The following is a 144,179-nucleotide window of genomic DNA, read 5'->3' as shown; positions in this document are numbered from 1 at the left end:
TGGGTTGGTTTTTGTTGTTTGTTTGTTTGTTTATTTTCTTCACTTCCCCCTGTGTGTGGGGTCAAGATATCTAAGTCAGGTCACCAGATGTGGGGAGCAAGTGTTACTCTCTACCTACTGAGCTGGCTCTCTGACTCCATTATATTTTTGCTTGTTTTAAGAGACAGTCTTTCTTTCTTTTTTATGTGTATGCATGCTCTAGCTGCATGCACATCTTTATTCCAGAGGAGGGCATCAGATCCCACTATGGATGGTTGTGCACCACCATGTGGTTGCTGGGAATCGAACTCAGGACCTCTGGAACAGCAGTCAGTGCTCCTAACTGCTGAGCCATCTCTCCAGCCTCCCCCACTTTTTTATGGCAATGGTACTTTGCCTGCATGCATGTCCGTGTGAGGGTGTTGGATCCCCTGGAACTGGAGTTACAGTATTTACATAATATACAGTATATAAAGTATATACATTTATATATATAAAGTATATATATGTATATAAAGTATTTACATTTTTCTTTTCTTTCTTTTTTTTAAAGACAAGAACCTTAAATCTAATCTCCTTTGCTTAGCTCTTTTCCTAACCCTTGACAACTTGTAACCAACCCCCCTAATCAATGAAAATTATCCCAGACCCAAAACCCATTAAAAGACCAAAAAAACCACCCGCCTCACACAGTTGTGAGCTGCCATGTGAGTGCTGAGAATTGAACCCGAGTCCTCTTGAAGAGCAGCCAATGCTCTTAACCGCTGAGCCATCTCTCCAGTCCTGAGACAGAGTCATTCTATGAAGCCCTGGAGACCATGTTGTATATTTGTTTTAAGAGATCAGGCTCGCTTCTGCTTCAACCTCCTAAAGTAGTAGGCTTCCAGGCACGTGGCTACCACACCTGGTTGAAATGCAGTGATTTGGATCACTTCGTCAAGATGTTCTGAAGTGACATTTCCTCTAGCAGGAGTAAGTGCATTGGTCATGAAGACTGCATAAGAACACAGCCTTCATCCATGCTGAGGCAATGGAACTTTTACCCCCTCCCCTCATTGTTTTTGCTCTTGACAGAAAAAGGCAACTAGCGTCTGAGCATTACAGAAGTCCATTGAACCTCCAGAATCTTAGGGGCCCCTTTTTTCTTTGGACTTAATTTTTAGGGCTGCTGGTCTAAGCCAAGGCTAGGAGGGATGGGAAAAAAAATTGAAATGGCTGGCTATAAGGAAAATTGTCTAGATTCATTCTCCTGAGGACTTGCACTATGCCCCTTCCTACTCCCAATTCCCCTTGTGTCTGAAGGCAATAGCTGCTCTCTAAGGCTGTCTGCATCCTGAGATCTTACATGTTCTGTATCAAATGGCCAAAAAGCCAATAGAGCATCCCGTCATGGCCCAGGCACCTGCCGTAGCTGTTTACTAGTCCACCCTGGTTCCCTGTGGCTCTGCTAGTCCAGTTAGAGCTATTTGTCTCTCCTTGTGTCAACCACCCTTCTACTCACAAAGAGCAAGCACCTGCTGTGGAAGCAGTCCAGTGCCAGGTGCTAACGGGAGGGAGGAAGCGGCACTTAGCCAATGGCTATTCCTGTAACACTTACATAAAGCGGCTTACTTCACAACTACAGAGGAGACTGAAGGGAACGGGGAGTACCCCTTCATGGGAGGGGGCTTCAGATGAGGGGCCTCTGAGGAAGACAGACACTAGTGTGGCTTGAAGGCTCCCTGAAATCCATGTGAGTTCATGGACAAGCTAACAGGAGAGGTCGATTTCTTGTTCTAGGGGTGAGGGAGACATTTTAGACTGTGCATCAACAGTACTAATAAGAGCGATGGGAGTGATAAGGAAGCTGTATGGAGTTGGGGATCAGACTGAAAGGGTGAGAACAAATCATGGGTGCCCAATCTCTTCTTGCCAGGCATGAGTTACTACTAAATGTGGATGAACAGGATGGAAGCCAGATCAGGTAAGCCAAATCTGGTCCAATATATAGAAAACACCGAAAGGTGTGAGAGACCAAAAGAACTAAAAGCAACTGATCTCCAGTACTTCCTTTCTTCTTACTCCAGCCCCGTGAGGTGGGCCTTGGCATTTTCATCTGCAGGAATTTGAGGCTCAGAGAGATGGATTAACTTACTCAAAGTCACCCAGATGGTAATCTACAGGGAAGTCCTTCCAACATAGGAATTTCTGCCTCTGCAGTCTAAGCTCTGAGTGACCACAGTGATGGAGGGAAAATAGAATAACAAAAAAGAAAGAGTCATAGTATACCAAGTGCTAGATTCCCATCAGGCTTTGAGGAAAGTGTATGCACTATTTTGTTCAGTCATCTCTGTAGGCTTCTGAGGTAGAGATCATTATCATCCTCACACCCAAATCTAGCTAGAGAGCCAAGGTTTCCTGCCTCAAGGTTTCCTGCAGAAGCACAGGCATAACATGATCAAGGCCTGAAGCCAAGTGGCCAGCAAGTCACTTCACAGCTACTGGACCCTTAGCTGATCAAGCGTTCTGTCCTCCATGTTCTGCTCATCTCTGAGTGGGAACAATAATCCCTCATCAGATTTGTAGAAGGAGTAAATGAAATAAGGTAATAAAGTACTTGCCACACTGCTTGGGAAATACTGAGCATGTAAACCTGTTAACAGTTTTGTTATTGCCATTTTATGAGTTTCCCGGGACCCACCTCCCAGGAAGGCATCTGTCAGTGGTTTTCAGGGTCTGCAGATTTAAAAGACAAGAAAAAAAAGAGTCTATCACAGGGAATTCAGCCCCATCTTCAGAAAGCCTCATGCTAGTTAGGGCAAGTAGGCAGTATCAGAAGGAGTAGGGTGGGGAAGCTGGAATGGAAGAGCCAGGCCTAGACCAGGCCTGTCAAAGTGCAGGAGGGAGAGAGCCCTGGTGGGAGTGACTTTGCAGAGCCTCTCCATTCTAGCCTGCTCCCTCCCCTGTAGTTTTGTTTTTCTAGGCCTCTGCAGTCCAAATGAGGAGCAAATGGGGAGCTACAAGAGGCTCTGCACAAGAGAGCAACACCACATGGGCCACAGCCCGGACTCAAACGGTGGGCAGGACTCTGGCAGAGGCTGCACAAGGAGAGCTGTGTGGTAACCAACTGTTCTCCGGAGGGAACTCCTTGTCCCAGCAAGCTGAGGGGGTGGCTCCAAGACTTGGCACATTTGGGACATTTGGACTTGAGGGCAGAGGCCTCAGGCACCATTTGCTATCTATGCTATGGGAACGTGCTTGACTTGGGGACAAGATCTTCTCTTCTCGTCTTTCTGAGCAGAACCTGCCTGTCCTGTTCCTTGCCTCCATCACCTAGCACCCTCAACTGCACATCCAGGCTTTGTATCCTCAGCACGGGGTGCTGATTCAAGAAGCGGACACTCTAAAGAAAGAATAGGGCACAGTTTTTAAACACGAGAGGACACTGATGATGGGGACTTCCAGCTTGGCCTTCAGGGGATGCATTATCCATGTCTACTGGCTGAGACACTTCCGGCACCCTTGGTAGCCCCTTTCTTCCCTGGCTTCCCGTGGCAACACTGTAAGGCAGTGCCGAGCACAGTGATTGAGTTCACGTCACAGCTTTGTCCCTTTGAGCTCTTTGACCTTGGGCAAATGTCTAATCTCACCTGCAGAATGAAGCCCTTAATAACATCTTTCTTCTAAGTTTGCTTGCGAGGCCAAATTAAGCCCCATAAAGTGCTTAAAACAATATCTAGCACATCAAACTTTAAGTGATGTTCTCTGTTCTTCTTATCTGCTCTGTGCTACTTCTCCCTGCCAACATCACATCTCCTTCTTGATGTGTCCTTAAACACAGCCCTCTCACTTGCTCCCACACCCAATAGTTTTTCTGGAATTGACCATTCTATTAAGTGCAAAGGACTATGTGAACAAAATGAACTACAGAATAACATCTTCATTAACTACTTTAATGCTGTCATTTCTTTACTGTGACTCACAAATCTGTGTTTCTGTCTCTCTATCTCTCTCTATATATCTATATCTATATCTATCTATCTATCTATCTATCTATCTATCTATCTATCTATCTACCTATCTATCTACCTATCTATCTACCTATCTACCTACCTACCTACCTACCTACCTACCTACCTACTTACCTATCGATCCATGTGAGTAAAAATAAAGTTTCTCAGAATAATACTACTCATCCTTGTTAAGTGGAATTCATTCTCTTTATATATTTATATTGTATTTTTGAGATATGGTCTCACTGTGTAGCTGTCCTGGAACTCACTATGTAAGCCAATCTGGCTTCAAACAGAGATCCACCTGCCTCTCCCTCCTAAGTGCTGGTAATGGGAGTGTGCACCACCACACCCAGCTGGGGTTCCTTCTTACATTTGCTGTTCATTTTGGCAAGTGCTGATCTCAGCCTACTAAGTTGATTTTGAAGCCTACCATGAGTTATGACCCAAGGTCAGAGACACACAGCCTCAGGGATAACCCGGAGACTCTCTAATACACTCCGGAGTGAAAGTAAGGTTTCCATAGGCTGCAAAGTGTAATTCCAGAGGAATGGCTTGTTTGTGAAATGGGGATAATCATTGGGAGTTTCAGAGAGTCTGAAGAGGCGGGAGTCTGGAGAGGCAGGCTGGGCCCCAGTGACAAGGGACTACCATATAGAGGCATTTGGCTTTTTCCCATACGCAACTGGGTGTGACTGGAAGTTTTTAGGCAGAGGAAGATCATCCACAGGACTGCTACAGGAAGATTGTTGGGTCACATGAGAGGACACTGAGTGGGCAATGCTAAGTCAAGGACAATCAGGAAGCTATATTTCTTCAAAAAGAATAGTGGTTTCAGACCATGGGTTTTAAATGATTTAAACTAGTCTCAAACATATCTTCACGGATCAAAATGGAAACCATAATGTCAAGTTATTTTTGCCAACAAGAAGTAAGTTTGTTTATTCCTGTAGTATAAAAGTATGATTCAGGACTCAACAAAGTCATGGATAACATTTTCTTCATCCTTCTTATTGGGAAGGGTTTTCCCTGCAAAATATTGTCTAGATGCTTGAAGACGTAGCCAGTTGCTGAGAGGTTAATTGAAAATGCCAGATGAGGCAAGATTAGGAAGCTCAAGTTTTTCATTTTCTTTCTTTATTAATTAAATTTGTCCAGTGATAATTTAATACGCACTTACAATGCATTCTGATTACTCTCACTCTTCACCTTTTTTTCTGGTCTCCCTCTCACCCACGCCAATACCCTTCCTCCATACACATCCCCTTTAAGCTTTGATTGAGATCAGGTGTTACAAAGAATTGAGCCCTTTCTCTTGACAATACTGGCTGCACACACTGTAGTTGTCTGTTCATCTCATCAATGAGCTGAACGAACATACTGCTCAGATGTAATGGCTTCATTAGGGGGCCAGAAAGCTGTACTGGATCAGGCAGGTATCACACCACCCAATAGTGCCCATGACTTAGTTTTTGATACAAGTTTGGCATGGGGAAGTATTTTCAAACTCATCACTCCAACGACTGAGATTATTGTCACCAGTTTGTCCAATAAAATCCACCTCCTGTCACTAAGCCCATTGAGAAATTGTTCATTGTTGTTGACTAGACTAATAAGGGAAGATGATACTCTAAATTGATGATTTAAAATATATTTTTAGACAACTCAGGGGGAAACCAATAATTGAGTCTATACACTATTCCTATTTTCTTCCCATCCTAAATGGCTATTAAATAGTCTGAGATGAATTCTTTGGCAATGTCTACCGCAGTTGTAAGAGGATCAGCTCTGATTGATCGCTGGCAGCTTCCGGGAGCCAACCATCATACTCCTCATCTTCAAAGCTCTAGTCGGCTCTCTGTAAAAGTTCTTGAACCACCACTGCTCTGTGTGGTCCTTAGCTGTTCCTGGGCTAAATGTGTTGATCATGTTATGAGTTGTCTTAATCACTTTGAAGTTGAATAAGAAAAATCACTAGAATTTGCTTTGTGTGTAACACCATTTACATGGTATAAAATAAATATAAAATAGGTACCAAGGGAAGGCCCTATAGAGATGGCCCAGTGGAGGAGCACTGACTGATCTTCCACAAGACACAGGTTCAATTATCAGTGCCCACCTGACAGCTCACAACCATCTTTAACTTCAGTTCCAAGGAATCCAATGCCCTCTTCTGGCCCCCATGGGCACTGCATGCATTGATGCAGGGAAAATATCCATACACATAAAATAAAAATAAATAAATCTTAATTAAAAAAAAAACAACCAGCAGGTCATGGTAGCACATGTCTTTAATCTCAGCACTTGGAGGCAGAGGCAGGTGGATCTTTGTGAGTTTGAGGCCAGTCTAGTCTACAGAGTGAGTTTCAGGACAGCCAAGGCTACACACAGAAACCCTGTCTCAAAAATAGAAATAAAAATAAAAATAAACAACATGTAATAAGTCATCAACAAAAAGACGTAAAACAAGAATGTGTGTTAAAATGGTATATAACATAACCACACTTATTTAAGAATGTATTAGCCGGGCAGTAGTGGCTAACGCCTTTAATCCCAGTACTCAGGGAGGCAAAGGCAGATGAATCTCTGAGTTCGAGGCCAGCCTGGTCTACAGAGTGAGTTCCAGAACACTCAGGGCTACACAGAGAAACCCTGTCTCAAAAACAAAACAAACAAAAAAAGAATTAGTCTAACATCAAATGACAAACTTCAACAATGCAGAAACCATAGCTACTTACATAGCGACCCAACAACGTGCAGGTGAGAGTAGACAGAAGGAGTCATCATTCAACAAATGGAAGCCTGGATGTGCTGGGGGAGCCAGGAGGAAAAGCCAGCAAAGAACAAAACTGACAACACACACAGGTGGAGGGTTCTAGATCATGTGACTGGCTCAATGTGATGCTGACTACAAGGTGGGTACACAGGAGGTTTGTTGGGGGAGAAGAATCGTTAAACTTTGGAATGAATTTGAGATGCCCGTTGGGAAAATTCCAGGCTGGAAATATAGCTCTTGTTCTTTTATTCCTTCTATAAATATTTATGAAATCAACACTAAGAAACTAATGTTTCCTTGTGCCAAGTGGGAACATTAATGAAATAAACTAGCATTCACTATCACCTTCACTTTGAAAAAGATCATTTTATCATCCCAAACTAGAAAGGATAGAATCTTAGAATGAAGGACAGTTTAGAATTCGATACATTTAAACTGTTGAGAAATTCTCTTAGTGAACTTTCTCCTGGTGAAGTTTGCTGTGACCCGTTGAAAACATCACTGTACCATCAGGATCTGAGGACCACTGAGTGCAGAAATGAGCACAGGAAGAGAGAGGTCAGCTTCAAAGACTGAGCCAGGCCTGGTAGAGCATGCCTGTCACCGTAGAGGGAAGCAGAAGCAGAAGGAGCCAGAGTTTCAGGCCCATATGGGCTACAAGAGCGAGACCCTGACTTAAAAAAAAAAAATCCAAAACAATAGAAAGAGACTATGAGGTTCAATTTCCAGGAGAGAAATAGCAGAGAGGAAGGGGGAGATGGAGAGAGGGAGTGAAGGAAAGGAAGGGGGCGGTTGATCATGAGGCCAAGAGAGGAAGATGGATTTGCTTGGCCAACAATGTCTATTGTTGGGCATCACCTAGCAAGGGGATGGACTAGGAAGAGGAGCTACTGTTCAGATAGTTCATTGGATTTGGCGATTAGGAGGCCATTGGTGACCTTTGTCAGTGCCTTTTCTCTGGAATGATGGGACCAGAGCCAAATTGCCCTTGGCTGAAGTGTGAATGGGAAGCTGCGGAAAGTCTAGAAGTTAGGTTCTACTTTCAACAAACTTGAGAGCAAAGGAAAGAAAAGAGGGTGGTAAGGGGGCAGAAAGAGAAAGAACCCCAGGGAGAGCAGACTGGGGGAGAAGTGTGAGGAGGGAGGGAGCTGTTTTAGGGACTCACAGAAACAGAGGTTTATACTCTGGTATAGGGAAGTTGGGTTTTCCTGAAGGGAAAGAGGATACTGTCTTGGAGAGAGGGCCCAGAGGAGGGTGGATGAGGCCGAGGCCCAGGAGAGAAGGGATTAGCCTTTAACGAAAGGGGCACCTTGTCCCTTGTTAGGGGAGGGTGGAGGGTGGGAAGGATGTTGGAGAGGCAAGCCAGTTTGGGGGGTTGGGGCAGGGCACTGAGGTAATCCATGCTTGAAGGCCTCTGTTTTCTCAGGGAAGTAGGAGGAGAGGTTGTTCTGAGCAGGGAGAAGGGTGCGGCAGGAACACGGTAGGGAACTGAAGGAAATTTGGAATGAGGCCCAGAGAAACGTGGAGGCTGCTTTGGGGCCTTGACAAGGGAACCTGTCTGAGGTTGGCGGAGGGGTTCCGGTTTGGCAGAGGCTAATTAATTCTGTCTTCCTCCACCCTCTAAGCTGTGAGCACCTTGGGGCAGGAGCCACGGCACCTTCCTCATTCTAGCCTGTCTCCCTGCCAAGCAAAGCCTAACAAAGCATCTGCCTCAGAGAGTACACCTTCTCCTCCAGAAAATCTGGGCAAACCGTCACTGATAAACCCTGCACATTACAACCGGTAAAGAAATTAGTTGTTATCTTCAATGCCTTTATTGGAAGTTCCCCTGTTTGGCTTATCCTGGTTTTTCCTGCTATCCTTTTGACCACCCCATTCCTGTTCTGTACTGAGTACAAGAGAGAACGGGTAGGTTCTGATATTTTGGTTCAGCAACAGGCTCTCATGCCCCAACAGGGGCCAAGGCCTTCATCTCCTCCATGGCTGAGGGATGCCAAGGTGATTCTTAGGAGGCGGCAGTCAGAGCGGTTGTCTAGGGAGAACTGAGAGTCGTGGAGACCGGGCTGAAGGCTCCTCCGTCAGAGTTAGGAGAGGATGCTGGAAGCGGAGCCTAAGGCATCCTGTGAGGCCCGCTGTGGCGAGGGAAGGGAGTGGCTGGAGGAATACAATTTCAAGGTCAAAGGTGGCTTGCTGGGTGACATGACTAAGTCAGGCTGAGCATGACCTGGGACCTCCAGAGAAATGTGTGTCCTCCCCCTTGCCCTCTGACCTCCTGCTTGTTGTCAGAAGTCACCTAGAGGTCAAAAAGATTCCAGGGTGTGATAATATGTCTTGGGCTCTCTCCGCTTTGCATGCTGTCTCTTTTCAGCCCGGTCCTTTTGGCTTTGTTCCTTCTCTAAGTTCCTTCTCTCTCCTTTTAGCAAATTTCCACAGGATCCCCCTCTTCAGGATATAGCATCCAGCTCCAACTTAACAAAATTCAGCCTCAGAGAGCTTAGCCCGGTCCAAGGTAGCGCATTCCACAGGGCTCATTTCATCTCATATAATAAACCTCTGTTTGTGGGCAGCAGGTACAGTGCCAGGCCCTGAGGTGGTTGAGCTGTTCGAAACTTTTCCTTTGATTGAGCCAAAGTGAGTCTTCCTGTAGCTCCATCCTTGGGCCTCTCTCTAGCTTTGCCCTTTGAAGTCACACAGAAAAGTATAATTCACTGCAGTCTAATCCTCATGGCTGCCATCTCTCCAAGGGTTTTCTCTGCTTCACAAATAAATGTTCTTTGTTTATGGTTTAAAAAATACATACAATTCTATAAATCAGTTAAAATAGACTATATATATATATATATATATATATACTTTTTTATTAATTGTGAATTTCATGCATCATATTTTTCAACCCCTCATCCCCTTCCAGTCCACCCCCAATCCATACCCACTCAGCTTTCTATCTTTATTTGTTTTTCCTTTTTGTTCACCAAACAATATCAGTTCACTTGCGGAAATTGTTTCAAAGCGTCACAAAATCGTAAAGAATGAAGTAAAACTCCACTTTACTCTTTTACTCCCTGAGCTGACAATTGCAACATGTTTTCTTGTAACTAGCCTATTTTCTTCTGTGCATACTGTACATTCCACATTTCTTCCTTATCAAAATGGGCTCGTCCTAAGGGATGTTTTTGAAACGTATGCATTTCACCCTTGAATACATTAGCTGTTTACGAATTCCTTCACCATGACAATTTTAATGTGAAGCTCTTTTCTTCATTGTTTTTCTGGTACTAGGGGTCGACCCCTGCTGTGCCTGAACTCCACCACTGAGCCATATCCGCAACTCTGCCTTGATTTTTTTTTTTTTTTTTCTTTGCTGTACAGATCACAGTGGGGCTAAAATTCAAGCGGAGTGCTGGGAGGTGGGAGCTGGATAAGGAGCCCTTGAATCGAGTTAGTCACACTCTTTAGCATCTAGCTTTTACAGTTTCTGCTTCGATACCATGATTTTTGACTGTCTGCTGAGCGTGTGGCTGCGAGGATGGACCACAATTAATAAAACTAACGGGTTTCCTATTATTGGACACTGAGGTTGTTTCTAATTTTTGAACATTACAAACCAGGCTGTGATGAACATCCAAGACACTAAATCTAGGCAGGTGCTGGCCACTGAGGTCAGGAGGAATATTTTTGAAACCTCTAAGCATGAAGTGCCTGCCAGTTGTTGTAACTGGAAGCTTTTTGGCTAAGGCCCAAAAGGTGGCTAATGCCAAACGCTCTGCTCAAACCTTTTGGCTTGCTGAGGTCAGTACCCAGCTCCTGTCACAGAGTGTTCAGGCTGCCAGGGCCTTGGGGACCACTGAGCCAGCACCCTCATCTCACGTGAGAGGACTGAGGCCTGGGATGGTCCCTTTGGCAGCACAGTGCTGGCCAGAACCCTCCCAGCCTCCAGCCCCCGGGCTCCTAAACTAGAAGCTGAGCTGTACCATTTGGAATCTGCCCTGCAAACTCCCTGGGCCTGCTCCCCACACCACACAACTCTCTGCCGAGGCCAAAGGGGGCTTTAGGCACTTTTGAAGTCAACTGAGCAGTGAGGGGAGGATGTGGGTAGGCATTGAAAGGTGACCTGAGGTTTACCCTGCAAGAGACTGGACCTGCTCCATCCAGAACCCCTCTTTATCCTAAGCCACGTGACATGCTTCATGGCAGTGACCCTGTGTCAGGTCCACCTGGCAAATCTACTTGGGATTTGAGCTGAAATACCTGGTGAGTCCTCCACTGTTATTGGAGCTGGCACCTTCTCTTCTCACTGGGAACCAGCTTCCCTAAAGGCCCATGTACCCAGCCCCCTGTCCCAGACAAGCCTGGGTGCCTTTGGGAGCTAATGAGCTGCCCTCCTTCCCACCTTGGGCCTTGATACTGCCTGGGGAATTCACACAAATGGTGTGAAACTTGCCTCTTCTTTGTTTTCCTTTCTGACTTGGAGCTATCACAGACCCCTCACCTCCACCCGGACCCTGTTTATTCAACTGGGAGAGATTTAACACCCAAGAACATAGCTCTCTCTCCAGGATCCCCCTCCCTAAATCTTCAAGACCGTCCCACATTCCCCCACGCCTGCACCGCCTGAATAACTGATGAGTCAAGGCAGGCTTATAAAAGGGTCCCCAGGGGGGAATAGCCAAGAGCGCCGAAGGTTCTGAGAACTGGCGTAGCCCAGTCGTCTGCCTTGGTGTCCCAAGGATGGACCCTGCTGCTCCTGCTGCTGCTCCCCGGGGCCTGGCCCTGGCCCAAGCACAAATCAATGGACAAGAAGTTTCTGGGAATGAAAGGTAAGTGGAACTTGGCCTTTGACAGCCTGAACTCAAGGTTAGGGAGATGAAGCCTGGAGAAGGTGAGATGCCCATGGTGATGGTGGCCCTGTTCTCTTTAAAGTGGGGAGACAATGAAGAGCCCCAGACCTCCCGCTACACTTTTGGCTGGAATATATTACCTCACTCATCACCCCAGGTGACAGGAGTGGACTGAGAGACAGTGGCCATTGTCAAAGCCGAAAGCCAAGCAGCCTGACCCTCATGGGGCTAGTCTGTACAACTCTCCCAGGGAACAGGAGAAGTTGTCCTGGAAACTGGGCTTAATGCAACCTGGACTATGGGACCTAGATGGTGGCAGGTGACACAGGGTGAGAGGGACAAAGTCTAAAGAGGCCTTTGGTTGGGGTGCTGCCTCTGTCCTGAGCATGCCTCAAGTTTCCTATTTGCTTGTCCTTGCCTCTAGAAGTCTAGAGAAGAAATGGGCCCAGGAGTATTCCAAGCCCTTTCTTCAGCTAGGAAAACGGCAGAATTCTGTTCTCTACCACTTGATGCGGGAGGTAGGCAGCAAGACACTCCCTATACGACAGTCATTCTCTCCTCCAAATGTTTCACATTCACATCCGACAAACGGTTAAGTCCCTCCTGTGTACAAGGCATCGTACTAGGGGTTGAGGATTCAGATATGCCCGTACATATCATTCAGATTAAGGGACTCAGATGACAATCACAAAACAGTGGGACAAGAGCAGTGATAATGTTGTTGGAGTAGAGATGAGGGGTATCTGTCACAGCCTTGGCTCAGTGGTCAGGGGACAAAAGGTATTCTGGAGCAGATGGCTTGTGAGTCAAGCTTTCAGGAGACCACTTCTGTGATCAGAGGAAGCCTGTGTTTAGATCTCTTCCTCTCTCAACTGATCTGTTCTGTTTGCCCTAGAGAAACTTGTCTTTGGAGACCCTGGCTGTCCTCCGTAAATGACCAACCAAGGCAGGTGAGGATGCTGGTGGACTGGGTGAGTTTGAGGCCCTGTGACCTGTCTGTACGGGCACAGCCATGTTCTTCTCAGACATCTCCTGACTCCAGTCCAAGGCTGTGGATCTGGGGCAGCATCTTGCCAACTCTGCTAACATTTTACCCCCACAGAAGCTCTGAGGAAGGCAGGGCCAAGGTTTCCATGACAAACGAGACTGGGAGATCAAAGCTTAGAGTGGGTAAGGGACCTGGGCTGGACTCACAAGGGACCTGGGCTGGACTCACAGTGTGTGGTAGAGCTGGGGCTGGAATCCAGGTCTCTTGATACCTCGTCCCAGTGCTCTCCCACTCTGCTCCGTGGATGGTTTGTCCTCTAAGAGAACTCTGTCCCCTGGACAGCCTCCAAACAGGCACTGGAACAGGGTCAGGGAAGAAAACAAGACCCATGACACTTTCTACTTGTTTTTAAATCAGATCCAAGACAGACCCCTTGCTGTAGGGCAGGGCTGGGAGGTGGCTGGATCTCAAGAGATGCCTAGAGTCTTGTGTAGATTGTCGGAACCTGCAGGTCTCTGACCCTTGCTGGGGGAGAGGCAGTTAAGCCACATGCTATCTTTTGCTTTGGACAGGCTGCTGGTGGGTCAACAGCTGCTGAGGCCACCAAGGCTGAGTTCCATCACCCTGTCAGGTAAGCCTCTGTTGTTCAAGTTCAGAATGCGGCAAACAGCCACGAGCACTATGAATGTTCATGACAAGGCCATGACTCAGGAGGAAAGAGACCATGGGACTTAGCAGGCCAAAATGACTTTCCCCAGAGGACTTCCCTGTCACTGAGCCCTAAGGATGAATCCTTAGTAGGAAAAGAAGGGATGGAGTGATGGAGAGGTTAATGGTGTCAGTGCTAGAATTGAAAGACGCTGGGGGGACCCTACCCTCTACCATAGCTGTAGGCCTGTCAGAGGTGACGTGCCTTCCTGGGACCATTTTGTAACACTTGTAAAGATTCTGTGCCAAAGCTGCTTCTTCCTTTCCCTCTCAGACCTTTCCTGCAGCTGTCAACCAGATCTAAGGTTCTGCATCCTTCTTGGCCCTACTGGTCCCTCTACATTTGAGAGTTGCCTAAGTTAGGATCCTGTTTCTTTTTTTGTCCACAGGCTCTTCTGGCCTAAATCCCGCTCCTTTGACTACCTGTACAGTGCTGGGGAGATGTTACTACAGAATTTCCCTGTCCAGGCCACCATCAACTTATATGAGGATTCCAACAGTGAAGAGGATGAGGAGGACAAGGAGGAGGACGAAGAGGAGGAGGAGGAGGTCAATGAAATAGGGCCAGAAGGGTGTGTGAGGGTACCAGAGGCCACACCACACAAGGCCACAGCTCATTCCCCTGACCAACCCCTGACCTGTCCAAACTGAAGCAGTCCCAGTTACACTTGACAGGTTTCCAAGGGCATTGATTAGCAAAGAGTCTCCAGACACAGATTTTCTGGACTGAAACCAGTGTCCTCAAGCTGTCTAGCTTACCCTGGCTCCCCTGATGGGCCTGCGAGTCCAGGCCTCTGGTATGTTTCTGTCTGAGCTGTCCTTGTGCCAACAGTAGGAGATTCCTCAGACCTGGAAGGGTAATCAGGAAGCCCTGATTTCTGAAGCCCTCAGGAAGTAGAGTGGGGCAGGAGATGCCCTTGGACAAGAGAGCAGGCACTCCCCAGGGCCCTTTGATCCCCTAGTTTTCAAAGGTAGCCATGTGAGTCAGTCTCTGGGGGAGAAAGGCTGACTTCCAGAGACACCAACACCAGATCCAAGCAATACTGGGGCACCTTGAGGAAAGGGAATGGAACGGAATGGAATGGAAGGAGGCATCTTGAGAATCTGCTTGTCTGGGGACCTGCATCCACTTTGCTTGCTATTCATTCAGTCTGGGTATTGGCATAAGATGAATCAGGAGAAAAATAAATGGAATGATGTTTGCCTTTTTCTTGGAACTGTGCTGATTTCTTAACTGAACTCTGCCCGTGTTGTGAAGCTACAGGTGGAGGTTAGTTCATTGCTCTACCTCTACCTGAGGTCAGCTGACAGATAGTTCTCCTCGGAGAATGCAATGTTGGGGACAGAGCCTTGGGCCAGGCCTTTTCTGTTCACTTATGAAATCCGGCTTGATTAAACCTCAAGGGCAGCTTAGAAAAGTGAGGGGAAAGCCCCCCATGGGGCAACCTGAGGACTGGGGTAAAGGTGAGACACGTTTTCTCATTTAGTCCTTGGGGGCTGCTGTCACATATGAGGAGGAACACTTGAGCACCCACCAAATCCTGTCAATTGTGTCTCCCCCAGTATCTACCATAGCTCGGCCCTTCATGTTTACTCCTGTCCCAATTACTCTTCAACTAATTTTCTTACTTCCAGCATTTTGTTTCACAATCTGTCTGCACACGGGCCACCAAATCAGGTCATGGTCTTGCCTCACCAACAGCTAGTCTTATGGTTTGCTCTTCTTTTTTTTTGGAGGGGGGGGTGACACAGATTACCATGAAGCACTGCGGCTTTTTAGGAAAACACATGCAGACATACCTTAAAACGCTCTACATTCACAAATCAAGTCTTTACTGTGGTATTCTGGATTCTTTAATCATTTACTTTTGTTTTGTTTTTGTTTTTTTTTTTTAGACAAGGTCTTGCTATGTATCCCTAGCTGTTCTGGCACTTTCTAGGGCAGGCTGGCTGCAGACTCACAGCAGTCCTTCTGTCTTAACTCTCCACTGCCGGGATTACAGGCGTAGGTCCCAATTTCTGGTGCTAATCATCCAATTTCTGCCTGTCTTTTCAGACTCATCTTTCAACCCTTAAATTAGTTTTGCTTGCCCTTGAATCCAGCATGCTTTCGAACTCTTCCGCGGCTTTAAACTCCTGCCTGCAAGGGCTTTCCACTCTCCTAGGCCTTTTAAACTCTCGGTCATTCGATAGAAGTACCTCACATTATCTCTTTGTGCGGAGCGCCTCCAGGCCCCCAAATCCGGGATGGATAACCTCACACACCCACTGTCTCATCTATGAGAGCATCTGCCTCCGCCTTATTTTTGCAGGAATCCGTGTTTGGTATCCCATGCAACTTCCTAACCTAGCACCCCTCACAAAAGATGGCTCAGAATCTCATAAAGGAAAATTGCCTGGATGTTCTCAAAGCTGTTGATGCACCTGCCCACCTTCTCGAATCTTTCCTTAACTGTGGAGGGGAAAGGCTGATCGCATCTTATTGAAAAGCAAAATGGCGCCTCCTTTCCTTTCCCTTCTCTCTCAGCCTGAGATAGTTGCTCCAGTTCTGAGCCCTCGCTGGGACTTCCCGAAATGGGACGGCCAGCCTGGAGTTAAGCCACCAAACTCAAGCACTGCTGCCATCTATCGGCTAAAATTGAACCTTGGTCTTGGAAGAAGGCTGTCAGGCAGTTGAACTTTGACTCCTCTCATTCCTTCAGCCCATTCTGTTTCTTCTGGTAAGTGAAGTGGAATTTCCCAGGAGCCAGATGCGTGACCTTGGGTGAGTTACTGATCCACCCTGAGCTTCATTCTCTTTATCTTCGTCATGAAGATATGGGTGACAGTTGCTGTCGGTGGGGCTGTGTGGATTCAGTGAGACGGAATAAAGAAAACAACCCAGGCCAGGGCACATAGGATGACTACTCACAAGACAGCAGCGGTCACAGTGATAGTGTTTGTTCTAGGAATTACTGATCGTATGAAAGAAATCTGTGTCCAGACTTGAGGGAGATGGTGACTGATTTATTTAACTAACGAGTATGTCTCAGGCCTCTTGGGTTAATCTTTGTCATCATTTGATGGTTTACCAGTCAGAGCAAAGCTGGCAGTGTTTATAAACAATTAAAACACAAGAGAGGCCTGCTGTGGCTTGCTGACCACAGTCAAGTGGTTGCTTAGATTTGAGGTTCCTTTGTCCTGGGACAGAGGTTCTAAAACTTGACAGTCTTTAGCAAGAAACCCTTTCTTCTGAATTGAATGCAAAAGACTAACATGTAAACTAGATAAAAATGGAGCTGCCCCAGGGAAGCCACACAGTGGACTATGAGGCGGGGGGTGGGGGGGGGTGTTGCAGAATCGCCCCTACCCCCGTGTTGTTCTCTCTCTTGTAAACTGGCTCTCTCATTTTCTCTTGTGAAATCCCTTCAAGGATCCCCAGACCGTGAGGAAGACAATTTGGAACCACTGTCCCAAGGGTTAAGTCAGGAATGATTGGAAACCCAAGGAGGATTAATCAGTAATTTAACATGTCCAATGTTCCGTCTAAAACCCTTATTTGGAGTCCTAAGCTCCTAGCACTGCAGAGCTCATAAATTGCTCAAGTTCTTCTTCTACCATAGGTTATAGGGATTTAAAATTCTTGGAATCCCAACATCCTTGCTTTTAAAGTATTATATAGCATAGAATTACAAATCCGTAAATCCTCATGGGCTTTAAGACCCTAAAACCCGTGGAATAGTAATTCCTAACTCTGAGGGAGTGCTTCTCACTGGCCTCCCTCTCCTCCCTTACTGCTCACGTGCTATTTTACTGGGCTGACATTTTGTCTTAGGTTCCTCCCAGTCTCATGTCCTGAAACGGCTTCCAAGCCCCCTCCCACTGCGCAGTTGCTTAGTGATGGTAAGTTTCTGTTCTGCTAGGCAGAGCCAGTGAGCCCTGCCTCATAACAACTCTAATGTCATTGCGTAGATTCAGGAGAATATATCTGCACAAAATTCAGAGTGCTTCTAGTTCCTCCTACTTGTCCCACCCTTAGCGTCCCATTCATCATCACCCCAGCATGGATTGTTCCCTCCTTGATAATAACATTCATTGAAGGTGAGGCTGTGCATGTTTGAGTTGGGCCTTGAAATGTGGACATCAATACAACAAATGCCAGGGCCCAGAGAGATCAAAACAATAAAGTAAGGTTGCCATGTTAAAAAAAAAAAGGTGGATGGGGAGATATAAAAAAATAAATAAAGAGGTGGGGAAGATCTGGGAGGAGTTGGGAGAGGAGAAAGAATATGATCAAAATATATAATATGAAAAAAGTAACCTCCAACAATTTTTAAAAATTAATTTAATATGTATGGATTTTCACCTGCCTTTATATCAATGCACCATGCAAATACAGTGCCTGCGGAGGCCTGAAGAGGGCATCAGTTCCCCTGGAATGGAGTTATAGACAGTTGAGAGGCACGATGTGTGCAGGGACTCACACTCCAATCCTTAAGAAAAACAGCCAGTGCTCTTAACCCCTGAGCCTCAAGACTGAAATTTTCACTACCAGAGACTGGGGAGAAGAGGGAGCAGACTGTCCTCTCTAACCACAGAGGTTCAGTTTGAGGGTGTGGGTGGCTGGTGATGCCACTGAGGCAGAAGAGGCAACTCTTCTGCATCCCAAAGGGCACTGGTGGGAGAAGGACTTGGGGGCGTGGCAGAACCACGGATAGTTCTTGAAGCGTTGCTAAGCAGCAGGCCTGAACCGTTCATAGAGCTCTGAGGGATGGGAAGTTAGGGACGCTGAGGCTTAGAACGGTTTTATAAAAACCAATAACCTGGGCAAGTGCAAGTGCCAAGGTCTTCATGTGAATCGTCTCGTTTAACCTTACAACATCCCCGAGTATAACAACCATTATCATCCTTATTTTATAAACGAGGAAATGGAGGTTCAGGGATAATAAGGAGTCTACTCACAGTTCCAGATATTCTAGGTGGCTAAGCACGGATTTGAGAAATGACAGCATTCATCCTCGGTTACAGTGGTGGAAAGTGTTAGAAGTGGGATTTGGGGCCCTCAGGTCTGAAGCCCTATACCTTGAGGAGGAGAAATGAACAGGGCTTGGCAAAGGTTCTGTGTGAGGGCCGAGAAGAAAAGGTTTAGGTACTGCCTGGAGAGAAGTGAGTCAGAGGATGTGAGGAACTCTGGGCCAGTAGCCAGGAAAAGCTGAAGGCCACGGAAAGGAGTCACAGAAGGAGGGACTTTGGGGTCTGGTGCTGGGCAGAGAGAAGCAAGCACTCAGAATCCTTGCTATAGGCACAATGCTACCAGAGGCAGGGTACTGATGAGAGGAGACATGAGGGAGTATTGTCACCACCCGAGTGCTACACTAATTGAGAATCGGCCAGGCCTCAGCTGCCCAGACCATGTTCCAGCTGGGTTGGGAAGCCATGCAGAACTCCCGACTGCTGAGTACTCCCTAGATGACAAGTGTGGTGCTTCTCATCCTTCCCACTCTGCTCAGAAAGCACCTCGCCAAAGCCCGGCAGAGTGTGTGAGGTTGTCCTCATCATTTGACTCAGAGAAGTGGAGTGGCCTGGCCAATAGTCACGCAGTGGGACAGCTGGAGACCTGTGACAGTACAACTACAGTGTCATGACTTGTAACTGCTGGATCCTCTCTCCATTTCCTCAGAGAAGCTTCAAGAGCCCCACAGGCAAGCTGCCTTCCACAGACTACAGCAAAGTGTGTAAACTGTCACCTGAAGCCTGAGAGAAAGTGTAGATTTTAAAAGACTGAGAGATAACCTTAGAATGAAATGGAATCACAAGACGTGAACAGCTGGCCCTGTGCTCTGGATTCAACTGCTGTCCATTACCAGAAAGAGACACAGCGCCCTCTCGTGGCTGAGCCCTGAACCTACAGTTTCAGGGCTCTAACTTGCTCTTATCTATGATTCTAATGAAAAGCTGTGTGTTTTCTGAGTAAACGAAAAAAGCTGACATCTACAAGTTGTCTGCAACAGTAAAAATTCTAGGAGACACGTTCAGAAATCTTGTTTGAAGGAGGTACACATGAAAGTTGAAGAAAATAATTTAAAAAGATAAAATATCACTTAAAATTCTCCATGGAAAAGAAGGGCTACACAAAATATTAAGAACTTGCCCCATGAGACTAGCACGGAACCATTAATATAGACAACAATCATTTCCAAAAGTTCAGTAGGACCACTGTTCAAAAATAACACAAAGTTGTAGCCTATTGGCATGTTATGCAAGATTTTCAATTTGTCCATCGATCTAGTACAGCTTAAAATGCAAGTAGAAAGGCTTACTACGTGGTTTGATGTAAAAATGCATCATCACCCATCAAACTTCAACAAAACCTGCAAGAGGAAGGCACCTCACTGCACGCTGTTTCGATGTTCCTGCGGGTCTTGCTGGGCTTCATCTTCTGAGTTTAAGCTAGCCTTCTACCTCTCACACTTAAATAGCTGAGCGAGCCCAAGGGAAGGCGGCATTACACGTGGGCAGCAATTTTTAGTGCCTGCTTTTCATGGGGCTGGGCTGTGGCATCTAACTAGATCTCAATTCAAATACTCCTCCCTAGCCAAGCAATCACTGGAACATTAATTCTTAAGGCTGTGTTTCCCTCCCTCCCCTTCTCCTTCCTTCCTTCCTTCCTTCCTTCCTTCCTTCCTTCCTTCCTTCCTCTTTTTCTTCTTCTCTCCACTCTCTCTTCCTTTCTTTTAGACATGCACACATTACATATGCACATGCACACATATATACATACATACACACATGTTTGTAGACCATCTCAGGTGACTCAGGCTGGCCTCGAACTCACTACATAGCAGCTGAACATGCCCTTATATTCCTGACCATCCTGACTTCGTCTTCTAAGTGCTGGCATCACAGGCATGTGCTACCACACCAGGGGGACTGTTTCGTCACGTCTCTGACTTCCACTCTCCTCCCCACCTTGCTGGCCTTCTTCATTTTTCTCTGTTATGTCTCCAGTTGCCCCAAAGGATTCACTGCCAACAAGCATGTAAGGCAGAGCTTCTTAAACTGTGGGTCCTGACCCTGTGTGGCGTTATGTAAATGAATCAGGGGGTAGAAATCTTTTTTTGGCAACAATAAAAGTTTTTTGAACACATATATCAACATGTAATTTTCCAGATCTGTTTTTTTCCAGTGGAGTGCCACTGGGTATATCACCCACACTCCAGGGCAGGCTCCATGGTCAATCCCAGAGGAACTCCCTGGTTGTAGCATTTGTTGTTGTTGTTTTGTTTGTGTATGTGTGCCTGTGTGTGTGTGAATTTCTTGTTTTTACATTTTTTGGTATCATTGGGTTTCTTTTTGTTTTGATTTTCATTTTTGTTCTTTTTTGAGAGAGAGGGAGACAGGAAGAGAGAGAAAGGAGAGAGAGAGAATATCAAGTTGGGTGGGTGGGGAGGAAGGGAAGGTCTAACAGGCGTTGGAGGAAGAGAAAACACAAGCAAAATGCATTGTGTGACTAAAAGAAGTGATCGACTACTTCCCAGTCAAACATGGCATGAGGCTGAGGTGTTTTGTGCAGTGCTCACAATGGAGCACTGAGTGTCACATGCAGCCTTCCTGCCAGACCCATGACACTCACACTTTGCACGGTACACGCTGTCACACCACGCAGTGCCCATCAACGCTGTCTGAAGCACCTGTCCAGAATTATTACTGTTTGATTATAGTCAACAGACTTCCACCAGTTTCTTTCCAGCATTTCTCAGGGTGCATCAAGTTAGTTTTTGAATTGTATTAGAATGTTCGATTTTAAAATTTGCTGCTGCTGTTACCAATTTTAGTTTGAGTAAAACAATCATCAAATGATCTTTGGCTTGGAACTAATAGAGCATTTCCGACAATTTCTGCAATGGTCTGAAGCATGCTCTCACCATTTTGTACTACACACTCAGGTAAAGTGGTACCGACAATCATGAAATCCAAACGTATCAACTCACTCTGGAGAATGTGAACGATGCTCTAGAGCGTGCAGGATCAAATACTCCGCCTGGCAAGGTTTCATTCTTTTTTTTTTTTTTTTTTTTTTTTTCGAGACAGAGTTTCTCTGTGTAGCTTTGCGCCTTTCCTGGATCTCGCTCTGTAGTCCAGGCTGGCCTCGAACTCACAGAGATCCACCTACCTCTGCCTCCCGAGTGTTGGGATTAAAGGCGTGTGCCACCACTGCCCGGCAAGGTTTCATTCTTTATGTAAACCAGACAAGCACATCTATCTCATCTGTAAGCAAGTTTGTTTTCATACTTACTGTCGTCGTCATCGTTGTTGTTCTTGTGTCTGCTTGTACGGTGTGTGCCTGTGTGAGTGAGCACACCACGGCGCTCATGTGGAAGTCAGAGGACAGCTTTTCACAGTCAATTCTCTCCTCCATCACGGGATCTGGGTATCAAACTGGAGTCATGAGTTTTGCACAGCAAGTCTTTCACCTCCTGAGGCATCATACCCAATACACCAGCCCTGCTTTCATCTTTAACAAATGGTCAAACTACATACATACCAACGAGTAAAAAAACAAGACAACAAGTCTTTATGGTGTATTATAGGTAAATGCTTGATGTGTATAACTATCGTATGTATTTGCATACCCAGGACTGTGCAAAATTTTATTGAGTGGAAAGGGGTATGAGTGAAAAAGGTTTAAGATGTCTGTTTCAGTACTTGGGGACCAGACAGGCTAACACACTTGTTTTTCTCCATGTATATTTTGAAGACTCTCAACTGCATAGCTCCTGTCTCTTGCAGATGTTAATATTGCCTCACACAGGTGCTTGTGTCTTTCTGTATTTTAGAGAAACTTTGCATCCATGCTCTCCTTTGGTTATTACCATACTCACTAAAGAAATGGAGTATGGTCAGAAAGGAAATGCCATATTCAAGGCTGCACAAGAGTCAGGACCAGCATCCAGAGCCTTCCGGTCAAGCTCAGCACTTTTCACCAGCCCTTGCAGTCACTCATGGTCCTGAATTCCGTCCAGATATGAGGCATTTGTACCCCGGGATATGGCTGACTCTTGGACTTCACATTGCTGTACTCTGATACCCCATTTCCTGCGTCCACAGAGGCTGCAGTTGTTTTCCAGGTAAACTGTCAAACTAGAAATCTTCACAGAAAAAAAAATGACAGCCTGTTGCCGGACCTGATGACCCAAAATAGCCACATCTTAGACCCATGCCAAGAGTACAATCAAAGGCTAGCTGACAGGTCTGAAGCGATATGAACATTATCTCCTCAGCCGAGCACTGTGCACTTTGGAGCAATTGGCTGTCTTCACAGTCAGCTTGGTTTAGCCTCTCATCTCGTGTTAGAGCTAACCACTGGGTCTCAGAAGGGCGACCTGTCTCTCTAGTCCATACAAAGATTTCGAAGTGCCGTTGTGTGTCGTCAGTATGAATCCCAGCGACAGCATCTCTTTGCAGGCACGGGGGGCGGGGCGGTGAGGGGAGAGGAGTGATAATAAATAACTCAAAGCTGCCAGTGTCACTTGACACGACTCAGGGGCACAGAATGTAGGTTTGACAGCACCAGAGGCTGTCTCCTCTTATTCTAACACACTGGCAACCATCCAAGCAGGACTGAGGTAAATGGCTGAGCCCAGAGACCCCTCCATATCCCTTATTTGACATGGGAGCCCTGGCAAGCATGGCTCTGTGGAGGGGGGAAATCGTGTTACTTCCTCCTGCTGGATTTCTGAATGACACTGAATTTCTCTTTGCACTGTCACTTGATCTTCACTCTCTCATCACCATGACAACCCCAAGTGAAGGAGCCAGCATTGAGATCAATGCCTTACCAAGAGGCAGACATTTGTGGAGCAGCAAGTGCACACTGTCTCATGGTAGGGAAGCAGAATAGTTTTGACCCTGTCTCCATGCTTTAGCCATGGTCTGTGGAAGAGAGAAAATCCTTTCACTTGTAATTCCAGGCACGTAACATATCACTATCTTCAATCTTTCTACATGACAGTTACCAATCGGATTAGCTGGAGGTCAAGTACTGGACCTCCTGTCATTAGTGAGCATAGTCATAGCGAGAAATGATACCCATCTGTGAGTACATGGTCCATCTGCTACTGGATTATTAGGTCAGGCCAACTTTGGCTTCTCAGGCTCAGAGAGAAGTATCCTTATGCTGCGTTTTCCCAGTTTCTCAAAACCAGAGTCCCTTGGAATGGAAAAAGTAGGGAAAACATGAGGTCAACAAGCCAATGCTGAACTCTCAAACCAAGGTTTTATTAGTACTTACTGCTTTGTTGGAGAGAAGAGCAAGTGTTAAGATTCAGGTATGAAAACTTCACTTTGAACCCAAAGCACCTAGGGTTTCAGTTCTATCCCAGCTTGTGTCCACCATGGGCAGAAAGGGGGCACATACTCATTTTCCTCACCCAAAACTGACTTCTGAGGAACTGGAGCATACATTCAAATTAAATTCAAATTATTTTTATAAGTTAATAGCTTTTAAACTGACACGGTAACTATTTATGTTATTGGTGGACATTCCAGTGCATTTATAATGGCAAGTAAAGATAGGGTCAGGATATTTGGCTTATCGATCCTTACAAAGATTTCTCTGTGTTAGGAGCATTAAAATTCCTCTGTGCTGGCCCGCCATTCTACATAGAACATAAGGAGTCATTTTTCCTAGTCAACTGTATTCCTACAGCCTTCTTTGGTTTGGTTTTGGTTTTTTCGAGACAGGGTTTCTCTGTGTAGTTTTGGTGCCTCAAACTCACAGAGATCTGCCTGGCTCTGCCTCTCGAGTGCTAGGATAAAAGGTATGTGCCCTAAGCGAGAATCATACCCCTAGACCAATGAGCCACAGCTGAGGGGTCACCAACTGGATCAGGCCCTCTGAATAGGTGGGACAGTTGATTGGCCTGATCTGTTTGGGAGGCATCCAGGCAGTGGGACCGGGTCCTGTGCTCATTGCATGAGTTGGCTGTTTGAAACCTGGGGCTTATGCAGGATAGCTTGGCTTGGCCTGGGAGGAGGGGACTGGACCTACCTGGACTGAGTCTACCAGGTTGATCTCAGTCCTCGGGGGAGGCTTTGCCCTGGAGGAGGTGGGAATGGGGGGTAGGCTGGGGGGAAGGTGAGGGGAGCGGGAGGGGGGAGAACAAGGGAATCCATGGCTGATATGTAGAACTGAATTGTATTGCAAAATAAAAATTAAAAAATTAAAAAAAAAAGGCATGTGCCACCACCACCCGGCTCCAACAACCTTTAATACTCATTTGTTCTTGTACTCTCACACTCTTCTTGTCCTCTAGTTCCCTGAGACTCTAATATTTCCATATGCAAGTAAGAACACACAGCACTTGCTCCTCTTACTCAATCTAAGCACTGTCGTGAGCTGTCAGTAGTTCACAGCACTCTCTAATCATCATGCAGTGAAATTCTTTATCTTGGAGTAGGGGCTTTGTCATAGGATAACAGTGAAAGCTCCCTCTGCACACAACCATGGAAACCTGCCTGATCAGTAGAGCATTCTTGGGAAACTGTTATCCACGCTAAAACAAAACAAAACAAAACAAAACAAAATGATTCTCTTGTTTGTTTCTTGAGACAGGGTCTCATGGACGGCAGGCTTGTCTTGAGTATGCTATGCAGCCAAGAAGATAACTTTGAGCTACAGATCTTCCTGCTTTTAACTTCCCTCCTATGGTGGTTTGAAAGAAAATGGCCACCATAAGCTCACTGGGAGTGGTGCTGTTAGGAGGTGTGGCTTTGCTGGAGAAGGCGTGGCCTTGTTGGAGGAAGTGTGTCACTTTGTGTGTGTGTGGTGGGGGGGCTTTGAGATCTGCTATGCTCCATACAGGCCCAGTGCTCAGTTCACTTCCTGTTGCACGAAGATCAAGTTGTAGAAATTCTCAGTTCTTGCTCCTGCACCATGTCTGCCTGCATGCTGCCATAGCTCACCATGATGATAATGGACTGAACCTCTGAAACTGTAAGCCAGCTCAATTAAATGTTTTCCTTTATAAAAATTGCTATGGTCATGGTGTCTGTTCACAGCAAGAGAAACCCTAACTAACACAGTAGTTGGCACCAGGGACTGGGGTATTGCTGTGATGGGCTTGACCGTGTTTTTGTGTGCAGGATTATGGACTTTGGGACTGTGGATTAGAAAAGCAACTGAATGATTTAAGTGCTGCTTAATGGTCCATACTAGTGGGAGCATGGAAGACAGTGGTGCTGAGTGTGATCTGAACTGTGGGGGCCTGGCTCGAGAGGTTTCAGAGGAGAAGAGTGTTAGTATGTTGCCTAGAGACTGTTCTTGCAATATTTTGGTGAAGAATGTGGCTGTTTTGTCCTTGTCCAAAGATTGTGCCTGAGGCTAAAGTGAGGAGTTTTGTGTTAATTCCATTGGCAGAAGAAATCTCAAAACAGCCCAGAATAGACTCTGTCATATGAATATTGTGTTAACTTTGATGAAGAGTTATAACAAAAAGGAGCAAGCAGAGCAGGGTAAATTACAAAATGTACAAAATGAGGAGAAAAGGATCACCAGAAAGTGGACTGAAGATAAATCCCGTGTTTAAGAGATAAACAGATGAAGAAATGGAATAAAGGGAGTGATGACCTCAGGGCAAGATCCCACCCCGCTGAGTTTCCAACTCCTGAAAAGGAATTAAAGAAAAGCTTTGGGCCAGATGTGGTGGTGCATGCCTCTAGTCCCAGCACTCCAGAGGCAGAGGCAGGTGGATCTCTGAGTCTGAGGCCAGCCTGGTCTACAGATGCAGTTTCAGGACAGCCAGGCTTTGACAGCGAAGGAAATCATTGAAAACAGAAAGTTGGTGAAGGTAAAATTGAACGAGAGGGCCATGTTCCAGCCCCAGCAAGCGGCAGAACTTGGCAGCTTCGGTCATGTAGTTCTGGAAGAAAGGGGCTATGGACTTTGCTTCCTCAACTAAGGAAAGCTGCTGGGGCTGGGCATGTGTCAGGGGTGTCCATGAATGGAGGCCTAGAGAGGCCATTGTGTGAAGCTGTGAAGTTGAAGCCTGGATTACTTTGGAGACTCCAAGACATTGAAGATGCCAGAGCCGTGGGATACCTCCTGAGGAGAGCTGCTAACAGGGAGTGGAACCAGCGCAAGAGAAAGAGTAAACAAAGCTGAAAGGAGTTGGAGATCTGAAGAGGATTTGGCCATCACACACACACACACACACACACACACACACACACACACACTAAAATAAAATAAAATAAAACAAAATAAAATAAAATAAAAACACATTGTTTAAAAAGAATAGAGGAATAAAGCTGGCATGGTGCCTTAAACAGCAATCCCAGCACTCTGGTGATGGAGGCAGGCAGTCTGTGAGTTTGAGGCCAGCCTTAATTACCTAGTGAGACCTTGTCATTAATTCATAAATAAGTAATAAATATTTGAAAAAAGAAATAAGTGGCTTTAAACCTAACCATTTAAAATACACAAACAATATTTATGAGTACATACCTGTGAGATTTTAATTTATATTCTGTTTTTCCCAAATGCTCCATAGAAGGCTTACATTGGTCTTTTTGTCTTTAAGTCAAGAGTTCAGCCTGCTAGAGGGCAAAAAACCAGATACATTAGCCTCAAAAGAGCCACAGTAGAACTGACAGCTTCATGGAATCAATAAGAGCCAAAGACAGCGGGATAATATTGTTAAAGTCCTGGAAACAATAAACAAAAACAAAAAAGTAATCTAGAAGTTAATACCCAGCAAAAATGTCTTTTAAAAATGAAAGTGAATACACCCACACATACAGCAAATTGAGTTTTGTCAAAAGCACAAAAGCAATTCTGGGGGAAAAGATTTTGTCCAGAACAACTGTACAGGCAGAGGCGCAAAACTTGAAGCTCGAATTGAACCTCATATTTTATTAAAAAATTCAAAGTGAATCAACTCTTTCAGATTCCACATATAAGTGAGATCATCTGCCATTTGTCTCTCTGTGGGTGGCTTCACTTCAGATGGTACCCTCCACTCATCCATCACAAATAGCAGGATTGCCTTCCATTTAAAGACCGAACAGGATTCATCATGCATGCACGTCACCTTTGCTTCATCTATTCATCTGCAGTGTATTCTATTCACAAGTTCTTGTGTAGAGCGCTAGAAGGACCACAGGAGCATAAATATCTCTTCAACACACAGATTTCATTTCCTAGAGTTTACCTCATAGAAATGGGATGATGATTGCTTAGGGCAGAGGTTAGAGAGCAAAGAAAGGCGCTTGGACAGATACTGCTGGAAGGACACAGAATCTCAGTTACTGACAAGTGAGTTCATATTGCTCAGTATGATGACTATGGTTATGGACACTACACTGTAGTTTTGAAAAATGCTGACAGAGCCAGCATGGTGGCACATGCCACTATATGATACCAGTACTTGGGAGGCTGAGACAGGACTCAAACGCCTAACAATAAAAACAGAGTGCACACGTGCCAAGTGTTTACACAGCTTGGGTTCCAGAATCCTGACCAGAGGCATGAGTGAATGAAGAAAAGACAGACACATTCCATAAAAGCCAAGAACTGGTAGACTGAGCTCTCTGATGGAGAAGCCACAGCACCCCAAAAGGACAGCCTGTTTATCATATATAGTTGAACAGGGAGGTGGGTTACTGCATAACATTGAACAAGGAAGCGGGTTTATTATGAAGTATTCTTCAGGCCACAAACGCCTAGGAGTGGGAGAAAGCTACAGTGGACTTTTCTGCACACACTGTTAACATCCACACATAGGCCCGAAGGCGGCTTTGCCACCCCTCTGAAGCCCACTTAGGGAAGGCTTTTCCACTCCTATGGGTCTGAGGTATTGGGGTCTTTGACATGACCACGCTCATGTCAAACAATACGCATTTACTCAGGATTTTACTTGCTCCCTACACACACACACAAATAAGACAAAATAAATATGAAATAAAACCCAAACCAATACTCAAAAATGTATCATAAGGCTGGTGAGATGGCTTAGCAGATAAAGGTAATTTATGTGATGACCTGAGTTAAATTCCCCACACCCACATAGTGCAAAAGGAGGGCCACAAGATGTCCTCTGACCTACACACGTATGTCATGGCATGTGTGTGCATGCACATACACACATACAATAAATACTTGGCACTTACACATAAAAAATACATGTATTTTTTAAATGCATCATAGATCAATGCAAAAACAGAAAATCTTTGAGATCTCCAAGCAGGCAGAGTGCCAACATCAAATTTATGATACTACAAAGGAAAAATGAATAAACTGGATCTCATTAAAATAACAAGTCCTGTTCTGTTAAAGATCCTTTGCGTCAGAGAAAAGACAAGCTACAGACTGTCTGAAAATTATTCCCATGCAACAAAGGACAAAGACTGGCACTTATATTAGAGAGTCCTCAAAACGCAGCAGCAAAAAAGCCAACAAGAAAAAGAAAAGAGATACACGAGTCAGTTAGGAAGTGGGCAAAGGGCATCAACAATCACCTCCCCCATGAGGGTATACAGATGGCAAAGAGCACATGGGAAGATGGCCGGCATCATCAGCTCCATTCAGTTGCTAGGTCTGCCACAACCAAACAGCACAGGCTGTCTGACTTGAACAGCACAAATAGCTTTGTCATAATTCTGGTGGCTAGAGGGCCAAGACCAAGATGTTAGCAATGCTGGGTTCTAAGCCTCTCTCCTCAGCTTGTAGATGGCTGCCTTCTCCTTGCTTCTCCATGTTCTCATCCCTCTGTGCACACACCCACCCCAGGGTCTAATTTTCTTTTCTTAAAAAATTAGCATATTTGTACCCATCCTTCAAAATTGTCATGTAAGGATACAATGTATTGAAGATATTCACCCTCCACTCTCACCCCCATCACTCCCTAGTGCCTCCCAACTTTTTGTCCGTCCATCTGTCCGTCTGTCCGTCCATCCGTGTGTGTGTGTGTGTGTGTGTGTGTGTGTGTGTGTGTGTGTGTGTGTGTGTGTCTCACTGAGTCCAATTAGTGATGTGCATATGCAGGTGGCTGTGTGGCCACCAATTGGGGCATGGAAAACCTACTAGTGACCACACCCTTAGAGAAAAGTGATTCTTCTTCCACCAAGCCGTTAACTAGTAACTGCTCCTTAGCTAGGATTGGGGCCTTGTGAGCTCCTTCCTTATGCATGCCAGAAATTTTTTATCAATTGGATAAAAATAACTTCAGGTATGTATAAAATTGTGCAAGTTTGTCTTTCTTAACATGAAACCATTTGTTGTTGGATTAACACCCCAACCTACAGGCCTCATTTGAGGAGAATTGAGGGAACAGGAAGGCAGAGGGGGAGACTGGCTGGAGCCGCCGCCAGGACAAGGAAGATGTAAGGTACCAGTAAGCCACCAGCCATGTGGCAAAGTATAGATTAATAGAAATGGGCTAAATATAAGAGTAAGAGCTAAGCCAGGTGGTGGTGGCGCACGTCTTTAATCCCAGCACTCGGGAGGCAGAGGCAGGCAGATCTCTGTGAGTTTGAGGCCAGCCTGGGCTACCAAGTGAGTCCCAGGAAAGGTGCAAAGCTACACAGAGAAACCCTGTCTCGAAAAAAAACAAAAAAAAAAAAAAGAGTAAGAGCTAGACAACAATAGGCCTGAGCTAATGGCCAAGCAGTTTAAATAATGTAAGAGTCCGTATGTTTATTTTATAAATGGGCTCCAGGACTGGCGGGACTTGGCGGGAGCTGGAGAGAAATTCTCCAGCTACAATTAAATATATCTTTGACAACTTCATACATGTGTGTAATGTATCCTGATGACTCTTATCTTCCACTTTCTCCTCCCCCCCTTCCACCCCCTTTAAGACTAGGCTGGACAACAGTCAGTCATGAATGAGGGCAGGGCTCATGGGACCCTGTCTTTTCCCGGGGGACTACTGGCTTTTGAAGAATAATGGGACAAGGCCTTAGTTTTGACTTAATCACCTCTTTGAAAGCTTTGTTTCCAAATATGCTCACACTAGGAGGTAATGGGATCGGGTTTCCATATCTGAGATTGAGGTAGACACAGGATCATCTCATAACAACTAATACGATCAAAAAATGGTGTTCAATATTAAGCATCGGGGCAATACAAAGTAAAACCTGCAATGAGATAAGACAGCTGTAATGAAAAGACAGAAAATAACAGGTGTTAGCAGGGTGCAGAGAAAGTGGAAACTTGATCCAGTGCTACTGACAATGTAAAACAGTCCAGGCATGCTACAGGACAATCTGTCAGTGCCTTAAAATATTCAGCAGGGACTTACCATATGCCTCAGTAATTCCATTTCTAGATATAGATATACCTCAAAGAAATGCATAAATATGGGCACAAAAATCCAAATACAAGAATCCTTACAGACACATTATTTATAATACTCCCAAATTGGACAGCCAAATTTCCATCAAAAGTAGAATGGAATTTTTTTTTTACTATATCTATACAATGAAATATCACAGCACAATAAAAGGAAACTGTGTTGAGACACCATAGGAATGCATTCTATGAGCATAATGCTGAGTCAAAGAAGCTAAATACAAAATAATACATATTTCATCATGGCTGTGAGATCCCATGCATACAATTTTCAAAAATGGGCAAAACAACTTTGTGATTTTAGAAATCAGTATTATTTTAATCTCAGCAGGAGGGGAAGGAGGCTGTATAATGTGTCCAAGTAATATGTTCATTCAACAAGACTGCATCCATTTAATCGTGTGCTTAGGTTCATATAGCAAAATAATTCACTTAAAATTTCCAGGGCCGTGACTGGGGTCCTAGTTCTGACAGAGGGAAGTGGACAAAGACGCCCATACCCAACCAAGAATCTATCTCCAATTGAGATTTGCTTGCAAAGGAAAAATTAGTTTTCTTTAATGGAGTCTCACTGGGTATATTTATCACACTTAAGAATGGGCCCCATAACCAGCAGTATATGGCCAACACAAGATAAATTCAATGGTATTTTGTTGTTTCATATTGCTTTGTTTGGGCATGTTTTGTCTTATTGGTCTTTTGTGTGTGTGTTAAGGTTTCCTTAAAAAAAAAAAAAGGTTTATTTATTATATATCAGTGTTCTGTCTGCCTGTACACCTGCAGACCAGAAGAGGGCGCCAGATCTTATTTATAGATGGTTGTGAGCCACCATGTGGTTGCTGGGAATTGGAACTCAGGATCTCTGGAAGAGCAGCCAGTGCTCTTAACTGGCTTTTCAATTTTGTATTTTTATGTATTTTATGTATTTTTTGTATTTGTATTTTTATGTTTTTTGTGTGTATGTTTCTTATATTTTTTATTTTTTCTGTTTTCTAAAGAGAGAGAGAGAGAGAGAGAGAGAGAGAGAGAGAGAGAGAGAGAGAAAGGGCATGGAGTTGGGGAAGTCTGTATGTCTGGGAGGAGTTGTGAGAGGGGAACCATAATCAGATTATATTGAATAAAAATATTTTTAAAAAAATTCACAAGGCTAGCGAGATGCCTCAGCTCTTGCTGTGCAAGTATGATGACATAAGTTTGATCCCATGAACCTATGGTGGAAGGAAAGACCCAATTCCTGAAAGCTACCTGTTCTCTGACCTCCATATGATCATTGTGGCATGTGTCCCCCAACACACACACACATAAAACATCAAGTTACGAGACAGTTGTGTAGCTTGACCTGCTTAGGGGGCCCCTTGGCAGTGAGATCAGGATCCGCCTGTGGTGCATGAGGAGGCTTTTTGGAGCCCAGCGCCTGTGGTGGGACACCTTACACAGCCTTGGTGCAGAGAGAGGGGCTTGGACCTGCCTCAACTGAATGTACCAGCCTCTGCTGACTCCCCATGGAAGGCCTTGCCTTGGAGGAGGTGGGAATGAGTGGTGGGTTGGGGGAAAGGCTGGGGGGGGAGGCTGGGGGCGGGAGGAGGGAGAACAGGGAGATCTGTGGTTGGTATGTGATTATTTCTCAATAATAAAAAAAGAAAAAGGAAAAAATAAAAAATAAAACAAAAATTGTAAATGTCCCCAAATTATTTTTTTAAAAAGTCAGGCATGGTAGTAAGGCAGGTAGCACTGAGGGGGTAGAGGCAGGAGGATTATGAGTTTGAGGCCAGCCTTAACTACAGGATACAGAAAAGTTCCATCTCTTCCTAAAACTCTCCTATGTTGCTTCTTTGTGGTTACTTCTGCTCACAGCCTGGGGCAGCCATCCGTCCCCTCTGTATCACTGTAGCTTTGGCTTTTCAAGACTCTGTCTAGACTTCGTTACTTTAAAATAGTGTAATATATGTAAAGAAAGACAGTTGAGCAGGACTGAGAATCAGCACAAGAATTTACACGGAGCAGCAAATACAAGGTCAAAACTTAGGGGCAGACAGGATTGCTCCTCACTGAAGCATACATCAAGGGAAGGTATGGCATCCCCTTCCCTACACAATTCTTCATCTATTGTTTGTATGTTGCTGAAGATTGGAACACAGGGCAGTGTACATGCTAGACAAGTGCTCTACCAAAGGCCATAGCTCTGCCCCTAAACAATTTTTGAACAGGGTTATATATAGAAATAAACTGGATTTATGCCAGTTCTTTATCTTTTTTCTTTTCTTTTCTTTTTTGACTTTTTTTTTTTGACAAGGTCTGTTTGTGCAGCCCTAGCTGGCCTTAAACTCACAGAGATCCACTTGCCTCTGCCTCCTGAGTGCTGGGATTAAAGGCATGTGCCACCACACCCGTCTTATGGCCAGTTGATTTTAATGAAGTTGATCAGATCAGAAAGCTTTTTTTTAATAAATTAGGACAATTAAATACCTACTAACAAGAGAATGAAAATGGAATATTTATTCAAACCATATAAATCACGTCAAAAAGGACTAAAGGCTACAAACTCTATGAAATTGTCATGAGCAGTTTCCTGACTATGAGTCCAAAAGAACAGGCAACATTCAAAACCGTGGGATTGCATCAAACTGAAAGCGCAGCCGGGCGGTGGTGGTGCACACCTTTAATCCCAGCACTCGGGAGGCAGAGGCAGGCGGATCTCTGTGAGTTCGAGGCCAGCCTGGTCTACAAAGTGAGTTCTAGGAAAGGTGCCAAAGCTACACAAGAGAAGCCCTGTCTCGAAAAACCAACAAAACAAAACAAAACCCCACAACAACAACAAAAAACAAACAAACAAAAAACCAAAAACAAAAAAACCAAAAAAAAAAAAAACAAAACTAAAAGCACTGATGTAGTGATATTTTATTTGTGCTTTAACAAATAAAACTTATCTGGAGATCAGAGAACAGAACCAGCCACTAAATTAGACATGGAGGCCAGGCAGTGGTGGGTACAAGAGGTCTGAAGAGTTGGCGAGGTGAGGTTGACTGTGGCTCATTTTGTCTCTCTGCTCTTTCAGCTTTCACCCCAATATCTGGCTCCAGGATTTTTTTTTTTATTAATAAGACTGTTTAGCAATTCATATTATACGCTGATATAGATGAGTAAAGAGCCCGAGAGTGAGGAAACAACCCACAAATTAGGAGAAAGCACTTGCGATCTGTTCATTTGCTAAAGGGCCGCTATGCAAAACCTGTAAGAAGGAAGCTCGGGGTTGGGGATTTAGCTCAGTGGTAGAGCACTTGCCTAGCAAGCGCAATCCCCTGGGTTCCGTCCTCAACTCTGGGGAAAAAAAAAAAAAAGGAAGCTCATCAGCAAGAGAAACCTGTTTAAAATTATTCTCTTCATCTAGTTCGCTTGCTGTAACAAAACAATGAATACAGAACACAGATTTATTGCTTACAGATTTGGAGACAGGGAAAGTCAAAGACCATGAGGCAAGCAAGCTACTTTAGTTGCAGGCTTCCTTTCTGCTTCAGAAATGGTACCCTTCTTCCTGTCTTCACAGGACACAAAAGACAGTTCTCTTTCCCAAGGGGGACTAACGCCTTGTGACCTAGTTAGCATTGCCTCTACCTCTTAATACTATTTTGTGTTGGGGATTACGTGTCAATATGTGAATTTGGTAAGGAGAGACACAGACATTCCAACTATAGCAATGGACAAAGGCCTGACATGATATTTCCAAAATAAGATAAATAATGAACCCATGTACTGTTCAAAAACAAAAACAAACAACCCCCCAACAACTCAGCATTAGTAACTACACAGAAAATACAAATTGGACCCACCGTGTGACATTACCTTCCACCTGTTAGAATGGCTGATATCCAAAAGACTAAAGATAAACATCAGCAATGATATGGAGAAGAAGGACCACGGCTGGTGGGGATGAATAGTATGCAGTCACTGTGGCCAACATGGAGGCGACTCAGAGAACTGGAAAGAGAAGTTCTGTACCATAGGACTCAGCAATCTCCCTCCTGGGGATTCTACTTAGGAAAAATGAAATCAGCATGTCCAAGAGACACTTGCACCCCTGTGTACTGTGCAGCAGTACCTACTCACCACAGTCCAGAAACAGAACAAACTTGTCTGTCAAACAGATGAATGGTTAAAGAAAATCTCTCTCTCACACACACTTTTTTTTTTTTGACAGCTTATAGGAGCTTTATTTTCCTTCCACCTTTTTTCCCTTTGCTCAGGTGTCTGCAGAGGAGTTCAGGACCACTCAGTGGTGGCTCCAACCCACTCGGCGGCCTGCGCTGTGGGAGCTGCGGACCAGTCCTCAGTGGCTGGCTGGGCACTCCAGTCTTCAGTAGGGAACTGCCGGATGGGTACAGAGGGCACCTGCACACCCTCGGACCACCTCTGGCTGAGCAGCAGTGAACTCAGGAGCTGGTACAGTCCATTCACCCTGGAATTCCTCCTTGGTCACAGCCTTCTCAGCAGCAGCCTGTTCCTCCTTCTCAATCTCCTCTGGGTCTCTGTAGAAGTAAAGATCAGGCATAACTTCCCATGGGTGCTCGCGGGAGATAGTGCTACGCATGTGGAGTACTTCCCGGGCCAGCATCCCTTATTGTTGCATGGGATGGCAATGTCCACGTAGTACAGAGGAGAGTCTGTGTTACACAGCACAATGGTGGGCAGGTTGACATGAGACGCCTCTGTGAGGGGCTGGTGGTCAGCTCTGGGATCAGTCACCACTAGAAGCCACGGCTCCCTGAAGGCTGCTTGGATCTGGTTAGTGAAGGTCCCAGGGGTGAAGCGGTCAGCAACTGGAGTGGCTCCAGTGGCGGCAGTAAACTTCAGCACAGCTCACTGCCCGGTGTTCCTGGAGGAGATGACGCTGACATCAGCAGGGTTCTCAATGGCAACAATAGCACGGGCTGCAAGTGACAGCTTCTCCCAGGTCCTCTTCAGGTTTATGACGTAGATACCATCACTTTTTCTTCTGTAGATGGGCTGCTCCATCTGAAAGTCAAGGTTGGTGCCACCTCAGTGGGTTCCTGCAGCAAAGAATTTGAGGACATCCTCCTCCTTCATCTGCAGGACATCAAGGGCTCCAGACAATGCGTAAGTTTCCCTTTCAGTTACAATGGGAATCAAGAACAACGCCACATGGACCCGTCCCAGAGTAGTGCGGAAAGCCATACACTTTTTCTTTAAAAAGAAGAAAATGCTGGATTTGTGATAAAATGGATGAACTCTGGGACACTATGCTAAGTGAAATAAGCCAGGTACAGAAAGACAAATAACATAATGGTATATGTATATTTTAAAAAGAAGTCAAACTCATAGAAGTTGATATAAGAATGGTTTGTATCTTTTCTTCAAGACTTGTGGAGTAATAGAAGAGGTCATATTCAGGAGCACTCAGAGTACTGGAGGCCACAGCCTCATAGGTGAGGAGGAAAGGAGAAAAGAGGATGAGGGATCAAAATTAAATGAGTGTTTTACATATTTATTGCACAGCATAGGGACATAACATAATAAATAGTTTAAATTTTCAGAAATAGTGCATTTTAAGTATTTTTTTTTTGAGACAGGGTTTCTCTGTGTAGCTTTGGAGCCTGTCCTGGAACTCTGTAGACCAGGCTGGCCTCGAACTCACAGAAATACACCTGCCCCTGCCTCCCTAGTGCTGGGATTAAAGGCGTGCACCACCACCGCCTGGCCACTTTAACTATTCTTATCACAAAAAGCATTTGAAGTTATATATGTTAACTTGCTTGATTTATTCGTTCCAATATACATACATGAAATTTTCACATTATGTTCCATAAATATACACAATTATTGTTAAATAAATATTAATGATTGAAGGATTACTTCTACTGAACATTGTTAAAAGAAATGATGAAAAATACAGAGAGGATGGAAGAGAGAAAGTAGAAATTTATGGGCTCCAATTTCAGTCTTGCTATATTCCACTGTTGGTACATTACAAATCAGTGCTCAGACAAAAAGCCCATCTGTAGTCACTTTCCGTGTTTTCATTCATACTTTGACTTAGGAGAGGAACAATTAATAATCTGTGGCCTTTGGCTGCCAGTGTAAATAAGAGAGCCATAGATAACTGCAACTTTTAATTGTAATCATGTAAGGAGATTCCTCCATGAGTGGTAAGCAAGGAAATGAGACAGTCTCATTAGTTAAAATCAGATGCTTAGGATACCAGTAATCATGAATTAGGGAATCAGCAACTCTAATATGTTCAGGAGGTCTTAGGATATTATAGGTGGGAAAGAACAAGGTTATTTTTTATAACCTATGTATATCAGTTCTCAATTAATTTCCCTTTCTTATTCTTTTAGAATGCATGAGAAAATAAGCTACATACAATATAATATTGAAAATTAAATGAATTAGAAAATTCAAACACATGTAATGGAAATAAAAAATTATTGTTCATTGGAATTTCACAGGATCCTGGGAAAAAATGATCACAGGGCTAGTATGATTCCCCATTCAAAAAAAGTTAAGGGCTTATACTGTGTTTCTCAAAATGCTTCAGATCAAAGGAAAAGTCATATACGCAGAGGGCAAGTTTTTGGAAGCATGTGATCATCAGGGGATCAACTTTAAGATAAAAAGGGAGAAGGGTGGGACCCAGTGAGATGGAAGATGTTCATGTGTTCCTCGATGTGACCTTCTTCTATGACCTAATAAATTGTGAGGGGGAAAATCTTGTTCTTAATGTGGTTTAATTTCTATTAGAAAGTGGTAGAGTTTTGGTCACAGTCTTAGCAGCCATGATGGCTAGTTTTATACCAATGTGTCACAAGCTGGAGTCATCTGAGAGGAGGCAATTTCAATTAAGAAAATGCCTGCATAAGATTGGGTTGTAGGAAAGCCTGTAGGGCATTTTAATTAGTGATTGATGTGGGAGGGTCCATCCCACTGGGGCTCTATAAGCAATCAGGAGCACCTCTCCATGGCCTCTGCATCAGCTCCTGCTTCCAGGTTCCTGCCCTGTTGGAGTTCCTGTCCTGCCTTTCTTTGATGATGAACAGCGACATAGAAGTGTAAGCCAAATAAACCCTTTCCTCCCCAAGTTGTTTTTGGTCATGGTGCTTATCAAAGCAGTAATATCCCTAGCTAAGACAGAAGTCTCATAAAGCCTGAGAACATTTAGAAACAGTGAAGGATCCAGAGAAACATGAGAACAGAGACAGGATCACTTGACCAATTCTGGGTTTCCTGTGATTCTGGAATCAGGCTCAAGAAAAATATGCTTTTCACTAAAGAAAGAATGCCGTGGTTTATTGTTCAACTCTATTTCCATTCTCTAGTAATTTGAACAACAAACACACTTGAAATGGAGAGATGGCTCAGTGGTTAAGATCTCTAGCTGCTCTTCCAACAGACGCAGGTTCGGTTTCTAGCACCCACAGGGCAGCTCACAACCATCTGTAACTCCATTTCCAGGGGATCTGATGCCCCCCTCTGGCCTTTGTGGACAACAGGTACGCAAGTGGTCCACAGACATACATGCAGGCAAATCATACATACACAAAATAAAATGAAAAAAATGTTTAAGAACCAGATAAACAACAAGAAACTGCAGAACACTGGAAAGATCATGATCTTAAAAGCAAGAAGCTGGAGGCATGACTCAGTGGTTAAGAGCACTTGCTACTCTTCCAGAGGATCCAAGTTGAGTTTCGAGCATTCACACAGCGGCTCACAAACATCTGCAACTCCAGTACCAGGTGATCCGACACCCTCTCTGGCCTCAGTGGGCACCAGACAGGAATGTGGTGCACAGACATAGGCAAACACTCATGCACATAAAATAAAAATAAATACATCTTTAAAAAAATTATTAAGAGCAGGAATCAGAGAGATGGCTCAGCAAATAAGAGCATGTGTTGCTCTTACAGAGGAATGGAATTGGTCTCCCAGTACCTTATCAGATGGCTCACAACTGGCCCGTGACTCCAGCTTCAGGGAATATTATGACTTCTAGACTCCAAAGAAACCTGCACTCATGTGTCCATGCCCACCGCACATATTAATAATATGTGCATGACACATACACACAAATTAACAATATCTTAAAATTAGCCACAAGAAAAGAATGTTACCTGTAAAGGGAAAAGAGTAGAATTAGGAAGTCTGTTGATGGATGAGATGGTTGGAAAAATGTAGTTCTAGTGACAGAAATAGAAACTGCAGCATAGATGTGAGCTTAAGAATAAAATGTGCTTCCTCTGACGATTGATTATATGCCTAGCAATGTAGTTACGGGAATAATTTGCCCTGCCTTTAGAGATTCAGTGCCACGGGCACCTGTACGTCTACTTCAAGCCTCCGAAACAGATTATAGCTGATAAAAAAACCAAAACAAAGACAAATGAAAATTACTGAAATACTAATAAGATCTGCTTGAAAATGGGTGGGGAGATAAATTGTGAGCATTCCAAATCACTTTAACCCCTACTTCAGAATCGTGATACAAGGAGTGCTTGTATCAAGACCTCCATCATCAGACGTACTGCCTTTCCTATGGCTTGCTGTACATTCAAACATTCTAGGAACAAGTATCTAATTAGCCATTCCTCAGTTACATGGCTCTGAAGGACAGAGCCGGTGGGAAAGTAATCATCTGGTGTTTCGTAAGGTTGATAAAAAAACTGATCAGTTGCTGGCTAGGGGTGTGAGAGAATACATACACGAATGGCATGAGGGAGTTTGCTTTTAGGGTGAAGGAAGTAGTTTGTATCTTGATGCAATACAAATATGCATGTGTTAAGAGTCACCGATGTATATACCAGAAAAAGTTGTTTATGGTATGATCAGACCAGACCCTCCCCACCATAATGATAGCCTTGACTGGTTGTATAATGAGGACTGCAGGAGCCACCCACTTTCTACATCTCTTTTAGGTATCTATTTATACACCATAATCAATTTCCTTCAATAGTCTGTCCTCCTACTGTTTTGTATCAATTGATATTAACTTTATAATTTAGTTTACATATCAAGATTGGATTGAGGAAGAACAAAGGGGAATGAACATCAGCCATGGGGGTGGATTCAAGCAACTGATAGAGACTTAGAGCTTCCTTTAGGAGAGATTGGTGGACTTGTGCTCATAGGAGGAAGGTTTATGTGATGATGGGCAGGGACGGCTGCTGCTGCTATTACAGTGTTCTGCACAGTGAATGCAGCAGAAAATATAGACAATGACACAGATCAGTACTGGCGGCAGGTCGATTCTAACACTCTAGGGGCACCTCTCATTATCTCTGCCTGCTGGTCTTCATGTTTTTATGCAATCTTCTCCCCTTGAGCATAGGTAGAACTGGTTACTTGTTTTTAATCAAAAGCATATGGCAAAGATAGGGGTACAGCTATTGGGATTATGTCACATATAAGACACTCTTTCTGGCATACTCACTCTAGAGGCTATCTTTTCTGACACGATGAAAACCATGTTGGAAAAGCCCGAGTGGTAAGACCTATAGATGATAAAGGTAAATGCTAGGGATTGTGTGAGGTCTTTAGGAGCTGAGGGTGGCCATCTACAAGAGGCTATGCTTTCAGACCTAGACATAAAGGACATAGTCAACTTGGAAGTAGATTCTCTTCCAGTTGAACCTTTACCTTAGAACCAGTCTTGATTATACCTTGGTCATAGCCTTTTAATCCTACCCAGAGGACCTAGTTAGGCTGAGCCCCTAGTCGTGACATACTAAAATGGTGAGATAATAAGTGTGTATTGTACTAATTCATTATGCAGCAACAGAAGGAGAAAAAAAACCCTCACACAATTCTCAATATCTAGTCCAGTCTATTGAAGTGTTTCCTGTACTTCAGAAGCTAAAAGTACATTTCCCACGCTCCTTTACAATTATGATTCTGGACTTCTGAGGCTTGGCTGGCAGAAGCAAAGTGGACCCTGTGCTTCCGACATCTCTGCTGCTGAAGATGACTATGAAGATGTTTGGCTGCTCTACTGCAATTTAGTCGTGAGTGCACGGGCGCTGAGGGACAAGGAGCTTGGCATTGATTTGCAGATGGATCATGGTTTCAGAGGTAGCAGGAGCAGTAATGTATGCAGTTTCCTAATCATAGGAGAATCAGCAGCTTTCCTGGTATCCTGGGAGTGCTGTGGCCTTGGATCTTATTTTGAAAGTTTCACTAAGTTCGTCCTTCTAATAATGACACAAGCCACTTAATATCCAGTAAGAAACAGTTTCTTGCCTCAACTAACTGAGAATAAATTCTAATTTTCTTGCAACTAGACTCTAAACTGATGTAGAAAGGACATCCTCGATGACATTTTAGCTGTGTGCAAGTAAAATTCGTAATAAATGACATTCACCTTTTAAATAAACATTTTCATATTTAATATAATAGATTTTAATACTTAGTTTTATAAGTATAAAGACAAAGTCACTTTATAACATTTAATGTAAAAGGCATAACACACTGGTCCAGTTTGACACAACAAAATATTTTGAATATTAGGAACAACTCATTTGCTTAACAAGGCAGCAGCTATAAAACTATAATGTGTTTAGCTCATCTCTCTTGCAGACTCAGAAAATACATTGTCTTGTTAACCTTCATTTATAATCTTCTTGAAACTCAAAAATCTCTTTTAAGTATTTATTTTTTAATTAGTCTAGGCTAAAATACAATATTCAGTAATCTTCACTATTCTGACTTTAAAATATCAAAAATTAACAACATATTCTTTAAGAAAGGATTTCTTGTAAATACAACTGACAAAATATTCAACAAAGTGTGTATAACAGTTCCTTTGTATATAAGCATGGTCCATATGTTTTTCTAGAGCTATTGTCGTATAATTTAACAATCATTACATAATAACAGATGTGACGGTTCACATATAAACTATTAACTAAGATTGAAAATTGGGACGTATTTTAGCAAATAAATTCTGAATCACAGCAGAAAGGCTTAGTTCTAAATTATCTCTTTAAAGTAGTCATTTCCTTGAAAAGACAGCATAATCAAATCTTAAAGATGCTACCAGTATTTGGCCAAATCCAACTTAGGAATTTTTAAGGACTCAACTTGAAAAGTGTTTTTCATTGAAAAGAATATATGCTCCATGACATAGCCCTCTGTGCTAGGTTGTATTCACAATACATTCTTGCCCAAGGCTGATCACATCAGTTCCTTCCCAAACAGGGAGACTTCCTTGGTCACCATAAAGGAGGTCTACCCTTCATTTTTTTTGCTTCTAGCCAAGTCAGAGGGCTTGAAATCAAAGTCTAGTGTGAAGACAGAAGCTCCTCAGGGTGATTTCTGCCCCACAAATTACTCTTGTTAGAAATGGCAGAAGACAGGACAGGTCCACGTGGTTTGATTTTTTTTAAAGTGCTATCAAAGTCCATATATATTTAAATGGATTATCGTGTAATGTCTGACCTAGAAGAAGCATAAAGTATGTAAAAATCACTCATCTAAGTCACAGAGTCAAACCTTTTTAGGTAGATGCTGGCAATTCTACATAGTACCTTAGTGAGAACATGTGAACTATACTTCATGTGCTTGCCAGACTAATAAAGCAATTCAGTCTTAGTGTAACTGTTCCACAGTACCTACTATAAATTAAAACACAAGTGATGAAAATTCAAAATATAAGGCCGGGACACAAGCAATCACAAGCCATTCTGAGACAAATGGCACAAACAACAGTACTCTAAAGATTTTTTATTTGTGTCTGATTGTATATGAAAGAGCTATATAGTCAACTGAACTGTTTATTAACTTTTTCAAAATGCTGGCTTTATTCTATTTAAGTCTAAATCCAATGATGTTTTTCTTTATATCAGCTCAGAATTTAGACTTCTTGATTTGTGTTTATCAGTAATAGAGTTAGTAGTGTGAACCAGCAAACTCTGAATCCTTCAAGAACAGAGAATTCAGAAGTTGCTTTAAAAAATCATATATTACTGTGTTGAAGAAAATTAAGTTTTAAAAGTTAATAAACTTCCAGTTACATAACTTGGAAACCAAGGCCCTAAATGGGCAATTTCCTAGATAAGGCTACAGTTCTAAAGCCCAGTTTTCTAATGTGTTTTTACAGGACTGGGGCAATTCGAAACCAAGTTTACCAATATGCCAAAACAGTACTACTAATAAACACATCACCACCTTTGGAAAAAGCAGCAATATGGAAAGAGCAGCAGCACACATTTGTAACTGACTCACTAAAGTGATATGGTGGTGCCCTCTGGTGGTTCCACTGAGCTGTCGATCTTGTGACACAGTGGGAGAGTTTTCTTTTTAACTGCAATTAATACAAAGGAATGAATCATTGTGCTTCTGAGACTCTTTCTTTCTTTTTCTTTTTCTTCCTTTCTTTTTTTTTTGCCTTCAAGCACATAAGTAATGCAATATATCCCTGAGAAGTATTCCCAGGAATCAAGCTGATAGTACAGGAACCTGACAATGGCAGAGATTTACAACTTGGTTCTAGATCTTAACTGGGAGCTTTTCACATTCTCTAGCTTGGCTTTTAAATCTAAGGGTCTCTCAAAAAACCTCACCAAGGCTGGTTCATTTAACAGGGAAGCAAGAATCTGTTCGAATGCAAAAGACCACTGATGTTCTTCCCTGGGAGAAGAAGGATCTTTCTCCACATTGCTCTCTGCATTCCCCTCACTGGGTCCAGAATCACCGGCTGTCCTGGAGAATCCTTTGGCTGATGATGTGGGGCTATGGAGTTTCCTTCCAACTTCTTCCATCCTGAGCAAAAGGTTGGTAACAATAGCAATGGCTTGATAGAGTGACTCTTCTTCAGGGTCCTCATGAAATAAATTATACAGGGTCTTTGAAAACTGAATAAATTGTGACTAGAAGACACAAGTTGGAAATACAACATCTTAACGTTAGACTTAGTAAATATAAATGGAACTTAGAAATGGATAGAATCCTGTGAAAAATTTATAATATGTAACCTTCACCATAGAACTGAAGACTAATTCCATGATATAGCTTTGCTCTAGGAAGCTAAGGATGAACCATGGAAGAACATTTCATTTAAGCCCTCTCACACGTTGTCAAATTGAAGAATATTACATCCACACTAATTCTTGGCTGTTGACTTGACAGTATTAGTTACTGTTGGGCGATAATTTTGATTATGCAAACTTCCATATTTTCATCCATGTAATTCTCATCAATCAATTTTAAGAAAAGGATTAAGGACTTCCATTTGATACCAAAGGGCGACAATGGACACTAAGCTAAGATGAGTTAATATTAGGGAGGAATGACTTTGGGACCTAACTAGGAGTGCAAGAACTCTAAGAAAGCCCTTTGGATGTTTTTAAAGGCAGATAATGGGACAAAGTTAAGAGAATCTAGTTACTTTGCTAACTTCCCCCAGATAATTTTAGATATTCCTAGAAAATACCTGTCAGTTTAAAAGTTATTCAAATCCAAGAGTTCCCCAATTCAGCCACCCAACCTTACAAGTTTGTATGTACATAAAACAGGTACAAATAATATGACTCATAAAATATAATGTAAAATGCTTTACTCCTTCCTTTTATAGTTCTGTTCATTTATAATGATTTTAGAATAAATATCCCAAATTGGTTTATTTTATAAAGCATTTATTTTACTCTCAAACTGGAAAGTCCATTAAGACCCTCTTAGCTACTTGATAGTTTCATTTTGGTAAAGTTCCAGGGAACTTCAGTATCTGCATCAACGAGCCTTTCTTTTAAGACTATAAGAACATGTGGGCAATGTCTAAGAAAGAGATCAATTTAAATAATGTCTACACTAGTGCTTACTATCGCCTATGCAGTGCAAATACAAGATCATTGGGGATTAAAGTGAAATTTCTCTTAGTAATTTCTTAGTAACTAGCAATAGATTTGACATCGGGTAGGCACTAACTAAATGACTACTTAATACATGTATATATTGAATGTTGAGATATGTCATATATACAAAAGTTTCTATAGAAACACTAAATACATTTAAATGTTTAAGGTATAAAATAATTCAAAATTTGTTCACATCTTTCACGATTAGCTGAATCTTATCAAGATGATAACCTCTAGATTATTTAATTATTTTTGTAATAGTATGTAAGTTCTTTCCCTTTCTTTTGTGGTATTGGTGACTGAACCATGGGCTTCATGCACTCATATTAACAAAAAAAATTTAAGAATTTTCACTTGGAAAATTCTATACCTGATTCATTCTTGGTAAATCTTTAATGTTTTCTTCTTTTTTAAGAAGCTCATCTTGCCATTGACTTAAATAGGCTTGAATATCAATTTTTCCTTTGCCTGAATGAAAGAAACAAGCAATTTTATAATGAACAACTTATAATATTTCCCAAAATCTCAAAAAGAATAACTAAAATTGAGAGCTATTTCTCTGACATAAAAGAGCCCATCTCTTTCAGTCCAGGATATAATCTGAATTTAGCTTTGATCTCACTCATGGGCTTTCAGAATACATTCTCCACTTCCACTTAGACCAAAACTTTCACTTTGAGAAGCTTGGGAAATAGCAAAAATACAGAAAAAGAGGGGGGGGGGTGTAAAATGATGTATTTAGATCTACATGAGTATATGAGTATGACTACATGACAATTAATGTTGTCATGTATGTCATATAGTCATATTCATACATCCTTCTATGCTTAATCTTTTCTATATCAAGTTCTTCATATGTATATCTGAAAGTGGTTAATGGTGGCTCTTTTCAAAAATTGAAAACACTACTTATTGATTCATTTGTTTAAAGGGTTCAGTCAAGATGATATTTGTGTGACCTTGCAATTCTTATTTAAATTTTCATGAAAACTGCATAAAATACTGGAGGAGTTATGTTCAACTAGATCTTCTGTCATGGAATATTAGTTGAAGATGTGTTATATTTGTTTATGCTGTGGAACATTTGTTTAATGATGCAAAGATGTGTTGCATTTTTATGTTGCATTTATTTATGTGGGAAGCTGTGTTACTTTGCCTATCTATAACACCTGATTAGTCCAATAAAGAGCTAAATGGCAAGTAGCTAGGCAGGAGAAAGGACAGGCAGGGCTGGCAGGCAGAGAGAATACATAGGAGGAGAAATCTGGGAAGAGAAGATCAAGGAATGAGAGAAGGAGAAGAAGGAGGACTCCAGGGACCAGCCACCTAGCTACACAGCAAGCCATGGAGTAAGACTTAAAGGTATATAGACTAGAGAAAGATAAAAAGCCCAGAGGCAAAACGTAGTTGGGATAATTTAAGAAAAGCTGGTTAGAAACAAGCCAAGCTAAGGACTGGCATTCATAAGAAACAATATGCCTCTGTGTATATATTTGCGAGATGGGTAGAGGGCCCCCAAAGACCCAAAAGAGTAAAAAAAATAGCCAATACAATCCTCAGTAATTATTTTTAACTAAATGTTTTAAAGTGTAGAATGATGAGCTTTAAATGAATAATTTCATAGTCTCTATCAAAATATCAAGTGTACATACTACTTTATTCGATGTTTTTATACTCCTCTGCATTTATCTCATTTTAAAGAAACTTTTCTTAAATTATCCTGAAATTTACATGTTTAATTTTTTTTTGGCATCACAGCTTGCAATGAAAAAAAATTGGAAACATCTTAAATGTCCATCAGTATTGAGCTGGTAATTGAAACAAATTATGTTGCAACCAAATCATGAAATGTTCTGTTCCCTTTAAAAGTCAAAAGGAAGATCAAAATGAATAGAGATGGAAAATTATCCATGATATATTACAAAATAAAAATAGCACCCAGTAGAACAGTGTTTATAGATATTTTAAAAGGAGAGATGTCTAAATATGTTTATGTATACAAAGAAACAAGTGTGAATGAATATAGCCAAAAATGTTTACAGTCTTTACTTCTGACTGGGTTGGTGTGGGGGTAAGAAAGCCTATATGCTGTCTGAATTTCTGCCACAAAGATTACCTATTATTTTTGTAATTAAAATAAAATCTTTAAAATAATAAAAATTAATATGGATCATTTACTGTTAAATTTTTATAATGTCTGAGATGTAAGTATCACAAGAAGAAATAATAAATTGTTATAGTAACATGATGTAACTAAAAACCATATCAGGACAAATCTATAGCCTTTAAAGAACTCTACCTCCTCCCCTGTTATAGCTATCACTATTTATAGAATTAAAAATTTAATAAATTGAATGATAGTCCCAGATTTTTATCACAGTACCTTTTTCAGGGGTATTTTTTCCTGATTCTGTTTCCTTCGCATCTGCATGCTTGGAAACTAAAGGGGAAAGAGGACAACTGCATATTGTAAAATGTTAAAAAAGTATCTTTTCCAAAGAAAACTAATATTTTGTATACTTATAAGCACTTACTATTTTTTGACCCACCAAAGCAATTTTATGTGACCTGACCTCCTGACATTAGAATGCAAAGTATTCTAAAATATTCATAGAAAAAGAAAAGAACACTGTATATTAATGTTAAAAAATTCTAGAGGGCAATACATCAAATTTAAGTATTTGCTTCTGAGTGATAGTTTCTTCATTCAAATTAAGATTTATTAGTAAAAATAAAATATAAAAAATGGGGCTAGAGAGATGGCTCAGGGGTTAAGAGCACTGGCTTGTTCTTCCAGAGGACCCAAGTTCAATTCCCAGCTCCCACATGGCAGCTCACACCTGTCTGTAACTCCAGTTTCAGGGGACCTGACACCTATGGCAAAACACCAATGCACATAATATAAAATATAAGATTTATTACTGGGAAGAAAGCCCCACACATAATGGGAGTCTGAAGAACAAGCCACGCATCCCAAGTAAGGCAACAACTCATTGTGAAACTCTGCACAATTCACTTCTTTCTGTACTCAGTGCTCTTCTACATAAAGTGGGCAGACTTAAATAGATGGTTTTTGAGGATTTGTAATTCCCATTTTATATGTAGTAAACAAATAGTCACATAAATTTTCTCTGTAAGACCACATACCTATGAAAATGAATGAAAAGACACACACAAGCATGTATCACTTCCAATTTATGTGCGAAAAGCAGATTCATTCTTGTATCTTACACTTGATTTATAAGTATTCACTATTTAAACAAAAGCTATGGTTTACAAATCATTGATGATTCTATCAGCTTCATTGTCCTTTATTAAAACATAAAAATGGTCTGATACAGACAAGCCCCCCCCCCAAACCCACCCACCCTCCAAGACTGCAGCTGCTCCCTGAGACAGAGTCTGCCAGTACTGATTGGACTAAGAGGTGAGTCTTTGCTCTCATAACCAATCACCCAAGCCTCTAGGCTTTGGGCCCAGGGGCACAACCCTGTGCCCCTACACCACCACTCATTGTAGTCCCAGTTTTAGGCCAGCAGGCAGGTCTCCTGCAGGCAGCCTGGACTACCACCATCCCCCACCAGGCCCTGTAACCTACAAGCCCCACCCCTTAAACCCACCCACCCACCCTTCAAGACCACAGCTGTTCCCTGAGACAGAGTCCACCATCACTGATTGGACCAAGAGCTCTGATTGGACCAAGGGTATCGATTGGACCAAGAGAGGCTCCCTCAGACACAGATACCACTTGCACTGAGTGGAGGAAGAGAAGGGTAGATGCCAGTGCAAAAACACAGTCAACAACATAAAGACCAATATGGCACCACCAGAAACTAGTGGTTCTACATCAGCAAGACCTGAACATCCCAACCGAGAAGAAGCAGAAGAAATAAACCTTAAAAATGACTTTAAGACAATGATAGAGGCCTTTAAAGAGGAAAAGAAAAAATCTCTTAAAGAAATCGAGGAAAAGACAAATAAAAAATTGGAAGAAATCAATAAATCCCTTAAAGAAAGCCAAAAAAAAAAAAAAAAAAAAACAAAACAAGAAAAGGCAATTAAACAGGTGAAGGAAACAGTTCAAGATTTGAAAACTGAAATAGAGACAATAAAGGAGACACAAACTGAGGGAATACAGGAAATGGAAAATCTGAGTAAACAAACAAGAACTACAGATGCAAGCATAACCAACAGAATGCAAGAGATGGAAGAGAGAATCTCTGGCATTCAAGATATGATAGAAGAAATAGATTCATCAGTCAAAGAAAACATTAAAGCCAACAAAGTCATAAAACAAAACATCCAGGAAATCTGGGACACCATAAAAAGACCAAACCTAAGAATAATAGGGATAGAAGAAGGAAAAGAATACCAGCTCAAAGGCACAGAAAATATATTCAACAAAATCATAGAAGAAAACTTTCCCAATCTAAAGAAGGAAATGCCTACGAAGACACAAGAAGCTTACAGAATACCAAATAGACTGGATCAAAAAAAAAAAAAAAGTCAGCTCGCCACATAATAATCAAACCACTAAACACAAAGAATAAAGAAAAAAATATTAAGAGCTGCAAAGGAAAAAGGCCAAGTAACATATAAAGGCAGACCCATCAGAATAATACCTAACTTCTCAATGGAGACTCTGAAAGCCAGAAGGTCCTGGACAGATGTTATGCAGACAATAAGAGACCATGAATACCAACCCAGACTATTATACCCGGCAAAACTCTCAATCGCCATAGACGGAGTAAACAAAGTATTCCATGATAAAACCAGATATAAACATTACCTATACACAAATCTAGCCCTACAGAAAGCTCTAGAAGGAAAAATTCAACCTAAGGAAGTTAGATGCACCCATGAAAACACAGGGAATAGATAATCCCACACCAATAAATACCAAAGAAGGAAAACACACAACACTACCACCAAAAAATAATGGGAATTAACAATCACTGGTCATTAATATCCCTTAATATCAATGGACTCAATTCGCCTATACGAAGACACGGGCTAACAGAATGGATACAAAAACAGGATCCATCATTATGCTGCATACAAGAAACACACCTCAACTTCAAAGACAGACACTACCTCAGAGTAAAAGGCTGGGAAAAGACTTTCCAATCAAATGGACTTAAGAAGCAAGCTGATGTAGCAATCTTAATATCTAACAAAATAGACTTGAAACTAAAATCAATCAAAAGAGATCAGGAAGGACATCACATATTTATCATAGGAAAAATCCACCAAGATGAAGTCTCAATTCTGAACATTTATGTCCCAAATACAAGCACACCCACACTTGTAAAAGAAAAATTACTAAAGCTTAAATCACACATCAAACCCCACACTTTAGTAGTGGGAGACTTCAACACCCCACTCACTCCAATGGACAGATCTGCCAGACAGAAACTTAACAGAGAAATAAGGGAACTAACAGATATTATGAATCAAATGGACTTAATAGATATCTAGAGAACATTCCACCCTACCACAAAAGAATATACCTTCTTCTCAGCACACCATGGAACCTTCTCTAAAACTGACCACATGCTCGGTCACAAAGCAAATCTCAACAGATACACACACACACACACACACACACACACACACACACACACACACAAATGGAATAACTTCCTGTATTTCATCAGATCACCATGGCTTAAAATTAGATTTCAACAATGAAAAAAATTATAGAAAGCCTACAAACTAATTGAAACTGAATAATGCCAACTGAATCACCAATGGGCCAAGGAATAAATAAAGAAATTAAAGATTTCCTAGAATTCAATGAAAATGAATGTACAACATACCCAAACTTATGGGACACCATGAAAGCAGTGCTAAGAGGAAAAGTCATAGCACTAAATGCCCACATAAAGAAGATGAAGAAATCTCACACTAGCGACTTACTTAACAGCACACCTGAAAGCTCTAGAACAAAAAGAAGCAAACTCAACCAGGAGGAATAGACGCCACGAAATAATCAAATTGAGGGCTGAAATCAATAAAATAGAAACAAAGAGAACAATACAAAGAATCAATGAAACAAAGTTGGTTCTTTGAGAAAATCAACAAGATAGACAAGCCCTTATCCAAACTAACCTAAAGGCAGAGACAGAGCATCCAAATTGACAAAATCAGAAATGAAAAGGGACACATAACAACAAAGAATGAGGAAATCCAGAGAATCATCAGGTCATACTTCAAAAACCTGTACTTCACAAAAGTGGAAAATCTAAAAGAAATGGACAATTTGCTGGATAGGTACCATATACCAAAGTTTTTAAATCAAGACTAGATAAACAATTTAAACAGACCAATAACTCCTAAGGAAATAGAAACAGTCATTAAAAGTCTCCCAACCAAAAAAAGCCCAGGACCAGATGGTTTCAGTTAGAATTCTACCAGAATTTCAACGGAGAGCTAATACCAACACTCTTCAAATTGTTCCACACAATAAAACAGAAGAAACATTATCAAACTCTTTTTATGAGGCTATAGTTACCCTGATACCCAAACCACACAAATATGCAACAGAGAAAGAGAATTACAGATCAATCTCCCTCATGAACATTGATGCAAAAATACTCAAAAATACTGGCAAACCGAATCCAAGAACACATCAAAAAATTATCCACCATGACCAAGTAGGCTTCACCCCAGGGATGCAAGGATGGTTCAACATATGAAAATCTGTCAATGCAATACAACATATAAACAAACTGAAAGAAATAAACCACATGATCATCTTGTTAGATGCTGAAAAAACCTTTGACAAAATCCACTTCCTAAATATAACACCAGTAGCACAGACACTGAGCAACAATTAATAAATGGAACCTCCTGAAACTGAGAAGCTTTTGTAGGGCAAAGGACATGGTCAATAAGGTCATACCACAAGGACACATGCTCAAAAATGTTCATAGCAGCATCATTTGTAATATCCAGAATCTGGAAACAACCTAGATGCTCCTCAACCAAAGAATAGATAAAGAAAATGTGGCACATATACACAATGGAGTACTACTCAGCAGCAAAAAACGATGACATTATGAAATTTGCAGGCAAATGGATGCAACTAGAAAATATCATCCTGAGTGAGATAACCCAGACTAACAAGGACAAACATGGTATGTACACACTCATAAATGGATATTAGATGTAAAGCAAAGGATAACCAGACTATAACCCACAGCTCCAGAGAAGCTAACTAACAAGGAGGACCCTAAAGGGATGCATGGATCGCCCTGTGAAGGGGAAATAGATGAGATCTCCATGAGCAAACATGGGGGTGAGGGGGGCAATAGAGGGTTGGAGATGGGGAATGAGAACATGAGGGAATGAGAGGTTCAAGCTGGAATAGGGACAGAGTGGGAGAGCAAGGAAAGAGATACCATGATAAATGAAGACATCATGGGAATAGGCAGAAACAGGGTGCTAAGGAAGTTCCCAGGAATTCACAAGGATGACCCCACCTTAGACTACTAGCAATAGTGGAGAGGGTGCCTAAATTGGCTTACCCCAATAATCAGATTAGTGAATACCCTAACTGTCATCATAAAGCCTTCTTCTAGTAACTGATGGAAGCAGATGCAGAAATCCACAGCCAGGCGCTAGGCTGAGCTCCAGGGGTCCAGTTCATGAGAGAGGAGGGATTCTATGACAAGGGACATCAAGATCATGATGGGGAAACATATAGAGACGACCAGGCTAAACTAGTGGGAACTCATGATCAATAGATGTGGACCAATAGCTGTGAAGCCCCCATGGGACTGGACTAGGCCCTCTGCATAGGCAAGACAGTTGTTTAGCTTGAACTGTTTAGGGGGCCCCCTGGCAGTGGGATTGGGATCCGTCTCTGGTGCATGAGCCGGCATTTTGGAGCCCAGTGCCTATGGTGGGACACCTCGCACAGCCTTGGTGCAGTTGTAGGGGCTTGGACCTGCCTCAACTGAATGTACCAGGTTCTGCTGACTCCCCATGGGAGGCCTTGCCTTGGACGAGGTGAGAATGGGGAATGGGGGAAAGGCTGGGGGACAGGAGGAGGAAGGAGATGGGGATCTGTGGTTGGTATGTAAAATGAATAGAGAATTTCTTAATAATAAAAAAAGGAAAGAAAAAATGGTCTGATACAGACTAGAAATTTCTTTAATATAATTAAAAACAAAAATATATATACTTTCTTTTAAATAATAAGCGATTTCAAAAAAATAAAAATTATTAAACACAGTCTAGTCAGTCAAATATTTATGGACTACCCTAACTGCTATTGTAGTATCAAAAAGTGAAAGGTAAAGTTACTTTAATTCAAGAAGATCTCCACAAGTAGCCAATCATCAAGATGCCCATAGTCCTATCTACCTGGGAGACTGAGGCAGGATGATTACTGCAGCCCAAGAGTTTGAGACAAGTCTGAGACTCACCTCAAAACAACACAAATTCAGTTACATAGGGGTGGCTATTAATTCTTCAGTCTGCATTCCCAGTGGGCAATGATGGCATTACTCTGCACTATAGCCATTTGCCCCAATTTAAGTTTAGAAATTACAAGTTTCAGTAATAGCTGAACCTCTGTTAAAAATGTTAATAAAGGTTTTGTTGCATGGTAAGCAAAAAAAAAAAAAAGTTTCAATCAATATTTACCCTGGAGCTGGCTGAAGTAAAATAATTCTTCTGTTGAAAGCTCATCGCCCTTTGAAGAAGTCTTAGACACCACCTCAGTATAAGCTGAAAGCATATAACCCAAATCACATTTACTAACAATGAAGGACAGAGAAGTGGTTCTTCCACCCAGACAAACTGAAGAGTATACGTTAGATGAAGTGTTTAAGATATGTGCACATACAGAAATGCGGAAATAACATTGCTCTGCTCTGTCGTGTACCAAATGAACATTTGATCACTTTGAGTTCTAGGATTTCTCTTACTTGCTTTTCTTCTTTTTTATTGCTTAAGAACTTCATATATGTATATACTATATTTGATCAAATCCATCCCCCCATTTCCTTCCCTGCAATCTCTCTTCCACTACCATTATTCCCTTCTAATTTCATGGGCTCTTTTATAAAACCCACTGAGGCCATTTGATGCCAAGGGCCATCTATAGGAGCATGGGTAACCTACTTGCTTTTTAGTAGTTTTCTGAGAGTCACTATGAATTGAAAGAAGAAAATCTGATATTTAGATTATGTTTGAACATGAAATCTTAAAACATAAAACATGCTTAAAACTCCTGCACTAACAAGGAAAACATGAAGCTGAGTGTTGTACTGTTTCCCCACTGCTATTCAACAGAAACACAGTGTTTCCTAGTTCATATTTCATCCTATTTCATATTCCTACTTTCAATCCCTCTGCCAACAATGTACGAAATGGACAATTTAAATATTCAAATGGTAAAGTAATCTAATCAAATTTATTGTTATAATTCAATTATTATGTGGTTTGTCTTTTGTCTTTAATGCTGTGTTTGTGATTTGGGTCTGAAGGATTAAAGATGGCTTTAGTTTTTTGGTCTGATAAATAATGATTCCTTGCTAACCTGAAAAGCCTTTTAAAAAAAAAGCTTTAAAATGGAGCCAGGGAGAGCCTTAGACAAATTATGAGGTGCTATTCGATTTTATGAATTACCAAATACAAGCTACTTTTCACAATATTTTCAGAGTAGGGATGTGTTGGGAAATAGTCTTAAGGACAGTGAAAAAAATTATGAAAACTGGAAGAGCATGGTGACTTTGAAGAAGTATCATAGAACAGGAAAAAGAACTCTGGAGTCAGATGGATCTCATATTAACTATGTGATATTTGGCACATAGTTGAACCTCCCCAACCCTCAGTCTCCTTTCTGTAAAAACTGGAAGGATAATAAAATCTTTCAGAAATTATGAGGCTAAAATAAGAGACTGCATATAAAATATATTTTATGTGTGAGCCCATGCATGCATGAGGAGGCCTAAGGTTGACATTGGGTGTCCAGTGAATGTTGTGACATAGCACATGCTAATTTGTACCCACCTGCAAGTATAGTAATCTGCCTAAAGTGAATCTTTATCCTAATGACAATGATGGCAGAAATTCAACATTATCTCAATATTTCAATGACACAGAATTTCTTGTATAAGCTATCATTTAAGAGATAGCTAGCAGAACATGGTGGCACATGCCTGTTATCCTTGTACTTCTGAGGCTGAAGTCAGTCTGGGATATACACTGAGACCCTATCTCAAATGGCATACATCTATACATACATATATAAATAAATGATTGCCTACTAACAGGAAACTGAGGATCCACCTGTTATATACAGAATCTCTTCAATAGATTTCATTCCCTCTATATCTATATCTACACCAGCAAAAATACTTGTAATATTACTTGATGGCCACAATGAAACAATAACTTATATTATGTGAAAGATTGTTTTATTTATTAAAATGAAATTATATGTGCCACGATGCCTGTTACAATGGAATGAACTCTTAATATATACCATTAAAGACTGTTAAATTCTTACCTGGAGGAATATGCAGTTTAAAAAGCAGCTTAAGCTTCTCAGTAAAACTTCCATTGTACATTACATCTGTTCAACAAAATTCAGTTAGAAAACTCATGTATCTACACATTCAACCAATTCCAACCAAAGTGATTAAGATACAGACAGTAGCCAGGAATTAGGATCAAAACATGGTCTTTCTTTCTTTCCTTCTTTCTTTTCTTCCTTCCCTTCCCTTTCCCTTCCTTTTTCCCCTTCCCTTCCTTTTCCTTTCCCTTCCCTTTCCTTTCCTTCCCTTTTTCCTTCCTTCCTTTCCTTCCTTTGCTTGCTTCCCTCCCTCCCTCTCTCCCTCTCTTTCCTCTCCTTTTTTTCTTGGCTTTTCAAGACAGGGTTTCTCTATGTAACAGCACTAGCTATTCTGTAACTAACTTTGTAGACCAGGCTGGCCTCGAACTCACAGAGCTCCACCTGCCTCTGCCTCCTGAGTGCTGGGATTAAAGGCGTGCGCCACCACCACCCAGCAACATGGTCTTTCTTTCTTTCTTTCTTTCTTTCTTTCTTTCTTTCTTTCTTTCTTTCTTTCTTTCTTTCTTTCTTTCTCTTTCTTTCTTTCTCTTTCTTTCTTTCTCTTTCTTTCTTTCTCTTTCTTTCTTTCTCTTTCTTTCTTTCTTTCTTTCTTTCTTTCTTTCTTTCTTTCTTTCTTTATTTATTTATTTTGGTTTTTTCGAGACAGGGTTTCTCTGTATAGTTTTGGTGCCTGTCCTGGATCTCACTCTGTAGACCAGGCTGGCCTTGAACTCACAGAGATCCACCTGGCTCTGCCTCCTAAGTGCTGGGATTAAAGGTGTGCACCACCAACGCCCGGCAACATAATGTTTCTTTTTTCTTTTTTTTTTTTTTTTTTTTTTTTTTTGGTTTTTCGAGACAGGGTTTCTCTGTGTAGCTTTGCACCTTTCCTGGAACTCACTTGGTAGCCCAGGCTGGCCTCGAACTCATAGAGATCCGCCTGGCTCTGCCTCTCTAGTGCTGGGACTAAAGGCGTGCGCCACCACCGCCCGGCCTAACATAATGTTTCTTAAGCTAACAGTTAACTACTCAATCAGTAAGATCTTCTCTTTCAAGCACATAACTGAAATACTCCACTAGGGGAATAGCATCCTTTCTTCACTAGCTCCTTTCTCCCAACCTCATATTTCCCCTTTCTTTTTGAATGAGGCCTTACGATTCATTTGAGGAAAGAACTGCTCTTCTAGATAATCTGTGAAAAGAAATCATTGCTGGGGGTATGAAAAAAAGGGAACAAAATCTATAACATAGCGACTATAGGCACAACTCATTTGTTTAGTATTTCTGTATCACTTATCTAGGCCATGTGGTTAGATTTTTACCCAAGGGGGAAATCCTTCTATTGCATCTATCTATCTGGTGTGAAAAAATCCTGGATATTCTTTTCCTTCCTGTTAAACCATTAAACCATCCACATCTAACAGCTTGCTTCTTTGAGAGGGTTGGGGCAAAAAGAAATTAATATGTGGGGTTAAGAGATAGCTCAGTGGTTAAGAACACTGAATGCTCTTCCAGAGGACCTGGGTTCAATCCCCAGCACCCACATGGTGGCTCACAACTGTCTGTAGCTCTAGTTCCAAGTGATCCAACATCCTCATTCATGTAGGCAAAACTTCAATGCACAGAAAATAAAAATAAATCATAAAAGAGGTCAATATGCACAGGTTTAGCAGCAAACACATTTTTTAAAAGCCTCGTAATTACTAAACCTGAAGACAATGTAATCCAAAGTGAAATAATCTGCCTAAACTAGCAGTAATAGGCACTAGTATAAAATATTTTTGTGTGGTAGGGAATATTTTGCGGGGATAGAGAAGATATTTATGTTTTGCTTTAGAAAGTTGAAGGGCAGCCGGGTGGTGGTGGCGCATGCCTTTAATCCTAGCACTTGGGAGGCAGAGCCAGGCGGATCTCTGTGAGTTCGAGGTCAGCCTGGGCTACCAAGTGAGTTCCAGGAAAGGAGCTACACAGAGAAACCCTGTCTCGAAAAACCAAAAAAAAAAAAAAAAAAAAAAAAAAAAGAAAGTTGAAGGGCATCAGCCTACCAATTGCAGAGGAGAATTCTTTGAAGTTTATAAGGCAATCAGAGTTTTCATCCAATAATCTGAATGTCCATAAGGCTAGCGAGTCTCTGTTTGCAGAGTGAGCCCAGGGACTCAATAAGTGATACAACACTCTGAACTGCTGGCAGTCAATCTGATATTGTTCCAAATATGACAGGCTGGGGTCATGATGCTTCAATCCTGGACAACTCAAATACCAATAACAAGATATAAACAGCTCTTTCTATGAAAAACAAATCAAAAAGGAAAGTCATTAAATTAGAAAAAAAGTAAAAGATGTTTTTCTAAATATGTCTGTTAAAACTTAAAAAATATTTAACAGTAATTACAATAAAATTCTGCTAAAAGATTAGTCTTCATTAAAGAGGAACAACCGTACCTTAAAAATGACATAAAGTTCATCCAATTCCTGAAGATTCATTTTCACATCTTGTGATACAACACGCAACTTTAAAAAGATTAAAAGCAATTTAGACTGTAACATTTCATTTTAAGAAGTCTTTGAACTCACTTGAAGTTTTCCTCTACAAGAAGATATTTTCTTTTTTTTAAACCTACGTATCAACTTCTATTGCAGCTTTATTAACAACTGCCAAGTTATTTCTTGATTTTTTTTAAACTATTGAATTAATCTTGTGTTTCTGATATAATTCCTACTTGACTTTAGTGTACTATCATTATATAGTGTTAGACTATTTATTAATACTTTGTCAATTAATTGAAAAAGTAAAATAGATCTTGGTGTGATAAAAGATATCATAAATAAACATCAGTGAGAAGAAGGGTATAGTATATGGGCTGACAAAAATGGCTCAGTGCATAAAGGTACTTGCTACCAAGACTGATGACCTGAGTTCAGTCCCAGGGACCCATGTAGAGAGAGAGAACCAAATGTCATAATTTGTACTCTGGCTTCCACATGGATGCTATGGCACATGAGTCCACCCCTCCAATGAATAAATGTAACACGAAATTAAAAAGGATAACATATAAAGATGGATAGAGAAGTCACTAAGGTGTCCATCATACAGAATGCAGCATTTAATATCTATTAAATGAACTCCAAAGTGTTATGCAAATATATATGAAAATTGAGATAAAATAGATAATTCCCTTGGGAAACATGTCACCAAAATTAACTCAATTTGCAAACAATTTGAATAGATAGAACAGAAATGGTAACCAAAGAGCTACTATCGCCAGACATCGGCATACTTTAAAGGATTTCTAGGCTTGTTTTCTCAAGCTTTCTAATAATGGTTAACTCTAAAGTATTTCAGAGCATAGAAAACAGGGGTTTACTACAAAATCTATTATGTAACATAAGCAAAATTGATATAAAAATTAGTATTCACAAAAAAAGAAATTCTTAACTGGGCATGGTGGCGCACACCTTTGATCTTAATACTTGGGAGGCAAAATTAGGCAGCTCTCTAAGTTTCAGGGCAGTCTGGTCTACATAACCAGCTCTAGGCCAGCTAGAGATATACACTGAGACCATGTCCCTAAAAAAGCAAAAGAAATTCTGAAATCAATGTAATTTTAACACAGATGCAGAGAACCTTGCTAAACTATTTAGTCAAATTATCAAAATAGAACATGAATAGATATTATAGCCAAAAGGTTCATTTAAAAATGCCTTTTCTTGGCCAGGCGGTGGTGGTGCGCGCCTTTAATCCCAGCACTCGGGAGGCAGAGGCAGGCGGATCTCTGTGAGTTCGAGGCCAGCCTGGGCTACCAAGTGAGTCCCAGGAAAGGCGCAAAGCTACACAGAGAAACCCTGTCTCGAAAAAACCAAAAAAAAAATGCCTTTTCTTCTGAATCTACCAGGCTGGGCTGACTCCCCAGGGGAGAACTTGCCTTGGAGGAGGTGGGAATGGGGGTGGACTGGGGGAATCCGTGGTTGATATGTAAAACGACTAGAAAATCTCTTATATAAAATTTAAAAATAAAAGAAAAAATGCCTTTTCTTGTTTATCTCCATTTAATTTGATGCTGGCAACTGGCTTGCTGTATATTGTATGTTTAGGAATGTTCCTTGTATCCCTGATCTTTCCAAGATTTTTATCGTGAAGGGGTATTGGATTTTGTCAAAGGCTTTTTCAGCGTCTAATGAGATGATCATTTGGGGTTTTTTTCTTTCAGTTTGTTTATATGATGTATTGCATTGATAGATTTTCATATGTTGAACCATCTCTGCATCTCTGGGATGAAGCCTACTTAGTCATGGTGGATGATCTTTTTGATGTGTTCTTGGATTTGGTTCGTCAGTATTTTATTGAGTATTTTGCATATATGTTCATGAGTGAAATTAGTCTGTAATTCTCTTTCTTTGTTGGGTCTTTGTGTGGTTTGGGTATCAGGGTGTTTGTGGCCTCATAGAAAGAATTTGGCAATGTTTCTTCTGTTTCTGGAATTCAAATAATTCTTTAATAAAATTTACTATATTAATAAAGTAAAAAGGCATATAATCTCAAGATATGAAAGTCATTCTATCAAAGTTAACTTTTGATAATTTAAAAAATTAACTCACTATTAATTTTTAAAAAGAATTGTTTCCATTTCAGTTAGAACTCTGTGTACAAGCACTCTACTACTGAGCTTTATCTTAATCCTTTCAACCCAGAAACTTAATAAAACTTCCTTAGTTTAATAAAGGACATCCTTCCAAAATCAATAGCAATAAAATATGAGAGGCATCTCTATTAAATTTAGAAATAAGACTAAAAGGCCCACTTCTACTGTTATTATTCAATATTTCTTCAAGATTTCAAGATCATAAGGTAATATACACACAAAAGAAAAGAAGCATACTTATTAGGAAGGGTCAAAAATCTTAGCACTGGAAATTATACACTCTCTATTTAGGACACCAAAAAAAGTCAGTATAAGATGGTACAATCAGTCAGCCAGTGTTGTGACCACAACAAAATGCAAGAAACCCAAATCAAGAGCTTTTGCACTTACACAAATAAGTAACTGGAAAATGTAAAGAAAAAAATCCTCATTCATTTTAGTCACAAAATGAATTATGAAAAAAATTAATGAAATATTTAAGGCCTATGTGTGGCTTAGCTTTATTTCAACTTGACACAATCTAAAGTTATTAGAGAGGAGGGAACCGTAATTGAGAAAATTTCTCCATACAGTCATGCTGTAGGCAGGCAAGCCTCTAAGGCATTTTCTTAATTAGTGATTGATGGGGGAGAGTATAGCCTACTGTAGGTGGAAATACCCCTGGGTTCTAGAAGAAAGAAGGCTGAGCAAACCATGAGGACCAAGCTGGTATGCAGTACTCTTCTATGGAAGCTGTATGAGCTTCTTCCTCCTTCAGGTCCCTGCCCTGACTTCCTTGGGTGATGGACTCTAATATGGAAATGTAAGAGAAATAAAGCCTTTCCTCAAGCTGCTTATGGTCATGGCGTTCCTAACTAGGACAATGTACTGGATGAAAACTACAAATGCTTGCCAAAGGACATCCAAAAAGTCACCTAACTACAATGGATATTAAAAAGAAAAATTTAAAGTCTCACCAAATTTCAAAAGGTACTATAAAGGTACAGTAATTCAAATATATGACATAGTTTCAATAACAAAAAGTAAAATAAAGAAGTGCTCCTACATATATATATAAGAATTCAGAATATGAAAAAGTATAATACAGTAAGAATAGACCATTTAGTAGTTTTCAATGAATGATTTTATTTGGAAAATATTAACATCATATATAACAAAATCCTCGAGGTATATTAACCTGTATGTTAAATGTTAAAATATTAAATGTTAAAATAAAAACCAACATCAGTACTGTGAGCTTGTAACAACTAGGTACTTTTATAATTTGTATAATTTTAGCTAGAGAAAGACTAAGTTTTAAATGAAAACCAGCCATTATGTAACAAAAAGGAAAGACTTGACTATGTAAACCTCTGTAATTTGTATACTCTGATAGACATAAAAACCACGAATGACAACAAGGAGAACTATTAGGTTACAAATACAATTGTCAAAGGAATACTACTACTATATTCGATGAGATCTTATACACCACGGATAAAAAGATGATCTCATAGAAAATGGACAAAGGCTACAACCAGGCAACCAAGAAATGAAAAGGCTAAAAAATATACAAGCAGTAAAATGAAACGTAAAATGACATTTGATATTTATCTACCAAATTAGGACCAACTGAATATTTTAATACCTAGTGGTAAACTGTGGAGAAAAGGATATTCTTTTTTTGGTTTTGTTTTGTTTTTTCGAGACAGGGTTTCTCTGTGTAGCTTTGGAGCCTTTCCTGGAACTCACTCTGTAGTCCAGGCTGGCCTCAAACTCACAGAGATCCACCTGCCTCTGCTTCCCGAGTGCTGGGATTAAAGGCGTGTGGCACGACCACCTGGCTCAGAAGGATATTCTTATACACTGTTTGTTATTATAATTTGGTGCAAATCTTTTGGAGGATAATTTGGCAAGATCTGTCAAATTTTACATAAGGACACCCTGTGACTCAGCTTCTACTTCCAGGAATATATCTTATAGAAATCTTGGTGAGATGACTCAGTGGATAAAGGTGCTCACCACCAAACCTAATGACCTGAGTTGGATTCCTGAAACTCACACACAGTGGAAGGGACAGAATCTATTTGTGCATGCTGTTTTCTGATCTCTACATGTGCATGTATGTGTTCACACACACATACACACACACACACACACACACACACACACACACACACAAATGTAAAAAAATAGAAAAAAAGAATATATGAATAGGAGCATTTACCTGAAGTATAGTTTATAAGAACAAAAAATGGAAAAATTTTAAGTGTGCATCAATAGCAAATATTTAAAAAAATAGATTGGTTATCCTCTTGATAGTAAGACCCTATGGCTGAACTCAGCACATACCTGAGTCACAGAACATGGACAAATCTAGCTGGTCCTGGAAAGTGCTACACATCTTTAGTCACATCCACTTGAGAACTCTGCCTAGTAAGATATGCCCATTGGTGCAACAGTGACTAACGACATTTTTCTCAGATTTAAGGACCACCACAAGATGGAACCCATAACTGATACTTTGAAGGAGGCCAAGAATCTGTGGCTGTATATGTCATAAGTCTTAGGGGAGAATCTGTTATTATTCTGTTAAATGAACACAGCAATAAAATGATTCCTAACAACTTATTGCTGCACCCACATATCAGTGCACCACTCAAGCCTCATTAGAAAAGCTGCTTCTTAGCATTATTCATAATAGCCAGAACCTGGAAACAACCTAGATGTCCTTCAACCAAAGAATGGATAAAGAAAATGCGGTACATTTACACAATGGAATATTACTCAGTGGTAAAAACAAAACAAAACAAAAAACCCCAAAAAATGACATCATGAAATTTGCAGGCAAATGGATGGAACTAGAAAAAATCATCCTGAGTGAGGTAACCCAGACCCAGAAAGATAAACACAGTATGTACTCACTCATGAGTGGATAGTAGATGCAAAGCAAAGGATAATCAGGCTACAACCAACAACCCTAGAGAAGCTAGGTAACAAGGAGGACCCTAAGAGGGACACACATGGATTGCCCCAGGAAGGGGAAATAGTTAAGCTCTCCTGGGTAAACTGGCAGGAGGGGAGGGTATGGAGAGCAATGAAAGAGATATTTTGATAGAGGGAGACCTGGTGCTAGGGAAATTCCCAGGAATCCACAAGGATGACCCCAGGTAAGACTCTAGCAATAGAGGAGAGGGTGCCTGAACTGGCCTTCTCCTGTAATCAGATTGGAGACTACCCTAATTGTCATCAGAGAGCCTTCATCCAGTAATTGATAGAAGCAGATGCAGAGATCCACAACCAAGCATTGGGCTGCGCTCCTGGAGTTCAGTTGAAGACAGGGAGGAGGGATTATAGGAGCAAGGGGGTGGGAGTCAAGATCATGATGGTGAAATCCACAGAGACAGCTGATCCGAGTTAGTGGGACCTCATGGACTCTGGACTGACAGCTGGGGAACCTGCATGGGACCGAACTATGCCCTCTGAATGTGGGTGACAGTTGTGTGGCTTGATCTGTTTGTGGGGTCCCTGGCAGTGGGACCAAGACTTATCCCAGGTACATGAACTGGCTTTTTGAACCTATTCCATATGGAGGGATACCTTGCTCAGCCTTGATGCAGGGTGGAGGGGCTTGGTCCTGCTTTAACTTGACATGCCAGACTTTGTTGATTCCCTATGTGTGGCCTTACCCTCTCTGAGGAAGGGATAGGTGTGGGAGCCCACAGAGGTTTCCTAGTGAGATCTGAGCTTGATTTATAAGCAGGACTGCATAAGAGGATGACTAGACTATGGACCTATGTATCAGGTGTCTTTTACCTCACCCCTTGGCATTGTTATAAAAAGCCCTTTTGAATAAAGTTCTGGGCCAGTGGATAAAGATCCAGGCCCTCCCAAGCTATCCTGTGTTTCTATCTGTCTCTCTCACCTCTATCTTTCTATCTAAATATTTCTCACTTCTCCCTCCTCAAAAGTACCCTGGGATAAAAGTGGGAGTAGACTTGATGGGATGGGATGAGGATGGGATGAGGGGTGGGCCTGGGAGAAAAGGGGGAACTGAGGTTGGTATGTAAAATGAAAATTTTTAAATAAATAAAAAATGAAAGAAAAGCTGCTTCTTGCATTAGACAGCAATTAATATAGAAACCTACAACTAGTCAATGGGTAGAGAATAAGAGACTTTGCAGTGTTCAGCCCTAAGTGGGATGTCTATATCACACCTGCCTTACAAGACTTAGATATCTATGCAGAAGAGGGGACAGAAAGAGTGTAAGAGTCAAAGATCATGGATAACTTCATGGAAACTGTTTTTCAGATACCACAGGGAAGGTGCACATATTAACTCATAGTGATTACGATAGTATACACAAGACCTATACAAGCTCAAAGCAGGCAAAACCCCAGCATGTAGGAGGGGAGGTAGGCACAAAATCCTCCTAGCTGAGAGGCTAGCATTTGATGACTATTGAGAGAGGCAATGGCAATTTTCTAGTGTATTGACTGTACTCCAGGGCAAGCTCCATTCCCAGTAATACTCAGCCCAAAAAACTGGACTCAGTGGGTTTAAAAGAGACGGATCATGAAGTTGAGTGGATAGGGAGGTTGGGAGAATCTGGGAGGAGTTGGTGGAGGGGAATGAACATGATTAAAATACACTGTAAGAAATTCTTGAAGAATTAATTATATCATGGTATACTACTTTGTGCACTGAAAAGAATGAGTTAGATCTAATTATATGCAATGATCATTATATATTTGAATGACTGGTATAATGTGTGATCTCATTTTTTTTTTCGAGACAGAGTTTCTCTGTGTAGTTTTGCACCTTTCCTGGATCTTGCTCTGTAGACCAGGCTGGCCTCGAACTCACAAAGATCCACCTGCCTCTGCCTCCTGAGTGCTGGGATTCAAGGCATGTGCCACCACTGCTCCATCCGGTGTGATCTCATTTTTAAAAATCTATATTTCCTCCCCCTACCAACATTTTAAGATAGTTACTTGTGGAGTAAGGAAACTTCATTTTTATGTTTCTTTAATGCTTGAATTATTTGTGATAAACATATGTAACCAATATTTTAAGTTAATATTTAGAAACAAAAACAGAGGTTCTCCGCCCTATATTACAGTAACATTACTGAATTATTTACTTGAAATCTAAACCTAGAGTCTTCAGAAATGCTAATCTTCCTAGATTGCATCTCTGAGGACCCAGTTTTTTTTTTCTTTTTAGAGATAGGGTTTCTTTGTGTAACAGCCCCGGCTGTCCTGGAACTCACCTGCCTCTGCCTCCCAAGTGCTGGGATTAAAGGCATGCACCAGCACCGCCTGACAGAGGACCCAGTTTTTAAGTGAGGAGGTTTATAAAACAATAAATCATAATGATAAAAAATCAAACAGTGTAGAACAATATAAACAGCAAAGTAAAATTCTTCCCCTTGGGATCAGTGATCTATTCATCTCACTGACCAGAGGAAACCAATATTAGCAGTTACCTATGGAACCATAGAAATATTTTAAGAGTGAATTTCGTTTTATACACTTTTAATTTTCCTTTAGGTATGACAGAGAAATAATATTTATTAGAAGCATTTGCTGTTATGAGGGTCAGCTATTTTTTTATTTTGATTTTTAATTACGTGTATATGTCTATCTGTGGGTTTGAGCACATTTGAGTGCAATGCCTGGGGAAGCCAGAAGAGGGGGCTGGACTCACTGCAGCTGGAGCTATAGGCAGTTATGAGCTGCTGGATATGGGTGCTAGGAACCAAACTCGGTTTCTCGGGAAGAGCAGTACATGTTCTTAATCACTGAGCCATCTCTCCAGCCCAAGCTATTCTTACTGAAGCTGCAGGCCACAAATGTTTGTTGCTCAAATGCCTACACTGTAGCATTCAGTACTGCTTCACAGTACAGTTGAAGGTCAAATAATATAAAACATGTTGAAATAAACACAATCATTCAGCCATAAGAAAACAACATTTCTCTCTAAAAACTCACAACTAGGCAAGCGAAGGCAAGAACCTAGCTCTAAAGTTTATCTCTTTCATTTTATTCACGTGGCAGGTTAACTTTAAAGGAAGTTAAAGAAAAGTTACTTCAGGGTTTCCCCCACAGGGTGTATGTATACTCACCACATTCTGTTTTGTTGTTTCCTCCAGGGTCTGTATCACATACAACCTATTTCGACAGCGCATGCTATGGATATCTTCATAGCGAATACTACCATATTTCTGCAAGAAATGATTTCAGTGGATACTAATTCATAATAAACATCTACTTCTCTTACAACTGAATTTCACCAGACTCAATTCTCTGAGGCCTTGATTCTATTTCTAACTATTTTCCTGATCTGTTCAGTGACTTTGAACATTGCCATCTAAGTTTTTTATATGTGTTCACTGGAGAAAATTACATCCATCTATTATGTGTCTTGACTAAGAACATTGGTCAAAATCTTAGTCTGCAAAAGAGAATCAGTTTTAACTTTTCATAGAGTGATACACAGTTAAAAGTGGTCACCATTTGTGAAGGCAAGTGAATTTAATATCATTTAATGAAAAATAAATTGAGGCAGAGGAAGTTATACAACCTAGGATCAATTCACAGAACTCAATGTCATAATAAAGTTAGATTTTTAAGTTGTTTGTTTGCATTGTTATTGTATTCTTAATATACAATATATAAGTATGCCATGCAATTATTTATAAATATTAAAATATACTATGTAATCATATTTATGGTACACAAAACTTACCTCATTGGATTCTCTAATCAAATCTGTAATATCCACTTTAGTATGACTGCTTTTTTCATCATTGATATTTGAACCCTGCTGAACATTTGAAGGCAGTGGGCTGTCCTTATTAATGACATTGTCAAAGAACCTATCCAAAAGTGACAATACAAAAATTAGTGAAACTAAAAGAGTTGCAGCAGAGAAAACCACAGCTATCAGTCAGAGGTCAATTTTAATTGAGAATACAAGGGAAGGAGTATGAACAAGAAGAATCTAAAGATGGTTGGGAATTAAGAAAATGGGTAGAAGGAATGAGATGCAAAAATCACTTCAGGAGTGAGAAAGAACATGAGGGAAGTGAACAGGTTCAGTGCATACCTGGCAAAAACTCCAAACACATTCAGAATGGAAGGAATATCAGGTCTATAGAAGCTCGAAAGGGGAAATGAGTTTTAAAAAGGAAAACTGAGGCCTTATCTTAGAGTTCTGAATGCCAAAGGGAGGTGTCTATATTATTCTGTACAGAACTGGGTTTGATGAAGCATTATAACAGTTGCCAATTCAGCTTTCATTCATGTAACTCACACAAATGTATGAATATACATCTACATACTCAAAACCCCATGTTCCCCAACACAAAGTAGCATTCATACAAAATCCACCAGGAAAATAAAATTCAACCTACCAGACTGATACCACCTGGAAACCAGGATAATTTCCCCCACTGGATACTTTAACATTGCTAACTAGCTCTCTGCCCCTCAGATTACTTTCTATATAGACACGTTCTAGTGATGTAACATTTTGATATCGCTTATGTTTTCTGTCTTTCTCAATCTAACTTACCAACTCTTCAGTTTGACTGGTAATTTAATAGGTAAGAAGCCAGGCTTGGTGGTATATGTCTATAATCTCAGCACTTGGGAGAGACAGGAAGACTGCTACTTGGAGCTACACATCCTGAGCTATACAGCTGGACTTTGTCTCAACACACAAATGTCCCCCAAATCCACAAACAAAACCACTCTCCCACCAAAGAGACAACAGACATTAAAATTGTTAGAAAAGACTAAGTCTTCTGTGATTGAAAAGGAGAATTATTAATGTTATGATTTACTGAATTAATGATGTTAGCACAAATGTGTAAAGAACCTAACTGTTCACATCAAAGTGATTTACTCTTGCTGCACTCTATTTAAATACAAAGGATAGTACTTTGGGCCTTTCTGTTTCTTTCAACCACCTCTGTGACTTAAAGCAAATTGCTTGATGTTTCTAGAACTCAGTTTCCTCACTGGTAAAATAAGCAGCCTGAACAACATAATCACTCAGATCTCCACCGGATTTAAAGATTTTAAATGTTTACTTATGTGTTTGTGTGTCTATACACCATACATGTTGGGCTGCCCATGGAGGCAAGAAGAGGCTATTGGATCCCCTGGATCTGGATAGCAGCCTGACACGGTGCTGGGAATCAAACTCATTTGGGATAGCAGTGAGCATTCTCAATTGCTAATCCATCTTCCCAGGCCCACCTCCCAATTTCAATGCTATAGTTCTTACAATACCTGTTTAGTGCTGTCACAGCTTCAGCATCATCTTTACATGTCAGAAGTTTGTCTAAATTATAGTCAAGTATTGCCAATCCTAGTTGTAAAATGGCCTTTATTCCATCATAGAAAAAACAGTCCACCACATTCACGGCACTTTCAATAGGCAGCACACTAATGAAAAGTGTGAGGAACCATGAGAGAGAAACTGAGGAAAAGAAGGTCATATCAGTCATGTGTTCCGTCAGCTGAGGAAGGTGATCCCTAATAAGTTCTTCAAACACTGCCTGATCCACCAAGGCACCTGGAAAACATCAAAACAAGTTTAAAAAATGACCACCTTTCAAAAAGCTTTCTTTGTGGTTCCTGTCCACTTTCATTAGCTTCCTGATACAGCTCATCTCACTTCCTTCAAATAGGAACCCCTTTAGTGCCTTTCTATAATTTGCACATCTCTGCAACAGCTAGTTGAATGTTATGAACCTAAGAACACTTGAGAAATTCAATTTCAATTCATTTGAGGGGTTCCTTAGTCCTTCTTACAGTCAGAGACATGCACTAGATACTATTTAATGATGTGGGATCATCTTCAAAGAATTTAGTATCTTTTGTGGTAGTAGGATATAACTCAGGGCATGTGCATAACAGGCAAACATGCTATTACTGAGCTACATCCTTAGTCCTACTAGAATTCAATATTGATTGAAGTAAAGGTAAATGCACACATAACTTATAATAAAAGACAACATAATCAAGACCTAGGCACAGTACTCTATAGGTATTAAAATGGGGTCACCGATTTTTATATATTTGATAACTAAAGATAATATCACACAATTAATAAAGAAAAACTTGATTCTTTTTTATATATAAACTCATATAAATATGGAGACTTTAAGTCTCCCTCCCATCAAGAAACTATTAAAAATTTCCTTAGTAGCTCTGGATGTCTCAAATCATCATTATTTTGGCAATCTAGTGTTTATAAACACAAATTAAATATTCCTTTTCATTACAGAGCAGGCCAAGTCCTTAATTTTGAAAAAGTAACATATAAAATAATTTTCCAACTACACTTCCGATATTCAAAGGTCTTTGCCTAAGAGTATCAGTCAATGTAACATTTTGATATTGCTTGTGTTTTCTGTCTTCCTCAATCTAACTTACCAACTCTTCAGTTTGACTGGTAATTTAATAGGTAAGAAGCCAGGATTGGTGGTATATATCTATAATCTCAGCACTTGGGAGAGACAGGAAGACTGCTACTTGGAGCTACACATCCTGAGCTATACAGCTGGACTTTGTCTCAACACACAAATGTCCCCCAAATCCACAAACAAAACCACTCTCCCACCAAAGAGACAACAGACATTAAAATTGTTAGAAAAGACTAAGTCTTCTGTGATTGAAAAAAATTCCTATGTTAGAAATTAAACCACTCTTCAATTCACATATTAATACTATTTAGAGTTAGGACCTTCAGGAAGTGATTGGGTCACAAGGGCTCTGCCTTAATGAATAGATTAGTTAATTCATAGATTAGTAAGTTATCATGGAAGTGTATTTATTATAAAAAGCAACTAATTCTAGTGTGCTTGCTCTGTCTGGCCAGTTGATATCCTATGCTACATTATTATGATGCAATAAGACCCTGACAACAAGCTGAGCAGATGTTGGCACCATGCTCTTGGACTAGTTAAGCCTCTAGAATCACTAGTTAAAATAAACATCTATTCTTTATAAATTACTGTCTGTGCCATTTGGTGATAGCAGCAAAAATAGATTAAGCCAGCATTCATGTGTAGATATATGTATGTATGTTTGTGTGTATGTATTCTTTTTATATTTGTTTTTACCAATGATTCGACGATTAAAATAATCGGGCAACATTCGTTCACATACAGCAACCAGAAGCCAAAAAGCTTCTTCTTCTTTTGCATATAGAAGCAATACTGAAGTCAAAATGTTCATTGCCTACATTTCATAGAAAAGAAACAAAGAAGTGATTATTGCTTAGGTAATAACTGCATTTCTTTTTCAAGTATAGAATTTTGCAATAGCAATAATGACGATTAACAATAAAGGCAATCTAAGGACTTGAAGCTAATCCAAAGCAATGTATAGTTAGGTTAACACTTGGTAGTCAGGTATTTTATACAGTACTATTGAAGGGAAATGAAGCAGTAATATCATGGCTATAAACATTATCAATGGGTTAAAATATCTTAATTATTATGAGTCTTTAAAACAAAACATATAATTGTGAATTATATCCTAATATTGGAGAAAACAAACTTTATAACCATCTCCTGGAGTTTATCCCTTTAGATATCAAATCAAATCAACCACTTCATTATTCACAAAACTAAATATCACCTGTCTTTAAATACTTTGTCTTCTTAGTTATTCCAATTTTCATCACTGTAGAAACTATTTATCTGGTACATGCAATTTTGATTCAAATCCTACAGTTTCTATTAACAAAGTGGGTTTTTTTTCAAGATAGGGTTTCTCTATGTAGTTTTTGTGCCTGTCCTGTAGACCAGGCTGGCCTCGAACTCACAGCAATCCACCTGGCTCTGCCTTCCTAGTGCTGGGATTAAAGGTGTGCGCCGCTGCCACCTGGCAACAAAGTGGTTTTTTTATATATATTCTTTCTTCTACATTTCCATTGCTACCTAAGTTTCTGCTTATACTGGAAGGGAGAGAAAGGAGTTGGAGTTCTTTCAAAGTACCATTTGTAGACTGCCATTATCCAATCTGTCTGGTACTCTTCTGGAATATTCCATTTACAAAGCTCTCTTTACTTGACCTGACACAAGAGTTCATCTAGCACAAAAGCCTTTTCTCCAGAGTATTTGTTAAAAATAATCAGAGGTAGCTATTGAGCTATTGAGCATGTGGCTGCCTGAGGCAATGGGTAACAGCTGGGCCAAACAAGAAATTAACAAAAACATTTGAAGAAAATCTGAGGGCTTTGAAAAACTCTAGCACATCCATTGGTATCTAGAAATCCATGTTCATGTATATTGCTTTAGGTATATTTATATCCTTATGTATACTTTTTATGTATATTTTTTCGGAGATGCTTGGGATGAGAGCCAGGGCTTTGGCAAGTACTGTATCACTGAGCTATATTCCAGCCAGCATGTATGCTAAGAAAGAAGAAGGTCAAGCTCTCACCACTGGCTAGTTTTTGGGCTTTTGGCAATCATAAAGTGGTAGGGAATAGGAAAAGAAAACTCACCATCAGTCTTGCTCAGCGAACTACAATAATGGTTGTCCTTGCAAGACATTGCCCATTGGTGCAACAGTGGAAACAATGTTGTGGGAGTAACTTACCACTTTCTGCTTATGTTTATGGCCCATTCCATAAAATGAAACCCATACCTGAAATATCTGAAACCATTATCAGGCCAGGAACCTATAGCTACAGAGATCATAGCTCCTAGTAGAGAACTTACTACTATTATTCTGCCAAATAAACATAGTGTTAGTATTAAACCAATGCTTAATGATATCATCATACTCATACATTAAGGTATCTCCTAATCCTCATCAGAAAAATTCTGCAGTAGATGATGATCAACACAGAGAGCCACAACTAGCCAAAGTGCAGAGAATAAGATTATACAGAATGTTCAGGTATAACTGGAACATATGTATTGCACCACCTCCTCCAAAAGCTCAGGGGTCATTGCAGAAGGGGGGAGAGAACAAGGGTAGGGGGCAGAGGTCGTGGATGACTGCAAGGAAACAGTGTCCTCTGGATACAGCAGGGCATCTGCAAATATGAACTCAAAGTGGTTGTGACAGTATGTACAAGACCTATGCAAGCTTAAGGCAGAGCAAATCCCAGCATGGAGAGGATAGTTGGGCCCAAAGTTCCAACCCTCTTTGAGGAGCTCCTGGCAATTCTTAGCTGCTTGGAGAGGAAGGGTTAGTTTTCTTTATGAATGCAGCCCTTGATGTCTACCATGCTGCAGTGGAAGGCCACACATGCAGGAACGTTTAAGCAGCACCAATTGGCCTTGATTGGGCAGGGGAAGGAAAAAGAACACAAGGTTGGGCGGGAAGGGAAAGAGGGTAAATCTGGGAAGAGTTGGGGGAGGAGGATAAATGTGATGAAAACATGTTGTACAAAATTCTCAAAGGATTAATGAAAATATATATTAAAAAGGAATTTCAACAAATAAGTTAGGCTGACTAAAATATTTTAAAAACAGTATTCTTTAAAACTACATACTTTTAGGTAACCTAAGCAAAAAGATAAAAAAGAGGTGAACTCCAATTATTACCATCTGAAAAGAGGTAACATACAAACAATATTACAGAAATAGAAAGAATGTGGTAAACAACTGTACATTAACAAAATAGATAAAATGGGCAATTTCTTTAAAAAATACCAACTACTAAAACCAGTTCTAGAGGAAAGAAAAGGGAGAATGGAGATACAATACGAGATTGAAATAGCAATGGCGACACTTCCTACAAAGACGGTGAAGAACAGCTGGTTTTATTGCCATGTTCTACTAAACATTTAAAGAAGTAACGCCAGTCCTTCACAAGCCACATAAAAACCAAGAGCAAGAAACATAATCCAACTCATTCTAAGAAATAGACACCAAAATTAGACACAGATATTACGAGACAACTAATTACACAGCAATGTATTTCACGAATATGAATGTAAAATCCTCAACAAGACAATAAGAGACCAAACTTGAGAGTATACAAAAATCTATACTGGGATTTATCCTGGAAATGCAAGAGTAGTGCAAAAATATTTAAACCAATCAATGAAATATGCCGTTTTAACAAAAAACACATAATAATGTCAGTGAACACAAAGAAAAAAATTTTTTTTACAAAATTTCGTGAGGCCTCAGCCTTATACAAAGAACTACAGGCAACTGAGGAAATTGGGAAGAGCATATCAATGGTTCTCCAGTACCAAATGGTCAGCCCTGAAAACATACATGTGAGTAACATTATATTGTAGCATGAATCTTAAAAGTTCTTATTAATAAAATCAAACCTGAGCCAGGTATTAGGGTGAACACTGGAAGATCAGAGAGACAGAACAAGCCACAGCTAACCTCACCTGGCCAACTTCTCAGCTGATCTTGTTTCCTCAGACTGGAAGCCTCTTTGTCCTCATATCCGAATGGCTCTCAGCTGAACTGTGCTGCTCAAAACCTAAAAGCTTAACCAGGCCAAATGCTTAACCAGGCCAAATGCTTCTAGTTTCTGGTCTTCAAGCCTTATATACCTTTCTGCCTTCTACCACCACTCCCTGGGATTATAGGCTCGCTTTCTGGGATTAAAGGCATGTGTCACCATGCCTGGCTGTTTCCAGTGTGGCCTTGAACTCATAGAAATCCAGAGGGATTTCTGTCTCTGGAATGCTAGGATTAAAGGTGTGAGTGCCACCATTTTCTAGTCTCTGTATCTAGTGGCTGTCTGTTCTCTGACCTCAGATAAATTTATTAGGGTACACAATATTTTGGGGAATACAATACCACCACATTATATGAACTGAACAGGTTATATTTAGGGATATATATGTACACTCACACACACACACACACACACACACACACACACACACACACACATATCCATGCAATAACAAGTAGTGGAAACAGAGGCCATGAATTTGAAGGAGAGCAGGAAGGGGTTTATGAGAGAAGTTTTGGAGAGAGGAAAGGGAAGGGAGAAATGCTGTAATTAAATTAAAATATGAAAATATTAAAAATCTAATACTCTTTTTTCCTGCTTTTTTTTTAGAGACAGAGTTTCAGGATATAGCCCAGGCTAAATTCATATTCAAAATCCCCTGCCCTATCCTCTAAGTGTTAGGATTATAGGTGTTTCACTGCACTCAGCATCTACGCTCTTTCTCATATTTAAAAGGTAATGCTCAGAAACTAGGAATATAAAGGGAATTCTTCAACCTGATAATCTACACAAAACCCTCTACAGTTAATTACATACTATTTGACAAAAGACTGGCTCTCTCTAAGATAAATAACGAGACTAGAATATTCATTTTCAATACAACTATAAAGCCAGGTGTGCTGGGGTACACTTGTAACAAGTCCCAGCTGTTCAAAAGGAAGGAGTGAGAAGATCACTGAAGTCCAGGAGAACTAGACAAGCAGGGACAATAATGAGATGCCATCTCAAAAAGTAAAATAATAGTATTAACAATTCCATTTAGCATTATATCGAAGGTTATCCATTTAGGCAAGAAAAAAGGAAGAACAGTATTCAGATTGGAATAGAGAAAAACGTCATTATGCAGCTTCCATGATTTCATATTGTGGTGGTTTGAAAGAAAACAGCCCCCAAAGGCAGTGGCCTTGTTGGAGGAGGTGTGGTCTTGTTGGAGGAAGTGTGTCACTGAGGAGGTGGGCTTTGAGGTCTCATATGTGCTCATGCCCAGTGTTACAGACCACTTCTTGTTGCCTTCTGATTAAGATGTAGCCAGCATCATGTCTGTCTGCATGCTGCCATGTCCTGCCATGATAATAACGGACCGAACCTCTGAAAAGGTAAGCCACCCTAATAAATGTTTTTCCTTTAGAAGAGTTGCTGTGGTCATGGTATCTCTTTACAGCAACAGAAACCCTAACTAAGACACATATATTGAAACATGAAAGAAATCTACAAATGATCTTCTAGAATCAACATAAGTTCAGCAAGGCTAAAGGAGACAAGATTGGTATATAAAAAATGAACTGTATTTTAATATGCTAGCAAGAAATAATAGAGACAAAAATCCATTTACTATAATTTCAAAAGGATAAAAATACTTAGAAATAAAATTATCATCAAAAGAAGTTTTAAGATTTAACATTGAAAGCTATCTAATATCTTTTCAGAAGAATAAACCAGAGACCTACTAAATAATGAAGGAAACACCCTGTGTTCATAGTTTGAAAGATTTAATATTGTTAATATGTAATACTCCCCAAGTTGATCTGCAGATTCCATGTAATGGCTATCAAAATCTTAGTTTTATTTCTAAGATGACAGTATATTTTCAACCTATAGCTCAAGTCCCTTACTAATCTCACAAAAGAGAACGGTCTACTGACCTAAATTATTGTTTCTGTTTCCTCCTTTAGTAAATAATATTCTATAATATTTCAGTTACTATCTATTAGTGTCTGGTAGCAGTCAACTACCTAATTAACACAGTGAACCCCTAAAGGATTTTTACCAAGGACTCCCCCATTGTCTATAAAATAAAATTTAAACTCCTAACCAACCCCAAACTACCCAGTGTTTTCTCCAAATAAGTTACTGCTTTATTCACCCCCCCTTTATTAAACAGTACATGACCTTACACATATTCTTTACTTACCTCTATCTGTATTAGACTGCACCAATCCTTTCACTTAGAAAGCTCTTTAATTCCATTTCTATATGTCCAAAATTCACAAACTGCCATTACCTGCAAAAGCTACGTAGCTCTTCCATGACGCCCTCTCTGATACTCCCAGATGAAAATAGTTTATTACAAATCCTGACTTCACTTTGCATTCAGTTTGTCTCCCTTGATTTTCAATTTCCCAATGAATATTCATTTAACTATCTAGCTATTGTGGGCATATGTACACGGGTGTATGGGTGTGCTCTCCTGTTGCAGGTACATGTGAAGGCCAAAGACCAATGTCGTGAGTTCATCCTCAGTCATTATTCCATTTTATTTATTTATTTATTTATTTATTTATTTATTTATTTATTTATTTATTTATTTATTTATTTATTTAAGAACCCAAAGCTTGCCATTTCAGCTAGACTGGATGGAGAGCAAGGCCCCAGGATCCACTTGTTTCCACCTCTCCCCAGCACTGGAGTTACAGACGCACACTGCCGTACGTCGATTTTTTTCTTTTTACATTGATGCTAGAGAGTCAAACTCAGGCCCTCATGTTTGTACTACAAGCACGGTATCCACTTAGATATACCTCCTCAGACCTCATCTATATATTTTTGCGGACAAGATCTTTATCTGATATATCTTTATATAGCACGTGACACAGTGTCTTTTACAGAACAATAATCCAATTGTTATGAAAAAATGTGATTAGGAGCTCTTGGTGCTCTTCAGAGGACCTGAGTTCAGCTCTCAGTGCCCATGTTGGGGAGCTTACAGCTGTCTGTGGCTCCAGCTCCAGGAGATCCCATGCCCTCTTCTGGCCTCCAAGGGTACCTGCACACATGTGGCAAATACCCACACAGAGATATACACATACACATAAATAAAAATAAATCTTTAAAAAAAGAAAATATTGAGATATCAATACTTTAAAATGTTCCCACTATCATCCGACTTACTTTAATAATATCTACTATCAATCTCAGCCCTATCTCTGCTCTCATTATCATATGTCCCAAAATTCTAGAGTTGAATGTGATAATATCATTTGAAATATGCACATAATATTTGAGATCACGGTGAAGTTATACCTGGCAGTATCCTATTTTGGGATTCCTATATGCATAAGCTGTCAGTACCCGCCTCAGAGCAGATATGCCAGTATCACTCTGAAATGCTGGGTGCTCAGGCAGAGAGCGACGTAAATCACGTTCAATTTCTTCAGTAGCCAAGTTGCAGGTCCCTAAGGACTGTTCAACCACTTCAGCATAATAGCCAGGATTGGTAGCCATGTCATTAACAGCACCTGCAAGGACAATTGCATTCACATATAAAATGAATAATATAACAAAGCTAAGATTTTCATATAGTGGTATATTTGCATTTTATTACCTTGAGGATTAGCTTTATGCTCAAATAATATCTGAACACACACAAAAAAGAAAGAAAATTAGGGAAAAGGGAAGCAATACATGAGTCTACAATATCAAGTCATTTGTAGATGGAAGTTTTCCTGTGTCCTGCCCAGTCCCACAGCAGCTCAGTCCCAAGTAAACACACAGAGGCTTATATTAATTACAAACTGTATGGCCTATGGCTCAGGCGTCTTGCTAGCTAGCTCTTTCATCTTAAATTAACCCATTTCTAGTAATCTATATGTTGCCATGTGGCCATGGCATTACTGGTTTGCTAGCATTTTGTTGCTCCTTGGGCAGCAGGCTGGCATCTCTCTTGACTCCACCCTTCTTTGTCTCTGTCTTCAGTTTGAATGTACCGCCTAACCTTATTCTACCTTGCTACTGGCCAAACAGCTTTATTTATCAACCAATGAGAACAACACATATTCACAGTTTACAGAAAGACCACCCATAGCAGTCATTATCAGAATAACATTTTCATGAAGTTTTTTTCTTTTAATTTTCCCTTGATGCTACAGATATGAACCCTATACTCCCAATTATACATATCTTGCCTAATAATTAATCTTGTAAGATAGTAGATATGTAGATATTTAGGTAAGCACATGTAAATACAGTTTTTTCTCTTTGACTAGTCTGAACTCACATCCTAGCTATCTTTGTGCTTAGAGCATAACTCCTAGAAGCAGCACACTTAATGTCTACGAAATGAATGAATCAAATAAGCATAATACCTGAGAAAAGCATCCAGAGCTCTCCTCTCAAAGTCTCTGGAATCCCTCTTACAACTAGGTCTCGGGTCTTTTTTGTCCGGAACATGCTAACACCACGCCCACATTCAGAAAATAAGATGTTCCAAGATTGTTCCTTCATCTTTTCTTTCAACTGTAACAGAAAAATCAGGGAAAGAGAAGAGTGAAAAATGAATTTCTTTAAGATAACTTGCTCATTCTGTTTACCATGAAATAATATATGCAGAGCAAAAATTTAGAAAATCAAAAATCATATTCACATAGTAAAGTACTGAATCCTTAACATAAAAAAACTTAAATGTATGCAAACTCCTAAAATTGCAAAAGCCTAACACATGGAAGGTAAAAGCTTTGAACCATCATTCTTCCAAAATCAAATTGGGTTTAGCAGGGATTATTAGAAACCCACATGACTAAGACTGAATAGCCAACATTTCTCTTTTCTCTTCACTGTTGATAGATAATAGCCTGAGTGTTGTGGAACCAAACTAGGCATACTTCCAACCTCAAAAGTAAAGCTTTCTGTTCTGATACCATCCAGTACAGTGGTTCTCAACCTGTGGGCTACAACCCCTTTGGGAGGTGGGGATCAAGTAACCCTTTCACAGGGGTTGTCTAAGTCCATTAGAAAACACAGATACTTACATTACAATTCATAACAATAGCAAACTTAGAGTTATAAAGCAGCAACAGGCATAATTTTATGGTTGAGGGGTCACCACAACATGAAGAACTGTATTAAAGGGTCACAGCATTAGGAAAGCTGAGAACCACTGATCTAGTACGTTCTAAAAGTTTTTTTCCATTGACTGCTCTAATCCATAGATTCAATTATTATTTTGTTTTCTTACCATTTTAGAATCAAGATTCTCCAAATTTTGAGGGTGAAATACTGTCATTAAAGCTTCAGTGTTCACAGTTTTGCTGCATTCTTTTTGACATGTCAAAGGTTGCTCCCCAAAATTATCATGTGGGCCTGTAGAGTCAGAACTAACAGCAACCTGAAAAAGAAAGTCAGAATGTGATTGTCCTCATTGTATGCTTACAACTTTAATTAAGAAAAATGTATTGCTGGGCTGTGGTGGCACACACTTTTAACCTCAGCAATTGGGAGGCAGAGGCAGTTGAACCTCTGTGAGTTTGAGGCCAGTGCGGTCTACAGAGCAAGTTCCAGGACAGCCATAGCTGCTATACAGAGAAACCCTGTCTTGAAAAACAAAACAAAACAAAACAAAAAACAAAAAACAAAACAAAGAAAAAAATGTGTTAATGTTCTGTTTGCCATTCATAAGCCACAATCTATGGATATATTAAATATTAAGGAAATGTCTCAGAAGCATTATTTTCTTATCAAAATTAAGGGTGTCAACAAAGTGATCTTGGAAACAACAAACTCAGAATCTCAATGAGCCCATTCCTCAACAAAGGCAACACAATACTCTCAAACACAAACCATTTCAGAATGCCACAAGTTAACCAAAGGTACAGAATGACTTTAAAGAATTTACTCAAGGAAAACTAATGCAGGCTGACGCTATATCTCGTGGAAGAGTGACTGCCCAGCAAGCTTAAGAACCTGGGTTCATACCCAGCATACACAGAAAAGGATGGGGAGAGGAAGGAAGCATCAGAACCCCTCATGAGCCTTAGTAAGAACACCAGAGCCTGAGCGGCTTTAACTTGAGGCCGTTCCTGCCCTAACTCAGAAGTGCAGCAGCCATGAAAAAAAGCCAGCAGTAAGGCAGTCAGTGGATCTTCTGGATTTCCCCCTAAGTGACACCTTATCCTCAGCACAGTCAATATTTGATCAAACTGGCAGCTCCTGGCAAATCTCCACTTCTAAGGTGTTATTTGATTTCATTCACAGCTCAGCTCTGAAAAAGAGCTCGGTTTCCAGGGCATTAAAGAAAACCCCAGTGACCTGCTTCTAATATCACAGGTGTTTAACTCCGTCATTTCGTTTGGGGCAAAAAAAAAAAAAAAAAGGGGGTGGCTAGAAATCCAAAAGGAAGATATGGATAACCAGATAACCATCTGGAACTTTGAAAGGCTTAGACATATTCTTGAGTATTTTGAAGTATTTACACATGTGCACCCCTCTGAGCTGCTCAAGAAAATAAATGTGACAGAAAAGGGTCTCTGAAAGTGGGAAATGAAAAGATTCATGATTTATAAGCTTAGGTTTGAGTAACATCTTCACACAAAATATTTCCTTGGATAAAAGATGGAAGACTTAAAAGTTCAAGGCACTTAAGGAAATCTAACCCATAATGGGATGATTGCTAAATTCTGCTAACTCAGAAGTTGAACTTGGGAAAGTAGGCTTAAAAATAAAATCAAGAACTTAAAAAATGTAGCCAACAGAAAATGTCCCTGAGGGTGACTAGCTGTTAGATTTCATATACAAAGATTATAAAGCAGATATTATCAACACATCCAAGGAGTTGAAGAAATTACATTTAATAAATAAAGGACCCAGATTTTCTCTTCACAGGCCCAGAGAATCTCAGACGAGGGATCAACAAAAGTTTTAAGCAAAGATCAGAGACAAATATTTTAAGTTTCATGGACCATAAAGTCCCTAACCAATTTTCCCATTGTGGTATTAAAGAACTCACTGACAAAACATAATTGAATGGCATGGCTATGTCTCAAAACTTTATTTACCACAACAGGTTACAGGTTGCCAATCTCCATACTAGAAGGTAGGGAAGCCATTGGGAACCTGGGACCCCATATGAACTTTATGGAGTGAAGCTTGTTGGCATTATCCTAGTCAACTCTCATTTAGCTGTGACCTAAGAAATAAATGCTTGTAATGTGAAGACTCCAAGATTTAGGAATAGTTTTAGTTTATTATAACATACCCTACGTATTAAGGAAGACTTATGGGTGGATCTTTAAAAAAATACCTCATAGGGCCAGGTATATGATGACTCAGTGTGCAAAAGTTCTTGCTATAGCCTGAACTGGCCATCTCCTGTGATCGGGTTAGTGACTACCTTAGTTGTCATTGGAGAGCTTTCATCCAGTGACTGGTGGAGGCAGATTCAAAGACCCAAGGCAAAACATTAGGCAGAGGTCCAGGAGTCCTGCTGAGGAGAGGGAGGAGGGATTATAGGAAACAGGGGGGTCAGGAATATTGCAGGAAAACCCACTGAAACCACTAACCTGGCTCATGAGAACTCAACGGAATCTGAATCAACAACCAGGGAGCCTGCATGGGACAGACCTAGCCCTCTGCATATATGTGACAGTTGTATAGCTTGGTCTATATGTGGAACTCCTAACAATGGGTTCAGGGGCTGTCCCAGGTGCTTTGACTGGCTCTTGGGAACATAATCCTCATGCTGGATTACATTCCCCAGCCTTAATACAAGGGGAAGTACTTGGTCTTATGGTAGCTTGATAGGCCATGCTCTGCTGAAGCCCATAGGAGGCCTGACCCTTTCTATGGAAGAGGGGTGGATGGGGGAGAGGGGAGAAGGGAGGAGGGAGGAGGGAGTATAAGGAGAGGAGGGAGGGGAAGCAATGGTCTGAATGTAAAATAAATAAATTTATATAAAAAACGTTCTTACTATACAAGCATGAAAATCCAACTTCAGATCTCCAGGGCCTATGCAAAGCTGTAAGTAATAATATATATACGTGTAGCCTCAGCACTTCTAGGCAAGATTACAGGCAGACACAGACACACCAAAGTTGTCCTCTGACCTCTACATGGGTACTTTGGCTTTGAACTGCACATGTATTTGTTCTGCACGCGGTGTGTGTGAGTGTGAGTGTACACACATCTTACAGAGAAGGTGGCGTGCATTTTATGCCTTGAGAGGTAAGTCAGTGTACTGGTAGGCAAGGTGAAGGGTATTCTAAAGAAAGAGAACCCATGTGAACCAAATAACAGAAGATTGGAATGTAGTATTTGCACTGGGAAAGGGATGTAAAAATGGACACTAGAAAATGGAAACTAGGAATTCAATGTTTTAATAAGAAAGCAAAGGGAAGAGGAATAGAATTGCACTGTGTTCATGGTGGCCCAGCTGTCTGATAATATACCTTGCATTTCTCTCCATTTCTACACCTTGACTCAAGTGGAACCTTTGACATTTATTCTCTTCCTGTCTAAATCCCACCCTTCCTTTGAGATTTTATGAAATGTGTATTTGCTCCACTGTACAAAGAAGTAACAGGCCCTTTGGCAAGAGTACAAGTTTATTTGCTTAATTTATTGGCATGTGGGGAATAAATCCAGGATCTCACGCTTTCAGGACAAACAGTCACATCACCAATCCTCAGGGACAAGCTTTGGGGGCCACATAGCATGGGTGCAAACTAGGGAATGAACTTTTAAACACAAATGAGCTATAATCTGCTGGCTTAGAAATGTATTATTTCATTCTCAGTTTCCATACATGATAAGACAATTCTCAAAACAAGATCTGGTTCCTAAGGCAAAGATAAAAGCCAGAGCCACTATTAATAAAGCAGTAAAACCCAAGGGCACAACTAAAGAACCTCTTGGCAAGATATCATAAAGACTAAGTTGGTGCATCCTAGACCTTTTAACTAAGAATATGTTAACAACTCCTTCTGTTAAACATTAGAAAAGGCTAGCCTGTCCAGGAGGACAAAGAAAAAAAAGACTATGGCATTGGCTTAATGAAAATCAGGAAGTATTTACAAGGATTCATAAGAGGGCAAATAATTTTTAAATGGACTATTTGTAGCTTGAATTGAAGGAACTGAGAGGACACCAGAGGAAAATAAAATAAATGATCCAATAAATAGTAGGCAAAAGATATAAAGAGATAAACAAAATAAATATACAAAATATTCAACATCACATAGCATTAGGTACATGCATTTTAAAAAACAACCCATACCTACTAAAATCAAAACACTGACAATACCAAGTGACTGTGAGGATGTGAAGCAAGAACTCTTACTCATTTCTAGTAAAAAAAAAAAAAAACGGTATAGCTACTTCGCAAGATGGCTTGGCAGTTCTTACAAAAGTAACAGAGTTTTAACACACAGTTCAGTAATGATACTCCCACTCACATACTCAAATGTGTTAAAAACTCACATCTACACAAAAACACACATGTGAATGCTTAGAGTAACTTTACTCATTAATTGCCCCAAGCTGGAAGCAACCAGGTGTCCTTTAGTGAGTGAAAGGATAAATACTGTGGTAAAACTAAAAATGGGGTATGTTTTAGCACTAAAATAGATCTGATACCAAATTACAGTATTGAGAAAAGACAAATTCATCTTTCTAAGTGAAAGAAGTCAATTTGAAAGGCTACATTTGATATGCTTCAATTCATACTATTTTAGAAAATACAAAATTATAGAGACACTAAAAAGATAATAGCTTCCAGAAGTTGGCAAGGGGTTTAAAATGTAAAAAGCACATGGGATTTTTTAGAGCAATGATATTCTTCTGTATGATGCTGTGATGGCTGCAACATTATAGTGTGAATTCAACAAAACTGTATAGTATAAAAATGAAATTTACTGCCGGGCGGTGGTGGCGCACGCCTTTAATCCCAGCACTCGGGAGGCAGAGCCAGGCGGATCTCTGTGAGTTCGAGGCCAGCCTGGGCTACCAAGTGAGATCCAGTAAAGGCGCAAAGCTACACAGAGAAATCCTGTCTCGAAAAACCAAAAAAAAAAAAAAAAAAAAAACAAAAAAAAAAAAAAAAAAGAAATTTACTGTAAATTATGGACCTCATTTAATAGTAACATATTTTAGTACTGGCTTATCAATTGTTAACTGATTTACCAAAACAACATAAGATGTCAGTAATAAGAGAAATCATTGTCAGAGGAGAAAGCAGACAGCAGTACAAGGAAACTGTATTTTCTGTTTAATTTTTCTTATATGACCAAAACCGCTCAAATAAAATCTATTAATTCAAAAGACAAAATGTACAAAAGATAGTTATGCTCTACAAAATAGAGGACATCGATAAAGGTACAGAAATGGTAAAAGTACAGATTGTACAGCTGATAACTGAACTCAAAGGTTCACTCAAAGAATGTATTTCAATTGGCAAACAGAAGAATTGGCATTCTTGACAAATCAGTAGAGATTATCTCCACAAGTGAAAAAGTAAAATACATAAAGAAAAATAAATGGAGTCTCAAAAACTCGTGGGAAACCATTAAACCAATGATCTATGTGTAACACAAGTCCTAAGAGAGGATAAGAGGCAAAACGGAGCAGAAAGTATCTGAAAAAAGACAATGGCAAACAACGCTCCAATTTTCATAAAATGTTACTGACAGAATACCAATTAAGAAGCTGTTCAACAAACTCAGAAAAAAATGAGAAATCACCCACCTACATACATCATAGCCTAACCTATGAAAGTCAAATCCAAAGAGAGAATTCTGAAAGCAAGAAGAGATAAACAACTTATGTTAAACACCTGTAATCCTAGCACTCAAGAGGCTGAGACAAGAAGATCACTGCCAGTCCAGGCCAGCCTAGGCTACACAGTGAGTTCTAGACCAGGCTGGGATGCCAAAACCTTGCCTCAAAATTTTAAAAAAAGCAGCATGTTAAAAAAAAATAATTCTCAGTAAAATCAAGACTACAATGTTTGTCATCATCCTGGGAGGCTAGAATACAGTAGAGATGATCTATTCCAAATATGTTAACCAACAAAAGTATCTTGAAAAACATCAAAGCTACGAGCACACAAAATAGGATCAATGATGTCAGTTGTTTAAAAATACAAATTTATACCAGTGTGAAATACCATATCACATGAATAAAAATGGCTAAACTAAACATAAACATAAATAAGCTGGATAACGTGGCTCATACCTATAATCCTATTACTCAGGAGGCCGAGGTAGGATTGCAAGTTCAAGGCCAGCCTGAAATACACTGCAAGCTAAAAGCCAGTCTAGGGTACAAAATGAGGTCCTGTCTCAAATTCAGACTGACTAACTAACTAACTAATTAACTATCACACACATATATATACAGATATATATATATATATATATAAATTGTGGTGGTTATAAAATGGGAACTCTCACATATAAAATCATGTATTCTACTAAAAATAACTTCTTATAATGTTAAAATCATTACACATGTAAGAAATTTCACCCTTAAACAGGTTCCCAGAAAAATAAACATTTCCAAAGATTTCACATACATGGTCTTCCTAGCATTATGAAAACTACCAAAAGAAAAATCCTGCAGTATTTGTAGTCACCCCCATCACTTCTCCATTCCACACAGACTCTAGACAACTGCCTGTATTTATAAACTGGCTGATTTCAGACTCTGATATAAGTGGCATCTTACAATATGTGTTGTGTTGTGTTGGACTTCTTTCATTTGGCATATGTCATGGTTTACACATGGAATAGCACAAATCACCACTTCATTTCTTGTTACTGCCCTATAATGTGTGCTGGCAGTCTTATGTCAACTTGACACACAAATTCCTGAAAGGAGGGAACCTCAATTGAGAAAACGCCTCAATAAGATCTGGCTGTAGGGCATTTTCTTAATTAGTGATTGATGGGGAAGGGTCCACCCTATTGTGGATAGTTCCATCCCTGGGCTGGTGGTCTTCAGTTCTACAAGAAAGCAGGCTAATCATGCCATGGGGAGCAAGCCAGCAAGCAATATTCCTTCATGGCCTCTGCATCAGCTCCTACCTCCAGGTTCCTGTCCTGTTTGGGTTCCTGTCATGATTTCCTTCTATAATGAACAGTGATATGGAAGTGTAAGCCAAATAAACCCTTTTCTCCCCAACTTGCTCTTTCGTCATGATGTTTTGTTGCAACAATAGAAACCCTAAGACAATATGCCACTGTCATTACATTTAATCATAATTTTGTAGACAATGATATTTTAACAAGTTTTTGGTGATTATGAATAATTTCACTGGACATATCAATGAACAGTATTTGTGAGAACATTTTAGTCTTCATGGTTCAATATGTATGGGTAGAATTACTGGGCATATGGTAAATCTATACTCAACATTCTGAGGAACTACCTAACTATATTCCAATGCAGTATACCGCTTTACATTCCAAGAAGCAGTCCATAGGGTTTTCAAACTCGTTATATATTCCTGAACTGTTATTAGCAACCTTCTTTTTATTCATTTATTTATTTTTCTAGACAGGGTTTCTCTGTGTAGCCCTGGCTGTCCCGGAACTCGCTTTGTAGACCAGGATGGTCTCAAACTCAGAGATCCACCTGCCTCTGTCTCCTGAAAGCTGGGATTAAAGGCATGTGCCACCACCGCCTGGCCAGCAAACTTCTTAATAATAACTATGCTAGCGGGTATGAATGGATAGCACCCTATTATGGTTTTGAGTTGAATTTTCCTAGCAACACACAATACAGAAACACTTTTTATGTGCTTATTTGGTCATTTCATTATCCTGTTTGGAGAAATATCTGTTTGAATCTGTCCTCAACTCAAAGGCATAAAGACTCATTGCTACATTTATTCTAAGACTTATGATGTTTCAGACCTACAGTTTTGTTCTTTGATCCATTTTGACTTAATTTTATAAGTGCTTTAAAGAAAGTGTCCAAGTACACTTCTTGTATATGGTTATCAAAGAAAAGGTCCAAGTACACTTCTTGTATATGGTTATCTATGTCCCAGAACCATTTGTGGAAAAGATTTTAATCCCTTACTGAATTAACTTCTCTCATTGTTGAAAGTCAATGGATCATAAATGTTAGGCTTTATTTCTACACTATTGATTTCATTACTGTTGTGGAATATTAGTTGAAGATGTGTAACATTTGTTTATGCTGTGGAACATTTGTTTAATGATGCAAAGATATGTTGCATTCTTTTATGTTGCATTTGTTTAACTTTGTGAAGCTGTGTTATTTTGTCTAAAACACCTGATTGGTCTAATAAAGAGCTGAACAGCCAATAGCTAGGCAGGAGAGGGATAGATGGGGCTTCCAGGCAGAAAGAATAAATAGAAGGGAAAAAAGAGAAGAGAGAGGAATAAGAAAAGTAGAAAGAGAGGAGGCTGCTGGGGGCCAGTCACCCAGCCACACATCCATACATGGAATAAGAAGAAAAGAAAAGATATACAAAAATAGATAAAGCTAAAAGCCCAGAGGCAAAAAGTAGACAGGACAATTTAAGTTAAGAGAAACTAGCTAGAAATAAGCCAAGCTAAGGCCAGGCATTCATAAGAAAAAGTCTCCATGAATTACTTGGGAGCTGGGTGGTGGGCCCCCCAAAGAGTAAAGAGTAAAAAAAAAAAAACCAACAACATATTACATTCATATATGTCCATCTTAATGCTTCAATCACAATGGTATTTACTATAGCTGTATAGTGCATTTTAAAATCAGGGATCCCTGGTTCTCTACTACAGATTTTTATTTGCTTGTTTTACTTTTATTTTTGAGACAGAGTCTCACAGCTCAAGCTTGCCTGGGACTCAGGATTCTCCAGCCTCAGCTTCTGGGGTGCTAGGATTACAGGCATGCACCATCTTGCTCAGCTTTTAGTATTGGTTTATCTATCCTAAATTATTTTTATTTCCATGTGATTTTTATTACCTGTTTTTACGTGTAATGTGTATCATTTATCCAGCTTCTGAAAATTAACCATGCCAGAGATCTTAAGTGATTTAAAAGAAAACTCATTTGACCCTTCAAATTTTACCAGCTTAAGGAAGATAAAAATGATGTCCATGGCTGAGGTAGATGGAAAGTAGCATCTTATATTTTGTAAATACAGATAGAAAAATGGATGCCTGCAGGCCAAATCTCAAGCAATGCACATTATTATTATATGACCAAGGCGCCAATTATATATTGATAGTATATTCAAACTATTAGAAAAATATTCAAGAGGAGGAAGAAAAATAAGCTCGTAAGTGAAAAAAAACCCTAAATAGAAATTTACAAGAGTAATAGCAAGTATTCTAGTTGTATTCATAACTACCCCTGAAGTATTCATAAAATCACATTCATCTACAAAGGCAGTGGTTTAAAACACTTTAATATTTGAATTGTTAAAGAGTGCAATGGAGTAGATTATTTAAGCAACACAGCTTAATTCTTGTGAATTGTTTTTTTCCCTCTGGCTTTCAGTTCATGGTTAATACTATTTCTAAATGGCATTGGATTTGGGTGCTCACAATTATGAGAGGAATAAACTTGGAACTCAGACCTTTTGTTCTCTGAGCCAAATCCAATCCCATCTAGAAAGAAACATAGGTTGTTTATTTTATGGCAAGTTCTCTTAAGCCTGTTTTTTCCATTTTTCTTTTTTTGTATCAAGCACTGATTTTAGAAATAGGATATGGCTTTAACAGTAAAGGAAATATAGGGCAAAGGTTAATATTTCTTTGTGTATACACTTTCTATAAAATAACAGAATTAACATATATTATCTAGAGACATAACATATAAACACAACACAATTAACAGTGATTGGGAGACAGGGTTAAGCTATAAAAAAGTTACAAAGGAACAGTTCTTTCAAAATATCAGAAGCTTACTGTAAAGGGCATCCCATTCATACTCCATAATTTAAAACAGGTTATTAATTTTATTTCTAAAAAAAATTTCTGGCCGGGCGGTGGTGGCGCACGCCTTTAATCCCAGCACTCGGGAGGCAGAGCCAGGCGGATCTCTGTGAGTTCAAGGCCAGCCTGGTCTCCAAAGCGAGTTCCAGGAAAGGCGCAAAGCTACACAGAGAAACCCTGTCTCGAAAAACCACAAAAAAAAAAAAAAAAAAAATTTCTGGTTTCCTAACTCAGAAATTAATCTATTCCCCTTGAGCTAAAATACTTATTTGTAACTGTAGTCACAGAAAACACACTTTCTTATTCTTTAAAAAATCACATTATTTATTTATTTATTTATTTGTGTGTGTGTGTGTGTGTGTGTGTGTGTGTGTGTGTGTGTGCGTGTGTAGGTCAAAGGACAACTTGCTGAAATCATTTTTCCTTTTCTACCAGGGATCAAAAACAGGTTGTCAGGCTTCGTGGCTAATCCCTTTACCTAGAGAGGGATGTCTCTAGCTAATATTTCCTTATTCTTTTTTTTTTTTTAAAGATTTATTTATTTATTATGTATACAGTGTTCTGCGTGCATGTGTCCCTGCAGGCCAGAAGAGGGCACCAGATCTCATTACAGATGGTTGTGAGCCACCATGTGTTTGCTAGGAATTGAACTCAGGACCTCTGAAAGAGCAGCCAGTGCCCTTAACCACTGAGTCATCCCTCTAGACCTCCTTATTCTTAAGGCAAACAAAAATCGGCTATATAGGTTTAATTACTATTTCTGTCTGTATTATTATGTATAATAAATAACTAATTATTTTTCTTTTTTCCTTTTTTGTTTGTTTCAGTTCTCCTTTGGGGAAAAATTAGTAGAACACAGGTGATATTAAATGGAAAAGGGGAATCATGGTGAGGGAGACTCAAGTGGTGAGGGGAGAATAACACAGAAGAACACACACACACACACACACACACACACACACACACACACACTTGGAGATACTCAGCACAGGGGGAAAAATGTTCTTCACAGAAGCCATGGGTTGTCAAATAAACAGCCCAGTGCCAGGCTTGGGATACTTCCCCAAGTTATCCTAGAGACAACCTAAAAATGTAGGCTATCTCCACTGCTCTTGATTGTCACAAGAACTTGATGCTAAGAATGCTATTTCTGAACACCAAATACTTCGTTCATAGGACATGCAGAATTACACTGGTACTGCCCAGGGCACTTCCCCCTTGTTGGCCACCTTTCATAGTACCAAAGGCTGTGAACCTTGTGAGTGGCCTAGTAATATACACTGATGGGTCCAATATTGGCACAAATATTACAGGGGTGATTAACTGCTTTCTGATGGGATTTAAGGCCCACTACAAAAGAAGAAATATATGTCTAGTACTGTAAATCTGACAAAGAACCCATGGCTGGGGAAGCGCACAGGTCCCAGGGAGAACCTAGTACTATTATTTTGCTAAATGAATGATATAATATCAAGCTGCCTTCTAAACACACACACACACACACACACACACACATATATTAGTACTGTTCTCATTCCTCATCAAAGAAGCTTTTTTTTTTTTTGTACAGTGGACAGAAATAATGTAGAAACTCACAACGAGATACAGTGCGGAGAATGAATGTCTCTGGAGTCATCAGGCACAAATGAGACATAAATATATCCCTTTTCCCCAGGGCTCAGGAAACATTTTAGAAGAGGGAGAAAAAAAGCTTTAAGACCTAGAGGTTAAAAGAAGGATGTCAGTGAAACAGTGTCTTCGAGGCATGACAGGACCACTTACTGCCATCCTAACTCACAGCACAAGACTTGCAAAACACCAAGCCAGTCAACATTCCAGCCGAAAGTGAGGGGTCCCACCTCCTGCTGAGGAGCTATTAAAAGTTGATCGCTTCTAGGGGAATTACCTTTCTTTAAGAGTGTGGGCACTGGTATGTGGTCATGCACCAGCTTTTAACTCCATAATCATGCATATATGGGCAGCACAAATTGGATTCAGTAGGTTGTTTAAAAAAAGAGAAAACATGAAGTTGGGAGGGGTTGGAAGGTGATTTGGGAGGAATAAGAAGGAGCAGGGGTGAATATATCAAAATACATCGTATGCATGTATGAAGTCCTCAGATAATAAAATATATTAATAATAAAAAGATAAAATGTCCTTGATGAAAAGAAATCTCCTTTGTTTTAAATATGGATTGAATCCAGGGATATACATGATATATAAGTGTAGTAATACTCAGCCATATCTCTAGCCTTTTTTATTTTTTAATTCTTAAACAGGGTCTCCCTTAGTTACACAGGCTGTGTTTAAACTTGTAATTTTTCTGCCTCATCCTCCCAGGTAGCTGGGGTTACAGGTCCCAGCTCTATGGTCTTTTATTTGCAATTCTAGAAGTAGACAACACATCATTTTATCAAATAGAATAAGTGTTCCTGGAACTCAATACTTATAATTAAAAACATAGAAATTAAGACAAAAATCAACAACTAATTAGATATATTTACATGTGCTTTGATAATCTAACAAAAACATTTGCCTATCTAAACACATTAAGGCATAAGACCAGTTCTACTTTTCTTGACATTCTATAGCAGTGGTCCTCAATCTTCTTAGTGCTGCAACCCTTTAATACAGTTCCTCATATTGTGGTGACCCCCAGCCATACAATTATTCTGGTTGCTACTTTATAACTGTAATTTTGCTACTGTTACAAATCATAATGCAAATATCTATGCTTTCTGATGATCTTAGATAACCCCTGTGAAAGGTTTGTTTAATCCCCCCAAAGGGGTTGCTACCCACAATTTTTGAGAACCACTGTTCTATAGTCCTATGATCATTTGTAATGCATTAAAATAAAGTAAGGGATCTCTAGTAGTGCTTTCTAGTCTTGGAGTCTCTTCGCCTCAAGCTAAGCTAAAAGAGCCTAATTTTCCTATGTTTAGTAGCTTCAAAATTTATCTAGTAATGTTTCTTTATTATACACATAAAACACATGACTAGTATGTTTTTTAAGCAGTTAGTCAGAATTTTATAAAACCTGTTCATGCACCCAGGTTTTGGTATAATTTATTAAACTGTGGGACACTGTAATTATAGCTAGTTAAAATTTGGACAGAGCTGGTGTTTATGCATAATCCCAATTACTTATGGAAGCATTTGTCCTTTGTAACATATTTTTATGTCTTCATAGGTCCTATGACAAAGGACAAACTTCCTGAAGTCCTTTCTATGCTCAGATTTAGATTTGTTGATTTAGACTGTAGATTTCAATTTTAAAAGTCTTGTAGTACAAAAGTCACTGGATTTATTAAAATTACACAACGCCTTTTTCTCATTATTTAGGTAAGTTGATTATAGCTATAAAAGAATGAAGCAACAACTTCTGTTATTTAGAAATCAAATTGCACTGGATTTTTTTTAAGTGCTAGGCATTTAATGCTGAACATTATCCATGCTGAACAAGCAGTATACCACTGAGATATGTCCCTACCCCTATCTCATTTTAAAAGGTGTTCTCTTCACTAATTGTTATGATGAATATAGATATAGTTTGTGTAGTGGAAGTTTTCCTGTGTCCTGCCCAGTCCCGCACCTGCTCGGTCCCAAGTAACTAGACAGAAAAGGAAAAATGCTATGGGATGTCTTTTTGTATGCTGTGAATATGTGTTGCTCTCATTGGTTGATAAAGCTGTTTGGCCAATTATGAGGCAGAATAAGGTTAGACAGAGATGAAGAAGAGTAGAGTCAGGCAGAAGCTGCAAGCCACAGCTAGGAGAAGCAAGATGTGAGAGAGCAGGTAATGCTATGAAGCCACATGGCAAAATACAGATTAACAGGAATGGGTTGAGTTAAGTTGTAAGAACTAGGCAGCAAGAAGCCTGAGCCATAGGCCATACAGTTTGTAATTAATATAAGCCTCTGTGTGTTTACTTGGGACCGAGTGGCTGTGGAACCGGGCAGGACATGGGAAAACTTCTGCTACAAGCTAGATATATACAGATAATACTAAAATGTATCAAAATTCTTTACCACTACTAAGATGGAAATCTTCAGTTATGAACTGATAAGATGGCTCAGCAGGTAAAGGTGCCTATTGCCAAGTCTGGTGACCTAAGTTTAATCACCAGGACCTATATGATGGAAGGAAAGAACTGACTCCCACAAGTTATCCTATGATATTCACATAAACACTAAGAAGTGTGTTCATGCTAGAGCATACAGACACACACACACGGAGGGAGGGAGGGAGGGAGAGGGAGGGAGAGAGAAAGAAAGAGAGAGAGAGAGATTCTGATTTATCTAGAGAAATGGTAAACATTTTGAAACAAAATCTTTTCTTGACAATGGAGGATACATAACTAGCAGAGGCAAGTGAGGCTTCCAAGAAAAATTTGCAGTTCCTCCCACATTAGAGAGGCAAATACATTAAAGGTGAGGGAAGGATACCCAGAATACTGGATCTATCACAGATTAAACCTGAAAGAAAAAATGACAGGACAAATTTGATATAAGCAAGAATATGAGAGTAATTATCAAAACTGATTAAATTTTATTTGTGCTCTCGCATCAAGCTAAGGAATATACTGACTAAAGAAATTCTAAAAAATGATTTGTAAAAGTACAGGCAAGAAAAATTCTTCCTGCCCTGCATGACGATTTTGTACCTGGTACTGAGATGACACACATATATTAAAATACTGTGGTTTATTGGAGGGAAGGCTTAATCTACTAATTCTGCATTATAATTGAATCAGCATATATTCATTCTTCACTCTACAATGATAAAGGGCTCTATATGTCAATCTAAATAAAACAATATAACCAGAAAAGTCAATGTTGATTATTTACCTTTGAATCTTTAATTAAAATATATTTAGTTAAATTTGGTACAGTTTATAAATATGTAAAAACACAGAGCTCCTGGATTCTGAATTGAAAATTCATTTGAATTCAATTGGTATACATTTCTTTGAAAGACATATTAAAGATTGGGTCCTAAGTACTCTTTGTTCAAAGTATTTATTATCTCTAATATTTTTATAATTTAAAGTTTATGGAAAAATCATTCTGTGTATTTAACAATGATTTTATTGATTAATTCTTGTGTGTATGTACAGCAATCATAGGACAACTCTGTGGAGTTAGTTCTCTTCTTTCATCCTTACTTTAGCTTCTAGGAAGGAGAGTTAGGTTGTCAGGTGAGTGTGGCAAGTCCCTTTACCTGCTAAGCCATCTCATCATCCCTCTCCCATTGTAAATACCCATGCCACTGTTTTGTCTAGAACTAAATTACGTTAGTAAAGCTGAATAATTAAGCATTAAAATATCTAATATGGTGTAAAGACTGCTATCTCTGCAGTAACAAGAGGGAAAATTTTAATTTTTTAATTTTATTTTATGTATATGGATGTTTTGCCTGCACATTATGTATGTGTGCCATGTGCATGCAATTACTTCAGACACCAGAAGAGGGCATCAGTTCCCCTGGAACTGAAGTAACAGGAGGTTTTGAGCTAACCAGTGTGGGTGTTGGGAAATGAACCAAGGTCCACTGTAAGAGCAGCCAGTACTCTTAACCACTAAACCATCTTTCCAGCCCCAGTAAGAGAGAACAATTAAGGGCCTGTTAAATTCTCATAGACTGAGTTAAAAGTCAAGTTGCATGAACATACAAGGTGTGCTTATTGAAAAACAGCATGTACAGGAGAAAGATCAGATTATAGTATTTCTTAAAGTATTAATTCCTAAACACTTTAAAGTCCTTACATTTTACTTCTGTGTATAGTATAGAATATATAGTTCCTTTAGATTTAGGCTTTTACAATAAGAAATATAGGTATGAAAGGAAAATTACTATGGATTCTTTTTTGAAAGAATGGCTATTCTAAATACAGGCTTTTCTTCAAAATTATGTGATTGCTATAGAAATTACCTCTGTACTAACATCATATTGAGTTGAAGCTGCCCGGCACTTGAGCCTGAGTTTTGCCACCAGTTGCTCAAAGTCTTTAACCTCATTGAAACGAAAAGCTGTTTTTCCTTTGATGCTAATGATGACAGATCTGTTGGAGTCATCAGTTTTATCTATAGCTAAGACCTGGGGAGTAAAAAGATAAATAAGTGAATCACATTTTCTCCTAGTGCTGACACATTCAGATAGTATGTGTTTGGCTTACTCTGTCATGGCTCAAAGTTTTGGTCTGTGGTATGACTTACTGAGAGATTTGTGCTCATGATGATACAAATCTCCTCAGTTCAAGTTGCTTTACTTTGCAAGGAAAAAGCTTAAGTAGCATGGCCTTTAAAATTGACAATACAAACAAAACATTCAGTGATAAAAACTAATTTTTGACTGACATGAAAGTTACCAATTCTATTGTTTCTGAACAAGTACATCAAATGTGACAGTCTAAATGTTGGTAATCATATCTTAAGGGTCAGAATGATCAAGCTTATTTTGTGTCACCCTAAACCTTTATCTGCTTTAAGATTTTTTTCCCATTTTCATTTTCTGCAAAGCTGTACTAAAAGGAATTTAAAAATATCTCACAAGCTAGTGTTTTGAACTTGAAGAGTAATTTTATACTTAAATGCTTATTTTAAATTGCTAAGAGGATACATTTACTGAGCCTTTTACTAATTCATAGAATTAAAGGTTATTCCATAAATTAAAAACTTATATGTACCCAAATTTATATTACCTCTCGTAATGGAATGATTACACTACATAGATTCCCATCCTGGCTAGCAAAGCAGATGTAGTTTTCTGAAATGCACATTTTTCCATGAGTACTGAAGTGGCTGAATGGTACCCATAAGAAACATTCATGTACTTCTTTCAAAGTCTCTTCTTTGGGTAGCCTAAAAAAGGCTTTGAATTGCTCACTGTGGGCCCGATATTCCAAACCTCTGTAGAAAAGAAGAAATGGGAGGAAGGGGCTCAAATGATGAATTCTAAAGTATGCACATATCTATATTGATTAATCTATATAAACTATAAAGCAGAAAGATTAAACATCAAGTAGTATTTTCTTCAATGAATTCTTAAATGGAAAAATAAAATAACACACAGATTCTTGATAATTTCATTTATTGTTTTTCACAATTTTATTTTATTTATAGATTAAGATGCATACAATTTAGAGATAATATAGGTCTCAAAATAATGTTAGGAGTGATTTTCTGAAGGACTAGTATTATAATATACTAATAATATGTTAATATGGCTAAAACAAACCTTGGAATACAGTAATTTACATATTTGCTTATTAGAAAATCCTGTACTTATACAAATAAAATCAAGTAATCAAAATTGGTGGCACTAAAGTTTAAAGAGGAAAAACAGACTATCAAGATTCAGTTTAGGCAGAATGATTGTTTAAAAACATCCAAAATTGGAACAGAACAAAACAACAGTGCTTGCACCATGCTGGGCACAGGACAGGAGTTGGTCAACAGGGATGAACCTTGTTAACTGACAGATAAATATATAAATACAAAGCTGTTGTTCTAAAGAGCATGATTTTTCTAGGGGCACTAAATACCTTGTGCTAAGCAGCGATGCCATCTGGGGTAGTAAGGAAATTATGCAAGTTCTAACTCAAAGCCAGAAAAATTGAAACTAAATTCAGCCTTCCTGCACCTACTGTTTGAAAGTATAGTACTTTATCATGTCTCACAAAATGATCCTGATATATCTAACCAGAAACCCATGTAATTTTTACTCTACTTAAGTTGTAATTTCATGGGCTATTTCACTATTACTTAAATGGGTGACTGATCACAGTCCATTTGTGCAGATGGAAAATTTTCTGTGACATATTATTATAAAAGGAAGAGAAGTATGGTGTGTTAAGCCCTATTTTTGCAAACATTTTCAAAACACATGAATGGATATACACTAAACGCTTGCAATTGTGCTTCTAGATTGTTTACATTATAGAGCACTTACTTGTAAAGCAAACAGAAGCAATAAAGATGCTCCATTAAAACTGTGATCTGAAGACTTTTTCTGTAAGTTATTTATTCTTAACTTATTAGAGAAGGAGATTTAGATATATGTGGCTTTCAATACACTCAGTCAAAGATATATAAAGACAAAATTTATTCTACCTCATTTAAATAAAGACTTGGTAATGGACAATTCATTGACACATGATCTCTTGGACCATATTTTAACATATATGAATTTACTTTTTAAAAGTTTTTTTTTTAATTTTGGATTTTTTCCTTTTTTTAAAAATTTACTTTTACGTGTATGGGTGTTTTGCCCTGCATAAAGGTCAGTGTACCAGGTACACACAGTACCTGAAGAGGCCAGAAGAGGGTGTTGGATTCCTCTGGTACTGGAGTTACAAATGGTTGTGAGCCACTATATGGGTGCTGGAAATTGAACCCAGGTCTTCTGAAAAAGCAGCCAGTGCCCTTAACTGCTGAGCCATCTCTCCAGGCCCCAAGTTTTATATTTAATTAAAACATTATATCCTCCCTCTCTCCAACCCCTCCTTTTCCCATCCCCATCACCCTCTCTCAAATTCATGGTCTCTTTTTATTTATTATGTATATGTATGCATGTATGCATGCATGCATGTACATATATATATATATGGATATATGTGTATATATGGATAGATATGTATGTATACACACACATATATATTGATATATGGATAATATATGGATAAATATAACTTGCTGAGTCTGTTTAGTATTACTTGTATGCATATGATTTTAGGGCTGGCCACTTGGTATTAGGTAACAATTAGGGGCTCATCTCTGGGGAAAACTAGTTCTCCCTTTCTCAGCAGTCATTAATTACTTGTATTTCTTCACCTAGGGGTGAGTTCCTGTGAGAGAAAATAAAATAATTTTTAAAAGAACGTTTCTAGTGGTCAATCAAGGAAAAAAAATTACAAAAACAAATGCCTAACAATAACGCAATATGAAGTGAATCTTTAAGTTGTTCTTAGTTATGTGAATGTGGGTGTACCTGTATGAGTTTATTTGGACCATGTGCATGGAGATGTTTGAGGCCAGGGCATGTCAGATCCCTTGGAACTGGAGATACAAGTGGTTGTGAGTCACCTGATGTGGATGCTAGGAACTGAACCTGGGTCCTCTGCAAGGGCAGTCAAGTGCTGTTAACTGCTAGGCCATCTGTCCAGCCCTAAGCTCTTTTTTTAAAATTATATCTGTACTTATTTTTATTGTATGAATGTTTTGCCTGCATGTATGTCTGTTCTCCACTTGTGTACCTGGTCCCTATGGAGGTCAGAAGAAGGAATCAGATCCTGAGAACAGGAGCTACAGGCAACTGTGAGCCACTGTATGGTGCTGGGAATCAAACCCGGGTCCTCTGCAAGAGTAGCTGGTGCTCTTGACTTTTGAGCCATCTCTGCAGCCCCAAGCCTGGAATTCTTAATGAAAGAGTTCCATTTTTAAATCATACAGAGACCTGACTTTGGTAATAAAGTATAAAAATTCAGCTCACAGACTCACAAAGTATTCTTTATGCACCTGAATTTTGGGAATAGTTTAGGAACTGTGTGAGAAATGACTAGTCACCAAATGGTCTGGGTAGTATACAACAAACCTCTGCATCACTTAGTCTAGTCTATCTAGAGGACTCTGAATTAGGTTTCTCTTCAACTTTGCCAGTCTATATCCTCATCTTCCTTGCCCCAAGTGGCTTTCAGTAGCTAATTCTGGATCCTTTCTTTTCCTTCTTCCCTTTGGCGGTTCCCTTCCAGTCAACTGTTTAAGTGTTGAATAGAATGAAAAGCTTTGTTCACTTTCAGCAAACTGAATATAATGATGAACAATGATCAGATAGTCTTTTTTTATGTCCTCTTTGAGGACAAGGCCTCCTTGTGTCGTCCAGGCTGGCCTAGAACTCCTGCCTCAGCCTCCCGAGTGCTGGGATTATATATGCATGTCCTCATTTCCACCTAGTCAGATACTTCTGATATAGGCACTAATAATGATTAGTACTTACATAGTTCTTTTATATTTAGCCACCATACATTTCATTCATTCCTAAGAAGGGCCCACAGAGGTAGAAATGACAGAGAAGGAGACAGAGGCTCTGAGAAATGATAATTTCAAGAGACTTCTCCAGTCTGAAACTAAAGCCCATGATCTATTGGCTCTATTAAGTTGTCTCTACATAAAAATGTTAATAGTATCACTAAATTAATTTAAAAATAAACAATATGCTTAACTACTCTATAATTAAAATTATCTAGACTACAAATAGACAAATTTAGAGTTACCTAACCACATTAAACTCTCTACATTTCTGAAATTACTCTTTGCTCAATAGTCAACTTGGCACAAGCTGAGTCATCAAAGGAGGGAGCCTCAATTGAGAAACTGCCTCCGTAAGATCAGGCTGTACACAAGCCTGTAAGGTATTTTCCTTCCTTCATTCCTTCTTTCTTTCCTTTTCTTTTTTTTTTTTTTTTTTTTTTTTTTTGAGACACAGTTTCTCTATGTAGCTCCTGCTGTCCTGGAACTTCTTCTGCAGACCAGGCTTGCCTTGAACTTGGAGATCAGCCTGCCCCTGCCTCCTGAGTGCTGAGATTAAAGGCTTGTATCATCACTGCCTGGCATTTTCTTAGTGAATGATGGGGGATGGCTCAGCCCATTGTGGGTGGTACCATCCCTGCGCTGGTGGTCCTGGGTTCTATAAGAAAGCAGGCTGAGCAAGCCAGGGGAACAAGCCAGTAAGCAGCACCCCTCCATGGCCTCTGCATCAGCTCCTGCCTCCAGGTTCTTGCCCTGTTTGAGTTCCTGCCCGGACTTCCTTCAATGATGAACAGTAATATGGACGTGTAAGCCAAATAAACCCTTTCCTCCCCAAGTTGCTTTGGTCATGGTGTTTAATCACAACAACAGACACCAGAACTAAGACATACTCTAACACAAATCCTATTTAATTAAAAAAAATAATTTCCAAACCTAACTTCTATTATATTTTAGAATTGAATTTCATGGAGAAGAAGCAGTTCTGAAATGTATTCAAATAAACTTACAAATATATGCATCAATGATCAACCCCAAAGAAAAACTATCATATAACATAGAACATTTAACTTTTAATGTTAATAACATTATACCATTCTTACAGTCAAACAATACTTTAAAATGTAAATATTGGGGCCAGTGAAATGGCTCAGAGAGTAAAGGTGCTTGCTTCTAAGGCTGAGGACCTGAGTTTAAATGACTCCCCAGAATCCACATGGTGGAAGGTGATAATTGACTTCTGCAAGTTATCCTCTGACCTCTGTACCCATGCCTTGACATGCATGACTCCCCCGTACCCCAACAGATAACAGATGAAAAGAGAAGTAAACATTAATATTAAATACCTTTTGGTAATTTGTAGAGGATCATCAAGGACTGGGTCATTATCAAATGTTTCCTTATCAAAAAGTCTCTTTATGGCATAGTTTGCCAGTTGTTCCATAAGAAGGTATGTTTCATTAATGTGCAAAAACATTGAAAAATAGTGATGCTCTCCTTGTGAACATACGTGAATACTTTCTGTTAGTATAACAGTTGAAGTCTTTTCTAGTTTTGAGATTGCATCCCAGGAGATAATGAGTTTAACTGCAAATAAGAGTTGTAAGTAAGTGCAATTAAATTTTCAATATTGATTTATGTTCATAATTCAGTTCTTTTATAATGTCCACTGGAAAAATAACACAGTACTTTAGAGGTCAAAGTTAGTTTAAATTTTGAAGCATTGTCATAAATATATAATAATCAGTGAGTTTAAAAATAGATATATGTTTTTGATTTTTTGTTTTGTTTTTAATGGTACTTGGCTTGATCCCAAGACCTTATGCATGCCAGACATGCACTCTACCACTGAGTTATATACTCAGTACATGGAACAGATATCATTTTAAAGAATTAGAAAAAGATTTTTTGATGTGATGATTAAATCTGTTTCTTTATATACAATTATCTAATTATATAACCATTGATTTAAAAGATATACATATGCTATAAATAATACCATTGGATTATATGTTGCTGCAAAATGAGATGTAGGTACAATGGCTACTAGCTTATGTTGTATGTTTAAAACAAGAATTAAAAAACATATTAAAGCAAGTGGACAGCTTCTAACAAGGCAGAAGTGGTTAGATACCAGATGCTTATCATTTAAAATTCATCTGCTACCCATAATGTCTAAGATTTTCTATACACATTTTAATTGTTCCCTGTCTTACATAGAGAGCCTTAAGGGAATTCTTTCTGTGGCTGAAACCTCTTTGATGTGAGCATATAATTTAATTACTTTTAATATCAATTCCATTACTGTATACACAACCTAATGCCACTGAGTTGCTAGGTCATTCAGAAAATTGAAAGCCATGATAAGCAATAAGCAAACACTTACTTTCTGATCCTAGCAAGAAAGAATAGAAGCTCAAAAAGTTGGTGCTTAGATAGAGCCAACCCTGACAAGGAACCCGTCCTTTCCAATAACTGCACGAATAATACGTTACTAATTTTTCCTGCTCAGGTAAACCAAAAGACTTTTCAAATTTCAAAAGGGCTTCTCGAAACTTCTCAGGATCATCTTCTTTAGCAAAAGAATCTTTTCCCTCTTCAGCAATTAGTCCCTGGAAGAGATAAAATAGCTTCTGAAAACTTCCCATCACCTAGCAACAAAAATCTTTTACATATTTAAGTACAGATTTAAAGTTTTTAAGTATTGATCAAATAGGCCTTTGTGGATATATAGGTTGTATGTATATACGTGTGCATATACATACTTCTCTTAGGACAGAGATGAACACATTGTCTTTAGTTTTACAGCAGTGTTTTTTTCCTTATAAGAAGCTATCACAAATGTAGGTGTCAAACATCTTCTGAATGAAGAACAAAAGCTTTGTTCAAAATCCTATTTAAGAGACAGTGAAATGAAAACACCACTAGGAATATTCACAAGAGCACCAAACCAAAAAAAAACAAACTATTGTACAGTTTTTCTACAGCACTTATTTTTGGCATTCAGACATGTGCTTCTGAAAGTCCTAAAAGGGTCCATGTGAGGATGACCATCTGTGTCACCTCCAATCTTTACTTAAGAGGGCTGAAGATTTTAGTGCTCCATTTACAGAATATATCCATTGTTGCACGAATCCTAAATGGTCTTACAATAAAAACCCAGAGCCAAATATTGGAGTAAATGCTGAAAGATCAGAGGAAACAAGCCACAGCCACGTCTCACCTCGCCAGCTCCTCAGCCTAAAAGAGAAGATCCTGTCTCCACCAATCCTCAGACTGAATGCCTCTGAGTCCTCAGCCGAAAGGGCCTAATTCCTGCTCCTCCTGCCTTATGTTCCTTTCTCTGACCAGCCATATCACTTCCTGTCTCAATCTTCCTAGTGCTGGGATTAAAGGCGTATGACTCCCAAGTACTAGGATTAAAGGTGTGTGCCATCACTGCCTGACCTCTGTGGCTAACTCTGTGGCTGGCTCTGTCCTCTGATCTTCAGGCAAGCTTTATTTCTTAGATTACAAATATATTACCACAATCCATATCACTCAATCTTTTTTGGAGTCAGGCACATTTTATTTGAGGGCTTAGAACTCATACCAACTAAAGTAATGAGGAAACTAAAGGTAAGTTGATTTCCATAATTTCTTGTTGTTTAAAAGTAAATACATATAAAAACTGGGTTTCATTATGCCATTTCCATACATCATTGTACTTTGCTCACAATTCACCTCCATTACCTTCTCTTGTCCTCCACTATCTCTACTTCCACAGACCCCTTCCTACTCCCAATTTCAATGCCATATATATATACATATATATATATAATGTAGATCTTTGTATATATTTAAATTTGTGCATGAGAGAAACCTGTAATATCTGTCTTTTTCCCCTTTCTCTTTCTATAATCTAGATTTTAATATACATTTAAATTTGTGTATGAGAGAGAGAAACATGTAATATTTGTCTTTTTCTCCTATTTCTCTTTCTATAATCTAGATTTTAATATATTTAAATCTGTGTATGAGAGAAACATAATATTTGTCTTTCATTTTATCCCCATTTCTCTCTCTGTTCCCATTAGTTTCCCTCCTTCCTTTAAGTAGTACTGTCGTTCAAGTTGTGTGTGTGTGTGTGTGTGTGTGTGTGTGTGTGGTGTAGAATTTAAATTCTGCATATGGAAGAAACATGGGTTACTTGGCTTTGAGTCTAGCTTTCTTTTTGCTTAACATACAGTTATCTTCAATTCTATACATTTTCTACAAATTACATAATTTCTTCTTCATGGGAGAATATAACTCTACTGTGAATACAAACTACATCTTCTTTATTCACTCATCCATTCCACTTACTCTTATTTTGCCTTGTACAAAATTAGTAATATCTTCATTTGAATCAAACACAGATAAAGTCTTCATGATATTTTGTTCCAACCAGTCCCAATGTTTTGTTATTTCTTCTCTGTTGGCCCCTGATTAATAATATAGAGAAGAAAGATTCAAGGAAAACTCCTTAATAAACCTTCTCTTGATATTTAAACAAATTTATTTTAAAAAGAAATAAAACTATTTTGTCACTTTCACAAATAAGAGCTATATAGATATAAAGACATATTTATTCTCTATTTCATATGAATATATGAGCACAAATAGCAGTTATATTTATTATAAATAAAAAATGCAATATTTAATGAAATGAGAGAAACGTGATTATAACTTAGAAATATAAAAATTCTGAAAATAAGATAACAGTAATTAGTGCCTAGAAAGCAATCATTACCTTAAAAAAGAAAACACGTAGGAAATACACACACACACACGCACGCACGCACGCACGCACGCACGCACACATTTTACCCGTGGTTAAATACAACTACTAGCATTGTGTCTAAATTCTTCATGGCTGAAAACGGCAAGCATGTGACAGTCCTTCGCACTGCTGTACAAATGTGGACTTTTTACTATGGTTACTAAACATACAAACTCTTTGATAAACAACCAGTCCATTCACTAAAAAAACTTAGCGAACTCCCTGACATTCCATGATGGAAGTCAGAAACCCTGTGGCAATAGTAAACCATAAGATCTACTGCATCAGTTTTAGCTGTCTTATTGAGGGTCGTATTAAATATTGTTATTTCTAGGTTTGCTTTCACTTATAGAAACTTTCATTATCCAGCCCCACTCCTCCCGTTACCAAATATCTTTAAAAATCTTCCTAGAAATGTAGATTATACAGATCTCATTAAAAAGAAATAATCTTGACTTCACAGAATATTCCCATGATATATAGAGACGACCACAGTTAAATTTTATTGACACTGCAAAATTGTTCATTTTCCATAATCCCGTCAGACTTTTATTCATGTTATGAATAAGAACTACATTTATATATCAGTTTCATTTGCAAGAATAGTCACATTTTACCTTTTTAAAGTAGAAAGGACTTTTTTTTTTCAAAACCATTTTGGCTAATCAGCTTCAGAACTGAGGTTACGAAATTCTCTTAATCTTATCTGCATTCAGTTTTGATAGAATGTAATTTAAAAGAGCCAGGAGAATAGACTCAGCAGGATGACTAAAGGAAATTTAGAGAGGAATTTCTTTCAAAGTCACACAACCTAATGTAATTGTATGCTATATGTTCACAAATAATGAAGTCTACAAATTCATGTGCACTTTCTCAAACACATACACACCCACTTTAGAAAAGAGGGGAGGAGAAAAGAAGAAATCAGTCAATATTAAAAAGGCCAGAAATCGAAGATTCTAGTTTTGTTCAATATCACAATGGAAATGAAATGACACGGAAATGAAAGACAAATATTACACAGGAGTTGAAAGTATTCTGATTTGTATTATTAGGAAAACTCATCACAATCTCTTTCCCACACTACCCACAATATACTCTGTGGAAAGATCTGGACCATCTGGGTATGAAGGATTATATAGCACTACCTGCAAATCATTCCTCCATATTTCAAGGTTACAATGCCTTTTGAGAAATATCAGGTATGTGAATTAAAAAAATTCAAATGTCGGCCTTCTACTTTTTCAGGGAAGAACCTTTTAAGTTTTGGGCTCACATTAAACTCCATGTTCTAAGTATCTCAGTGAAGAAGAAGAGAAGGAGGAGGAGGACGATGAAGGGAGGAGGAGAAAAAGAAAGAGGAAGAGGAAGAAAAAGAAGAAGAAGAAGAAGAAGAAGAAGAAGAAGAAGAAGAAGAAGAAGAAGAAGAAGAAGAAGAAGAAAACAAAAAGAGAACCTTGATATTTAATAGGGAAGGTCCAATCTTCCCAGCAGTTGGTAAGGAATTACTAAGTTTACAAAAGGTCTCAGGTATACCGGGCAGTGGTGGCACATGCCTTTAATCGCAGCACTTGGGAGGCAGAGGCAGGCAGATCTCTGTGAGTTCAAGGCCAGCCAGGTCTACAGAGTGAGTTCCAGGAAAGGCTCCATAGCTACACAGAGAAACTGTGTCTCGAAAAACCAAACCAAACCAAAACAAAACAAAAAGGTCTCAGGTAGCAATAACACTGACCAAAGCATGCTCAGAATCTATACTGCTGGACCACGTACTTCAGGATTCTCACATCACTAGACTTTTAATCTCCCAATAACCTGTAATCATTCTTAAAACAGAAGTGGTAACATTATACTCTCAAAGAAGAGTTGCATTTAACTTGCTTCCAAGTCTCAAAACAACTGAGGAGTATAAGTAAATTTGAATATTCAGTTTTCTTACATACAAAGCATTTGTAACAATGCTTAGTGTACAGTGACATTTGATATTAGTGATTTTGTTTTTAGGTAAGGATATCTTATACATTTAAATAAGATTAAAATCTTCATTAATAAGAATATTTTGGCAAAAGTATTTTCATTTCTGTAATTATTAACTCTTCAATTTGGAATTTGAGGCTCAATTTGTTCTATTATAATTATTTTAGTATCTTGATTATATTTGAACTGCAAGGCTTTTTAAACTATCATACTTACCACATGCAATTGACAAGTAAACTTGAGAATCTGGTGTCTGGTGTAGGATGCGAAATGGAGCCACTTTAGCAGTAGAGTCTAAGACAGAATCAAGAGTCCCAACTAGAAGCCCTGTTGTAACAGAAAAGAACTGTTAAAATAAGGACTTTGCAGGAATGTAAAAGAAAATTATTCCAATGACAAATGAATGAACTTATTTTTAAAAAATTCTACTCTAAAGAGCCTTTATTGAGACTTTTTTCTTAAAGTAAATATATATGGAGGACAGGGAGATTAGTTCAGTCATGGACCTGAGTTCAATCCCCAGAAACTACATTAAAAATGCCGTACATGATGGCACATATTTTGTAATTCCAGCACTGGAGAGGCAGAAAACAAGTTGGGTCCCTGGGGATCATTGGTTAACCAGCCTAGTCTACCTAGTGAGTTCCAGACCAACAAGGGAAAAAAAAAGGTAAATGACATCTAAGGAACAACATCCAAGGGTGTCCTCTGGCCTCCAAGCACATGCATACACACATAAACACCCACACCTAACCAGACATAATACAGACCCAAACAAAAAAATACGTATTTGGGATGGACAAGTACTAATCTTTATCAATATAAGTAGTGTTTGAGAAAATAATCTTTCAATAAAAATATGTGAAGCTTAACTGTCTACGTATCTTATTTGTAGTACTTAACTTCTACAAGAAGGTTGTGTATTTATTAGACAAGGAGGTAGACTCTAGTACCAGAGACTATGTGCGAATGAATTCTGATTTTGTCACTTACTCCAATTTGAGCTTGATAAAGTGATTTCTATTTCTACATCGTCATTTTTAAAGGAAGGAGGACAAAAAAGAATCAAGTGCAAAAGGGTATTGTAGCTAGAGTTTTCCTGCCTGGCCCACAGTCAGGACAAATCTCTCTCACCTGCCAGTCCCACAGCCGCTCAGACCCGAACAAGTAAACACAGAGACTTATATTGGTTACAAACTGTATGGCCGTGGCAGGCTTCTTGCTAACTTTTCTTACAGCTTAAATTAATCCATTTCTGTTCAATCTATACCTTGCCACATGGCTTGTGGCTTACCGGCATCTTCACATGCTGTTTGTCATTGTGGCGGCTGGCAGTGTCTCTCTGACTCAGCCTTCCACTTCCCAGCTTTATTCTCCTCCTTGTCCCCACCTACACTTCCTGCCTAGCCAATGGCCAATCAGTGTTTTATTTATTGACTAATTAGCAACACATTTGCAATACAGAACATCCCACAGCAGGGTATCATAAAGATGAAACGAGTTATCACTTAGTGCAGTGGTTCTCAACCTTCCTAATGCTGCCAGCCTTTAATTCAGTTCCTCATGTTGTGATGACCCAACCATAAAATTATATTCGTTGCTACTTCATAACTGTAATTTTGCTAATGTTATGAATCATAATGTAAATATCTGATATGCAGGACATCTGATAGGTGATCCCTGTGAAAGGATTATTCAACCCCCAAAAGGGTCACAACCCACAGGTTGAGAACCACTGACTTAGCACTGCTCAGCACATAGTGAAATATTCAATATTAGTTATTTTGTATTGTATAAGAACATCTTAAATATGTAAATAAGATACAATTATCATTATTAAGAATGTTTCAGTAAAATGATTTTCTTTTCAACAATTCCTAATTCCTCAATTTTGAATTCAAGGTTCTTGCTCAATTAGTTCCATTGTAATTATCTGATTATATTCCCCTACTACTTCCTGGAACAAAATTTTCTGTTTTCTCTAAATAGCCAGCTAATTTTTCCCTTAGGGTCTTTGCTGAACAATTATCTTTTTACTGAGAAATGTTAACAAAAGTCTTCTAGCTAAGTGCAGCTAATCCAAATTGCATATTTCCTCTAAGATCCACTCCCCTTATGAAATCTTTAGTACGCAATGCCAAGCAATAATGTTTTCCCTCTTCTCTGAATACTTATAACAGTTAAACTCTATACTACATAACTGAGTATTTACTTACTAGGTTTGTTATTACAACTACTTTCTAAGTGTTTCATATATAATATGTGTACCTCCTTATCTAGATTATAAGGTCTCTGAGAATAACTATATTTCCTACCTCTGGGTTTGCATGTTAACTTCAAGTATAATAGTGCATAAGATGTTACCTAAACTGTGCCATGGAATGGCTCAAATATATCCATCTACTTTTCCATTTTGAAAACTTTGGTTGGCTGAGTGATGGTTTTTGCTCTATGAGCATTTCTTTATAATTTCAGCATATATAATTTTAAGAAAAATCAAAAACAATTATAAACCATGCTTTTGGCTCTTTTCCTATTTTTACCCACTTGAAAAGAGTTCAGATTTCAAATTAGCCTTCATTGAAAATACAAGTAGGAGGGCATATATGGAAATCATTACAATCATAAAGGGGAAGGCAAATTAGAGAATAGAAAATAGAAAGGGAAATTTGACTCAGCTGAAAAGATAGGAGTGTGGATATGGGGACTAAGCATAAAATAAAAAGGGTCACAAATGTAGCATAATGTCAGTTAGTAATATGACCAAGGATTTTGATAGTGGGAAAAATTCTCAATAAGGATTCCCCATGGGTTGGAGAGATGGCTCAGTGGTTAAGAGTACTTGGCTGTTCTTGCAGAGGACCAAGCACCCACATGATGGCTCACAACCATTTGTAGACATACACGTGGTGCACAGACATACATGCAGGAAAATCACTCATGTCCATAAAATCAATCAATCAAAAATGTGTTTGTTTTGACTTTTGTTTTATGAGAGAGAAAGAGAATGAGAGTGAGAGAATGAGGGAGTGCGTGGAGTTGGATGTGTAGGGGAGGTGAAGAGAATCTGGGAGGAGTTGGATAAGGGAAAGAATATATAAAAATATATTGCACACACATTAAAAAATAAATTTTAAAAAGAAGTATACATGACACCACTGCACCCTAACACCAAATGTCCAGCCCTGAAGATATACATGCAAATAACATTATACAAATTGAGCAGGTTATATTTAAGAAAAATATACATACACATATATAAACAATTATTTAAAAAAGAGCCAATAAAATGGAAAGAAAGCAAAGAGAGGTACATGGCAGAGTATGGAGAGAGGAAAAGGAAGGGGAAAATGATGTAATTATAACCTCAAAAAGAAAAATTCTTTAAATAAAATAAGTCAATAAAATAAAATCAAGTGAACTAAAGTTTTACCTATTGACATACTTCAAATTAGGATAGCACCCTGCAGTGGGCTTAAATTAAGCCTCTTTAAAATTGTATAGTGACAAGCTTTTCTAGTCCATATGGTAGGTATTCCATCCCTTATATAAGAAAATGAAGCAGGATTTTAAAAAAGACGATTTCTGCAATGGCAGCATGTGGACTATAAAGGAAAGAAATTATTTGATATGGTCAAAAGTTAGGATGTGGGCTGTGGATGGAATTGATGGCAGAGTGCTTGCCTAGCATGCATGAGACCCTGGGGTTTGATTTCCAGCACTGCTAAAGGAAAATAAAAGTAAGGTATGAATTGAAGATTTTATTGAAGCATCAAGAATCAGAAAATCTAGACAGATACTATTTCAGAGGAGATACTGGATAAGAGACAATGGGAATGAGATGGAGGGGGAGATGATGATACTTCAGCTAATGAGGTAGGAAATATCAGAGGATTTCAGCATCACAAGAAAGATAATTAAGCATCAAAGTGGTTGCTTTAAGAAGTTAGACATTTGGTCAAGGGTAAAGGAAAGAAGAGCTAAACCTATGCAGATAGTCTTCTAAGAGTAATGTGAGTGAAATTACTCAGGAAATGAAGAAAGGGAGAATGTTCTCAATTTGAAGACAGGAGAGTGAAAATATTCAAAAGACAAGAGTAGTAGCAAAAAGATAAAGGAGATTGGCTGAAAAAATCAATCCATGTGTATCCATACAAATATGCATATGACAAAGTTGTCAGGATAAAGAAATTAAAACTTATGAAAGTATTTACTAAAAGTTGGACGTGGGAGTGCACACTTGGAATCCCACCATTTAGGAAAGGCAGAAATTCAAAGCCAGCTTTGGCTATATACAAAGTGTGAGGTCAGCCTGAGGTATGTGAGATCCTATCTCAAGGGGGGAAAAAGTATTTACAACAGGGCAGTTTGGCTGCTGGTTTATTTGACACTTGTCTTCCAGGAGTCTAATTTTAAACAATGTTTGGAAAAAAAGAAAAAATAATATGGCTGCAAGGAAAGCTATTTATTTATTTATTTATGAGATTTTTAATAAAACTAGTTCAATTGTTATTTCTTTATTCATGCACATTATAAAAGGTAATTTTAGAAGAATTGGTGAAAAATAAATGGGTAAAGTTTGGCAGAAGGAACAGTGGCAGTGTGGCCATCTGAGGAGGAAGAGAAGACAGACAGGAGAGGACACAAAATCATTTCCAAGTGACACAACACTCCTCTGATAGGTTGTGACACTAGGGACAAAGTGGTCAAAAATCACTGACAAGAAAGGTTATTATTATTATTTTTGGCAACAAAAATGTTGACATTATGTCTTACATAATATAAAAGAAAATTGTTAGGATTTTATAAGTGCATGAAATTAGGCAGTTAATATAAAACTATGCAACAAGTAATTTGGAAGCTAGCACTAGAATACATTTCTAGTCACTTAGGGAGCTCTTCCAGCTCATTAAGCTGTAATCATCATCAAGTCCCTGCAAGTCATACAGGAATTAATATGTGCCAATGTCTGAGTTCTAAAAGTACAAGAAAATAAGCAAGCAACTTTGGGTTGCTTGTCCATATACACAGAGGTTCCTCATTTGCCTGCCTGAACATCATGGGAAACCTCTGTAACTCCCACAAATTCACCATAGACTAGACACTGTCAGCTGTATGTCAGAATAAGACATTTTAAATATGAAGATACTCTATTATTCTTTTAATGACTATAACTAAGATATCAACCAATGCTACAGATTCTGGTAAAGGTCCATGGGTTTTGGTAGCATCCTGAAAAACAAGTTACACCCACCTTCTTAAGGAAATAAGTACATTAATTAATGTGAATTATGTTTCTTATTAAATGCCACAGTAAGATTACAAAAATGCCAAGTTACATATTTTTTAAAAGGCACTTTTTTGTGAACAATAATTACTATCCACAAGCCAATATTTTCAGCTGGATAAAGAACCACAGACTTTGGAAGTGGTAAACATCCTGACTGGTCATAGAATCTAACCTCTAGCACATGTACCTCCTATACAGTATCCCTTGCCTTTACGTCACCAAGGCTGCCTATTTCTAAAATACAGAAGGAATTGTATTTCCAAAGGTTATAGTCAGGGCCTGTTATTTGGGTTTATGATCTGTACATAGAGCTCTGTGTAGAATGACTGCTTTGTTTAATACTCTGTTGTCAGTATCTTAAAATCCCTATGATTTAAAGGGCCATTTAGTTTTCACTTTGCAGTTAGGTCCCACCAACTACTTGGTCTATCCTGGATATAGTGGTTAAAATTGTCACTCAACCCTGACTACTAAGCCAGACATGGTGGCTCCTTTCTATAATACCAATACTTTGGAGATAGAGACAGGACAGTCACAGGTTCAAGATTATCCTCAGCTACACAGGAAGTTCAAGATCAACTTGGGCTACCCGAGACTCATCTCCAAAACAAGCCCACCTCAATACCAGATAAGGTCTGAACATACATAGACCATTATATTATAGACTCCATGAATCTTTTTATTGTTTTTTTCTTTCAGTATCCAGGGCCTTGTTCATGCTAGGCAAGCACTCTACCACTAAGCAACATCTCCAGTTAACTCCCATGGTTCTTTTAATGCAGCCTAAGATGGCTAGCTGTTTTGGATACCACATCATTATTAAATTATGCTTGTGATAAAAATATACTGATTCTTTTTATAAATGTAAGCACTGATCTAGGTATTATTTGTACAGTAGAAATGATTTAAATATATATATATATTAATGTTTACATTTACCCATTTTAATTTTACATCATTGATTTCTTTGTTCAAAAATGAAATCTTTTTAATAACCTTTAAAATTTTAATATTATATCATTTCTCCCTTCCCTTTCCTCCCTCCAACTCCTCCCATGTTCATCCCCTTGCTCTCTTTCAATTTCATGGCCTCTCTTAATGTTGTTGTTATTGTTATGGTTGTTATGTATGTGTATAATGCATAATTACATAATTACAACCTGTTTAGTCTGTAAAATGTCATTGGTATGTATGTTTTTGGGGCTGACCATTTGGTATGGATAACCAGTTGGTGTGCTCTTCCCTAGGAAAGACAGTTTCTCCCACTCTCAGCATTCTTTAATTGCCAGTAGTTCTTTGCATGGGGTTGAGGCTATGGTCTTTCCTCCACCTACTTTGGCATGTCTACAGTTGCTGTCTTCCTTATTCAGCTCATGTTTAGTCAGTCATGTTGGTGAGACTTCATGAGTGTAGTTTCTGACATTTCTAGGAGACACAAACTCCCTGCTCCTCTGGCTCTTACAATCTTCTCACCCCCTCTTCCGCAGTGATCCCTGAGCCTTAGGTGCAGGAGTTGTGTTATAGATGTATCAATTAGGACTGTGCTCAGGTAAAAGCAATGATATATAACCAATCAAACAGCAGAGCACTCCAATTTGTCCAGATCTTTCTATATCTTCATTATTTTTTATGTTCCATGATAATGATTCTCAACTCAAACTACAAATTTGAGTCGTTTAGAAGAGTTTTTTGTTTGTTTGTTTGTTTGTTTTTGTTTGTTTTGTTTTTCCAGACAGGGTTTCTCTGTGTAGCTTTGCACCTTTCCTGGATCTCACTCTGTAGACCAGGCTGGCCTTGAACTCACTAAGATCCGCCTGCCTCTGCCTCTGAGTGCTGGGCTTAAAGGCGTGCGCCACCACCGCCCGGCTTAGAAGGGTTTTAAAACTTAAGTTTTGAAAAAACTGAAGCCCAGGGATTCTGATTTAATTGATCTTTCATAAGGTTGTTATTATTCTTTTTACTTTTATTACAAAGTTTTCAAACATTAAAAATAAAATATAACAGAACTTCTCTGTATTCATAATCTAGTTCCAATAATTATCAACACTTGTATTTATTCTTCCCTCCAGAAATATTTTAAATTAAATCCAAGTCATCAATTTCTCCACAAATACGCCAATATCATTTAGTTGCTTTTAAATGTTCCTCAGTCAAATATAACAGGCAGCTAGTGTTAAGAACACAGATCTTGGCTGGTGAGATGGCTCAGTGGGTTAGTGTATTTGCTGACAAACTTGGATATCTGACTTTGATCTCTGAGACACATGTTAAAGAAGAGAACTGACTCACACTTGTCCTCTCCCCCCCAATATCACAGTAAACAAATAATATCTAATAAAAAGTACAATACAAATACTGCATGTTCTCTCCCATTTGTGGCTCTTAGCTCTCAATCTTTGCATGTGAGAATAAAACCTAGGGTAACCCTCAAGCCAGGAAAATAAAAAGGGATGGTGAAAGATCAATAGGACACAAAGATTTCTAGATTAGCAGATAGTAGTGCATATATGATAATACCAAGAGTGGAATAGGGAAATGGGGGGGGGCATTGTCTGGGGATGTAGAAGGGCAATACAGAGGGAGAAGGAATGGGAGATATAAGGAACACTAAAAAAGCAATATGGAAATTATATTTTATGTTTATTTAAAATATATAATGTACATGAGTATGTGTATACATGCATAAATAAACTGAGGATTTGAAAAAGAAGTACATAGATCAATGACATTAATTGTCCCTTCCATTTTCAGATACTTGCAAATTTGAAATGAATGTCTTTTTTGTGTATTGGATCAATGATTGTGATAAGCAAGGAATTATAAAGGGTTGAATGTTAAAGGAAAGGCCATTGACACAGCTACAGTTTAAAGATAATGCTTGTGATGGCTAATACTGGCTGTCAACCTGACATATGTAGGAAGGAGGAACATCAATTGAGGAATTGCCTCCATCAAATTAGCCTGTAGGAACATCTGTGGGGGCATTTTCATGATTGCTAATTGATGTAGGAGTACCCAGCCCACTGTGGGCAGTACCATCCCTAGGAAGGTTGACCTGGACTGTATAAGAAAGGTAAGAGTCGCCGGGCGGTGGTGGCACACGCCTTTAAGCCCAGCACTCAGGAGGCAGAGGCAGGCGGATCTCTGTGAGTTCGAGGCCAGCCTGGGCTACCAAGTGAGTCCCAGGAAAGGCGCAAAGCTACACAGAGAAACCCTGTCTTGAAAAAACAACAACAACAACAACAACAAAAAAGAAAGGTAAAAGTCTGGGAGCAAGCCAGTAAGCAGTGTTTCTCCCTGGTTTCTCCTTCAAGCTCCTGCTTTGGGTTTCTGCCTTGGCCTCCCCAGATGATGGACTGTAAACTACAAGATGAAATAAGCCTTTTTCCTCCCCAAGTTGTTTTTGGTCAGAGTGTTTTATCATAGCAACAAAAAAGCAAACCACGATATGTTCATCACCAATATGCGAGTTTAGTACACAAACTACTGTGTATCATTTTTTTGGCAAGCAGCTCTGTTTATAAAGTAGATTGAGGGCACTGTGTACGACAACACTGTTCTATCTGCAAAAGAATAATGTAAATGAGCTTTCTAATTACCAATAAGATTCATTTCTAGTCTATGTAAAATGTTTGGTTATAAATTTTGTCCATAGAAATAACTGCTGTAACCTGACAGCTGATTCTTTAATCATAAGTTGCCATGCTTACAAAGTCTGGCCAGTACACCTTTACTGAATTTTTTATAATGTCAACCTCATTAAATGTTAATGAGAAAACTAATTAGTAAACTGCCAATGCACTTAGTAAAAAATATATTCAAATACAAGAAAAGTGTTTTCAACAGAGGTTGTACATTTTCCTGATTCTATTATTTTGCTACCAGATCTAAACCCTCCAAACAGAACTGTGAGTGCTTAGTTTAGAATAACCCAATAGCCACATGGCATTTTGAAAGCTGCCAAAGAGCTCTGGAAAACAGTTAATAAAAATTAATTCTTTTTTAGGTTGTGTTTTTCATCCTTGAACATTTTAAAAGACATATACTTGAAAACTAGAAATTTTTACATGCACACACATTTCTTTCTCTAACTGAAATCTTTATTTACTAAAAGAAAGAAAAACTCTTTTGTTGAGACAGGATCTCGCCACAAAGCCCAGAATGGCCTCAAAAATCACAAATTCTCCTGTCTCGGTCTCAAAGTGATAGGATTATAAGTGTATGCCACCATGCCCAGTTAAAGCTTCGAACTGTTTTATGGAAGCAACTGCTGTCATATACAGAAGTTTACAATGTCTTATGGGGTTAAAAATAGTAGATATTTGGTTAATTAAACCTAGTGACATTTCTCAACATTAAAATATAGGAAAATAGGATGATATTAAGCATCTTTGTTTATAAACCGTACTATTTAAGACTCATATGTCAATGTATCAAAAGACTAATTCAGAAATTTAAGTAAAATACAACACCAAAATTCCTAGGTGTAAAGCAGAAAGCATGATAGCAAATGAAGAAAAGTATAATATGGGGAGTGGCTTGGACCTGCCTAGGCTCAGTGTGCAGGACTCTGCTGACTCCCCATGGGAGACCTTGATTTGGGGGATGTGGGGATGTGGGGTGGCTTGGGAGAGAGGGCTGGAGGGTGGGAGGAGGGAGGAGGGGGGACCTGTGGGTGGTATGTAGAGTGAGTAGAAAATTTCTTAATACAGAAAAAGAAAAATAAAAAAATTAAAAAAGTATAATACAATATTTGTTTACATAAACTAACCAGAGCACTATTTTGGTTCATTTCAAATAAGAAAACAAAGATAATAAAACCCAGATGTTATTATTCACTGATTTAAAACTGTACTCTTTTATCCTATATAAGGATGAAAAAAAACAAAAACAAAAACAAAAAATAAACAACCCAAGAACCCGCACTTCAAATTAAAAGATCATCAGAGACCCTTTAGGGGTGTTAATTTTTAGGTCTCTTTAATTCACTGTTTCAGATTTTCCTCTGGTATAGATGAAGATATTCTTCTTCAACAACCTTTATATAGTTACTAACAGTATCATATCTTGAGTCTCATGCTTTCAATTCCAAATAAATGTATCTGGAATATTTATGGTGTCCCCAAAAGCGCTATGTTTTGCTTTATAGCATCATTTCTCCCAGTTAGAATGTCTTTCTCAGTTCTCCCTAGCAAACAGCCTCCCAGATATTGATAGTGCTTATAGACAGATGATTAAACTAAAAAATGATCCAAATTGGACTTTGGCAGAAAGCTCCACAGATGCCACACTGGAATTCTGCCACAAGTATTTCAGCTATTGTTATTAATCACTGATTTTAGGAAAACTTTGTTTCATTTAACAACACTTCTGCTAATCATAAACTATATCAGAGCTAGGTATAGAAAATTGCATTGAAGGTTTCTATTTTGTCTTTGTTCATAGATTAAATAAGTCAACAAATTGAGCTACTAACTATCCCAATAATAATATATTTGTTTTACTTGTTTATCAACTGTTCTAGAAGACTTCAAACTCTGTAGGAACTATGACTATTCTATTTACCAAAATCTATAACAATGACCAGCTTCCACCACATTTCTCTGTATCTGGTCACAGTAAAATCATTCCAAGAATTATTTCAATTTATCCTGTTCTCGAATACACGATTGGCTCATATTTTCTAAGTCTCTCCAGTCTCTCTCTGCTCATAGATCAATTTCTAAAATATGAAACCCCTTCCTTGTCTGTCATGATATCTCACTTTATTCTTCATATTATTTATCAGCTCCAGTCATATCACACAGGATCAGGCTATTGACTGCTCTCGGCTAGAATGAGACCCCATATAAAAAGAATTTTGTTTAATTATTGCTTTATCTTCAGGACTTAAGACCAGTTCTTGGGGCCTGGAGAGATAGTTCCATGGTTAAGAGCACTGGCCACCCTTCCAGAAGACTTGAGTTTGATTTCCAGTACTCACATGAAGGCTCTCAACTCTAACTCTAGTTCCATGGGACTAGATGCCTTCTTCTGGCCCCCATAGGCATCACATACTCATGTGGCACACAGGCATACATTTATGCAAAACACCCGTAAACATAAAATAAAAAAACCATACAAATCAACTCTTGATTTTTAGAAGGCACTTAGTAAATGCTTGTTCAGTGAACGCATTATACACCATCACATTTAATATTTTGTATTACCTTTTGTACTTACATAGCAGTGGCAAAAAGACGAAAACAGAGAAAATTTTCTAACTAAAAGGCAACATAAAACCCATGTCACCACTATTACAGCAATGTGGCAAACGTCAAATGCTTTTTATTATTTTCAGCTTACTTTATACCCATAGTCCTTCCTGAATTATCCACAAGCAGCACTAGCTTTCAATATTTAAACTGCTATCCCTTCTTTAAGAATTATGTTTTAAAAATACTAAAACTATGTGTATTTTTCAGTACCATTCAGCAGTACAAGTGATGCTTAGATCTATAAAAGTACTATTTGGGAAAGTCTAGGTTTAGGGCAATCAGAGATCAAAGGGAACTTGGTCTTGATAAATTATTCTGATGTCTACATTATTCTGATTACAAATAACAGATGCATAATCAGCATCATAACATTCTCCAGTGATTATCAGTATTTTGCTCTTACAGTGTTACTATGTTGGACATATTCAATATTATTACTTCAAATCAATTTCCATATACAACATGAGAAAATAATTATTAGGGGAAAGAGTGGGCAAACAGGGGAGGGAGAGGAAGAAGGAGGGAGAGAGGACTGAGACTGACTTCTTTGGTAACATCTAATATGAAATGCTTACTACAGCTTTCAAAACCCATTTGACCCACACTACAGTGATCTGAGATAGAGAAGACAATGTTATCTTCATTTCACAGATGAGCACTTTAAGCCTTTATTTGTAAAAATATTATACCTGTAAAGAAACCAAATATATATTAAAAAGTGAAAGAAGGTAAAAGAAACAGGGTTAATGAAGAAAGTGTGATCACTGGATGGTGCATTTGCACAATGTGAATGCTGGCAAAAATTCCCATAATTTAACATCCAGAGGAGTCTTTCACACTGTGCTCCCCTGCCTGTCTGGAACATCTTAATACTTCTGAAGATACACACACACACACACACACACACACACACACACACACACACACACACGCATGCGCATCACACAGTGTGTGTGTGTGTGTGTGTGTGTGTGTGTGTGTGTGACATGTGTGTTATATCTATATCTGAATCTTTATGTCCCAAAGGTATATATCATTTCTTTAAATGTGAAAGGTCAGGTTGAAGTTTTGAGAAATAAAATGGCTGGTTTGGTCATTTTTTTTCTTGATGAAAATAAGGATTATTGATTGCTTATCTATAAGTCTCATGCTTTTTTAGGTATTGGTTGATATGTGTCTCACCATTTTACTTACCCTCTCTGTTCCTGGGGCCCCTTCCTTTGTGGCACAGACTGGAATGTTCGCTCCTGTGCACCTTAGGGTCATGAACCCGAAATCCTTAAGAGTTAAATATGTAGATTATGTGCAAAGGGTTTTGGGGGAAAGACATAGATTTATATGTTAAATAGAAAAGTAATTTTAGTTTAATTTTAAAAGCTAGAAAATTGCCAGGTGGTGGTCTTTAATCCCAGCACTTGGGAGGCAGAGGCAGGTGGATCTCTATGAGTTCAAGGCCAGCCTGGTCTACAGAGCAAGTTCCAGGATAGACTCCAAAGCTACAGAGAAACCCTGTCTCAAAAAACAAAAAAAAAAAACCTTGAAAATTGATAACACTGACCATTTTAATCCTCAAAACATATAAAGCTGCTTTTTCTTGTTCCAAGAAGTTTTTTAATTTATTTATTTCTATGTGTATTAGTGTTTTCCGGTATGTATATCTGCATGCCTGGTGTCTGTGCAGGCCAGAAGAGGGTGTTGGATCTCCTGGAACTGTAGTTATAGACAGTTATAAGCTACCATGTGAGTGCTAGGAATTGAACCTGGTCCTCTGGAGGAGCAGTCACTGCTTTAAACCATTGTGCCATCTCTCTAACCCCAAGAAGATCTTTAAAGATAATTTTTATTTGATTTTACAGGGATCAGATGCTCCAAGGATCAGGCCAGGGGCACAAAATATGATTTTTCCCTTCTTACTATTTGCCATGTGGGATTTTCTTTTTAATAGGCCAATATGATAATTTACCTTTAGCATGAGCAAGACTTTCCAAGCCTATCATAAAATTGCATGTTTACCCTTTGGGTACCAAACATTTTATCAGATGATTCCTTTGTGAGCATGAAATGCCGCAGTATTTTGCTAAAACATGTAAAATGAACATTTTCAGAGTTGGACTCTTGAGTTGAGGGGTTTTAAAAGCTTTTTTTTTTTAAAAGAAAAGTGTTGGGTTTCTGTGGCATGGTCATTAAAATTTTATAAGTTCTGTTTATTAGATACGTGTTCAGAGTAAATCATTTACAGTGATTTATAAAGTCTAAATATAAAATGAAAAAGTTACTTCAAATATTTTCAAATAAAATGCTTATTTCAAATGTAACCATGTTCTAGTTTATACAGATGCTTCAATTTCAAAGGGACAGTACCAAGATAGGGATAAGGAAAGAGAATATTTTAAATCTTTTGTTTTAATGCTAATTTTCTAGTTTTGCTCTACGTGGAATTTTAAAAAAAAGGTCTGCTGATGGTAATTATAAATCTAATGTCTAAGAACCTTGCTTACCACTATTCAGGTATGAAAAATTCAAGAGTAAAATTCTCTCAACAAACTACCTAAGACTTCCTGATTGGCAGGTCTTCCTAAGCCTCATTCAGTAGAGTACTTAACAGGATGTAGTCTATGTAGTGGCTCTCATCCGCCAAGCAGAGAAAATTGCTGATTTGTGCCTAATAAGCCAAATATGCATAAATTATTTTAATTATATAAAACAAGGTTCTAAATTTAGCAGCAGTAGTGAAGTCTTTACCTTTATCAACCATGAGAAGGCATGTGAGGCAACTAGAGAAACTCAGGATAAAATATTCTCTAAATAAAAGAAAAACAACCACCTTAGGTATAACAAAATTTCAAAAAAAATTCCCTTCTGTGGTGATCCAAGATAATTAAGGAGGACAAAGTTTGATAAATGGTCAGTCAGTAATCTACCAAATTTCCACTAAAAAGTAGCTAAAAAAATTAGAAAAGGGACTCTGTGATTCTAATGTCGAAATTCTCTTGTTAGAAACATTATGAAAGAAAACTAAATCCATGAGACTTGGTGTGTTGGTGTATGCCTATCATACGAGCACTTGGAAGGTTGAGGAAAGAAAATAGTGAGTTTGAAGCTGGCCTGAGCTATATAATTAGACCTCTCCCCCGAAATAGAACCAACTAACTTCACCAAATCCATACTCAAGACATTATATTACTGGGTGGTTACTGCCAGTTAGCACATATCAAATAAAACGAATCTTTGTTGTTGTTTTTTTGAGAGAGGGTTTCTCTCTGTAGCCCTGGCTGTCCTGGAACTCAGTATGTAGACCAGGCTGGCCTCGAACTCAGAGATCCACCTTCCTCTGCCTCCTGAGTGCTGAGATTAAAAGCCTGTGCCACCACTGCCTGACAAAACAAACCTTAAAGTACAATAATTAACATTTCTTGGTGGTCATTATCATTTCTCCATTATACAAACCTATAAACTAATCTTATAAAGGGATAGCACATAACACAACATATAAAGTAAACAAAATGGACAAAAGCAAGTTTATGCCAGTATATACTCATGCTCTGATGAAAGCTCATGCTAATGAATATATAACAGCAAAGCTCTTGGTTTCACAATTTAACTAAGAGGACAGTTAGTTAAACAGCCATGAAAATTAGCATATACGCTTTTGTTGTGGACCAAAGGAAACCAAGGAAACTTTTAAAATAGCTCTTTGCTCCTTTTCGAGTTGTTTTGTTTAATTTACATGACTTTTGTGGTGATTTCAGGTATCTTGTCAATGTCACAAGTAAAACGATCATGCAGAAACAAATTGACCATAAGTCACGACATACGTATATGATTGATAGAAATCTTTGTTTACATCTTCAGACAAATGTCCTTGTTTTCTAGCAATTGGGGAACTAATAAAAAGGGTGGATAGGATAGAGAGAAAAAATCCACTTACAATTGACCTGCTTTAAGAAATTCTCACTTAAATGAAACTGCCATTTAAATGAAAACTTTTCTGTAAAATAAATTGTAATTTTTAAAGATAAAAAAGTTAAATCCTAGGTTTATCAGGGCAATTTTTGTTCCCATACTGCCTAGAGGTCCTTCTTAGAACTTAGATAAATGAATGTTACTTGTAAAGTTATATATCTCATTGGACATATGAATTGTATCCACATTAGGGAAAGCTTGCATTAACATAAATAAACCTTTGTGACCACTCTCTTCCATTTTATACTCTAAACTCCATAAAGTAGACACCAGGATTTTTTTAACTGAAGAGGGAAATCAAGGTCACTTAAGCCAAGAATCTTCTTCATTCAACCCTCAGTCATTTGGTTCTAATTATAATTTCCTAGTAAACCAGCTATCTTCCCCCTCTACTTCCACCTGACTCCCTTAATCCAGCACTTTAAAGGCAGAGAACAGAATTATAATTTTACCAAATTCATTGTAGCATACAGTAGTGCTTTAAGGTTGCATATATGAAAGAATTTGACAAATGTCATCCAACAACTAAGAGATAAGGATAGGATCAAAATTCAGGTTTTTAGATTTATGTCTCTTTCCTCTACATCCATTACCTTCCCCAAATTAAGCCTGGTCTACCACTTCAAGGTCCAAATACCAAGCCAGGAATTAGCATGAAAAACAGCTCTTGCCTCCCCAAGGTCCAAAAGTTGGAAAGCCCCTGCCGAAGACAAAGGATCTCAAAATAGCCTTCTCTGGATTCTTCAGACATTGAATTTTTAAAATTAAGAACTGTGGGCGGGTGGGTTAGGAAGGACGAGTTGAACTTCCTTCTGGTTAATTGGTTTGGTTTACACATCTTTGAAAGAAGAGGCAGTGCCAAACTCACTGGAGAGAAACGCGTGCTTAACAGAAACAGAGATCCCAAGGATTGAAAACTTGGATCTATATAAAGCGAAAGATGCAATATTGGGAGAGGTGAGTAATTCTGAGGGCAGCTTCTCTACTTCCCCGGCATCAAGCATCCCTATGCCCTGACCCAAATCTCACTTGAAGCCTCTCTCCGTGTGTGAGTGGGGCATTTCATTCTCCTTAGGATTCCCACGTCCTCACAATGTCCCCCCCCACCCCACCCCCGCGCACTCACTCCCAGGGTGGTGATTATTTGTATAGGTTTTGAAAAAAGTTAAGTTCACAACCGCGAACCCGCTCCCATTGCCGGTCTTCACGGGACTAGTCAAGCTAGACACTGGCCATCAACCCCCTCCCCCATGGGAAGGGACCCACCTGGTACTACTGGATCCCTCCTTAGCTGCTCCCATGCCGGGTCCGACCCAAAGAGCAACTGTTACTCCAGTGCAATACACTCGGGACTCTGTGGGAGCAGCAGAAAGGTGGTGGCGGGAGCAGAATCCCCAGTCCGTTGCCGCCGCGGGTTTAGGACGAGGCGGCGGGCGGCGAACGAGTAACTGTTTGCCTCGCCACCCTTTAAGTGACAGTGGACACAGCCCTAACTCAGGTGTAGCTGGCCCCAACTGCTGGCCGCCGCTTACCTGTAAGTCCCCCTCCGCCTTCTTCCCCGTAGCCTCGACGCCGTTGCAGGACAAAGTACTCGTTGGATCTTTCCATCAGCCACAGCTTCAGCGCATTTTTCAACAGCACTTCCTCAGGCTTCAGCCACATCTCGAAGAACTTTGTGCCGCCTCAGGAGCGGCGACCTATTTGTCCTCCTTACCTCTCCCCTCCCAGCCTGTCTTTAACCCTCTACTTCTCCTCCCACCAAATCTTCCTTCGGCGGCAGCGCCTCCGGAGGTTTTCCACACTTCCCCCAACCCTGCCTTCTCTCCCACGTAGGCAGAGAGAGTGCCAACTCCCTCCCACGGAGCTAGCGCCAGACTGGGAAATAGTCCCGCTTCGTCTCCTCTTGGGAGTTGTAGTTTTCTATTGGTTTTCCTGTACCCATTCAACTGTAGCTCAAGACTACATTTCCCGCAATGCACTGGGGTAAGAGTTGGGTGGGTGGGGGGCGCCTTCGAAGCGGTCCCGCCACTAGTTAAGTGAGTTTTGCCTGTGTAAAGTTAAAAATGGTTTTTGCTTCAAATAAACTAACCCTGGGTATGACAGTTCTTTTATAGTGAGCGGACTAATTTGTTGAAAACAAAGTTTCCGGCATTTTTGAGTAACGGCCCATCCAGGAAGCAGTAGCCTGCAGCCACTTCTATTGAATTAGCGCCAACTAGATACTGGGTGATTTCACAGGTAATCCTCCCAGAAATCTTTCGAAGTAGATCCTCCGTTTTTCTCCCTAATACACGGAAAGCGCTAGCAAGTGAAGTGACTTATTCAAGGTCTCACAGTTGTTGCTAAGATTGGTTTTTCAAAATACTTGCCTAAATTAAATTCTTTCTGCTCATAACGGAAAACTATAAATCTCATACCTTCTTCACACCTTGCGACTCTCTCTTACCCCATGCTGCCTCTGTTTATTTACTATTATAAACGATGGAAAATCTCTAGTCCAACTTTTTAGGTATCCAAACTATTTATGACGGTATTTCCTTTTTCTTAAGCTGTTTTAAGAATAACAAAATTCCTTATAGGGCAGACTTTATTTCTTGGTATCTTGGCAATGTTGCACAGTTACTTGCACACTAATATGAAAGAGGTCTGCTGTGAGGAACTATTTGAGGGCTGTTTTTATTTGTTAAACCATGGAGCTAAAGAATAGACTGAGAGTGAAAACAGACTTAGGAAAGTCCAGATAAAGGGACCCACAAGTTGGCAAGATATCCAAAGGGAAGACATATGGAATTGTGGCTATAACTATGGGATGGGACACACTCAGACTAGCAGTCCTGGAGCCACTGAACTCTGCCGTGAAGGAGGGTGTCCAGGTTAAATCTTCCAAAATGCAGGCTGTCACACGAAAGTTCTTGTGGATGAAAAGCAACAACAACGAAAACCCCCAAACAACAGCAACAACAAAGCCAACCAGGACAATCTAGGATTCCCTGCTACCAAAAGGCAATAGGTGGTAGAGCATCTCTCTTCAGAGTATGGAAGAGGCAACCCTCCTAGAGCCTGGACATGATGCTGTTCCTAATGCAAAGTCATCTGAGCTTGAAGGTGTATTAAAGCATATAATTTCTCCTTTTCTTCATAGTGCAAGGTCAATAAATGCAGCAAATGTAGATCCTTCTTGTCTTCCTTCATTTGTACAGTTCCGGCCTCCTTTTAATTTCCATTGTTAGTCAGTACCCGTATGGTTATAGTGATGGCAAGGAGCATCAGAAGCGGATGGTTCCTTTACCTCTACTCTGAACCCAGCCAGGTCTACCCAGATGCTCCATCATAAGATCCAGCCCCTTTCAGCTCAGCGCAGAGCATTTAGAGCACTTTTTGCTTTTGTAAGCAAACATTTTGCTGATTATATAAACAGTTTTCAAGTTAAATTCTGTCTATCATGTAAAAATTTGTCTTGATCATAATCTACTTCAAGTCTTTGCAAATAAGTGTTTCTCTAAAAGCACATTAAAAATAGAATGGCGTTCTATTCGCTGTTCAATTGTGCATGTTACTGTAAATTACTTTGGGATTACAAACGATCTTGAATATCCCTGCTGGTGTAGTCCTGGCACTTAATGTACAGCATGTCATGTTCATTAATAAGCCTGTGCTTTTTCTTAAGCTTATAAATGCAACTTCAGAGAAATTGTTACTTTCCTAAGACCTCACATTAAACAAATGGCAGAGATGGGATCCTAACCTGCATTTATGACTACAGACAAAAACACTATATTGTCTATGAATATGGTCCATAGATACAAATGCAGTGTGTCCAATGCCAAACTCACTTCTCCCAAATCCCCCAAGCCTAATAATCTCTTAGGTTGAAACACAACTATTTACCACGATGTTAAGCTAAGAACTTTGGAATAAGCTTAGATTTTTCTCTCATTTCCTGTCTCCCCACCTCCACCAGTTTGTGTCTCTCCACACAACATTTAAAAAAATCTATCTCACCCTTCTGTGGTTTAGGCTAGCCCCACATCATGTTATTTCTATGCAACTTTTAAAGCTTCTCAATTAATCTGTTTGCTTTCATTTTTATCTCCTAAGCTATATATTAACCCACCTAATAATACGGCATGTGGGTATAATATCCAGAGATTGGCTTTTCTAAATAGTGGCCTCAAATACCTATGACAAACTGTATGAGGTAAGAAATGTCCAAAACCAATTCCAGAGACTGTGCTATGGAAAGGCTCTAGCTGTCATTTAGTTTATTGGCTAATCTGCAGTGACACTAGCTATGTTATATAGTTTTAGTTTACAGCAGGTTTGGGTGCAGTAAGACTCAAAGCATGTATATTATTGTTAGGGGACAGTCATTTAAAGTTTTGTTACTCAAGTGTGGACCAGCATCATCTGGTCACCTGGGAGCTAGAAACTCAGACGCTCTCACCTTACACTAGGCCTAGAATGTATATTTTAACAAGGTTCCCAGGTAGTCTGTGGGCAGATAAAGTTGTAGGTGCACTCATGTAAAGCGAATTGGGTATTTGAAAATCAAACTACCACAAATTGGTGGCAATTAATCATGTTTCCACTAAGCCCCACCTAGGCATCATTTATTAAAAACGTAAGCCCTGTCAACGTAAGGTGGCTATAATGCTGCTTTTAAAAAGATTCTATTAGTACCTGTTCATTAACATTTTCTGGGACAATGGTTAAAAACTGGGATATCAGTTGGAGTTACAGCTAAAAAGGGAACTTGCTGTTAACCAGCCATAAACATTTCTATACTTTTAAACACCAACAACTATACCCGTAAGTACCTCACATTCATGAAATTTCTTCCATATTAAAAAAATTGAGGACTAGAGAGATTGCTCAATGGTAAGTGCTTGCTGCATTAAGCAGGAGGACCTGAATAAAAGGCCTAGAGAAGCTACACACACCTATAATCCCAGTGCTGGTATCAGTGATGGTGTCAGGGACAGAGACAGGGTGATTACTAGGCCTTGCTGGCTGCCACCCTAGCTCTGGGTTCAATGAGAGACTGTCTCAAGGGACTAAACCAAACAGTGATAGAGCAGGGCACCTGAGGTCCTCCTCTAGCTTTTGTGCATGCTGTTATGCACATAACACACACACACACACACACACACACACACACACACACACACACGCACACACACACCATGAAATACACACACTGAACGTTGAGGATTAATGGCTAGTGCTTCTCAAACTTTTCACTGAAGTAGGTTTGTTGGTAGAGGCTATCTCTAGAGGTCAAAGTGAGATAAGGAATGTTCCTAGCATTACAGTTGTTTCTGTAAATGTTTTTATGATATTGTCTGAGTGGGTGTTGAGTAAATGTCTATTTCCAATATAAAACAACCCAAATTCCACTAAACACATACTCAGACACCCTTATTTCTTATGTTACAACTCGTTGTACAAATATCTACTGCCATGGTTAAATGAATTAGCCTATGTTGTGACTATCATAAAGTCTGATGCTTAAGCTAAAGTATATCAAATGATAGTAGCAGGAAGTAATAAAATTCACAAGTAGCTGGGCGGTGGTGGCTCACGCCTTTAATCCCAGCACTCGGGAGGCAGAGGCAGGCGGATCTCTGTGAGTTCGAGGCCAGCCTGGGCTACCAAGTGAGTTCCAGGAAAGGCGCAAAGCTACACAGAGAAACCATCTCGGAAAAAAAAAAGAAAAGAAAAGAAAAGAAAAGAAAAGAAAATTCACAAGTAGCATGGAATTCCTCTCTTTGATATATACCCAGGAGACTCCCAAATATACATCTAGAGAATGATTTGTATATGAATGTATGTGGTAGTACTATCCATAATGACCAAAATGGTGCAATACCCTAAGGATTCAATAACTAATGAATGGCTAAAAAATGTCAGATTCTCATATGATGGAATACACAACAATGAAAAGGCATGAATTATTGGATGTATATACTATAATATGGATGAAGCTTGAACACGTTATTCTAAGGGGAATCCAGCCACAAAGCCCTTATTGTACAATTCTGTTTTTATACCGTCTAAAATTGGCAAACCTATAGAGACAGAAAGCAGACTGGTGAATGGGTAGGCTGGAAATAGGAACAGGAATTGATTATTGACATGAGGGTATATTCTGTGATAATGGAATAAGGATCTGAGTTCAAATCCCAGTACCTATGTTATCAAGCTGTGCATCCATTCCCCAAACACATGTAGCTCCAGCTCTGGGTGGCCTAACAGCTTTTTCTGGCCACTACATTGTGCCACCCCTCACCACACATATGTATACACTCACAGACATGCTGTGGAAAAATCTTTGTACACTATAAATATGTATTGCTCTCATTGTTGATAAGAAGCTGGTTGACTGATAGGTAGGCAGGATTTGGGGGGCAGAGAGAATTCTTCTAAGGAGGGCAGAGACAGAGGAGTCACCAGCCAGACAGAAAGGAAGCAGGACATGCAAGAGAGGTAAAAGCTATGAGCCTTGGGGCAGCACATAGATTAATAGAAATGGGTTAATTTAAGTTGCAACAGCTAGTAAGTAATAAGACTGAGCTATCAGATGAGCATTTATAATTAAGTCTCTGTGTAGTTATTTGGGAGCAACTGCCAGGACACAGAAAAACTCTGCCTACAAGACACATACACAAATATTTTTTTTCTAAGTTAAAAATACCTCTCTCACTGAAGCAGCATGCACAGGGCCTACACAGGTCTGCACCAGGTCCTCTGAATATGTACTATAGCTTTCAGTTTAGTACTTTTCTGAGACTCCTAAATGTGTGAACAAGTGGGTCTCTGATTCTTGTGTCTGCTTTTGGGGCTCTTTCATTTTTCTGTTGGCTTGTCTTATCCAACTTCCATATGATGGTTTTTGTTTTATCTTATTATATTTTATTTTGTTAAAAAGGAAATAAATCTTTAGATGGAAAAAATACCTCTCTCAAAATGACCCCCCAAAAACTTAAACTCTTTAAAAATATAGGGAATACTCATACTACAGGCATGTCGTCACACAAAACATGTGTACACTGATTTTGTTAATCACGGTCCTGTGGAATCTAAGCATCTGTGTATTCTTAAAATGTTTTACAAATGGCAAGATATATTCTGATTCATTAACATCCTATCAGTCATACAGTCCAAAGAGAAAACTGGGAGAAAGCTTTAAAATACTGAAACGAGCCTCATATCATAAATAGTGTAAATACATGCTAGCATCAAGATATTTTAACCTTGTATTTTATTACTGATCAGCTTTATTATTTACTTTGCTGACATCTAAAACTACTTCACAGTTTGTTCAGTGAGATCATAATGGCAGCTCTTCCCTTTCTGTGTGAAGCCATATGTAAAGATCACACTAGATGTTTATTCTGTACTGATTAAATATATCAATGATCATTTACATCCAACTATTCTTCCCTCTCAAAACTAGGTGTATTATATACAAAAGTGAGTATATGATAGCTAAATTGAACACCAGATGTAATCTTTCATTGGAATAGTTTATTTACATTTCATATTTAAAGAGAATCAGTACAAATCGGGGCATCATATTTACAGCATTTTCAAATCAGTGTACAAGAATGCAATGGTTTCATCCATTATATATTCAGCAAACAAAAATACATGTCTGTTCTATTTTTGTCTAAATTCTGTTGGAATTTGCACTCACTGGGAACAAAACTAATGGACAAGCCACACAAAATAGAAATAAAGTGCATTTTCAAATAGCTCTATTTAACTTTGGTGGTTGAAGCTTCAAACTTTATATTAAGGCACCTGGAAATCCCCCCTTCCCTTGATTCTTTTTCAAACACCAACAAAATGCATTCACAAAATTATAGATACATGGATAGAATTTAAATTTAATATAATTAGAGCCTATTAAGCCAAATGTAAACTCAATTTTCAGTGTCAACATTGTTTGGAAAATACTTTCCATAGACAAATCTTACAGAACATTTTCTGTAAATGAATTCTGCACAGTAACCAGTTACCATTTTTTTGTGATTTATTCTGCTATTACTGTTTTCAAATCTTATGGTAGTTTCTATTCTGTGCTTTTGAAAATTTCAAGTTTGAGAAATAGTTTACGATATTTTTTGTAAGAAACTTTTTGTGTCTATAATCTTGTGTGGTGTCACTAATATACTTGATCAACCAATTCAGTTCACATTTTCTGACAAACTATGCTCACACTCACATGAAATACATACACAGCTTAATTAAAAAGAAAAAGTTAAAAATGAGTATTTTGCTTTAATCTTGTTCTATCAACTTAATGTACTTTAAATAGACATTTCATGAAGTACTAGCCTAAGTTTGCATTGCTTTTTACAATTCCAGATCAATATAAGCACCTGGATACAAACCCTGACACAAATAGCCCAAGCTAAAGTAGTAGTAGTATTTAATTATGATACTATCATAAAATAAAGTGATTACAGCTACTCCACATATTTAAAGCAACATATTTTTATAAGAAAGTTGGTATAAATGAAAAACCTGGCTACTTGTAGACAGTTCTGAATGTTTAAAAATGTTGCTATCACTATCATCAAGAGGAAACTTGCCTATGAAAAACATTATAATGAGTTTGTGGAAAAAGTGACTAGGTTAAATATGTTAAGCCATTTAACTATAGTGTAATATTATTCATGTCAGCACTTTCAGTATCATTCTTGCTTTATTAAGTTTACCCAGTTCATTAATAGTAAACTAGGCCCTGATTGGCAGTCCTGTTATTACTAACGGTTCAAGTTTCTATTGACACAGAATTTCTTATGATTTAATTTCTCTAACAGCAGTCTCTTGATTAGGACTTTCATCTTCTTCAAAGGTTGGGTTGTCAACATGAGGAACAACATCCACGGCCACAGAACTTGCTTCATGGTTTACCAGCTGTAGATTTTCATCTGGAAACGGAAGGGAAAATTGTAAGATGATTCCACCCTTCTCTCCTTTCAAGACAGAATTCTGCATCATTTCCAAGAGGGCTTCTTCATTCAATGATATTATACTCTGATAATTATACCAACTCTTTGTTCCTTAATACTATATGACTTTTTAAAAGCCCAATGTGGGGTGCCCTCCTATATTCATGCCATTCAGAGGGTCGAGAAACAAGCATTCTTGTGCTTTCAAGGCTAGCCTGAACTACATAGTAAATTTCAGGCAGGCCTACGCTACAATATGAGATCCTGTCTCTAAAAAAAAAAAAATCGTAATTTATATTGTTTCACATAAGGCACCTATGGCATTATTGATTTATGATTCCTATTTTTAATTCATGTACATGTGTTTACTTTTACATGAATTATGGACTCATTAAGGACAAAAGTTACATTTATTACTTTTTTATTTCCTAAATATAACAGTTCTTAAACCTGGATGCACATTACTACCATTTGGGCTATTTGAACCTAACTGTACAGTAAACAAAATATATAACCATCCTAAAAGAAGAAAGGTGTGTGTGGGGGGTGACGAAACAGCTGAAGAACTTCATGCTAGACAGCTAAAGATACTGTGGAGTGTAGAGGAGGTACTGAAAGTATATTATGTTATTGTAGAATTGAGAGGTGAGGTAAACAAATTGTGGAGAAGGAAAGACTTTCTCCTTTCACTGTTACTAAAAGGAATTTCAAATAAGGCCAGTAGGGTAGTTGAGAATGAGCCCTGTGCTGTGGAGCAATCATATACATCCAGCAGTATAAACTCAGCGTCTTCCAGATAAGAGGGAGAGGGACAGAGAAAGGAAACGAGGGAAAAGCTTTGTGAGGAAACATGTCTATCCTAGCCTTGTTCTTTGAAAGAACTGATTGTAATAACCACCCAGTGACAATAAGTGTGCCTAATGCCCAAATCTTGCTTTTGATATATCAATCTCCAAGAAGAGACTTCTTGAAGAAATGGCAGATTTGGGGACAGGGAGTGTATAAAATTAACCTAGATTCTAACCTAGGTGTCAGCAAACTATAACTCACAGAGCTGAAACCACAATTAAGAGCGCTTTTCACACTTTAAAAAATTTCTCAAGACAAACCAACCCCTCCCCCAAGAGATACACAAAGAGAATATGCAACAGAAATATATGTGGCCTTCAAACCATAAATACTTACTACTTGGTCCCTTAAAGGAAAAAAGTCACCCTAAGCCTGAAAGCATACTATGGTACCAGAAAGTAAGGAAGCCAAAACAATAAAGAACCCAACTTAAATAAGTTTCTGAAGACAGAAATGAAGAATTTATGAGCAATGGACAAATCATGAAACTAAACAAAGAATGTAAGAAGTATCTGTGATCTCACTCTATTACCAATAGCTGAATAAAATACAAAAGGAATAACTCTTCCTTAAATTTTAAAATTATTATGTGTGGGAAGAATGACAGAAATAGAAAATCACTATTGGGTGAATACTTCAGTAATAATTATAACATGAAATATCAATTATTGCTAAAGTTGGCCAGTAAGGGACCCATGAGAAACAAGATATTTGCATAGTTTCCAAGCATCTATCAAAAAGATACTTAATAATTACAAATGGAAAACAGTAACTTTAAAGGGAAGAATTTGGCAGACAGAACCCTTAACTGAGTGAACAAAGTTAAAATCATTTGTAATGAGAACATTGTGTGCCTCATAATATGTGCTGCTGACTGGGACACAGCATCACTTCTCTGGCATTCTTACCAGAAATGGACAGTGATTTAATTATCATGAAGCAGCAGACAAGGCTAAATAAAGGAACATTTTATAAAGTAACCAATAAGTGATCTTCAAAAGTATCAACATCATAAAAGGCAAATATTAAGGAATCATCATAGACCGGAGATCAAGGAGACGTACAAGTACACCGAGTGTCGGATCTTGAGACAGAAAAAAGGACATGCGTGGGCCAGCAGGTGAAGTTAAGGTCTGTAGTTAATATTTCATCAGTTCATTTTCTGGGCTCCATACAAGTATATGGTTATCTAAGATGTTCATATTTGCAGAAGCTAGGAAAGGGATAGATGGGCGTTCTCTGCACTATTATTGAAACTTATTTTCTCAGTCAATCTGAAGTTATTTCAAAATTGAAAATAAAACTACCTGTAATTAGGCCCCATCCCTCATGAATTCTTATTTAATTGATCTAAAGTGCTGTTTATATGCCATATTTTTTTTTTTTTAAAAAAAAAAAAAACCTCTCCATGTGATTCTGATGTACAGTCAGGCTGACAACCAGAGGCCTTGCTGGATAGATTCACAGTGTGGTCCCTGTACCAGAAGTATCAGTACCACCAGGAAATTTGCTATAGATACAAATTTTCAGGCCCCACTCCACTGAGTCAACAAGTCCTCTGGGAAATTAGGTAAGTAGTTAATTTTGAAGACTAGTACTCTAACAGAACTGATCCCAATGAGTACTACATAGGTGAAGTAATTATGCATTTGCAATTATAAAAATCAACTGTCATTGTAATTATCAGTGACAAATATGTAAGATTCCCCAAATGAGCAATATGCAATCATAGGCAAAATCGATTGTGACCTAAGTGGTTGTTTATTCAACACAAATGTACATATCTTAGGTAGCAGCATGTGCTGAGTAGAAAACAGGTTAATATAAGATGCACTCCTCACTAGGAGGAAGTAAAATTTATATGATACAACTTAGTTCACTAAATGCATTAGTAAAAATTTGTGGATGTGGATGTGCATGTGAAATAAAGGCTTCTCAAAGAGTCTGGGAGGCAGGTCTTCAAAGGGGGAGCAGACATTAGACTGGGAAAGGAGGAGTGGAAGTATGCCATAGAGAAGCAAAGAGCTCAAACCTAGAGGACAGAATTGAGAAAAGGAATTGAATCAACAGGAAAGCAAGCGTGAAGAATCTAAGGTAACTAAGGATTGAGAGAAGAATCCTTAAGCCTTCAAAGTGGGTGTCACTAGTGCTGTGGGATGTTCTGTATGCTGTGAATGTGTTGCTCTGATTGGTTGATAAATAAAACGCTGATTGGCCAGTAGCCATAGGAAGTATAGGCGGGACAAGCAGACAGGGAGAATTCTGGGAAGAAGAAGGCTGAGTCAGGAGATGCCAGCCTGCTGTACAGGGAGCAGCATGTAATGGCACATAGGTAAAGCCACAGAAAACGTGACGACATATAGGTTAACAGAAATGGGATGAGTTTAAGTGTAAGTGTAAGAACTAGTCAGTAGTAGGCCTGAGCTAATGGCCAAGCAGTTTTAATTAATATAAGCCTCTATGTGTTTACTTGGGTCCAAGAGGCTTCGGGGCTGGCAGGTGAGAGAGATTCGTCCCGACCACAGGCCAGGCTGAGACACAGAAAAACTTTCAGCTACACACTAGCATTCATCCAGGAAAGAATCCAGGAGGATTGTGGATCATTATCTCGTTTGCTATTCAAATGATCTGTAAAGTCTCTCTACTTCCCCACCCTCCCAACCAATCCCCATAAGAACGGAACACAATCAAGTAGGATGGGATTTTTATATAAAAATACTAGCACAAATGAAATTATCTTATCTTCACTGACTTCTACTACCATACCATTATGGGAACACAAGATTATCATGACAAAAAAAACCAATGACTCAGTATGACAGGTAGAACAATCCACAGATAATTAACATTCCTATGTGTGTACTCAAGGAAATGTCTGGAGATCAGATTGCAAGAAATACAAAGTTTGCTTTTACATGGTTGTGTGCCTCGTGACGTCTTCAGAAATGGTATTTATGGCACCCATAAACCTACAGAGGGCAAAGGTACGTCAGGGAAAGCTGAAATGTTCACAAGTTATTGTGGTAATTAGTGTCTTCCATTTTTACACTAAAATTAGGTTACTTCAAGGTAAGGAATGAGGGAAAACTTTCAAACCAAGAAAAACATGGAAAAAGATGTTAGAAAAAGGAAAAATAATTTATATAGAGATTTGATAGTTTCAGAGGAAAAGGTAACAAAATTAAATAACCCCCCAAATTTCTCCACTCATATTAAATTACTAAACTGTCATAATAACCCACATGAATTCCAAAATTAAGATGTTCAATCTTAGTTTCTAACAATTGATTCATGTCCTAGAAGAGTCAACAGGTGGCAGCACATACCATTGTTAAACCTAGTTTCCTATGCTCAAGATGGATTCCTGAGAAGATAGGCATAAACCTAGCTGCTGGAAATCAAATGTTTCTATTATTTCAGGAGTCATTTATCCCACATTCTGATTTATCTGCAATAAACAATGGCTTCTAAAATTTAAAGGTTCTCCTTCGCCCCAGTAAGAAGTTAATGAGCCAACATTTAAATGGCCCAGAGAGCAGCTTTCCAACAAAACTCTTCTTTTATGAATAATCTCAATTCCTCCGGCATGCCATCTATTTTAGGAATATTTGAATATGTATGTACTCTTTGAATATGCATATGCTTTATGGCAGGAGTACATCTTTCACTGCATCATTTTAAATAGAAAAAAAAAAACTTAGATGGCATAATGGATGGATGGAACCACCACTAAAAAGCAAGAATACATGGATAGATGTGTGGCCCACAGTCGACAACTTGTGATGAGGTCACTGCCCTTCAGTACTGTGCTTACTTGCTGACTGCACATGCTCCTCCAGAGGCGGCTCATCTGCTCCCTGGACTGAAGCATATCCAGATGATGCAGTCTCACTGCGATTGTCTTCTTCATGGGGAGAGGCAGTATTAGATGCATCATTGGAAACAGGTACTTGTAAAGACACTGATCCATCTTCAACATCCACCTGTGGAAAGCATTCAAACAAATTAAGACTTTCTGAGTGCATGCATTACATTGACATATGATTATGATGCTTTCATTGGTGATAACTCAGAGCAATATTTCTTAGCCTCATAAACCTCGTAACCTATTTTTATGTCACAAAAATCTCTTGCTGGCCCCAGTCATGGTAGCTAGTGTAGGAATCGGCTCTAACAATTGGATACATGTCTTCATTTGGTTGATCCCTTCACCTCAAAACATAATGGCTGGTACAAGGTAGGCACTCAGTATACATTAATATATATTATTCTGTCCCAAAAGAGAACTTAAAATAGTCTGATCTGTATATTTCTGTTAAGTTAAAAAGATTTTATTGAGTTGTCATTTATTTTATCTTGACGTAAGTTTTTTCACTTACCAAATATAAATTATAATTTTATGCCTTCTCAAACTGTCATGCTTACTTAATGACAAATTTGTAACTATGTAATAATGACAGAGTTAAAACAGAAAAGTAGATAAGTTGGTAGTTTACAGTTCTAATTCTGATCCATATAATAAGTATACTTGAGAAGGGAGAAAAAGGAACATGAATATGTCCAAGATGGTAGGAACCTCTCTGTGTCTATGAAAGAAATATGTCTAGTTTTGGGTATAAACTAAACGATTTGCATATTACCTACCCAGAGAGAGAAGGATGTTATTTTCATGAATGCCCAGGAATATAAATACCACACTGCTGAAGTTCCTTCATAGAAAGAATATAGCAACGTTTACCTCAATTCCCAGAGCTTTGAGAATGTCACACTTGCACATGGGGCAAGTCCTGTGTTCTAAAAGCCATGGGTCCACACATGTCTTATGGAAAATATGACTAATGAAGGAGAAAAGAGATAATGTAGTTATAAGATGTGAAACAGCAACAACACTTTGCCGCACACACACACACACACACACACACACACACACACACACACACGCACGCAGGCACGCGCACACACACAGAGATTACACTTAGCCTTTGCAAGGATGTCTTTTCCCCTTTTAAACATACCATTAATAAAGGGGCCATAGAACAGATTTCAGAGATTTCAGAATACAGAGCTCTTAAATATAGAGGCCCCATTACTCTAGCCTCAAAAAACTATTTTTAGTATTCATAACTTGAAAATGGCTAATGCTGCTTGACTTAAGTCTGTTGGTATTTCAAATGTTACAATATTAAAATTATCAGTTCCCTAACTCTAAAATAGAATCATCATTCTCAGTAACAGAATGATATAGTACTGAGTACAACACAGTACCGATGCTTTAGGCAATGAAATGTGCTCCAATAATACCTCTATTTAATAGCTGAGAGAAGATTAACCTTCTGGAGAGGAATAATATTTTAAACATCTAAAGAGTAAAGACTTCAAAATAGGCCACTAAGTTGATTTTTATTTTTTCTCAATAGGAATGTTAGAATGAATTTAAAATAAAGAAGCAAGTACTAACCACACACACACACACACACACACACACACACACACACACACACACACAGTCTCTGCTGACTAGGTTTCTCAGTTTCCTGCAGAGATAAAAACTGTTGAGAACAAATTGTACTGAATTTTGGAAACTATAATTCAATTTTAGTGCTATATCAATTTGGAAGCATTTAAAATAGTTTGCCTTCATCGTGCTAATTTTAAGGATGTTATTTTTATGGCTATGAAAGAAGATGAAACTTACTTGCAGGTTAGGATGCGCACCAAATCATTGGGTTTATAGAGCTCGATACACACAGCACAGCTATCTCCATCAGGGCCAATTTCCTATGAACAAATAGTTACTGTTACTCAAACAAGAAAAAGTAAATTACACTTCAGAGCTGGACCAGCATATGCACATGCATTTAACACCTAGAAATTCCTGCAGAAAGAGAAACATTACTGAGTATGCAGCTATGAAGTTTCAATGGGTGGTTTCAATTTATTGACGTTTGGAAGAGGCAAAATAATAAAGTCAACAAAACGGAGAAAGAACAAATTAAACCATGTAGTACTGACTTCCATTCTTTTTCTTGACTTTAGAATTTATAGAAAAACATGTATATGTTTTCATAGTTATGTTTTCTCTAAAAAGGTATAATTTGCATATAGTAAAATTCAGTCATTTAGTCTACAGTCCTGCACATTCTGAAAAACATGTAGTAATATAATCCCCATCACAATCAAGATATAGAATAATGACATTACCCCCAATAAATTCATCCATATTCCCTTAGTAACTAAGCCTTCCTCTCATTCCCAACCGTTGCCTATCACTGTTATATTTTCAATTCCTATACCTTAGGCTTTTAAAAATAATGCCATGTAAATGGAATCATGTACTATCTAAGTTTTGAGTCTCACTTCCTTCACTCATCATAAGGCCTTTGATATTCGCATATGTTATTGTAGGTAGCAGTAGGACTTGCTTACCCTTTTATTACTAAATTGTATTCCATGGTATGAATATTCCACAGTTTATTTACCAGGTGATGGGAATTCAGATTCTTTCCAGTTTGGAATGAATTACTAATAACTATGTTTAGGAGTTTAATGGGGATATAGGAGTTTCCTTCCTTTACAGTAAATATCTAGTATGGTAAATGCATTTTTTAACTTCATAAGAAATTGTTAATCTGTTTTGCAGGGTAGACATAATCATTTAGTATTGTCACCAGAAGATACATAAGAATCCCAGAGGTTGTACATATTCATCAGGTCTTGTCTTTTCCAGGTGTTATTACTTTTAGCCATTCTAAGGAATGTACACTGGTAACACAGGTGGTTCTAATTTTGTATTTCTCTAATGAACAGTGACATTGGGTATTCTTTTGTATACTTCTCAGCCATATGTTCCTTTGATGAAACATCTGTTTAGTATACTTACTCCATTTATTAAATTTTAAAACATATTTTTATTGTTGTGAGCCACCAAATGGGAACTGGGAATTGAACCTAGGACTTCTGTAAGAGCAGCAAATGCTCCTAAACTCTGAACCATCTCTTCAGCACATATTTATTCAAAGTAATTAGCACATACAGTATTAGGTTTCATTGTAGTATTTTTCTATTATTTTATTTATTGTTGTTTTATGTGTATGAGTGCCTGAATGCATTATCTGTATACCACATGCATACAGTGCCTGAATAGGCCAGAAGGGGGCATTGGATCTCCTGGGACTGGAGTTTTAGATGCTTGTCAGTCACTATGTGCATGCTGGAAATAGAACCCTTGTCCTCTGGAAGTACAGCCAGTGCTTGTAGCCATTAAGTCATCTCTTCAGCCTCCTCAGTGTGGAATTTTAAATTTATTTGGTTGTCGTTGATTCTCCTTCCTCCTATATTCTCCACCATCTCCCTGACCCCTCTTGTACCTTCCCCACAATCTCCTTTCTGCTTTCCTATCACAGGTTTGTGTCTCTACTTTTATTTGGCTGCTCCTCTTGTTGGTGAGTCAAGAGGTTTTTATATTCTAAGTGTAGTCGTTCAATAAATGTGCAGTTTGCAAATATTTTCTCCAAGACTGTGCCTTGTGTTTTCTTTCTTTGAAAACTGTCTTTCAAATAACAGAAATCCATTTATGTGTTTGTTTAGTTGATACAGGGTCTCACTGTGTAGCCCTGGCTGCCTGGGAATTTGCTACGTAGACCAGGCTGGCTTCACTCTGAGAGACACCTATGCCTCCAAGTTTGGGCTTACAAGATGTGCCCACCATGTTCGGCAAGAATAGGAATTTTTTATTTTTATTTTATTTTACTTTATGTGTATGTAAGTTTTACCTTCTTTTATGTCTGTGCACCATGTGTATGTCTGGTGCCTGCAGAAGAGGGTATCAGATCCCCTGGAACTGGAGTTACAGATGGTTGGGAGTGCTAAGAATGGAAGCTGGGTATTCTGAAAGAGTAGCCAGTACTCTTGAGCCATCTTGCCTGCCCCCAAAGAACAGAAATTCTTAAAGTTTGACCGTCAAATTCCACATTTTCTCTGTAGACTTGTTTTTGGTGTCACACATAAAAATTATTAATGTATCTCACCTACATCATGAATTATTTTTCTCCAAAGACTTCTAAGGAATCAATCGTTATAGGCCTTATATTTAGGCCTATAATCTTTTTTGAGTTAATTTTTACTCTGTACAAAGAATGGAGGTATTTTAAAAATGGATACTATGTTGGCTAGTTTTATAACAACTTGACATAAGTGTCATTTTGGAAGAAGGAATCTCCATTGAGAAAATGTTCCCACCAGATTGGCCTGTGGTTCACTTTCTTCATTGATGGTTGATATGGGAGGGCATAGCTCACTGTAGGTGATGTCACCCTGGGCTGGTGGTCCTGAGTGTTACAAGAAAGCATGTTGAGCAAGCCATGAGGCAGCAAATCAGTAAGCAGCACTCCTCCATGACCTCTGCATCAGTTTCTGCCTCCAGATTCCTGCCCTGTTTAAATTCCTGTCCTGACTTCCCTCAGTGATAGACTGACATAGAACTGTAAACCTAAATAAACCCTTTCCTCCCCAAGTTGCTTCTGGTCATGGTGCTTTAAGTATAGCAATAAAACCTTAAGACAGATCATCACTGCAGAGAGTTTTCCTTGCTTCATTGCCTTTGGATCTTCATAAAAAAATAAATTGGCCACATGTCTGTTGGTCCATTTCTGGATTCTATATCTTACCATTCATTTATAAGTCTAGCATTTCTACACCCCCACAGACACAGTCTTAAAATAATCCTGAAAATTGGGGTGTGTGTGTGAATTACTATTTGAAGTTTTTTGTTTGTTTGTTTGTTTTTAAATCCTCCCTATATTGAGACAAGGTCTTTCTCTGTAGCCTAGGCTAAATTTGAACTTGCAATCCTTTTACCTCAGCTTTCTGGATGCTGGAATTGAAGGCATGTACAAGGTCCAGGAATGAAGTCATATGAGGAAAATTCTAAGTGCTTGTGAGAACACTCCAAAAAAACAAGACCAGAGTTTTGTGACCTCAGTTTCTTCAAAACACTGAATTGTTCCTGGAATGTGATTTGTGCTCCTCACAGGTGTAGTAGATAGGAGTGAGTTGACTTCAGCTTGCTCATTTTTGCTTGCTGATATTATTCAATTAATTTTTATATGCCTCTATGGAAAAATGTGTTTTTGCCACATGTGGCTTGTCCTTGCAATTGTATACAGCTTGAACTCATGAGAACTTTACTCATCTGACAGTTCTGAACCTCCAGAGTATAAATTGTCAGGTGCTCTGAACAAAGTTGGCTATTACAAGAGACTTTAGTCTCCCTTATCAGCTCCATTTTCCCAGGTCCCACCATCTCTAGAGTGGTGACACAGCACATTCAATTTCTACAGTTCTTATTCATCAAAACTGTTTTGATTACACTAGGTCTTGAGCTTTTCTAATATTATCTCATGAAAATTCTTGTTGAAACTCTTATCTTAGGCATAGGTTAGTTTAAGATGGACTGGCAACTTAACAATGAAGTCTTTGATCCATAAACATGATATAGATCTCCATTTATTTATATTTTCTTTGATTTCTTTCTCCATACTTATAATTGAACTCAAAGCCTCAAGGACGCTAGGCAAGAGCTCTACCACTGAGCTATAATCTCCAGATCCTGTGACTTCTTTCATTGATGTTGTACAGTTTTTAACATATAAATCCTGTACACATTTGGAATATTTGTTTTTAAGACCTTAATGCTTCTGATGGTGTTATAAATGTTAAATCTTTATTTCACTATGTCCTACAGTTTTTTGGGGATGTCTTTCCTCATCAGTGGGTTTTCAACTGTCTTAAATCTAAAATGGACATTAAACAAAGTTGTACTGAAGCATGATATTAGTTTTCTATCATTGCTGTTGCAAATTACCATCACTTGTTGGCTTACATTTGCATGGCTAATCTTTCGTGGCAGTCAAAAGTAACTGAGGAGTTGGCAGTACTACATTCCTTCTGGGGATTTCAGAGAAAATACCTTGCATTACCGTTTCTATCTTCTAGAGAATTCCTACATTCCATTTCATGGCCTCTTCCTTGAACACTCCACATTTTTTATTCCATTGCAACCCTGCTATGGATGGTAGTCAGATCTCCTCCTTTATTCCAGCTTATAAGGATTCTGATTATATTTAGGGCTTGTCTAAATAGTCCTGCATGATCTCCCTCTTAAACTTTCTCTATCTGCAATTTCTTTCTGCCTGATAATGTAATATTTGCAGGTGCCAGCGATTAGTACCTAGGTACAGTTGGGGGCCATTATACACTCTAATTTCAGTGTTGACTAGAATTTTAATAATCAATAAGGTATATAAATGCTAATGAAAAGACAATTGGAGGAGGGCATTTAAAGAATGGCCTGGTATGCTTGTTTTAAAAATAATAAAAGTACCTTGTCTCCTTGTTTCAAAGTGCGCAGCTGAAGCTTTCCAATAGCTTTCTTAGCATCTGCCTTTAACTGCCTCTGTAACAAATATTAGAAGACATATTTTTAAAAGAAGTATGATAAAAGATATAGTGATATAATATTAATTGGTAAAAGTTCCTATCCAAATAAAAGTTTAGAGATTAAAATCTGCAGCTGGGGAGATGGCTCAGTTGGTAAAGTGCTTGTTCTGCAAGCATAAGGCTCTACGTTTGATGCCCAGCATCCACAGAAAAGCTCGGCACCCGAGTGTGGGACTCTAATCCCAGCATCGAGGAGGTAGAAACAGGGAGATCACGGAGCTTTGCCAGCCAGTCAGTCAGGTTGATTCAGTGAGCTCCAGGTTCAGTCAAAGGCTCTGGCTCAGAGAATAAGATGGACAGCAACTGAGGAAGACAGCTGTCTTTGACCTTTGACCTCCACACACATGTTCAAATGCATACATGCACACACACAATTTTTTAATTAAAATTTTTTATATATTTTGATCACATTCTTTCCTTTCCTTCAGTGCCTCTCAGATCCTCCTTCTCACCTCCCTCCCTGTCCAAAGCAAAACAAAAAGTGTACAAAATAAAACAAAAACCAGTCTGTTTTGTTTTAGCTAGCTACTCCTGGGTATGGGGCCTGCCCTTGAGTGTGGTTGATATACCCAGTGACACTCCAGTGGAGAAAACTGATTTTTATTTCCCAGCAGGTATCAATTGCAAATAGCTTCTTGGCACACACACCACAAATTAATTAACCATAATACATATCTCATTCATCTGCTATTAAGCAGGATCTTCCAAATTACTGAAACTTTCCTTATAGTCCACTGAGTCAGTTGTATGTTACCTATATATTCACAGCTATGTGGGGCCATCCACTAGAACAATGGTTCCCAACCTTCCTAATGCTTTAACCTTTAATACAGTTCCTCATGTGGTGGTGACCCCCAACCATAACATTATTTTTGTTGCTACTTCATAACTGTAATTTTGCTATTATTATGAATTGTAATGTAAATATCTGCTATGCAGGATGTGATATGTGACCCCAAAGGGGTAGCAACCCACAGGTTGTGAACCGCTACACTAGAGCATGGTCTATCTACCAGGGCTACACACTTAAATAAAACTGACTTTCCATTCCAAGTACCCATCAATTGTAAAAAGTTCAACTAGTGGGGGATGTTTCCAGCCCTTCCTCTTCCATGAGGAATGTTGGCTGGTTTGATCTTGTCTAAGTCTTGTGGAGTTAATCACAGTTGCTGTAAGCTCATGAGTGTAGTGGTCCTAAAATGTCCAGAAGATACTGTTTTACCCAAATCCTCTCAAATATCTGGCTCTTATAATTTTTTCTGCTCCCTCTTCTAAGATATTCTCTGAGCCTTGGGGTCAGGAAGTGTGATATAGATGCCCCATTTATGGCTCAGTACCCCATCTACACTATACTTCAACCAGTTGTGAGTTTCAGTGTTAACTCCTGTACACTGCCCAAATCTGGTGAGGACTGAAAATTGCACTCATCTATGGATTTAGACATATGAATTTAGAAGGCAGTTTGATACTATGTCCATTTAGCAAAATAGTAGTAATGTGTCCACCCCCTGAGTTCCTGGTAAGATTTATAATACCAGACATTAGTCTCCTCATGTAGAGTAGACCTTAAATCTACAAATTACTGAAACTTACATACTGTGTTTCCCTACTTTAAAAAATAGCATCCCTGGGAACATAATGGAAAAAAACAGTATGCCTCTCTCCCAAATGGATTCAGACACCAGGAATTTTTGAAGCAATTTTCCTATTTTAAAGCTCAGAGGACCTTAAAGTACACCTTCTCCAGTTTCTTTTCTGAAATGGGTCTTGTTCAAACAAAAGTGCACAGGATTTGAATTCAAATGGAACTAGATTCAAAATCTGACTTTGTCATTGACTAAAGAATAACATTAACAAGTCAGTGAATTATTGAGCTTACCCACTTTTCTAGAAAATGAGGATAATAACAACTCTTACATTATTCAGTATTAGGAAACCCTGCTGCTTATGATTACCATTGTCTAGGAAGGAGGATGGATTCCGAGTTGTTTCATTGAGCACGTATCTAGATAAGTCTGGATATTCAACATCAAATTAAAGCTCAGGAACAAGGACTAATACATTCTGCACAAGTCATATTATCAAGTGGGATGACCCTCCAAGTTAAAAAAATCACAAATAATGGAATCATTGAGAGACGGTCTTTCTTCTTATGCAGGTTGAATTAGTCACAGGAAAAATGTTGCAAATAAATCTTTCTCTTTCAGAAAAAATATGCCTATATTCTTTCTATGTAAGAATATCTCAGGTGAATATACCATATGTTTAAAATGAAGTTGAGATAGGTTTCACATCAGGGTAGATGCTGTGTGGACTCAATAGCATTGCAGGGGGTTACATGATACACAATCTTATTTTGAATTGTAAAATGAATAAACTTACCAGAAATTCAGCAAACAATAGGTGTTCAGAACCAGAGTTCATTATGAGAATGAAAATAGCTCCCCGCCATGCAGGGTCTGCTCCCTAGCAGGGACCCCAGCTGATACATGTTACATGAAAATTAGATATAATGCAAATAAAACATCTAACATAGTGTCTAACATATCATAGATACTCAATAAGATATTTAGTAATGAAACTATAAACTATTACTTGTAAATAAGTATCACCGGGTACAGGAAACATGTCTATAAATAATTCTGACAAATATATTTTGGAAGAAAATAATTCATATAGTATAGGTATGTAAATAATGTCCTCAATGCCCAAAGATGTATCCTACAAAAAAAACCCCTCTCAGATTGCTACTTAACCAGTAAATATAGACTGGTCGAAATAATTAACGAGGATGCTAATGAAAGCCCTAGTAAAGGCTAGAAGAATAATAGAACTTGATCTTTATATTCCTGGAGTCTAATCCAGTAAAAACATCTTCAATTCAGCTGTTTTCTAATAGTTTTTCATTTTTTTGTGCCTATGGTCTGTTAAACTCTGTTTCTTTCACTGAACCACTAGGACCCACAGGCCTAGCTCTGGCTCAGATTTCTAAGCCTCAGTACTTTCTTATCACATAGATCAGGAGCTACTCAGACAATGAGAAAAAAATGAAAAGGGAAACAGAGCCAATAAAAGAAAGGAATATAGTATACACACAAATATATCTTTGTTAATTCTTTTGTTATTTGTCTTTAAAGCATTTCTGATTGAGGTTTAAGCAACAAGCTCTGTAGACAATTAGAGAAATGAAGTCATTAGGAAGTGATATTTCTCTAGCATGTTTATTTGATTAAGTGTACATACTCTGGGATGGGAGGGCGATCTGGTTACAACATCTGTCACCCTACTCATCTCCAAGGTTGACTCAGCTAATCTGGCTGGCTAGGCCGGTGTCCCCTTTCAACCTTACCACTCCGCACGTATCTCACAAACTTTCATGCTTGGCTGAAGAGGACAACCTTCCCCTATAGAGCAGGAACATTCCTTCATCAAGGGTATATGAGTAGCTGTACTGTCCTGATAGACCCTCCAAACAAGCTCTCAAGTCTGCATTTTCTGATTTCTCATTCC

At 39.0% G+C, this 144,179-nt stretch overlaps 3 protein-coding genes, 2 long non-coding RNA genes and 1 pseudogene across 9 annotated transcripts in view; 3 read left to right on the top strand and 3 right to left on the bottom strand.

Moving 5' to 3' along the window:
- The window catches only part of LOC131899533 (uncharacterized), a 5,323-nt gene extending 1,338 nt beyond the window's left edge, over positions 1-3,985 (top strand). The window contains exons 2-3 of the long non-coding RNA XR_009376096.1: positions 1,895-1,942; positions 2,928-3,985. This is a non-coding gene — a long non-coding RNA (uncharacterized LOC131899533). The remainder of the gene's footprint in view (positions 1-1,894; positions 1,943-2,927) is intronic.
- A 4,364-nt stretch (positions 3,986-8,349) lies between these two features.
- Positions 8,350-14,498, top strand: Ripply1 (ripply transcriptional repressor 1). Of its 4 annotated transcripts, XM_059251361.1 has the most exons (6): positions 8,350-8,529; positions 10,919-10,998; positions 11,475-11,564; positions 12,481-12,535; positions 13,146-13,204; positions 13,671-14,498. In XM_059251361.1, the coding sequence occupies exons 3-6, from the start codon at positions 11,476-11,478 to the stop codon at positions 13,930-13,932; spliced, it is 465 nt and encodes a 154-aa protein (XP_059107344.1). In that variant the 5' UTR covers positions 8,350-8,529; positions 10,919-10,998; position 11,475; the 3' UTR covers positions 13,933-14,498. The 4 variants fall into 4 exon arrangements, with proteins under 4 accessions (XP_059107344.1, XP_059107339.1, XP_059107340.1 ...); XM_059251356.1 differs by having other exon boundaries at positions 10,919-11,564; XM_059251357.1 differs by lacking the exon at positions 8,350-8,529 and having other exon boundaries at positions 10,100-11,564.
- Positions 14,499-34,835: 20,337 nt separating this feature from the next.
- LOC131900132 (small ribosomal subunit protein uS2-like) lies at positions 34,836-35,800 on the bottom strand (annotated as a pseudogene).
- A 4,612-nt stretch (positions 35,801-40,412) lies between these two features.
- LOC131900255 (uncharacterized) lies at positions 40,413-65,945 on the top strand. The gene is made up of 3 exons (XR_009376173.1): positions 40,413-40,623; positions 43,201-43,389; positions 65,811-65,945. It is a non-coding gene; the product is annotated as an uncharacterized LOC131900255 (long non-coding RNA).
- Tbc1d8b (TBC1 domain family member 8B) lies at positions 41,017-122,211 on the bottom strand. 2 transcript variants are annotated; one of them, XM_059251613.1, is made up of 21 exons: positions 121,896-122,211; positions 105,070-105,180; positions 102,423-102,541; positions 100,465-100,690; positions 99,425-99,665; positions 94,757-94,964; positions 94,000-94,152; positions 78,350-78,499; positions 77,481-77,631; positions 76,420-76,634; positions 69,795-69,912; positions 67,957-68,242; positions 66,407-66,536; positions 65,784-65,882; positions 57,479-57,547; positions 57,082-57,322; positions 54,992-55,057; positions 53,122-53,205; positions 46,853-46,909; positions 44,840-44,937; positions 41,017-43,485 (listed from the first exon to the last, which is right to left on the bottom strand). In XM_059251613.1, exons 1-21 carry the CDS (start codon positions 122,023-122,025, stop codon positions 43,093-43,095), a joined length of 3,345 nt encoding a protein of 1,114 aa, XP_059107596.1. In that variant the 5' UTR covers positions 122,026-122,211; the 3' UTR covers positions 41,017-43,092. The 2 variants fall into 2 exon arrangements, with proteins under 2 accessions (XP_059107596.1, XP_059107595.1); XM_059251612.1 differs by having other exon boundaries at positions 41,018-43,485; positions 93,988-94,152; positions 121,896-122,210.
- Positions 122,212-127,870: 5,659 nt separating this feature from the next.
- Positions 127,871-144,179, bottom strand: part of Rnf128 (ring finger protein 128) — an 86,417-nt gene continuing 70,108 nt past the window's right edge. The window contains exons 3-7 of the mRNA XM_059250511.1: positions 140,554-140,625; positions 135,868-135,950; positions 134,911-135,007; positions 133,987-134,155; positions 127,871-129,302 (exon numbers count right to left, since the gene is read on the bottom strand). Coding sequence (XP_059106494.1) covers positions 129,169-129,302; positions 133,987-134,155; positions 134,911-135,007; positions 135,868-135,950; positions 140,554-140,625 — 555 coding nt within the window. The 3' untranslated portion in view covers positions 127,871-129,168. The remainder of the gene's footprint in view (positions 129,303-133,986; positions 134,156-134,910; positions 135,008-135,867; positions 135,951-140,553; positions 140,626-144,179) is intronic.

The sequence above is a fragment of the Peromyscus eremicus genome, chromosome X, assembly GCF_949786415.1.
Source record: "Peromyscus eremicus chromosome X, PerEre_H2_v1, whole genome shotgun sequence".
In the NCBI taxonomy this organism is placed as follows: domain Eukaryota; kingdom Metazoa; phylum Chordata; class Mammalia; order Rodentia; family Cricetidae; genus Peromyscus; species Peromyscus eremicus.
This window is presented reverse-complemented; position numbering and strand designations above follow the sequence as displayed.

Bases quoted from the DNA above. Each gene is read 5' to 3' on its own strand.
- Tbc1d8b (XM_059251612.1), bottom strand. From the start codon at position 122,025: ATGTGGCTGAAGCCTGAGGAAGTGCTGTTGAAAAATGCGCTGAAGCTG. The intron at 68,243-69,794 runs GTAAAAACAAAT...GATGTTTTCCAG, and splicing joins TTTTAATCGTCGAATCATTG to GTGCCTTGGTGGATCAGGCA. The intron at 43,486-44,839 runs GTATAGAATTTT...TGTGTCTTCTAG, and splicing joins ATTTACCAAGAATGAATCAG to TCACAATTTATTCAGTTTTC.
- Ripply1 (XM_059251355.1), top strand. From the start codon at position 12,380: ATGGCTTGTGAGTCAAGCTTTCAGGAGACCACTTCTGTGATCAGAGGA. The intron at 12,536-13,145 runs GTGAGGATGCTG...TGCTTTGGACAG, and splicing joins TAAATGACCAACCAAGGCAG to GCTGCTGGTGGGTCAACAGC. The intron at 13,205-13,670 runs GTAAGCCTCTGT...TTTTGTCCACAG, and splicing joins GAGTTCCATCACCCTGTCAG to GCTCTTCTGGCCTAAATCCC.